Source organism: Callionymus lyra, chromosome 9 (assembly GCF_982586985.1).
Source record: "Callionymus lyra chromosome 9, fCalLyr1.hap1.1, whole genome shotgun sequence".
Lineage (NCBI taxonomy): Eukaryota > Metazoa > Chordata > Actinopteri > Syngnathiformes > Callionymidae > Callionymus > Callionymus lyra.
This window is the reverse complement of record NC_141826.1, coordinates 14,637,365-14,759,141: the sequence shown is the minus strand read 5'-3', so window position 1 is coordinate 14,759,141 and position 121,777 is coordinate 14,637,365. Positions and strand designations below refer to the sequence as shown.

Genomic DNA, 121,777 nt, shown 5'->3' with positions numbered 1-121,777 from the left:
ACAACTCAGCCCAAACTTGAAAAACAGCTTGACCACTTGTTGAAGGATGCAAAGGACAACTCGATTCTCGTTCTTTGGTTTTTATTTTCTTGATGATTTATGTTGAGGACTCCAGTTCAGAATATAATAGTCAGTAAAGAACAGGTTGATAACCTTTAAAACAAAAACATGCATTAGTTTTAATACATTTCAATAAATGTCAAAAGTTTCCTTAAATAAAATGTTAATTTTACTTGCTTTTTAAACAAAGCTTTAAGAACTATTTAAGTAAGCGCTTAAACACTCGGTTTTAAGTGTAAACTATATTTTATTGAGTATTGTTTTGATTGTTTAAGCTCTTTGTGACCCTGGTCTGGAAAAGCGCTATACAAATAAAAATTACTTACTTACATACTGCAAGCTTAAATTAGCTTAAACCAAAGTATCTAAATCAACTATTAACACTCAGGAGCAAACATAATTCTCATTAAAAGTAGTTTTTTCTACCAGTTGTATCTTCGTGGTGATCAGGAGCTGAGGTCATGTCCTGTTGTCAGGAGCAGGTGAGAGAGACTGACATCTATACCATGCCTTTCTAGTGGGTGTTCAGGTGAATTATGTCCCACCAGCAACACAAGCCAGAATGTTGGTTCCACCAGAGACTTTTGCACATGTTCGCCCTCTGCAGGTTTTGTTTTCCCCTCACACTTCAACTTGTATTGTATCTTTATTTGCTTATTCAATTCCACCTTCATTATGGCATTTCTTATTCAACATATTTCAGATCACGCTTTTAGTTCAAGTTATTTAAAGTATAGTTAGTCATAGTTTTTGTCAAACAAATTTTTTCATATCTTTATTTTAAAAAAAATCTATGATAAGTACAGTAGAGGTGCAAGATCTATTTCAGACACACTTAAATCCACAAAGTTTAACTTTAATGCATTTATATAAAACACATTTCTACTAACACCATTTGAAAACAGTGGTGCACTAAAAGAAACACCAAACAAACAAAAAACACAAGAACACAATTCTTTGAGTAAATATTTTATTTACAAGATCTATATTGATGAAGATAATGAATAATAATAATAATCTCTGGCACTGGCTCAAAGTGAAATATTGATATGTAACAATTTGCATGGATATTTAAGTTATATTTTTAGGTTATTTAAACTTAGCTAGTATTGAGCCAAGACTTCTCTAGTTAGGCTAACTCAATTACTTTAGTACAAGCAGCATGATTTACCTTTTCCTCTCCAAGCTTGTTTAAGTTGAACCAACTTCATTTTAATTGTGTTGAAATTACTCCATTTAGTTATTCTAACTTAATTAATTTTGATTCTACTCAGAACTGTCCATGCAAATCGTTACCTTAATTTTATTAGTACAAGAACTTATTTATCCATCTTCCAGTTTTCCAGCCATAACATAAGTGAATAAACTTACAAGATAAGAAATCACTTTGATGAAATCTCAACAGTACACCTATACAGTATGTAAACAACAATACAAATAACAGGTAACTTATTAAATTAAGTTATGAACTCACTATAATGTATACACATTAAAAACTCATGTTGTTGTCTTATGAAGAAAAAGCTCTTGATTTTGATTTATATATATATATATATATATATATATATATATATATATATATATAAAACCATGGATCGGTGCCATCAGAATATTTAAAAGTTAGTTCACCCAAAATGCAAATTTTCTACTCATGTTGACTAAAGGTTGGGATTATTTTCAGAGTCATCGGTTTCTTTTTCCAGTTATAGGTAAAACTATAAATCCATCTTCTTCCAAAAACATCTATTCTACACTGGAATTACTGGCGATATTACCTGGAGTACCTTCAGAGTAGTTAATAGTTTTATAGTTAATAGTATAGACTTGTTTAATTATTTTCCAAAACAATTCTTCTCATCAAGGCTTCAATACAGGCAAGTAAAGTAAAGATGTGTAAAGACTGTCCCAGACCAGGGTCAAAAAGCCTGCACAGATAAATATGTCTTGAGATGATTCTTGAGGGAGTCAGTAAACTCCATCAAACACAGAGATGGACATTACACACGAGCAGTATGGAGGTATTTGACATGTTTGACTATAACTCTAAAAAGGAATGAATTACTCTGAAAATGGTCCAAACCCTTAGTCGAAATGAGTGAAGTTTAAATTTTGGGTGATTTACTTGAACTTTATGCCTCCTGGCATGTAGGTAAGTAGTGCTGGGTTGTCTAACCCGAGCCCAACCAGGAGAACAATGTACTGCCTTTCGTCTGACCCCTCACCTGTGACCTGTGCCTGGCAGGGTTGAACCTCCGGGGGCTTAAAAGAGCCCCCGCCAGTATAGCCCACAGGACCTTCGAGGCACTCAAGCTTCTCCACCACGACAAGGTAGCAGCACAAGGAGAAGACATTTTGGGTGAACTAGGCCTTTAATGGTTGAATTAATCAAATCAAATGTCAAAAATGTAAATGCAGTAAAGACATTCAAATTTTCAACAATTGATTTGCTAAATTCAACAATTCAATATTCTGGTGGCATCAGATCTACTGTTAATGTTTTTTCATTAAGAACTTTTGAATTTTTCTCAGCATTCTGGCTCTTTGTGCGTTTTCTGAAACGATATATTGAGACACTAATGATGATGATGATGCTGATGCTGATGATGATGATGATGATGGTGGTGGGTTCAGAGCCAGTCGTCTCTGAGATAAAGGGATGAGAAAAACACAACATCAGAACCACAGTAAGAACAGCTCAGTGAAGCTTCATCAGTTGAGTTTCAATGATTTGACCTTGAGTTCAATAATGAAATCAGCAAACACATCGACCAACTGAACATAATGACAACATCAAGACACTCACACCTTGAAACATAGTTTCTTTGAACTTTTACAATTTATCTCAATATTGAAACATGTTAAAAACCTCCTGATGAAAGTGTGTTGAACTTTTTCTAATCATAATCTGAGTTTAATTTGATAAATTCCGAGTGTAATGGAAGCAGAATTAGTGTCCAGACACACACCAACACCTTCTAGAATCACAATGAAAGACTCGTCATCTTTGTTTCTGATTTCACCTCCATCTGTTACTTTTCTATCAAGAGTGTTAAATTTCGTCTCAACTTCAGAATCTGGAGGAGTTCATGACAACAGAGAACTCAGACTCGTCTCTTCTGGAGGAACGTGGATCTGGACACTCATGGAAAGAGGGAAAGAAGTGAAGAAGAAGAAGAAAAAAGACTCACGGTTCTTGTCGAGTCCTTCATCCAGTCTGCGGATCACTTCATCCTGACCGTAGCCTCTGAACACACACTCGTACCTGCTCCAGTCTTCAGGCTGACCAGGTGGACGCAGAAGTTCAGCCTTTTTCTGGAAAGTCCCGTCAGGGTTTGGGAGAGTTTCTTTTATCCACATGTCATCATCACCAGTGATGGTCTTTCCATCTTTCCTCCAAAACAAGTGAGTATGTTTAGGAAAGAACCCTGTGGCGAGGCAGACGATGGGAGAGGACGAGTTCTTCTGGAGGAGAAACATTTGTGGAGGATCTGGAGAAGACAAAGATCAGTGTTTAGATCAGCTGATGGAGTTCATGACTGTCAGTGACACCACAGTCCTCTGAGAGCTTCTACACACACACACATGTTCTGTCACTCACACACACCAACACGTCCTCTACCTTTTCTCAGCAGACGCTTCTCCCCGTAGTCCAAATACATCTTCAGCCGCTCTGGACATTCCTGAGTCAAATGGTCGTGGATTTGTTGGTTCAGATCAACTCTTGAGTTCAGATTACGTGCGATGTCTTCATCTTCTGAATGTCGAGTAAACCACTGTTTCCCCTTAGGGTAGAACTTAATGACATCTTCTCCATTGTAGGCAAACAAATGATAACCTCTGACCTCTTCAGTCTCATCATCCCACAGACATCTAGATATCCTCTGGATCAAGTGAACACCTGAGAGACACAAGCTGAAATTAACTTTCACCTCCTTGTGTGTGTGTGCAGGTGTGTTTGTGTGCAGGTGTGCGTGTCTCTCTCTACCTACCTTGACTTATGTTTAATCCTTGTGTTTTCTTCTCTAAGATCATCTTCTGGACCAGCTGATCATCAGTCCACGTGTTCAAATGTTTCTCTCGATGTTCGTCTAAGACTCGTCTCATCCAGTCTTCTCTGGGTTCTGGTCCATTGCCGTTATAGTGGACAAAGTGAACATGGTGCCCAAATCCATCCACGAACCTTTGGTCAGCTGACATGACTTCATGATAGGAGAGAGAGTGAAATTCTGCAGAAACAACAAGACTAAGTTAATATTTCCATCTAAACATCTCATTGACAAGAAGGTTTTTTAAATTGTTACAGAGAAAATATTCATTGATTTTCCGGAACATCACTTTGAAGTGTTGATACTGTATTAGTTAATGTCGTTACCTGGATTTCACTTCCATGAGTGTGTGTGTATGTTTGTGTGTAAAACTCTTAAGTTGGAGTCACACATGAGGTGAGAAGTAACTCTGGCTGTGTTCTCCCCCTCCTTGTTTCCTGATTAATTAGTATTTTTAACTTTAAAATAAATAACGATAGTCAAAGTAGGAGATCAACCACCACCAGGGGGCATCCATTGGTGTGTTCACAAGCCACTTGGCATCTGCCATTTTGTTAGAATTGAAGGAGTATCTGCAATAGATCTCTGCTTTGCCAAGGTCCCATGATCATATAAGTTTGTTTCTCTGACTTTGTGTAATTCACAAAATGAGCATTTTCTCTTTAACTCATTCCTATTTCTGTGTCCTTTTGTTTGTACTATCCCGTTCAGAGGTCAATGTATATTAAAAAAAACCTCTCTCTCTCTATCTATATATATTTTATATATATTCACCAGTGTAACCTTCTCATTTTCAACCCTTTGACCAGCATTACTCTTCCTTTTTTTGTCACGCAGTCAGTTTTCTTATCTTTACCGAGTAAAGATTGCCATCTCTTCTTCGAGCAGCTTTGAATGAGCTGAAGTATGCATTAGAGTGGAATTTTCAAAGTTTATCATGTTTGGTCTTGGTTAAGTGTGTTTCTTGGAGGTATATAATTTAAGTCTTGACATTTTTTTTTTATTTGGCCATTAACGTTTATCTCTTCACTGGATTATTTAGACCCTTTAAAGTCAACACAATTATTTTAATACTGTGACATTTTCAACAAACTCAAAACTCAATCCAAATCCACCCGTCTCCCGTCAAAAACAACCTTCTGAAATAGAAGAATTGCATATCCAGAAGAACCTGATGAATCTGTCAACTGAAATGCTAGAAAACATTTGATAAAATGTCCTTCATTGCTGCGCCTACATTTCTTTGTCTATTACTTATCTGGTTAAACCAGAGCGTTTAGTTCGAGGGCCAAAAAAAACTGCACCTTGCTATTCTCTTGCACCTCATCTCTGGTTTCTTGTAAATCTACCTGCTTTCATGTTCAAACTATTTCAACTCTTTAAGTTGTTGTTTCCAGCTATCAGGTGTATTTATTTGATTGATCGTGGAGAGCTCTTGACTCGTCAAGTCGTGGCACAGGAAGTATAAAAAAACTCAGTATTTCTTATTGGTTTTCGACCATCACATTTTTTTCTAGTTATTTTATTTTATTTTCAGTACCACACTGTCACACTAACACCCCCAGAGAAGACAACAATCAACAGAAAAGTAATTTTCCTGACATGGCAGGGAAAATAATCCGCTGACATATTGTACTTCCTCATGAAGGTTATTCAAATGTGGTCTGTTGACTTGAGCATCGACTTTTCAAGCACAGAGGAGGAGTTCAGTCAAGTCAGTCATGGAGGATCAAATTACCAAAAGAATTCAAGGTTCCATTTTCTATTAATGATGTGAGTTCTTTGTTGTGAAACCTCTTCATTGTCATTGTTTATGAAATCAGGATTTCTGGTTGATGTAAGGACTCAAGTGAAGTGTGAGTTTTAAATAAATACCAGTTACCAAACCAGTCCATCACAGACCAGACAAACCAACAACAAATGTGATGATGAAGCAGAAGAGACTTGTTGTTTTTTCACGACTCCAACTGTTGAAGTACTGTCATTGCTGTTAACTTTACGTGGCAGGTTTGTGACGCAGTAACAACTGAGACAAACAAAGACCTGTGTTAACATTAAAGGTGTGGCTCAAGACATACTTCCTCATGAAGATTATTCAAATATGGTATGTTGATGTGAGCACCGACTTTTTCAAGGACAGAGGACAAGTTCTTAGTCTCTATACTTAGTAATAGAGAAAATAATTTCTCCTCCGGGGATCAACAAAGTATCTTTATATCATTATCATCTAGTGACCTTCTCTATTGGTATGAAGAGGGTGGTGAGGTCCTTCAATAGTCATATAAATATTGTGACCATATGACCTAAGGTTAAGGAGATACAAAGACACAAAAAAAGAACCCTTTTTCACTATTCGTTTATTGTAGGACGGTCCCTTAAACGCTGCGTCACTTGCCGCCTGCATAGAGATCTGTGTATTTTATCAGGACAATACGACGGAATATTATGCTCGTAGTAAATACAGCACATAACTCTGACTAGAAAGAGGTGATATTTGTAATTCAACACCTTAGTGTTCCCGAGTTATTAACATGCAAACATCCAATCTGCCGTTCGTCATGTCGTGGAGCAGTGTTAGATTGGAAATTATTGTACACTATACGTATACGCCATAAGTTAAATTAATGCTAAAAAGATGATCAAAATATAGAGTATAAAATACTAGCCTCATCTAAGAGCTTAAACGTTTAAATACACATTCACAACCAACATTTCACTTGCATACTGATATACACTGTGTCAAGGGTAGCTTGAAACAGACTAGAGATTATTCAGCGATTTAATGAAGGACTGTCTGTCTGCTCTGTTCACACCTGTGGGCGTGAAACAAAAGGGCAACACGGAACACACCCAAAAGAGGGGGGCTGGAAGACAAAGGAACTTGCCCACACAACAGGCAAGGAAGGAAGTTACTCTCCAGGTGACTCGAAACAGAAGTTAACATAAAAGAACCACTGCCCCGGAAAAGGCGACCCCCTGGACAGGAAACTTTCCCTTAAATGTAGAGACGACCCATAACCCAAGACCGTCTTTCCCGGAGCTATTGACCTGTACAGCTGCCGGCAAAGAGCGAGTCCGATCGATCGTAAAAGTTTCTATGTTTGTTTGTTTTGAAGCGGTGAATAAACGACCGTACACTCTGAATTGATCCTTTTCTCTCCATAAAGCAAAGTATTAAGACCCGGAGGTGACGTCGTGTTGGAGCGACGGTAACGGACTCCGGTTTTATCCGTTTTAGCAGGAAGTGAAAAACAACTCAGTATTTCAGATTGGTTTTCTATTCCTGTTACTCACATTTTTCAGTAAAATAAATACAATAAGTGAATAAGTGTCAGTTGTTTACCTGCTGCCACACGAGCACCCGCAGAGAAGAAAACTATCCACAGAAAATACATTTTACTGTATTGGTAGAGAAAATAATTAATTGAAGACTTACTATAAAGTTGATCTATTCAGCTATTTATATATTTATATATTATAGATAATAGATATTGTCTATTTATTTTTTTGGTCTGTTTATGTGAGCACCGACTTTATAGCACAGAGGAGGAGGAGGAGGAGTTCAGTCAAGTCAGTCATGGGGGATCAAATTACCAAAGGAAGATACGTTTCCTATAAATCATGTGACTTCTTTGTTCTGTAAAGTATTAATGTATTTTATCTGTATAAAGACATGATCACAGGTCATCCTACTGAATTTGATCTATTTTCAGTTGACTGACAGTTTTAGGAAAGAAAACAAGGCTTTGAAAACAGAAGAAGAAAATTCAAAAAAGACAATTTAATACCAAAGAAAATGTAAGTAGATTTTCTTCTTTGATAAGTTATACTTGCACTCCTTGAACGTCTTGACTTTCAAGTCAGAACGAAATTTAAATTCGATTTTTTTAGAAAACGAAAACAAACAAAACAAAGCAGATGGCTGTTAAAACTGCATACCTGCATGCACCTATTGACTGTGAACTTTACATGGAGCAACCAGAAGGTTTTGAGAAGAAATCTGAAACGGGTGAAAAACCTGTATGCAGGTTAAAAAAATTCTCTGTATGGACTCAAGCAGTCTGGGAGAAATTGGAACACTTTGTTAAACGCATATTTGAAGGAACATGATTCCAAGCAGAATCCTGCTGATCATAGTTTGTACGTAAAATAGAACGCTGAGGAAAAAGCCATCATAATATTGTGGGTTAATGATTTGATCCTGACTGCAAACAATGGAAAGGTACTGGATAAAGTCAAGTGAACACTCACAGAAAGGTTTAAAATGAAAGATTTGGGGAGGTTAAAACATTTTCTTGTAATTGATTTTGAACAAACAAAAGATGAAGTAAAAATGTCACAGAAAAGACATGTCAACAAAATACTAGAAAGATTTAAAATGCAAAATTGCAAACCAAGAGAAACCCAAGTGAGACTAAACTTGATTATTCAGAAGATGCAGATAAGATGAGTGAATCCAGAAAAATTGAGAAGCTGTGCCACATGCACGAGACCAGATATCAGTTTTGTGGTCAGCAAGCTTTCAGAGAACTTTTCTGAACCCTCAGAGGAACAATGGTGTACAGAGAAACATGTACTGGGGTATCTGAAAGGTACAGCTGAACAGGGACTATGTTTCAAGAAAAATGACAATCAAAATGTGAGGATATTTTGACAAAACCACCCACTAAGCTCAAGTTGAAAACATTTGCACACATGTTCGGCACAAGATCGGGGAAGGTTTTAGACGATGTATGCAAATACTGCATTTGAATTGTTTTTCCCTGTAAAAGGCAGTAGGAGATAAGGTCGAGTGGGGGTGTTGAGGCGTGGACGCTTTTGCCCACTTGAGTTGGCCGGCCGGCTACTGTTTGCCTTCCGTCTTCTGCGAGTCCTCCCCTTGGTTCGGGGAGCAAAGCGGGAGAGTCTGAGGTTATTAGTGGTGCCGCCGTACTCCCCAGGCAGGGGGGACTCTGACGGCACCCCCGGTGCTGGGTCTGCCTCTCAAAGTGTGCCTCTTGCACAGGACGAGCCGAGCGTCCACGGAAACATGAAACGTAAAATACAAAAACAACAGCTGGGTTAAATTATTCCAGTGAAAATCATTGAAACATAAAACACAAAATAAACAGCTGGGTTACAAACACATATTGTACTTCCTCATGAAGATTGCATTATTATTCAGTATGTTGACATGAGAAACGACTTTTTAGGTTAGGTTAGGTAGAACCTTATTGAAATAGTTGTTCCACTTAGACACAGCAATACAGACGATTATTCATATAACTAAAAATAACAAGAACAAAGAGAAATAAAAACAAAGCACAGAGGAGGACTTTAGTCAAGTCAGTCATGGAGGATCAAACTACCAAGAGAAATTCAAGACACGTTTCCTATAAATCATGTTATTTCTGTGTTTTGTAAAGTGTAAGTAATTTAATGTATTAATGTATTTTATCTGCATAAAAACATGATCACAGCTCATCCTACTGAATCTGATCTATTTTCAGTTGACTGACAGTTTTAGGAAAGTAAAGGCTTTGAAAACAGAAGAAAAAGGAAATGCAAGAAGACAATTTAATGCCGAACTAAATGCAAGTAGATTTTCTTCTTTGCTAAGTTATACTTGCACTCCTTGAATGTCTTTATTTTCAAGTCAGAACGTTAAATTAAGAATTATTTAGAAAATGAAACAAACAAAGCTGAAATCATAAGAGGGCAAAACATGTTGTCTTCAGTTTAGAGCTAAAGTTGCAAGTCTGACTCTTGGTGGTTCTTACAAGAGTTTCTAGGGTCACTAATGGCCCCAGTGTCGTAAAATCTGTGACACAAGCAAAAAGGGATTTCACACGGGTTGGATATTTACCACACACATCACAGAGCAGAAAAGCAAACAATAAATGTTCTGCTGAAGCAGAAGGAACTCAACAAACAAACCAAACCTGTTTTACCATCAGAGGTGTGGTGAGGTGAACTAGATCCTGTAACTTCTCTTTGGAGATAAGCTAACAAACAAACCCATCCATAAATTTGATTCAACAGAGATAAAGTTAATTTCCCTCATATGTAACTATACCTTCACTTGTGTTGTTCAACTTTACTTCAGAACTTCCCTTTTGTTTTTGTCAAACTACCTTCAGAACACTTTTTTTTTAGAGTGTAGCTCCGAACCACAACACTTAAAGTGATACCAGCTTTAACGTCCAACGTCACATTTGCGTCGTTTCTTCGTAGCACTAGCTTAAGAATAGCCACATCAAGTACATATAAGCGGTACAAGTTAAACCTGACGTGAACACGGAGAGTCTAACAGAATAATAAAATATGAAAACAACATACCGTAAATATTTATGATTTATGAAATTTGGAGCGTGACATAAGATGAAGTTCACTTGCTTTTCATTCTCTTTAGATGTGACTATTTCACTGTAGGAGTGAGTGGCACTGTACCAAGATGGCCGCCCTGTATACACACCGCTCTAGTGGGCGGCAGCAGTCGATGCGGCGTCCATGCATGTCAAGTTCTGCATTTGTTCGGACCACAACTCAGTAGTGATGGGCACGGCAGTTCTTTTGACTGTACTGAATCACTAGAATCCGTTCATTAAAAGGATTCGTTCAAAAGATTCATTCAGTTCGTTCGTTCACCAAATCACTAACTCAGTGCTTATGGAGCCCTGACTGCAATTTCTCCTACTTCCTGAACGCAGCCAAACAATCCGTTACTAGGTTTAATGATTCAGATCCGAGGTTCACATTCACTGCACTTGAGGGGCAATCCAAAAAAAAAAGTACACAGACATTCGTGAGAAATTCAGCAAATAGAGAAGATCTTGAGGTGGCAGTAGCAGCCTAAGGTGACAGACTCTTGTGTGTAGACGTTCACAAACAAACATTGCAGCTGTAGTAGAGATTCTGTTACTATCCCAGTGTGTGTGTTTCCAGCCTGTCCAATAAACAAATAAAGTGTGACTAAATTTCTTGGTTGTTAAATATGTTTTATTGCACTAAAATATAAAATAAAATGTAATATAAACTTAAATGCAATCAACAATAAAATAAAAAGGCCTTGTTTAAGTCTAGTGCAAAAACAAATATTAAATTAAGATATGCCAACATAAAAACTAAATGTTCTGTCGTTCCCTGACGCCAAGGGTTCAGAGAGTCATGGAATCCCTCCAACCGGCACGGTTGCGGCTGAGTTCAACTGAACCGAGAAAGGAACAGTACGTTCACTCAAAAGATTCGAATCGTACGCGAACGACACAACACTACCACTCAGCCCAAACAGCTTGACCACTTGTTGAAGGATGCAAAGGACAACTCGATTCTCGTTTTTTGTTTTTATTTTCTTGATGATTTATGTTGAGGACTCCAGTTCAGAATATAATAGTCAGTATAGAACAGTTTGATAACCTTTAAAACAAAAACATGCATTAGTTTTAATACATTTCAATAAATGTCAAAAGTTTTCTTAAATAAAATGTTAATTTAACTTGCTTTTTAAACAAATCTTTAAGAACTATTTAAGTAAGCGCTTAAACATTCGGTTTTAAGTGTAAACTATATTTTATTGAGTATTGTTTTGATTGTTTAAGCTCGTTGTGACCCTGGTCTGCAAAAGCGCTATACAAATAAAAATGACTTACTTATATACTGCAAGCTTAAATTAGCTTAAACCAAAGTATCTAAATCAACTATTAACACTCAGGAGCAAACATAATTCTCATTAAAAGTAGTTTTTTCTAGTGATGTTACCGACTGTGTCGAGGCTTCGAAGCGTGTGTCGAGTAATCCAGGATTTTTTTCATGAAGCGTGTATCGAGCCGTGTGTTGGTTACGTAGGTGGTGACGTAGTGATGACGTTCGAGGCCTCGCGAACCGAACCGTCACGTGACTGGTTCGAGCAGCGCTGCTTGAACGAGTCACGTGACCGGCTCGTGAAGCGCTGAGTGAACCAGTCACGTGACCGGCTCGTGAAGCGCTGAGTGAACCAGCCCGTCACGTGACCGTTTCGGTAATCGCTCGTGAACTTCCCGCGAAACTCAGAATAAAAGTGGCCTCGAAACGCAATGGAAACGAAACATCTCTTGGATTGGCGGATTGTTGACTATAGCAAACTTTGGTTTACTACTAGTATCATGGAACCGGCGAGAAAAAGGCATTTTTCCCCCGTGTGGCAGCATTTTGAGCTGATCTCTCCTATCAGAATCAGAATCAGAATCAGAAAACCTTTATTAGTCCCGCGAGGGGAAATTCGGTTTAACAGCAGCAAGAGAAATAAAAACACCCAGAAATAAAAACGAGAAAGAAAATCTAAATGGAATAAAAGATAAATCTGCGCTATATAATATATACACAATCATATTTACATAAATAACAAGAGGTGCAGTTAAATAGTTATCTTGCTGTGTTCTTGTTGTGGAGTCTGATGGCAGCAGGGAGGAAAGACCTGCGGTACCTCTCCCTCACACACCGGGGATGGAGCATCCTATCACTGATGGAGCTCCTCAATGCCCTCAGTGTGTGCTGGAGAGGGTGAGACAAGTTCCTCCTCATGGAGCCCAGCTTGCTCCGCATCCTCCCTCCAGTCACTTCCTCCACAGGATCCAGGGGGCGCCCTAGGACGTAACTGGCCTTCTTAATAAGGCTGTCCAGTTTAGCCCAATCTTTTGCTGTCAAGGTAAGGTAAGGTATAATGATGTTGGAATATAGGCTGTGAATCACAGCCTGTGATTAATATATTCTCACAGACACATACACACACCCATTATTATATATACTATATACAGTATATATATATATATATATATATATATATACATATATATATACACACAGACCCATTATTATATTTTACACATATAAAGTATATATATATATATATATATAAAAGATAATAATGGGTGTATATATATATATATATAGTTTCCATTGGACATGCCTTGTACTTTTATCCATTTTTTTTTTTCATTTTGAAAAGGTGAAGTGTCTGTTGTGTTCCCAGGAAATTGGATACAACAACAACACTTCATCAATGCTGAGGCATTATAGGGCCCTGCATGAGAGCTTGGAGACGACCATTTAAATAAAAATGAATAATTATTTTAAAAAAAAACAAGGTTGTCAAGCACATTTTTTAATATCAGAATCATTTGCGCACAAAGATGCAATGCTCCCAATTGTCCACATGATGGCATGGTCGTGCAAATGAAGCCTCACGAGGCTTTGCTCCAAAGATGAACTACTCGGCTGGGAGGCTTCAGTGCTTCATGAGGCTTCATCTCGCCATCACTAGTTTTTTCTACCAGTTGTATCTTCGTAGTGATCAGGAGCTGAGGTCACGTCTTGTTGTCAGGAGCAGGTGAGAGAGACTGACATCTATACCATGGCTTTCTAGTGGGTGTTCAGGTGAATTATGTCCCACCGGCAACACAAGCCAGAATGTTGGTTCCACCAGAGACTTTTGCACATGTTCGCCCTCTGCTGGTTTTGTTTCCCCCTCACACTTCAACTTGTATTGTATCTTTATTTGCTTATTCAATTCCACCTGCATTATGGCATTTCTTATTCAACATATTTCAGATTACGCTTTTAGTTCAAGTTATTTAAATTATAGTTAGTCATAGCTTTTGTCATTTATTTGACACAACTCATACCTTACAAAGTTCCTGTCTACCTTTATTTTGAAATGCAAGCATTATATCAAAATACATATATATATACATATATATATATACACATATATATACATATATATACACATATATATACATATATATATACATATATATACATATATATACATATATATACATATATATATACATATATATACATATATATATACATATATATACATATATATATATACATATATACATACATATATATACATACATATATATACATATATATACATATATATATACCAAACCCATGGATCGGTGCCATCAGAATATTTAAAAGTTAGTTCACCCAAAATGCAAATTTTCTACTCATGTTGACTAAAGGTTGGGATTATTTGCAGAGTCATCTCTTTCTTTTTCCAGTTATAGGTAAAAATATAAATCCATTTGAATGAATCAACTGAGTGACCAGGGACGAACTTCCTCCCAAAATACGCTAAAAACATCTATTCTACACTGGAATCACTGGCGATATTACCTGGAGTACCTTCAGAGTAGTTTATAGTATTATAGTTAATAGTATAGACTCGTTTAATTATTTTCCGAAACAATTCTTCTCATCAAGGCTTCTATACAGGCAAGTAAAGTAAAGATGTGTAAAGACTGTCACAGACCAGGGTCAAAAAGCCTGCACAGATAAATATGTCTTGAGATGATTCTTGAAGGAGTCAGTAAACTCCATCAAACACAGAGATGGACATTACACACGAGCAGTATGGAGGTATTTGACATGTTTGACTATAACTCTAAAAAGGAATGGATTACTCATAAAATGGTCCAAACCCTTAGTCGAAATGAGTGAAGTTAAATTTTGGTTGATTTACTTAGTTATTGAACTTTATGGCATGTAGGTAAGTAGTGCTGGGTTGTCTAACCCGAGCCCAACCTGGAGAACAATGTACTGTCTTTCGTCTGACCCCTCACCTGTGACCTGTGCCTGGTATGGTTGAACCTCCGGGGGTTTAACAGAGCCCCCGCCAGCATAGCCCACAGGATCTTCGAGGCACTCAAGCTTCTCCACCACGACAAGGTAGCAGCACAAGGAGAAGACATTTTGGGTGAACTAGGCCTTTAAAGGTTGAATTTATCAAATCAAATGTCAAAAATGTAAATGCAGTGAAGACATTCAAATTTTCAACAATTGATTGAATAAATTCAACAATTCAATATTCTGGTGGCATCAGATCTACATATAATGTTTTTTCATTAAGAACTTGAGAATTTTTCTCCTCATTCTGGCTCTTTGTGCGTTTTCTGAAAAGATATATTGAGACACTAATGATGATGATGATGATGATGATGATGACTATTATGATGGTAATGGTGGATTCAGAGCCAGTCGTCTCTGGGATGAAGGGATGAGAAAAACAACATCAGAACCACAGTAAGAACAGCTCAGTGTAGCTTTATCAGTTGAGTTTCAATGATTTGACTTTGAGTTCAATAATGAAATCAGCAAACACATCGACCAACTGAACATAATGACAACATCAAGACACTCACACCATGAAACATTGTTTCTTTGAACTTTTACAATTGATTTCAATATTGAAACACCTCCTGTAGCGTGTGTTAAACTTTTTCTAATCATGATTATAATTTAATTTTGATCAACTCCGAGTGTAATTGAAGCACAGTTAGTCTCCAGACACATACCAACACCTTCTAGAATCACAATGAAAGACTCGTCATCTTCTGGGGGAACATGGATCTGGACACTCATGGAAAGAGGGAAAGAAGTGAAGAAGAAGAAGAAAAAAGACTCACGGTTCTTGTCGAGTCCTTCATCCAGTCTGCGGATCACTTCATCCTGACCGTAGCCTCTGAACACACACTCGTACCTGCTCCAGTCTTCAGGCTGACCAGGTGGACGCAGAAGTTCAGCCTTTTTCTGGAAAGTCCCGTCAGGGTTTGGGAGAGTTTCTTTTATCCACATGTCATCATCACCAGTGATGGTCTTTCCATCTTTCCTCCAAAACAAGTGAGTATGTTTAGGAAAGAACCCTGTGGCGAGGCAGACGATGGGAGAGGACGAGTTCCCCTGGAGGAGAAACATTTGTGGAGGATCTGGAGAAGACAAAGATCAGTGTTTAGATCAGCTGATGGAGTTCATGACTGTCAGTGACACCACAGTCCTCTGAGAGCTTCTACACACACACACACACACACACACACATGTCCTGTCACTCACACACACACACACACACACACACACACACACACACACACACACACACACACACACACACACACACACACACACACACACACACACACACACACACACACCCCCACACACACACACACACACACACACACACACACACACACACACACACACACACACACACACACACACACACACACAATCACACACACACATGTTCTGTCACTAACACACACCAACACGTCCTCTACCTTTTCTCAGCAGACGCTTCTCCCCGTAGTCCAAATACATCTTCAGCCGCTCTGGACATTCCTGAGTCAAATAGTCGTGGATTTGTTGGTTCAGATCAACTCTTGAGTTCAGATCACGTTCGATGTCTTCATCTTCTGAATGTCGAGTAAACCACTGTTTCCCCTCAATGTAGAACTTAATGAAGTCTTTTCCATTGTAGGCAAACAAATGATAACCTCTGACCTCTTCAGTCTCATCATCCCACAGACATTTAGATATCCTCTGGATCAAGTGAACACCTGAGAGACACAAGCTGAAATTAACTTTCACCTCCTTGTGTTTGTGTGTGTGTGTGTGTGTGTGTGTGTGTGTGTGTGTGTGTGTGTGTGTGTGTGTGTAGGTGTGTGTGTACCTACCTTGACTTGTGTTTAATCCTTTTGTTTTCTTCGTTAAGATCATCTTCTGGACCAGCAGATCATCAGCCCATGTGTTCAAATGTTTCTCTGGATGTTCTTCTAAGACTCCTCTCATCCAGTCTTCTCTGGGTTCTGGTCCATTGTCGTTATAGTGGACAAAGTGAACATGGTGCACATATCCATCCACGACCCTTTGGTCAGCTGACATGACTTCATGATAGGAGAGAGAGTGAAATTCTGCAGAAACAACAAGACCAAGTTAATATTTCCATCTAAACATCTTCACTGACAAGAAGGTTCTTTAAATTGTTACAGAGATGTTGAAAATATTCATTGATTTTCCAGAACATCACTTTGAAGTGTTGATACTGTGATGCCCACTAATGTGTGCAACACATTTGTAAATATGTTGATGTGTGATATTGTTAAGTCACTACTACTCAATACTGTATTAGTTAATGTCTTTACCTGGATTTCACTTCCATGAGTGTGTGTGTATGTTTGTGTGTAAAACTATTAAGTTGGAGTCACGCTGGCACATGTGGTGAGAAGTAACTCTGGCTGTGTTCTCTCCCTCCTTGTTTCCTGATTAATTAGTATTTTTAACTTAAAAATAAATAACCATAGTCAAAGTAGGAGATCAATCACCACCAGGGGGCATCCATTGGTGTGTTCACAAGCCACTTAGCATTGACCATTTTGTTAGAATTGAAGGAGTATCAGCAATAGATCTCTGCTTTGCCAAGGGCCCATGATCATATAGGTTTGTTTCTCTGACTTTGTGTATTTCACAAAAAGAGCATTTTCTCTTAAACTCATTCCTATTTCTGTGTCCTTTTGCTTGTACTATCCCGTTCAGAGGTCAATGTATAAAAAAAAACCTCTCTCTCTATATACTGTATTTCATATAAGCTGACAGCATTCTTGAGATTTTTCATTGACAAAATTAAATTGATCAAAGAGAAAATCTCTCCCCCTTTGTTTGGAACCCCTACTGTCTCTGAGCCCATCTCCTCCTCTTGGTCATCCTTCACTGCTGTATCTTTGGGTGATATTTCAGCACTAGTGAACAAGATGAAACCCTCCTCATGCTCAGATGACGTCCTTCCTTGTAGGCTTTTTATCAAAGTATTTGATGTAATTGGCCCCTGGGTTACCAATATGGTGAACCTCTCCCTTTCCACAGGGGTTTTTCCCAATGCATTTAAACATGCCATTGTGGAGCCTCCGCTCAAAAAAACAGGCTTAGACCCAACTGACCTCAGTAATTTCAGGCCTATTTCTAAGCTCCCTTTCTTGTCCAAGATCTTGGAGAAGGTGGTGTCTGAGCAGCTGTCTTTGTTCCTGGATCAGAGCGACATCCATGAGAAGTTTCAGTCTGGCTTCCGTAAACATCACTCTACGGAGACAGCTTTATTGAAAGTGTCCAGTGACATCATGATGTCGGCTGACTCGGGTAAATTCACTGTTCTGGTTCTCTTGGATCTGTCCTCAGCTTTTGACACAGTTGATCACCAGATCGTGCTGAGAAGACTAAGGGAAGAAGTGGGACTGTCTGGGTCTGTGTTAGAATGGTTCTCATCTTACCTTTCTGGGCGCAGTTTTAGTGTATCTGCCAATCAAATGAGGTCTGAATCGGCAGATATGTTGTGTGGAGTCCCTCAAGGTTCTGTTCTGGGTTCTTTATTGTTTTTGCTGTACTTGATTCCCCTCAGTAAAATCATTCAGAGATTTCCAGATGTTTCTTTTCACATTTTTGCTGATGACATCCAGCTCTACTGCTCTTTTGACCCAACTGAGCCCCAAAGGCTGAACAGCTTATTCAATTGTTTGCTAGAAATCAAACAATGGCTGAGTGAAAACACTTTACAGCTAAATGTGGACAAAACTGAAACTCTGGTGATTGCTCCTGATGATAAGATTCCAGGGTTGAGTCAGTACTTGGGTGACTTAGGTCAGTCTGTCAAACTGAGCCTTAGAAACCTGGGTGTTGTATTTGATAAAGACATGTCTCTTGTTCAACACTGCAGAAAACTGACCAGAAACTGTTTCCTTCAACTGAGAAAAATCTCTAAACTTAGGAAAATGTTGTCGGAACATGATCTGGAGCTTGTAATCCATGCGTTTGTTTCTTCTCGTCTGGACTATTGTAACAGTTTGTTTTCATGTCTTAACAAGAAGGAGCTGTCTCACCTGCAGTTGATTCAGAACTCTGCAGCGAGAATTCTGACCCGCTCAAGTAGGATAACTCACATTTCTCCGATCCTTAAAACTCTTCACTGGCTTCCAGTTTCTTTCAGGATCAACTTTAAAATTCTGGTTCTTACTTTCAGAGCTATTCATGGTCAGGCTCCTCCTTACATCACTGATCTGATCCAGCCTTACACCCCAGCTCGGGCTCTGAGGTCTGTGGATCAGAATCTACTTATGGTTCCACGCACACGGCTCAGGACCAGAGCAGAGAAATCTTTTCAGGCTGTTTCTCATAAGCTTTGGAACAATCTTCCTCTCTCTTTGCGCTTGATGGAGTCTACTGACTCCTTAAAAAACATCTTAAGAAGTTTCTATTTGTTCAGGCTTTTCCTTGAATTTCTCGAACTCCTGTGTTGTTCTCAGTATTATCTTGATCTTTAAAGTATGTACTTTTTTGAGTATTGTTTTTATTGTTTAAGCGCTTTGTGACCCTGGTCTCGAAAAGTGCTGTATAAATAAATATTACTTACTTACTTACTTACCAGTGTAACCTTCTCATTTTCAACCCTTTGACCAGCACTACTCTTCCTTTTTTGTCACGCAGTCAGTTTTCTTATCCAAACTTTACCGAGTAAAGATTGCCATCTCTTCTTCGAGCAGCTTTGAATGAGCTAAAGTAAGCATTAGAGTGGCCTATTTTCAAAGTTTATTATGTTTGGTCTTGGTTAAGTGTGTTTCTTGGAGGTATATAATTTAAGTCTTGTCCTCTTTTTTCATTTGGCCATTACTTTGTATCTCTTCACTTGATTATTTAGACCCTTTAAAGTCAACAAAGTTATTTTAATACAGTCTGATATTTTCAACAAACTCAATCCAAATCCCTTGTCTCACCTCAAAAACAGCATTATGAAGTAGAAGAATTGAATTTCCAGAAGAACCTGATGAATCTGTCAACTGAAATGCAAGAAAGTGATTTACAAGTTTTCAAAGTAATATAAAAAAAATAGTAGAAATAATGGCATGAAGGAGAACTGATGTAAAAATGTTGAAATTAAATTATAAATGTTACAAAGAAGAAAAAAAAAGAAGAAAAGGAAGAAGAAGACAAAGAAGAAAAATAAGAAAGAGAAGAAGAAAAAAGTAGTAGAATTTGTAGTAGAAGTAGAACTAGTAGTAGAATAAGTAGTAGAATTAGTAGTTGATTGAAGTTTCTAGGTTGGAGTAGTACCTGAAGGTCAAAGTAAAAATGCCTTCAGCATTCACACAATCATGATAAAAAAAACCTCAAAAGAGAGGGGTACTTAGTTATAGAGAAGATCATTTCTCCTTTGGTGATCAATACAGTATCAGTAATGACGGTGACCTCGTCATTATAAGAAACAAAGAGCAGTTATTCCCTAATTATAAAATGTCTTTCATTGCTACGCCTACATTTCTTTGTCTATTACTTCTGTGGTTAAACCAGAGCGTTTAGTTCGAGCGCCAAAAAAACCTTGCTTTTCTCTTGCACCTCATCTCTGGTTTCTAGTTAATCTACCTGCTTTCATATTCAAACTATTTCACTTTAAGTTGTTGTTTCCAGCTATCAGGAGGTGTATTTATTTGATTGACCGTGGAGAGCTCTTGACTCGTCATGTCGTGGCACAGGAAGTCAAAAACATTTCAGTATTTCTGATAAAAAGTTTTCTAGTTACTCAATTGCATTTTCAGTACCACACTGTCACACCAGCACCCGCAGAGAAGACAACAATCAACAGAAAAGTAATTTTCCTGCCATGCCAGGGAAAATGATCCGCTGACATATTGTACTTCCTCATGAAGGTTATTCAACTGTGGTCTGTTGACGTGAGCATCGACTCTTTCCAGCACAGAGGACAAGTTCAGTCAAGTCAGTCATGGAGGATCAAATTACCAAACTAATTCAAGATCCATTTCCTATTGATGATGTGACTTCTTTGTTGTGAAACCTCTTCATTGTCATTGTTTATGAAATCAGGATTTCTGGTTGATGTAAGGACTCAAGTGAAGTGTGAGTTTTAAATAAATACCAGTTACCAAACCAGTCCATCCCAGACCAGACAAACCAACAATAAATGTGATGATGAGGCAGAATGGACTGTTTTTTCACGACTCAAACTGTTGAAGTACTGTCATTGCTGTTCATTTTACGTGGCAGGTTTGTGACGCAGTCACAACAACTGAGACAAACAAAGACCTGTGTTACCATTAAAGGTGTGGCTCAAGACATACTTCCTCATGAAGATTATTCAAATATGGTATGTTGGTGTGAGCACCGACTTTTTCAAGGACAGAGGACACGTTCTTAGTCTCTATATTAATACTACTTATATATGGTTTTGATTGTTTAAGCGCTTTGTGACCCTGGTCTCGAAAAGCGCTATATAAATAAATATTACTTACTTATATAGTAATAGGGAAAATAATTTCTCCTCCAGGGATCAACAAAGTATCTTTATATCATTATCATCTAGTGACCTTCTCTATGTGCTCTATTGGTATGAAGAGGGCGGTGAGGTCCTTCATTAGTCATATAAATATCGTGACCTATTAAGGTTAAGGAGATACAAAGACACAAAAAAATAACTTCACCCTTTTTCACTATTCGTTTATTGTAGGACGGTCCCTTAAACGCTGCGTCACTTGCCGCCTGCATAGAGATCCGTTTATTTTATCAGGACAATACGACGGAATATTATGCTTGTAGTAAATACAGCACGTAACTCTGACTAGAAAGAGGTGAGATTTGTAATTCAACACCTTAGTGTTCCCGAGTTATTAACATGCAAAGATCCAATCTGCCGTTCGTCATGCCGTGGAGCAGGAAGTGAAAAACAACTCAGTATTTCGGATTGGTTTTCTATTCCTGTTACTCACATTTTTCAGTAAAATAAATACAATAAGTGAATAAGTGTCAGTTGTTTACCTGCTGCCACACGAGCACCCGCAGAGAAGAAAACTATCCACAGAAAAGACATTTTACTGTAGTGGTAGAGAAAATAATTCATTGAAGACTTACTATAAAGTTTATCTATTCAGATATTTATATATTTATATATTATAGATAATAGATATTGTCTATATATTTTTTTGGTCTGTTTATGTGAGCACCGACTTTATAGCACAGAGGAGGAGGAGGAGGAGGAGTTCAGTCAAGTCAGTCATGGGGGATCAAATTACCAAAGGAAGATACGTTTCCTATAAATCATGTGACTTCTTTGTTGTTTAAAGTGCAAGTAATTTAATGTATTAATGTATTTTATCTGCATAAAGACATGATCACAGCTCATCCTACTGAATCTGATCTATTTTCAGTTGACTGACAGTTTTAGGAAAGAAAACAAGGCTTTGAAAACAGAAGAAGAAAATTCAAAAAAGACAATTTAATACCAAAGAAAATGTAAGTAGATTTTCTTCTTTGATAAGTTATACTTGCACTCCTTGAACGTCTTGACTTTAAAGTCAGAACGAAAGTTAAATTAGATTTTTTGAGAAAATGTAACAAACAAAACAAAGCAGATGGCTGTTGAAACTGAACACCTGCATGCACCTATTGTAAACCACCTGTGAACTTTACCAGAAGGTTTTGAGAAGAAATCTGAAAATGAAAAACCTCTATGCAGGTTAAAAAAAAGTCTCTGTATGGACTCAAGCAGTCTGGGAGAAATTGGAACACTTTGTTAAATGCATATTTGAAGGAACATGATTCCAAGCAGAATCCTGCTGATCATTGTTTGTACGTAAAATAGAACGCTGAGGAAAGAGCCATCATAATATTGTTGGTTAATGATTTGATCCTGGCTGCAAACAATGGAAAGGTACTGGATAAAGTCAAGTGAACACTCACAGAAAGGTTTAAAATGAAAGATTTGGGGAGGTTAAAACATTTTCTTGTAATTGATTTTGAACAAACAAAAGATGAAGTAAAAATGTCACAGAAAAGACATGTCAACAAAATACTAGAAAGATTTAAAATGCAAAATTGCAAACCAAGAGACACCCATGTGAGACTAAACTTGATTATTCAGAAGATGCAGATAAGATGAGTGAATCCAGAAAAATTGAGAAGCTGTGCCACATGCACGAGACCAGATATCAGTTTTGTGGTCAGCAAGCTTTCAGAGAACTTTTCTGAACCCTCAGAGGAACAATGGTGTACAGAGAAACATGTACTGGGGTATCTGAAAGGTACAGCTGAACAGGGACTATGTTTCAAGAAAAATGACAATGAAAATGTGAGGATATTTTGCAAAACCACCCACTAAGCTCAAGTTGAAAACCTTTGCACATATGTTCGGCACAAGATCGGGGAAGGTTTTAGACGATGTATGCAAATACTGCATTTGAATTGTTTTTCCCTGTAAAAGGCAGTAGGAGATAAGGTTGAGTGGGGGTGTTGAGGTTTGTACTCAGGCGTGGACGCTTTGGCCCACTTGAGTTGGCCGGCTGGCTACTGTTTGCCTTCCCTCTTCTGCGAGTCCTCCCCTTGGTTCGGGGAGCGAAGCGGGAGATTCTGAGGTTAATAGTGGTGCCGCCGTACTCCCCAGGCAGGGGGGACTCTGACGGCACCCCCGGTGCTGGGTCTGCCTCTCAAAGTGTGCCTCTTGCACAGGACGAGCTGAGCGTGCACGGAAACATGAAACGTAAAATACAAAAACAACAGCTGGGTTAAATTATTCCAGTGAAAATCATTGAAACATAAAACACAAAATAAACAGCTGGGTTACAAACACATATTGTACTTCCTCATGAAGATTGCATTATTATTCATTGGGTATGTTGACATGAGAAACTACTTTTAGGTTAGGTTAGGTAGAACCTTATTGATCCCTCAGGGAAATAGTTTTTCCACTTAGACACAGCAATACAGACGATTATTCATAAAACTAAAAATAACAAGAACAAAGAGAAATAAAAACAAAGCACAGAGGAGGACTTCAGTCAAGTCAGTCATGGAGGATCAAACTACCAAGAGAAATTCAAGACACGTTTCCTATAAATCATGTTATTTCTGTGTTTTGTAAAGTGTAAGTAATTTAATGTATTAATGTATTTTATCTACATAAAGACATGATCACAGGTCATCCTACTGAATCTGATCTATTTTCAGTTGACTGACAGTTTTAGGAAAGTAAAGGCTTTGAAAACAGAAGAAAAAGGAAATGCAAGACGAACTAAATGCAAGTAGATTTTCTTCTTTGCTAAGTTATACTTGCACTCCTTGAACGTCTTTACTTTCAAGTCAGAACGAAAGTTAAATTAAGAATTATTTGGAAAATGAAACAAACAAAGCTGAAATCATAAGAGGGCAAAACATGTTGTCTTCAGTTTAGAGCTAAAGTTGCAAGTCTGACTCTCAGTGGTTCTTACAAGAGTTTCCAGGGTCACTAATGGCTCCAATTTACTCCCAGTGTCGTAAAATCTGTGACACAAGCAAAAAGGGATTTCACACGGGTTGGATATTTACCACACACATCACAGAGCAGAAAAGCAAACAATAAATGTTCTGCTGAAGCAGAAGGAACTCAACAAACAAACCAAACCTGTTTTACCATCAGAGGTGTGGTGAGGTGAACTAGATCCTGTAACTTCTCTTTGGAAATAAGCTAACAAACAAACCCATCCATAAATTTGATTCAACACAGATAAAGTTAATTTCCCTCATATGTAACTATACCTTCACTTGTGTTGTTCAACTTTACTTCAGAACTTCCCTTTTGTTTTTGTCAAACTACCTTCAGAACACTTTTTTTTTAGAGTGTAGCTCCGAACCAGAATACTTAAAATGATTCAGATCCGAGGTTCACATTCACTGCACTTGAGGGACAATCCAAAAAAAAAGTACACAGACATTCGTGAGAAATTCAGCAAATAGAGAAGATCTTGAGGTGGCAGTAGCAGCCTAAGGTGACAGACTCTTGTGTGTAGACGTTCACAAACAAACATTGCAGCTGTAGTAGAGATTCTGTTATTATCCCAGTGTGTGTGTTTCCAGCCTGTCCAATAAACAAATAAAGTGTGACTAAATTTCTTGGTTGTTAAATACGTTTTATTGCACTAAAATATAAAATAAAATGTAATATAAACGTAAATGCAATCAACAATAAAATAAAAAGGCCTTGTTTAAGTCTAGTGCAAAAACAAATATTAAATTAAGATATGCCAACATAAAAACTAAATGTTCTGTCGTTCCCTGACGCCAAGGGTTCAGAGAGTCATGGAATCCCTCCAACCGGCACGGTTGCGGCTGAGTTCAACTGAACCGAGAAAGGAACAGTACGTTCACTCAAAAGATTCGAATCGTACGCGAACGACACAACACTACCACTCAGCCCAAACTTGAAAAACAGCTTGACCACTTGTTGAAGGATACAAAGGACAACTCGATTCTCGTTCTTTTTTTTTTATTTTCTTGATGATTTATGTTGAGGACTACAGTTCAGAATATAATAGTCAGTAAAGAACCGGTTGATAACCTTTAAAACAAAAACATGCATTAGTTTTAATACATTTCAATAAATGTCAAAAGTTTTCTTAAATAAAATGTTAATTTAACTTGCTTTTTAAACAAAGCTTTAAGAACTATTTAAGTAAGCGCTTAAACACTCGGTTTTAAGTGTAAACTATATTTTATTGAGTATTGTTTTGATTGTTTAAGCTCTTTGTGACCCTGGTCTGGAAAAGCGCTATACAAATAAAAATTACTTACTTACTTACTACAAGCTTAAATTAGCTTAAACCAAAGTATCTAAATCAACTATTAACACTCAGGAGCAAACATAATTCTCATTAAAAGTAGGTTTTTCTACCAGTTGTATCTTCGTGGTGATCAGGAGCTGAGGTCACGTCCTGTTGTCAGGAGCAGGTGAGAGAGACTGACATCTATACCATGTCTTTCTAGTGGGTGTTCAGGTGAATTATGTCCCACCGGCAACACAAGCCAGAATGTTGGTTCCACCAGAGACTTTTGCACATGTTCGTCCTCTGCAGGTTTTGTTTTTCCCTCACACTTTAACTTGTATTGTATCTTTATTTGCATATTCAATTCCACCTGCATTATGGCATTTCTTATTCAAGATATTTCAGATAACGCTTTTAGTTCAAGTTATTTAAATTATAGTTAGTCATAGCTTTTGTCATTTATTTGACACAAGTCATACCTTACAAAGTTCCTGTCTACCTTTATTTTGATAATAATAAAAAGGCGACAATAACCGTCCCAGTTGGTGCCGTCAGTGAATTATTAGACACGTTTGTGGAACTCTGGCTCTATCTAGTGGTCAAAAGGGTGAACAGTCATCGCGAGAGTCTCACGCTGAAGTTGCAAGTAAGTAAAAATACTAGCTTGTACTTCCATCTATTGACAAACCGTAGAACAACCACTTTACTACAGTAATCCGAGCGTCGGTGTTTGACCAATCACAGCAGAGTGTGTTTGGTGATTGTCTTGTCTGGGTGCACGAGCAGCGTTGCAGAGTGCAATAGTTGCTATACCAAGAGACTGCTGGAACGCTGTCTCTTGATCCTGCTGCCAATTCCAGGAACAGTCTTGGTGCAGGAGCTGATAGAGTGGGGCAAGCACAGTGGAGAGTTCAGGCAAGAACTTCCTATAATAGTTCACTAAGCCCAAGAACGACCTGAGTTCTGCCACATTCTTTGGGCTAGGAGCCTCCTTTATCGCCCTCACCTTCTCTGTCATGGGGGAAAGCCCCTGAGCTGAAATCATATGACCCAGGTAGGTGACACTCGGAGCCTGGAAAACGCATTTAACCGCAGCCCGGCCTCCTTCATTCTCTGCAGCACCTGGTCGAGGTTTTGCAGATGCTCCCCTTAGGTCTTACCCGTCACCAAGATGTCGTCTAGGTAGACAGCAACATGGGGAATGTTCTGCAGGAGGTTGTCCATGGTGCGCTGAAAAATGGGTGAGCCGAACACCAAGCGATTGTACTTGAACAGACCCTTGTGGGTGTTGATGGTCACATATTGTTTAGAGTCCTCGTCCAGCAGCAGTTGTTTGTACTCATGTCCAGTTTGGTAAACGTTTGTCCTCCTGCCAGTGTGGCGAACAAATCCTCCACTCGTGGCAGGGGATAAGTGTCCAGTTGTGAGGCTTGATTGGTTGTCATTTTGTAATCATCACATACCCGCACCCCACCATCTTCTTTCAGCACAGGCACAATTGGGGCTGCCCAGTCAGAGAACTCCACAGGTTCAATGACACCTGACCGCTGCAGCCTGTCCAGCTCCGCTTCCACCTTAGCCTTCATAGCGTATGGCACTGTGCGTGGTTTACAAAAACGTGGCTTTCCCTTGGGGTCCACGGTCAACTTCACTGTTGTGCCCCGGAGGGTGCCAAGCTCATCCTTAAAAACATCTGCATACTTTGATAGGATGTCCCCAAACACCCTCATGTGCATGATTTACCCCCAATTGAGGCGGATTCTCTTTAGGAGGTCCCGCCCAAGCAGACTAGGTCCCTCCCTGTCTACCACTATCAGCTCCCCTTTAGCTGACTGGCCTCCATACATAACGTCTACTTCTATAGCTCCAAGTAGAGGAATGCACTCACCAGTGTATTGTCTCAGTTTGATGTTAGTCTTTCTTAAAGTGGGCGCTTTTCCAGAGCCCCACAACCTGCAGTAGGTGGTACTTATCACTGAAACTGAGGCACCCGTATCCACCTCCATTGTCATCTCTTTTCCATTTATTTTCAGCGTTGCGCAGATCGGGGCTGCCCGGGGTTCACTGAGGTCCATACTGAACATGTTGAATGAACACTGCTTCTCAGGTCCTTCTCTTTGCAAATGATGCGTTTTCATTTGGGGTTTTGACTCTTCCCACTCCTTTTTCCATTGCTTTTTAGCACCTCTGCACTTCTTCGCTATGTGCCCCTTTTTCTGGCATTTATGGCAAACAGCATCTCTAAAACCACAGTCATTAGCGAGATGCGTTCCCCCACACCGGTAACACTCTAATGACTTCATCGGCTTGCCTCTCCCCTCTTTAAACAGACGGTGAACGGTGCTCTGTGGCACACCGGCATTAGCTGCTTGAATGTCTTTTGAGTTGTTAGCTGCCGTTTCCATCGCATGAGCGATCTCCAACGCCTTCTTGAAAGTTAGTGTAACTTCACCTAGCAATCGGCGTTGATTGCTGTCATTATTGATACCACAGACCAACTGGTCCCGTAGCATGTCATCAAGCACCGGTCCAAACTCGCAATATTCCGACAGTTGTCTCAGCTCCGCCACGAATGCAGCAAGAAACTCCCTCTTTGCGTGAATGTTTGTGGAACTTGAAGCGCTGAACAATCATTGACGGTTTGGGGTTGTGATGCTCCTGCACCAGCGTCACCAATTCCTTGAATGACAAGTCACCTGGCTTCCGTGGGGTTGCCAAGTTGCGTATCAACTTGTACGTCTTGGCACCGGACACATTGAGGAGAATCGATCTTTGCCTTTCCTCCTCCTCAATGCCATTCGCCAGGAAAAAGTGCTCCAGTCTCTCGACATATTCAATCCAGTCACCATCCAGCTCGATGAACTCACTGAGCGTGCCGACCGTAGCCGCAGCCATGCTACAAGCTAAAACTACACGGAACTTCCTCTCCGACCCTAACTACACGAAACTCCGTCATATATGTTTTAATCCTTGTCGCCAAAAGTGTGGTAACCCGAGGGTAATGACGCACGCACACTTGGAGCTCAGTTAGGGTACTTTACTGGAAAACATATCACTGTACAACAGCCCAGCATGGACCATACATTCCTTAGGCGGTGCAACACTAAAACCCGCCGGTAGAGTACACGGGTAAAGGCACAAAGGTTCCTGGGTGCAATATATAAATGAGTGAAACATTAATTCAGTCTATAACAGTGATGGTAAATGACATTTAATCTCCAGAAAAAAACTAATGTTTTCATATATTTATTTTAAAAAATAAAGTTCATCTATGATAAGTACAGTAGAGGTGCAAGATATATTTAAGACACACTTAAATCAACAAAGTTTAACTTTAATGTGTTTATATAAAACACATTTCTACGAACACCATTTGAAAACAGTGGTGCACTAAAAGAAACACCAAACAAACAAAAAACACAAGAACACAATTATTTGAGTAATTATTTTATTTACTTGATCTGTATTGATGAAGATAATGAATAATAATAATAATCTCTGGCACTGGCTCAACGTAAAATATTGATATGTAACAATTTGCATGGAATTTCAAGTTATATTTTTAAGTTATTTAACTTAGCTAGTATTGAGCAAAGACTTCTCTAGTTAGGCTCACTCAATTACTTTAGTACAAGCAGCATGATTTACCTCTACAAGCTTGTTTAAGTTGAACCAACTTTATTTTAATTGTGTTAAAATAACTCCATTTAGTTGATCTAACTTAATTAATCTTGATTCTACTCAGAACTGTCCATGCAAATTGTTTCCTTAATTGTATTAGTACAAGAACTTATTTATCCATCTTCCAGTTTTATGATGTATATTCAAACACAGCATGTATATTAAATTGTCAATAGTACACAAAAAGGTAGCCATAACATAAATGAATAAACTTACACGATAAGGAATCGCAGAAACAGCTAAAAGTACAGAACTTTGATGAAATCTCAACAGTACACCTATACAGTATGTAAACAACAATACAAATAACAGGTAACTTATTAAATTAAGTTGTGAACTCACTATAATGTATATACATTAAAAACTCATGTTGTTGTCCTATGAAGAAAAAGCTCTTGATTTTGATTTTTTTTATATATATATAGATATCTATATCTATATCTATATCTATATCTATAGATATAGATATAGATATAGATATATATCTATATCTATATATATAGATATAGATATATATCTATATATATACCAAACCCATGGATCGGTGCCATCAGAATATTTAAAAGTTAGTTCACCCAAAATGCTAATTTTCTACTCATGTTGACTGAAGGTTGGGATTATTTTCAGAGTCATCTCTTTCTTTTTCCAGTTATAGATAAAAATATAAATCCATTTGAATGAATAAACTGAGTGACCAGGGACGAACTTCCTCCCAAAATACGCTAAAAACATCTATTCTACACTGGAATCACTGGCAATATTACCTTATTACCTTCAGAGTAGTTTATAGTATTATAGTTAATAGTATAGACTTGTTTAATTATTTTCCGAAACAATTCTTCTCATCAAGGCTTCTATACAGGCAAGTAAAGTAAAGATGTGTAAAGACTGTCACAGACCAGGGTCAAAAAGCCTGCACAGATAAATATGTCTTGAGATGATTCTTGAAGGAGTCAGTAAACTCCATCAAACACAGAGATGGACATTACACACGAGCAGTATGGAGGTATTTGACATGTTTGACTACCACTCTAAAAAGGAATGGATTACTTATAAAATGGTCCAAACCCTTAGTCGAAATGAGTGAAGTTAAATTTTGGTTGATTTACTTAGTTATTGAACTTTATGGCATGTAGGTAAGTAGTGCTGGGTTGTCTAACCCGAGCCCAACCTGGAGAACAATGTACTGTCTTTCGTCTGACCCCTCACCTGTGACCTGTGCCTGGTATGGTTGAACCTCCGGGGGCTTAAAAGAGCCCCCGCCAGTATAGCCCACAGGATCTTCGAGGCACTCAAGCTTCTCCACCACGACAAGGTAGCAGCACAAGGAGAAGACATTTTGGGTGAACTAGGCCTTTAAAGGTTGAATTTATCAAATCAAATGTCAAAAATGTAAATGCAGTAAAGACATTCAAATTTTCAACAATTGATTTGATAAATTCAACAATTCAATATTCTGGTGGCATCAGATCTACTGTTAATGTTTGTTCATTAAGAACTTGAGAATTTTTCTCCTCATTCTGGCTCTTTGTGTGTTTTCTGAAAAGATATATTGAGACACTAATGATGATGATGATGATGATGAAGCTGATGACTATAATGATGGTAATGGTGGATTCAGAGCCAGTCGTCTCTGGGATGAAGGGATGAGAAAAACAACATCAGAACCACAGTAAGAACAGCTCAGTGTAGCTTTATCAGTTGAGTTTCAATGATTTGACTTTGAGTTCAATAATGAAATCAGCAAACACATCGACCAACTGAACATAATGACAACATCAAGACACTCACACCATGAAACATTGTTTCTTTGAACTTTTACAATTGATTTCAATATTGAAACACCTCCTGTAGAGTGTGTTAAACTTTTTCTAATCATGATTACAATTTAATTTTGATCAACTCCGAGTGTAATGGAAGCACAGTTAGTCTCCAGACACATACCAACACCTTCTAGAATCACAATGAAAGACTCGTCATCTTCTGGGGGAACATGGATCTGGACACTCATGGAAAGAGGGAAAGAAGTGAAGAAGAAGAAGAAAAAAGACTCACGGTTCTTGTCGAGTCCTTCATCCAGTCTGTGGATCACTTCATCCTGACCGTAGCCTCTGAACACACACTCGTACCTGCTCCAGTCTTCAGGCTGACCAGGTGGACGCAGAAGTTCAGCCTTTTTCTGGAAAGTCCCGTCAGGGTTTGGGAGAGTTTCTTTTATCCACATGTCATCATCACCAGTGATGGTCTTTCCATCTTTCCTCCAAAACAAGTGAGTATGTTTAGGAAAGAACCCTGTGGCGAGGCAGACGATGGGAGAGGACGAGTTCTTCTGGAGGAGAAACATTTGTGGAGGATCTGGAGAAGACAAAGATCAGTGTTTAGATCAGCTGATGGAGTTCATGACTGTCAGTGACACCACAGTCCTCTGAGAGCTTCTACACACACACATGTTCTGTCACTCACACACACCAACACGTCCTCTACCTTTTCTCAGCAGACGCTTCTCCCCGTAGTCCAAATACATCTTCAGCCGCTCTGGACATTCCTGAGTCAAATAGTCGTGGATTTGTTGGTTCAGATCAACTCTTGAGTTCAGATCACGTGCGATGTCTTCATCTTCTGAATGTCGAGTAAACCACTGTTTCCCCTTAGGGTAGAACTTAATGACGTCTTCTCCATTGTAGGCAAACAAATGATAACCTCTGACCTCTTCAGTCTCATCATCCCACAGACATCTAGATATCCTCTGGATCAAGTAAACACCTGAGAGACACAAGCTGAAATTAACTTTCACCTCCTTGTGTGTGTGTGTGTGTGTGTGTGTGTGTGTGTGTGTGTGTGTGTGTGTGTGTGTGTAGGTGTGTGTGTACCTACCTTGACTTTTGTTTAATCCTTGTGTTTTCTTCTCTAAGATCATCTTCTGGACCAGTCGATCATCAGTCCATGTGTTCAAATGTTTCTCTCGATGTTCGTCTAAGACTTGTGTCATCCAGTCTTCTCTGGGTTCTGGTCCATTGCCGTTATAGTGGACAAAGTGAACATGGTGCCCAAATCCATCCACAACCCTTTGGTCAGCTGACATGACTTCATGATAGGAGAGAGAGTGAAATTCTGCAGAAACAACAAGAATAAGTTAATATTTCCATCTAAACATCTTCATTGACAAGAAGGTTTTTTTTAATTGTTACAGAGAAAATATTCATTGATTTCCCGGAACATCACTTTGAAGTGTTGATACTGTATCAGTTAATGCCTTTTCCTGGATTTCACTTCCATGAGTGTGTGTGTATGTTTGTGTGTAAAACTCTTAAGTTGGAGTCACACATGAGGTGAGAAGTTACTCTGGCTGTGTTCTCCCCCTCCTTGTTTCCTGATTAATTAGTATTTTTAACTTTAAAATAAATAACAATAGTCAAAGTAGGAGATCAACCACCACCAGGGGGCATCCATTGGTGTGTTCACAAGCCACTTAGCATTGACCATTTTTTTTAGAATTGAATGAGTATCTGCAATAGATCTCTGCTTTGCCAAGGTCCCATGATCATATAAGTTTGTTTCTCTGACTTTGTGTGTTTCACAAAATGAGCATTTTCTCTTAAACTCATTCCTATTTCTGTGTCCTTTTGTTTGTACTATCCCGTTTTCAACAAACTCAAAACTCAATCCAAATCCACCTGTCTGTAGTAGAATTAGTAGTTGATTAAAGTTTCTAGGTGGGGATCAAAGTATCTGTCTTTCATTATCATCTAGTGACCTTCACTATGTGCCCTATTGGTATGAAGAGGGTGGTGAGCCTCAGTAATGACGCTGCCCTCGTCATTATAAGAAACAAAGAGCAGTTATTCCCCGATTATAGAATGTCCTTCATTGCTGCGCCTACATTTCTTTGTCTATTACTTATGTGGTTAAACAAGAGCGTTTAGTTCGAGGGCCAAAAAAACCTGCACCTTGCTATTCTCTTGCACCTCATCTCTGGTTTCTAGTTAATCTACCTGCTTTCATGTTCAAACTATTTCACTTTAAGTTGTCGTTTCCAGCTATCAGGAGGTGTATTTATTTGATTGACAGTGGAGGGCTCTTGACTCGTCATGTCGTGGCATAGGAAGTCAAAAACAACTCAGTATTTCTGATTACTTTTCTCTTCCTATTACTCAATTACAATTTTCTGTAAAATACTTGATTGGTGAAATATTTTAAAGCCGATTCCCTCTTCATGATTTCTAGTTAAAATAAAATCATGAGAATAAAATTCAGTTGTTTACCTGTTGCCACACAACCACCCGCAGAGAAGAAAACAATCAACAGAAAAGTAATTTTCCTGCCATGGCAGGGAAAATTATCCGCTGAAGACATATTGTACTTCCTCATGAAGGTTATTCAAATGTGGTCTAATGAGGTGAGCAACGAGTTTTTCAAGCACAGAGGAGGAGTTCAGTCAAGTCAGTCATGGAGGATCAAATTACCAAATGAATTCTTCATTGTCATTGGTTATGAAATCAGGATTTCTGGTTTATGTAAGGAGTCAAGTGAAGTGTGAGTTTTAAATAAATAAATAAAATGGAACATTACACTTGTCGCTGCATTATCAAGAGCACCAATGTGGCTAATGTGTGGCAGCCATGTTCAATATTAATACCAGTTACCAAACCCAAGAAATATCAGGAAATCTCTGAATGATTTTACCGAGGGGAATCAAGTACAGCAAAAACAATAAAGGACCCAGAACAGAACCTTGAAGGACTCCACACATCTGATCTGCAGATTCGGACCTCATTTGATCGGCAGATACACTAAAACTGCGCCCAGAAAGGTATGATGAGAACCACTGTAACACAGACCCAGACATTGCGAAAAACCCCTGTAGAAAGGGATACGTTCACCATATTGGAAACAGTAGGGGTTCCAAAACAAAAGGGGGAGAGATTTTCTATTTGTCAATGAAAAATCTCAACAATGCATTGCTGTCAGCTTCACAGAAGACAGGCGTGATTTGAGGAGCAGGAGACACTAGAGAATTAATCGCCCTATTGGTACTATGAAGGGGGTGGTGAGGTCCTTCATAAGTCATATAAATATTGTGACCATATGATTTAATGTTAAGGAGATAAAAAGACACCAAAAAAGAACTTTACCCTTTTTCATTATTCGTTTATTGTAGGACGGTCCCTTAACGCTGCGTCACTTGCCGCCTGCATAGAGATCTGTGTATTTTATCAGGACAATACGACGGAATATTATGCGTGTAGTAAATACAGCACATACAGTAACTCTGATTAGAAAGAGGTGAGATTTGTAATTCAACACCTTAGTGTTCCCGAGTTATTAACGCGCAAACATCCAATCTGCCAACCTTGACATTCGTCATGTCATGGAACAGGAAGTGAAAAACAACTCAGTATTTCTCAATTGGTTTTCGACCATCTAAAAGGTTTTCTAGTTACTCAAATACATTTTCAGTAAAATACTTGATTAGTGAAATATTTAAAATCTGAGTCTTCATGCTGCAAGATTTCAATTAAAAAATAAAATCATAGGAATGAAAGTCAGTTGTTTACCTGCTGCAACACGAGCACCCGCAGAGAAGAAAACTATCAACAGAAAATTCATTTTGCTGTATTAGTAGGGAAAATAATTCACTGAAGACTTACTGTAAAGTTTATGCATTTATCTATTCATCAATTTATCTTTTTTTGGTGTGGTCCGTTGATGTGAGCACCGGCTTTTTAAAGCACAGAGGAGGAGGAGTTCAGTCAAAACAGTCATGGAGGATCAAATTACCAAAGGAATTCAAGATACGTTTCTCTATAAATCATTTGATTTCTTTGTTGTATAAAGTGTAAGTAATTTAATGTATTAATGTATTTTATCTTCCATTTTCATAAACAAATGATCACAGGTCATCCTACTGAATCTGATCCATTTTCAGTTGACTGACAGTTTTAGGAAAGAAAACAAGGCTTTGAAAAGAAAATGCAAAACAGACAATTTAATGCCAAACTAAATGTTAGTAGATTTTCTTCTTTGCTAAGTTATACTTGCACTCCTTGAACGTCTTGACATTCAAGTCTGAACAAAGTTAAATTAATAATTATTGTAGACATCGAAAACAAACAAAAAAAGCTCAAATCATAAGAGGGATTATAGGAAAAACATTTAGTCTTCATTTTAGATCTAAAGTTGCGAGTCTGACTCTCAGTGGTTCTTACAAGAGTTTCCAGGGTCACTAATGGCTCCAATTTACTCCCTGAGTCCTGAAATCTGTGACACAAGTTAAAAGGGATTTCACACGGGCTTGATAGTTCTCCCGAACATTACACAAGATTTAAACTCTATCTGCTCAGAATTGTAAGAAAATTAGACTCTTCATTGTCATTGTTACAATTGAACAAACTACTCAGACCTGTTTTACCATCAGAGGTGTGGCGAGGTGAAAATATGTCAGACCAAAATAGAATTCCTGTAACTTCTCTTTGAAGATAAAGACAATAAGTAAGAGGTAGAGCTCATGATGGAATGCAATGATGTTCATGGATAAATGATGTACACCTGATTAAAGAAGGACATCGTGACAGTGGCGAGAGTACAAGTACGCAAATAAAGAACTTGTTATTAATTATTATCTTAAATTTCCGGAGGATTGAAAATCAATACAACCGTGTTTAAAAGTAGGAAAGTTAAAGTTATATGATCGCTTGACTACTGTCACAACTTCAAAATAAAAGGCAATTAGTTTACAAAGTTTTAAGTCCACTAAACATCACATTGTCGTACCAGCAAAGCAGTTTCATTAAAGAAACCCAAGGTAAAGAAACAAACTATTCATTTAAAATAAAAACTATTTGTACTTGTTCTCGAACATACATTTGCGACAGTGGTGAAATATCCTACTTCTTGAACATCCACTTTCATATAGATTAACGCGAAACAATTCAGTCAGGTGCACCAGGGCCAACATATCTTTAGGAACCATCAAGCATTTATTTTTCAAGATATTTGTCATTTTATTTTGTTAACATTGATTTAATGCTGACTAAATAAAATCACAAAATGATAGAATAAAGGGATAAAGCTTTTGACTCACCAAAATGGTTATCCTCGCTCATTTGAACAATTTCCTGTTAATCTCTGAACCTGTGAGCCAGGGATACTGCTCGTAGTTGCGGCTTTGAAAGTGGCGCAAAATCCCCTTTGCCGGCTGGGATAGGTTAGCTAGCGCCAGGGTTGGACGAGGCATCCTCACAATAGAGATGAACATTTTGGACACAAGTCCTGGAAGCAGTGCACGCAAGAGGAAAGCTATGAAATGAAGAGGAAAGATGAGGAATAATTTAAAACATATTTATGAAAAAAATAAAATAAATAATAACAACATTAATTAATATAAATTAAAAATGTAATTTGTTTTCTGATTTTGTTTAGGCCCCCCACTGACTGACGATAAATACCTACAGCAAGAAGAAAACATTAAGTAATATATTAATAATTGAATGATCTAACATATTTTCATATACCACAATAAATAAGACAATAAATTACTTCAGAACATCAAATCTTCTGGAACCCAGGATGAAGTCGACAGATCGGAGGATATGGTGGCCGACGAGGCTCACAACCAATGCAAACACCAAAGTGACAGCACTTCGACATTTAGCCAAAGCGGAAATGTGCGCAGGGCCGGGTCTAGACAGGCATGTATGAGGGGGCAGCCACAAATCTTGAGGGGGCATTGTGCTGTTACTTACTTACTTACTTACTTACATGTAAGTTTGAGGGGGCACAACATTTATTTGAGGGGGCCAGGCCCCCTCTTGCCCCTGCCTAGACCCGGCCCTGAATGTGCGGCATTTAATTTTTTACAATGCAAGCGACGGGAATTTATAGGAATTTATAGTTGAATGAAAAGTAAGTAAACTTCATCTAATGTCACGCTCCAAGTGTCGATATTTACAGTATATTGTTTAATATTTTATTATTCTGTTAGCTTCTCCATGTTCACGTCAGGTTTTACTTGTACTTGTAAATAAAGATGAGGGAAAATGATCCGCTGAAGATGTAACCAATATGGAAAATGATTTAGGGTTGATAGCAATCCAGTAAACAAAATTATTATGGACAAAAGAACATTGATACACTTCACACACACAATAGAGAAAATCAATTATTTATTGTATCCCATTGTTAACAATTATAACAATAATATGAACAAAATATATTTCCCCAAAATGTTAAAACAAACAAACAAACATTAGCTCGAAAATGTATCGTCTTTAAAAAAAAAAAGAATTGTCCATTTGTGGTGCTTTAATTTAATGCCAAACTAAATGTTAGTAGATTTTCTTCTTTGCTAAGTTATACTTGCACTCCTTGAACGTCTTAACTTTCAAGCCAGAACGAAAGTTAAATTAAATATTTTTTAGAAAACGAAACAAACAGACCATAGCTGAAATGATAGGGGGGATTATAGGCAAAACATTTGTATAAATATATTATATATTGAGTATTCATTTTAGAGCTAAAGTTGCAAGTCTGACTCTCAGTGGTTCTTACAAGAGTGAACATGAATAAGTTTTAAACCATTCCATTGTAGCCCTGGCTTTATGTTTAGGGTTGTTGTCCTGCTGGAAGGTGAACCTACTCCCCGGTCTCTAGTCTTTTGCAGACTCCAACAGGTTTTCTTTCAAGATTGCCCTGTACAGCACCATCCATCTCCTATCAACTCTGACCAACTTCCCTGCCCCCTGCTGAAGAGAAGTGCTCTCCTTGTTCGGCCTGTAAGTTTAGGTGGACGTGTCTTGGTAGGTTTGAGGTCGTGCCATACTCTTTCCATTTCCGGATAATGGATTGAATAGTGCTCCGTGAGATGTTCAAAGCTTGGCAAATCTTTTTATGGCCTAAACCTGCTTTAAACTTCTCCACAACTTTATCTCGGACCTGTCTGTTGTGTTCCTTGGACTTCATGGTCCTGTATGCTCTGCAATATTCTCTTAACAAACCTCTGAGGCCGTCACAGAACAGCTGAACAGCCGAGATTAGATTATTACATGATAATCATAGATACATGAAAAATCAACTGCACCTCAATAATTTAAACAATGAAGAATTTTTATTTTGAAGGGTTTTCTGTCTCTTTCTTTACATTAACATTATTACAGAAAAACAAACAAATCCATCCATAAATTTGATTCAACACAGATAAAGTTAGTTTGCTTAATTTATAACATTACCTTCACTTGTGCCGTATTGTTCAACTTTACTTAAGAACTTCCCTTTTGTTTTTGTCAAACTACCTTCAGAACACTTTTTTTTTTTTAGAGTGTAGCTCCGAACCACAACACTTAACCTGTAAAGTGATACCAGTTTTAATGTCTAACGTCACATTTGCGACGTTTCCTCGTAGCACTAGCTTAAGAATAGCCACATCAAGTACATATAAGCGGTAAGGTAAGGTAAAACTTTATTGATTGTTTTTTCCAGTAGCCAGCAATTTTTCATAAACAATAAAAAATAATACATAAAAAATAAATAAAAAATAAAATAAGAATAGAACATAAGAGGAAGAACAAGATGACACAATCTAAGTATAAAGATAAAGACAAAGAACATAGTCAAAGAAAAACAACAAAGACAAAGGATACAAAGACTAACATGCACAGAACATCCAGATACTCTCACTCCACTCCTGCCCCCAAACTCAGAATTGTACAATTTAATAGCCCAAGGGATGAATGAGTCCCTGAGTCTATTTGTTTTGCACCTGGGTAGGAGCATTCGTGCACTCATTATGCTTCTCTGCTCACTGATGACAGTGCTGAGAGGATGACTGTCATCATCCATGATGGACAGTAGTCTGTTCAATGATCTCCTCTCAGCAACTGTCACCAGTGAGTCCAGCTTCATTCCAACCACAGAGCCAGCCCTCCTGCTCAACCTGTCCAACCTGTTGACACTCCTCTTGGACACATTTCCACCCCAACACACCACAGCATAGAACATGACACTGACCACCACAGACTGGTAGAACATGCAGAGGAGCTTCTTGCAGATGTTAAATGATCAAAGCCTTCTCAGAAAGTACAGTCTACTCTGAACCTTCTTATATACATGGTCTGTATTGAAGGACCAGTCCAGTTTACTGTCCATCCACACACCGAGGTACTTATAGTTGTCCACTATCTCCACCTCGTCGCCTCTGATGGACACTGGACGTGGCTTTGTCCTGGACCTCCCGAAGTCCAAGACCAGCTCCTTGGTCTTTGAGGTGTTCAGCTGCAAGTGGTTCCTCTCACTCCAGTCCACAAAGTCACGTATCAGACTCCTATACTCGTCTTCGCTGTTGTCCCTGATGCATCCAACAATGGCAGTGTCGTCAGAATACTTCTGGACGAGACTCAGCTCTGAGTTGTAGCAGAAGTCTGAAGTGTAGATGGTGAAGAGGAAAAAGTGAAGTGGTACAAGTTAAACCTGACGTGAACACGGAGAAGCTAACATAATAATAAAATATGAAAACAATATACCGTAAATATTTATGATTTATGACACTTGGAGCGTGACATTACATGAAGTTCACTTGGTTTTCATTCTCTTTAGACGTGACTATTTCACTGTAGGAGTGAGTCGCACTGTACAACTCAGGGGTTTCTCAGTCTCTGAGCCACTGAAGCAACACACGTCTCTTCGGTGGAACACAAGTACAAACAGTGGTCGTCCTAAAGCGACAGTGTCATAATATGGTATGACAATGAAAACCAATCAAACATAAAATACAAAAATAACAGCTGGGTTAAACTATTCCAGTGAAAATAATTGAAACATAAAACATTAGAATAGAATAGAATAGAATAGAATAGAAAAGCTTTATTCATCCCCAGAGGGGAAACACACTTTCACAACAGCGCAGTTTAAAAAATAAAGTGCAAGGAAAAAGAAATAATAAAAGAGATAATACAAAATAAAATAAAAACGATCTTAAGAATATACAATTATTTACAAAAATTAGAAATTTAACACTATTAACAAAATAAAATAGAATAAAATAAAATAGAAATAAAAACGGGAAAAAAATAAAAATAAAAAGCACACAAGAAGAAAAACACACTACGGATTAGCATCAGGATATTTAAAGTAGAGAGTTAAATATCCTGACACCAGTTGGGATGAAGGACCTTCTATAACGCTCCGTCCTACACTGGGGGTGCCTGAGCCTGCCACTGAAGGAGCTGGCCAGCTCCTCCACGGTCAGGTGCAGTGGGTGAAGGGCGTTGTCCCTGATGGAGGATAGTCTGGAGAGTGTCCTCCTCTCTCCCACCTCCTCCACCGAGTCCAGCGAGCGGCCCAGGACAGAGCCGGCCCTCGTGACCAGCCTGTTGAGTCTCTTCCTGTCCCGGTCCGTGCTGCCTGCTCCCCAGCAGACCACAGCGTAGTGGATAGCAGAGGCTACCACGGAGTCATAAAAGGTCCTTAAAAGTGGTCTGCACACTCCGAAGGACCTCAGTCTCCCCAGGAGGTGGAGGCGACTTCGGCCCTTCTTGTACACGGCGTTGATGTGTGTGGACCAGTTCAGTTTATTGTTGAGGTGAACACCCAGGTATTTGAAGCTGTCCACCAGCTCAATGTCCGAGCCCTGGATGTGGTGGGGACTTTTTCCTGAAGTCAATCACCATCTCCCTTGTCTTACCGGTGTTTAAGCAAAGGTAGTTGCTCTCACACCAGTCAACAAAGTCCTTGATGACTGACCTGTACTCCAGCTCGCCCCCCCCAGACACGCAGCCCACAATGGCCGAGTCGTCAGAAAACTTCTGGAGGTGACAGCTGCTGGAGTCATAGGTAAAGTCCGCCGTGTAGAGGGAAAAAAGGAAAGGTGACAGCACTGTCCCTTGAGGCACCCCGGTGCTGCAGACGGTCACCTCAGACCTGCAGTCCTGCAGCCTCACATACTGCGGCCTGTTGTTGAGGTAGTCCATCGTCCATGCTGCCAGCTGTGTCCCAACTCCTGCGTCCTCCATCTTCTTCCTTAGCAGCGCCGGCTGGATGGTGTTGAAAGCACTTGAGAAGTCAAAAAACATGACTCTCACAGTGCTACCGGCGGCTTCCAGATGAGTCAGTGCCCGGTGCTGCAGGTAGATGACGGCGTCGTCCACCCCCATCTTTGGCCTGTAGGCGAACTGCAGCGGATCCAACGCAGAGCTCACCGTCGTGCGTAGCTCGCGGAGTACCAGCCTCTCCAAGGTCTTCATCAGATGAGAGGTCAGGGCGACTGGTCTGAAGTGGCTCGGCTCCTTCGCGTGTACCGCCTTGGGAACCGGAACCACACAGGAGGTCTTCCACTGGACCGGGACCTTCTCCAGTTTGAGGCTCAGGTTGGAGATGTGTGTGACCAACTCACAAAGTTGATCAGCACAGTCCCTGAGCAGTCTGGGGCTGAGTCCATCTGGTCCAGCATGTTTCCTGATCTTCAGTCGCCTTAATTCTCTCCTCACCTGTTCAGATGTAACAGAGAGAGGTGGCTGTGGGGGGTTGGGCAGCTGAGGCAGTAGGGCGTGTTGGGGGGGAGAAAGGTGGCTTGGAGGTGAGAACGGTTGGGGGGAGGGGGCTGAAGCAGGGGAAAAGCAGCTTTGTGAAGAGTGGGGGGCAGAGATGGAGGGGGGAGGGGGGCCCTGATCAAACCGGTTGGAATACTGGTTAAGTTCAGTGGCCCATCTTTGGTCTCCCCCTGCTGTGGCTCTGGCTCCACTCTGGCCATGACCTGAGATGTTCTTCAGGCCTTTCCACACATCCCTTGTGTTTCCCTGCGCCAGTTGCTCCTCCAGTTTCCTCTTGTATTCCTCCTTGGCCATCCTGATCGCCTTCTTGAGCTCTCGCTGGACCTCTTTAAGCTCCTCTCTGCTCCCTGAAGCAAACAACCTCTTCTTCTTGTTCAGCAGAACTTGAAGTTGAGGGGTCACCCATGGCTTGGTGTTGGCAAAGCACCGCACCTTGCGGGTCGGTGTGACGTTGCCCTCACAGAACTTTATGTAATCTGTGGAATGGTCATTGAAGGTGTCGATGTCATCACCATGAGAGAACACGCTCCAGTCTGTAGACTCAAAGCAGTCTCTCAGCCTCTCCTTGGCTTCATCATTCCACATCTTAACAGTTCTTTTCTGTGCAGGCTGTCTCCTCACCATGGGAGTGTATTCAGGTCGCAGACGTATCAGGTTGTGATCAGAGCGGCCGAGGGGGGGCAGGGCGGTGGAGGTGTAGGCACCTTTTACATTTGCATATAAAAGGTCCAGAGTCTTGTCCTCCCGGGTGTGGCACTTCACGTATTGTGTAGGTGGGAAGAATGGAGGAAAGTGAGGCATGGTTGAAATCTCCGTTAATGAGCAGGAGAGAGTTCGGGTGTTTGAGCTGCAGGTCCGACACTGAGGCGCTCAGCCTCTCGCTCGCTGCGGCTGCGTCCGCAGAGGGAGGAATGTAAACAGTGAACACAATCACATGTGAGAACTCCCTCGGGATGTAATACGGGCGGATGCCCACCGCAACGAACTCTATGTCCTTAGTGCACACTTGTTCTTTAATGGAGACATGAGCGGGATCGCTCCATCTCTCATTAATAAACACCGCCACTCCTCCTCCTCTCCTCTTTCCATCCATGTCCCGGTCCGCACGCACCATCTTGAACCCCTCCAGGGAAACAACAGAGTCTGGGATCTTCTCCGTCAGCCAGGTCTCCGTGAAACATAGAAGGCTGCTCTCCCGGAAATCTCTCTGATGCCGGGTCAGCGCAGCAAGCTCGTCCGTTTTATTCACGATCGAACGTACATTTCCCATGATGATCGATGGAATAAAGATATATCCTCAGATTGATCCACATATATGTACTCATTGAAGGGTTAAATTATATATCCTCATTTTATGTACTCAATTGTTAACTGTCAATTGATAATGCTTTCTTTTTTGAGTTAAAACTTATTCTTGTATTTTATCTTTTAACAACTTGTTATTCCCAAAGAGCAGGGTTCAAAAGTTGAAGGCTCTAAGCATCTGTGCCTCAACTTTGTATGAACCTTGGTGTGCGTTTCCGATACCATTGACAGATACCTCTGTGCGACAAAGTTAGTAGTTCCAAACTGGGAAAGATATGTTGGCATCCTCTCCATGTTGAGGTAGGAAGCATGAACGATCTTAAAATGTCATGACCCAGAATTTATGGTCTACAGACCTGGTTTGAGATAACAAGTGTGAAGGAAGACTGGAGATTCATTGTTTAAGTCAGTGTTAAGGTCAAGGCATGAATACAACATCTGTTGTTCATAATGGAGTCAGATTTTGCAAAACATCCTGTACCCCGAGTTTGTAATTGTATACTCAACTTACTTCAAATGTACAGGGAGGGTCTGGAGTTTTTAAAAGAAGGGACATGCTAAGAGGTTTTGAGCCACTCTCTGGAAGGATCTGGTGGGTGAACCAGGATTTCAGACAGAGACTGGACCGGGCACTCGAACTTCTGGTATTTCTGAATAATTTGGATTCTTTGTTAACTGTTGTATTTAAGGTCTTGTATGGTCTTGTAGTTTTGTAATCGTTCTTTGCTATTAATAAATTAACTGTTTTAATTCTAAATATATATATATATATATATATTTTTTTTAAATATTACTCTTCCTTGGATCAAACAAATGCGCAGAACTCATTAGACAGGAAGGAGATCTTGAGTTCTCTTTAACATAAAATAAACAGATGGGTTACAAAGACATATTGTACTTCCTCATGAAGATTATTGTATTATCCTTCATTGGGTATGTTGACGTGAGAACCGACTTTTTAGGTTAGGTTAGGTAGAACGTTATTGAATTGTTTTTCCAATTAGACACAGCAATACAGACGATTATTCAAAAAAACATAAGAACAAAGAGAAATAAAAAGGACAGAGGAGTTCAGCCAAGTCAGTCATGGAGGATCAAAATCAATTCAAGATACGTTTCCTATAAATGTTATTTCTGTGTTGTGTAAAGTGTAAGGAATTTAATGTATTTTATCTGCCATTTTCATAAAGACATGATCACAGCTCATCCTACTGAATCTGATCTATTTTCAGTTGACTGACAGTTTTAGGAAAGTAAAGGCTTTGAAAACAGAAGAAAAAGAAAATGCAAAAAAGACAATTTAATGCCAAACAAAATGTAAGTAGATTTTCTTCTTTGATAAGTTATACCTGCACTCCTTGAACGTCTTAACTTTCAAGTCAGAACGAAACTTAAATTAAAAATTATTTAGAAAACGAAACAAACAAAACAAAGCTGAAATCATAAGAGGGATTATAGGCAAAACATTTTGTCTTCAATGTATAGCTAAATTTGCAAGTCTGACTCTCAGTGGTTCTTACAAGAGTTTCCAGAGTCACTAATGGCTCCAATTTACTCCAAGATTCCTGAAATCTGTGACACAAGCTAAAAGGGATTTCACACGGGCTGGATAGATACCACACACATCACAGAGCAGAAAAACAAACAATAAATGTTCTGCTGAAACAGAAGGAACTCAACAAACAACCCAAACCTGTTTTACCATTAGAGGTGTGGCGAGGTGAAACTATGTCAGACCATAATAGAATTCCTGTACCTTCTCTTTGCCAATAATGACAATAAATAAGAGGTAGAGCTCATGATGGATCCAATGATGTTCATGGATAAATAAAGTACAGGTGATTAAAGAAGGACATCCTGATGATAAAGACCAACAGCAAGAACAAGAGGAGGAAGAAAATATGAAGTAATATATTAATAATTAAATGATCTCACGTATTTGTCATATACCACAATAAATAATTATTAATAATTACAATTGTTGAATTAATGCAAACACTTTTCAGTCTTAAATGTCACCGTAATCGGGAGAAAAGCTTTACCTTAAAATGTTTTTTCCACAACATGGTTCTGTGAGTCATATTTAGACAAACTTGATATATATTTAAAGTATATATTTTTTTAAATGCTTCCAATGTATAGCAGGAATTCTGTAACACTTCACACTGCACACATTTCAATCCTGACGAACGCTCAAAAATCAGACATTACAATTACAGTGGCTTGCAAAAGTATTCATACCCCTTGAACTTTTCCAGATTACACGCCACAAACATAAATATATCTTATTGGAGTTTAATGTGAAAGACCAACACAAAGTGTCACACAATTGTGAAGTACAAAGAAAATTATCCATGATTTAAAAAAAAAAAAATCACAAATAAAAGACTGAAAAGTGAGTCAATACTTTGTGGAACCGTCTTTTGCTACAAATACAGCTACACGTCTTCCAGGGTATGTCTCTACCAGCTGTGCACATCTATAGACTGAGATTTTTGCCCATTCTTCTTTGAAAAACAGCTCAAGCTCAGTCAGATTAGCATCAGAGCATTTGTGAACGGCGCTTTCTCGATGTGATTTAGGTCTGGACTTTGACTGAGCCATTCTTACACATGAATACGTTTTAAACCATTCCATTTTAGCCCTGGCTTTATGTTTAGGGTCGTTGTCCTGCTGGAAGGTGAACCTCCGCCCAGTCTCTAGTCTTTTGCAGACTCCAACAGGTTTTCTTTCAAGATTGCCCTGTACGGCACCATCCATCTCCTATCAACTCTGACCAACTTCCCTGCCCCCTGATGAAGAGAAGTGCTCTCCTTGTTCGGCCTGTAAGTTTAGGTGGACGTGTCTTGGTAGGTTTGCAGTCGTGCCATACTCTTTCCATTTCCGGATAAATCATGTATAATTTTCTTTGTACTTCACAATTGTGTGACACTTTGTTGATCTTTCACATTCAATTCTAATAAGATATATTGATGATTTTAGCGTCTAATGTGGAAAAAATGTGGAAAAGATCAAGGTGTATGAATACATTGATAAGCCAATTTATGTTGAAATCTATTAATATCAGGACACACTTCTAGGTTAGAAATTAATCTTGTACAGGAAAGTCTTCCACAGTACAAAGATACACAGTAATCCGTTGATACGCCTCCCACACTGCTTCCTTACAATAAAGAGAATGGAACCTATAGCTAGCCAGTGTCAGGTAGACAGTGCACAGCCACATAGCCTAGCAGGTAGTCCTCCAGCAATTCCCGAGCAGCCGGGAAACCAGGGTCGGTGGGTGACTGTTCGAGGGAGGAATAGTTCCCGGCCAAAGTCAACGGAGCACCACCAACCCCTTAGCGTTTCGAACAGATTTTCTCCACTCGACAAGTCACCGGTCGAGGAACCTGCTCTGTTCATAGGCGATTCCATTCTTCGGAACGTTAAACTAGCGAAGCCAGCGAGAGTAGTCTGCATTCCTGGGGCCAGAGCGGGCGACATTGAATCAAATTTAAAGCTGCTGGCTAAAGCTAAACGTAAATACAGTAAGATAATTATTCATGTCGGCAGCAACGACATCCTTTATGACTCCGTAGTGTTCTCTGGACCCCTTCCCAATATGGCCAATGATGATATGTTTACTCGCTATTCATCATTTCATCGCTGGTTGTCAGAGTGGTGCCCCGCAAACGGGGTTGGCTTTGTTAACAACTGGAAAACCTTCTGGGGAAAACCTGGTCTGCTTAGGAGAGACTGCATCCATCCCACGTTGGAAGGAGCATCTCTCTTGTCTAGCAGTGTTGACAGTTTTAGTGTAACGTGACTCAGAGCACAGATCAGAAGGCAGAACTGCAGTCTTCCACACTCTTCTGCCCTTCTCCAACAACAGCCACCCACCTCTAACCACATAGAGAGGGTCAATCTGACCCGCTTAATAAAACCAAGTAAAAATGTCAGTAGAAGAGCTATTAAAGATAATCTAATTCAAATAAATCTAAATCAAATAAATATTACCATTGTAGAGGACAGGAGAATTAAGTGTGGATTGTTGAATATCCGATCCCTGTCCTCAAAAGCTGCACTAATTAATGAACTTATATCAGATAAAACCATTGACTTATTATTATTAACCGAAACTTGGCTGTCTATAGATGATTACGTATCTTTAAATGAATCAACACCACCCAGCCACACTAACTTTAACGCCCCTCGACGCTCTGGTCGAGGAGGTGGAGTCGCAGCCATCATCAACTCATGTCTGTCAACCTTTACTAGACCACAATGTGATTTCAACTCTTTTGAAAGTATTATACTTAGCGTATCTAATACAACCTTGAGATCAGGTCAGTCACTTCTCTTTGTTGGAGTCTATCGTCCCCCTGGACCTTATTCTGAATTTTTGTCTGAGTTCCCTGAGTTCTTGACCAGCCTGGTGCTTAAATCAGATAAAGTGATTATTGTTGGTGACTTTAACATCCATGTTGATATGGTCCATGATAGCTTAGCTAACAGGTTTAACTCTATCCTGGAGTCATTTGGTTTCTCTCAGTATGTACATGAACCAACTCACTGCTTTAAGCACACATTAGACCTTGTCCTAGCATACGGACTTGAAATTAAAAATGTTATTGTCTCTCCTCAGAATTCAGTTCTTTCCGACCATCAATTAATAACCTTTGACTTCATTTTAAATGAGCCAAGTCTACAGAACAGGAGCACTCTCAAAAGATGTCTGTCTGAAAGTGTCGTTACCAAGTTTATGGAAATAATTCCCTCTGTGCTCAGTAAAACGCCTAGCCTCAGTGTGTCAAGAAACTCTACCCATAGTCACCCAGACATTGATAACTTTGTGGGCAGTTTTACAGACTCGTTGCACAATACGCTTGACTTAATCGCACCACTAACAAAAAAGGCTGTTAACAGAAGTAGTCTTGCTCCCTGGTATACTCAGGAAACACGTAAATTAAAACAGGTTTCTAGACGACTAGAGAAGAAATGGCATTCATCAAAACATAATGAATTCTACCAGGACTGGCAGGATAAGTTAAAAATATACAAGGCATCTCTTCGGAAAGCCAGAGCCAGCTACTACTCATCACTTATAGAAGCAAATAAGAATAACCCCAAGTTCTTATTCAGTACTGTAGCCAGGCTGACACGGAGCCATCAGTCCATTGAGCAGTCCATCCCTCCTCATCTCAGTAGCAATGACTTTATGAACTTTTTTAATGAAAAAATTGCAACTATTAGAGGAAAGATTCAAGATCTCCTAGATTCGTCTAATGCAACCAGTGCAGCCTCACCGGTCACAGACACTATGACTGATACATACTTTGACTCCTTTCTACCAGTGAGTCCTCGACAGCTGTCCCAGGTTGTTTCCTCCTCAAAGTCCACAACATGTCTTCTCGATCCTATTCCCACATGGCTACTTAAAGAACTGTTACCCTTACTTAGCACTTTCATACTTGACATTATTAACCTGTCAATAACATCCGGCTATGTGCCTCAGATTTTTAAAGTTGCAGTAATTAAACCTCTGCTTAAAAAACCCACTCTCGATCCAGAGGTCCTCACTAACTACAGGCCTATCTCTAATCTAGTATTCATTTCAAAACTTCTGGAGAAAGTGGTAACGAGTCAGCTCTGTGATTATCTCCAGGACAATGATCAATTTGAGGTGTTTCAGTCTGGTTTTAGGGAACACCACAGCACAGAGACCGCCCTGGTAAAAGTAAGTAACGACCTACTGATGGCCTCTGATCAGGGCCATGTTTCAGTTCTTGTTCTTCTAGATCTCAGTGCTGCATTTGACACTGTCGACCACCAAATCCTTCTACAGAGGCTAGAAAACCATTTAGGCATTCGTGGAACTGCTCTTGACTGGTTTAAATCTTACCTGTCGGATAGAACGCTCTATGTACATGTCAACCACCTCTCATCGACACACACTAAGGTCAGCTATGGTGTCCCACAAGGTTCTGTTCTTGGTCCAATACTATTCACAATCTATATGCTCCCACTAGGGGACTTGATTAGAAGACACTATACATTTTCACTGTTATGCTGATGACACCCAACTTTACCTGTCCATGAAGCCAGATGAAAGAATTCAGCTAACACAATTACAGTCCTGTATCACAGATATCAAGTCATGGATGACCAAAAACTTCCTCCTACTGAACACGGAAAAGACTGAGGTTTTACTAGTTGGTCCGCAACATCTCAGACAATTATTAACTAATGATCTAGCTTTACAAAATGGACTTGCTCCTGCTACTAGCACCACTGTAAAGAATCTGGGTGTATGCTTTGACGAGGACTTATCATTTAACTCACACATAAAACAAATCTCACGGACTGCTTATTTCCACCTTCGTAACATTTCAAAAATTAGGCATTTCCTTCCTTTAGATGCTGCTGAGAAGCTCATCCATGCTTTTGTTACCTCCAGGCTGGACTATTGTAACTCTCTTCTGTCAGGCTGTTCTAAAAAGTCTCTCAGAACTCTTCAGCTCATTCAGAACTCTGCAGCTCGTGTCCTGACTAAGACTAAGAGGCGCGAACACATTTCCCCTGTACTGTCTTCACTACATTGGCTTCCTGTAGAATTTAGAATACAATTTAAAATCCTTCTCCTAACCTATAAAGCCTTACATGGTCTAGCACCAACATACATTAAAGATTTAATCCAAACTTACCAACCCTCAAGGACCTTACGATCCCTAAACTCTGATCTACTAGTTATACCACAAATCTCTAAATGTGGATTCGGAGCCAGGGCCTTCAGTTTTCAAGCCCCTCTACTGTGGAACAAACTACCGGCTTCAGTCCGGAGGGCAGACACCCTCTCTATGTTTAAAAATAATCTTAAAACCTTACTTTTCGATAAAGCCTATAATTAACTTGACTGTTTATCTCTAGCTGTCATAACTAACAAAACTGTTTATCTTAGCTGCTATAGGCTGAGAATGCTGGAGGAGTTTTAGTTTTAGTTTTAGACACCGAGCTCTGTATATCCTTCTTTTCTCGCCGGGGCCGTTCTGGCTTGGCCGGTTCGGGTGTGGGGGTCCGGCGGGTGGGGCCTGTCGGTGCCTTGGGCCTGGTGGTGGTGACCGCTGGTGCCGCGATGGCCCCGTGCGCCGGCGGGGGGGTGGCCCGCTTCCGGGGGGTTTTTGATGGTGCATGGGGGCGGGTGCTGGCGGGGGTGGCTGGGGTGGTGGATGGGGGGTTGCGCTGGGGGCGGTGCTGGGGCTGGGGGGTTGCTGGTCGGCGGGTGAGCCGTCGGGGGTGGGGCTGGGGCTGGGGCTGGCCGGGTGTTCTGGATGACCTTCCGGCCCCGATGGCTTCACCTGGTCTGTGGTGGGGGGCCTGTCTTGGGGTGGGTGTCTGCTGCAGCGGTGGCTGTGGGCCTCTACCCGCCCTGTGTGGCATGTGCCGTGGTCGGGGGGTTTGTCGCCCTTGGTCCTGGGGGTTGGTGACGGGCTGGTCGGTCTTTCGGGGGCTTCCCGGGTGGGGGGGGGGCCGCATTGGGGTGACGGCGGAGGCATTGGGCGGACCCATGTTACCGTAGTGACCATGTACCGCCCATGCAAGTGCTGCTGTCCCCCTGGGTGATGCATGGTGGGTGGGGGCGGTGGCTGGGGGTCAGTACGTGTGATGGGCGGGGCCTCGGCACCTTAGAGACTGTGGACTGCCCATCGAATACTGCTGGCCCCCCAAACTTCCCTCATGGGGAGGTGGGCTGCGGCTGTTGGGGACGGTCTACAGTTCAAAGACTGGGGGCCGTTCCCGGACGGCTGCGGCCCCATTGCCCCCGCCCTGCCCGCACAACCGTGGCCCCCCTGTGACCCGGGGGACCTGGGCCGGTGCCTGGCCATTGCTCCCCCGGGCTCATGCGGTGGCACTCAACCCGGCTACTGGCCGTGTCCGCAGGGTATTGGGGGGGGGGTTCCGCCGCCGCTGCTGTGGTGGGTCCCCATCTCCTTGACTCGGTCCCCTGCTATGGACTTGGTGGCGGCCTGACGGTCTGGGGGCCCTATCCCCTGACTGGTTCTTCTGGCTGCCCCTCTGCCCCGGTGCCTGCGCCTGGTGCCTCCCCCTCTCTGCTTCCTCGGTCGTCCTCGTCTGTGCTCGCCCTCTCGCGCCCCCGGTGGTGGTCCGCCTTCTCTCTGGTGTTTGGGGTCGGCTCTGGTGGTTATCTCGCCTGCCGGGTCCTGGTCTCCCGCGGGTTCCTGCCGCGGCTTGGGCCCCTGTGTCTGGATCTGCTGTGCTAGGTATGTGCCCTCTGGCTTGGCTATTTCAACCCCCCCCCCACCCCCCCTATATATCTTCACCCGTCACCGGAGTCTGTATACCTGTGTATTGTCTACATTTGTCCCAAACCCACACCTTTTTATTTCTCTCCCGGAGCCCCAGGGATCCACCTCCAGAGCTGTTGCTGATCCAGGGATCCACCTCCAGAGCTGCTGCTGATCCAGGATCTTCATCACGTCATCAGATCCCGAGTTCTCTCCAGCACCCCCATGGACCCTCCTACACTCTCCTCTTTTCTCTCACTATATCCTCCCTCACTCCTCTCCTTATCCATCTGTCTACCCCCCCATCCTTCCTCCCAGCCGGTCAAAGCGGCAGGCCGTCAACAATGAGTCGGGTTCCGCTCGAGGTTTCTGCCTTCTAAAAGGAAGTTTTTCCTCGCCATTGCCCACTGTACAGCTCACTGTACAGTGTTTTGTTTCTTGCTCTTTGTTGAATTGCTGGGATCTATTTTTCCTTAATCAACTGTAGTCTTATTTCAACTGTATAGTGTCTTGAGATAACTTTGTTATGATAAGACACTTTAAATAAAATTGAATTGAATTGAAAGTTTGTGTAATATTTACAATCTTTGTAACAATCTTTACAAATCACTGATACATGAAAAAAAAAGAAGAAATCAACTACACCTTAATAATATAAACAATGAAGATCTTTCTTTTAAAGGGTGTTCTGTCTCTTTCTTTACATTAACATTATTACAGAAAAAGAAAACAAACCCATCCATTAATTTGATTCAACACAAAGTTAGTTTGCCTCATTTGTAATATTACTTTCACTTGTGCTGTGTTGTTCAACTGTACTTCAGAACTTGACGTTTTTTTTGGCGACCTGCAGAACACTTTTTTGTAGCTCCAAACCACAACACTTAACCTGTAAAGTGATACCAGTTTTAATGTCCAATGTCATTTGCGACGTTTCTTCGTAGCACCAGCTTAAGAATAGCCACATCAAGTACATATAAGCCGTACAAGTTAAACCCGAAGTGAACATGGAGAAGCTAACAGAATAATAAAATATGTACAGTAAATATTGATTTATGACATTTGATGAAGTTCACTTGCTTTTCATTCTCTTTCGACGTAACTATTTCACTGTAGGAGCGAGTGGCACTGTACAACTCAGGGGTTTCTCAGTCTCTTTGGTGGAACACAAGTACAAACAGTGGTCGTCCTAAAGCGACAGTGTCATATTATGGTATGACAATTAAAAACGAATGAAACATAAAATACAAAAATAACTGGGTTAAACTTTTCCAGTGACAATAATCACAACATGAAACATAAAATAAACAGCTGGGTTACAAAGACATAATGTACTTACTCATGAAGATTATTGTATTATTCTTCATTGGGTATGTTGACGTGAGAACCGACTTTTTAGGTTAGGTTAGGTAGAACGTTATTGAATTGTTTTTCTAATTAGACACAGCAATACAGACGATTATTCAAAAAAAACATAAGAACAAGAACAAAGGGGAAATAAAACAGAATACAAACAATAAATGTTCTGCTGAAACAGAAGGAACTCAACTAACAAACCAAACCTGTTTTACCATCAGAAGTGTGGCAAGGTGAACTAGAATTCCTCGCTTTGCAAATAATGACAATAAGTAAGAGGTAGAGCTAATGATGGAACCAATGATGTTCATGGATAAATAAAGTACAGGTGATTAAAGAAGGACATCCTGACGATAAAGTCCCACAGCAAGAACAAGAGGAAGAAAATATTCATATATATATTAATAATTGAATGATCTCACATATTTTTCATATACCACAATAAATAATTATTTATAATTACAATTGTTGAACTAATGCAAACACTTTTCAGTCTTAAATGTCACCGTAATCGGGAGAAAAGCTTCACCTTAAAATGCTTTTTTCCACTTCATGGTTCTGTGAGTAAAATGTAGACAAACTTGATATATATTTAACTTTTTTTTTTTAAATGCAAACAATGTATAGCATAGAATTATCTTGTACTTCCCACTGTTGTATAGAATTCTGCAACACTTCACACTGCACACATTTCAATCCTGACGAAGTCTCAAAAATCAGACATTACAATTACAGTGGCTTGCAACAGTATTCATGCCCCTTGAACTTTTCAACATTACACGCCACAAACATATATATCTTATTGGAGTTTAATGTGAAAGACCAACACAAAGTGTCACACAATTGTGAAGTACAAAGAAAATTATACATGACTTAAAAAATTTTTAAAAAAAACTGAAAAGTGAGTCAATACTTTGTGGAACTGTCTTTTGCTACAAATACAGCTGCAAGTCATTCAGGGTATGTCTCTACCAGCTGTGCACATCTATAGACTGAGATTATTGGCCATTCTTCTTTAAAAATCAGCTCAAAATCAGTCAGATTAGCATCAGAACACTTGTGAACGGCGCTTTTCAGATCTTGCCACAGATTCTCGATGTGATTTAGGTCTGGACTTTGACTGAGCCATTCTAACACATGAATATGTTTTAAACCATTTTATTGTAGCCCTGGCTTTATGTTTAGGGTCGTTGTCCTGCTGGAAGGTGAACCTCCGCCCAGTCTCTAGTCTTTTGCAGACTCCAACAGGTTTTCTTTCAAGATTGCCCTGTACGGCACCATCCATCTCCTATCAACTCTGACCAACTTCCCTGCCCCCTGCTGAAGAGAAGTGCTCTCCTTGTTCGGCCTGTAAGTTTAGGTGGACGTGTCTTGGTAGGTTTGCAGTCGTGCCATACTCTTTCCATTTCCGGATAAATCATGTATAATTTTCTTTGTACTTCACAATTGTGTGACACTTTGTTGATCTTTCACATTAAATTCTAATAAGATATATTTATGTTTGTGGCGTCCAATGTGGAAAAAATCAAGGTGTATGAATACATTTGTAAGCCACTGTATGTTGAAATCTATTTATATCAAGACAAACTTCTAGGTTAGAAATTAATCTTGTAAAGGAAAGTCTTCCACAGTACAAAGATACACAGTATTCCGTTGATACGCCCCCCCACTGCTTCCTTACAATAAAGAGAATGGAAAGTTTTTGTAATATTTACAATATTTGTAACATCAGAAGAGGGGGGGGGGTATTTTTGATAAAGGCCTTTAATTCTAGCAGCTCTGCACTGCACAAAAATGTATAATCCAGCCCTGGTTTAAAAGAAAGATGAAGTAGTTTCCTCTCACAGGTGTCAGGACATTATCTTTCAGCTGCACTTTTTTTTAGAGTGTAGCTCCGAACCACAACACTAAAACCTGTAAAGTGATACCAGTTTTAATGTCACATTTGCGTCGTTTCTTCGTAGCACTAGCTTAAGAATAGCCACATCAAGTACATATAAGCGGTACAAGTTAAACATGATGTGAACACGGAAAAGCTAACAGAATAATAAAATATGAAAACAATATACCGTAAATATTTATGATTTATGACACTTGGAGCGTGAAATTCACTTGCTTTTCATTCTCTTTAGGCGTGACTATTTCACTGTAGGAGTGAGTGGCACTGTACCAAGATGGCCGCCCTGTATACACACCGCTCTAGTGGGCGGCAGCAGTCGATGCGGCGTCCATGCATGTCAAGTTCTGCGTTTGTTCGGACCACAACTCAGCCCAAACTTGAAAAACAGCTTGACCACTTGTTGAAGGATGCAAAGGACAACTCGATTCTCGTTCTTTGGTTTTTATTTTCTTGATGATTTATGTTGAGGACTCCAGTTCAGAATATAATAGTCAGTAAAGAACAGGTTGATAACCTTTAAAACAAAAACATGCATTAGTTTTAATACATTTCAATAAATGTCAAAAGTTTCCTTAAATAAAATGTTAATTTTACTTGCTTTTTAAACAAAGCTTTAAGAACTATTTAAGTAAGTGTTAAAACACTCGGTTTTAAGTGTAAACTATATTTTATTGAGTATTGTTTTGATTGTTTAAGCTCTTTGTGACCCTGGTCTGGAAAAGCGCTATACAAATAAAAATGACTTACTTACATACTGCAAGCTTAAATTAGCTTAAACCAAAGTATCTAAATCAACTATTAACACTCAGGAGCAAACATAATTCTCATTAAAAGTAGTTTTTTCTACCAGTTGTATCTTCGTGGTGATCAGGAGCTGAGGTCACGTCTTGTTGTCAGGAGCAGGTGAGAGAGACTGACATCTATACCATGCCATTCTAGTGGGTGTTCAGGTGAATTATGTCCCACCGGCAACACAAGCCAGAATGTTGGTTCCACCAGAGACTTTTGCACATGTTCGCCCTCTGCAGGTTTTGTTTTCCCCTCACACTTCAACTTGTATTGTATCTTTATTTGCTTATTCAATTCCACCTTCATTATGGCATTTCTTATTCAACATATTTCAGATCACGCTTTTAGTTCAAGTTATTTAAAGTATAGTTAGTCATAGTTTTTGTCAAACAAATTTTTTCATATCTTTATTTAAAAAAAAAGTGTATCTATGATAAGTACAGTAGAGGTGCAAGATCTATTTCAGACACACTTAAATCCACAAAGTTTAACTTTAATGCATTTATATAAAACACATTTCTACTAACACCATTTGAAAACAGTGGTGCACTAAAAGAAACACCAAACAAACAAAAAACACAAGAACACAATTCTTTGAGTAAATATTTTATTTACAAGATCTATATTGATGAAGATAATGAATAATAATAATAATCTCTGGCACTGGCTCAAAGTGAAATATTGATATGTAACAATTTGCATGGATATTTAAGTTATATTTTTAGGTTATTTAAACTTAGCTAGTATTGAGCCAAGACTTCTCTAGTTAGGCTAACTCAATTACTTTAGTACAAGCAGCATGATTTACCTTTTCCTCTCCAAGCTTGTTTAAGTTGAACCAACTTCATTTTAATTGTGTTGAAATTACTCCATTTAGTTATTCTAACTTAATTAATTTTGATTCTACTCAGAACTGTCCATGCAAATCGTTACCTTAATTTTATTAGTACAAGAACTTATTTATCCATCTTCCAGTTTTCCAGCCATAACATAAGTGAATAAACTTACAAGATAAGAAATCACTTTGATGAAATCTCAACAGTACACCTATACAGTATGTAAACAACAATACAAATAACAGGTAACTTATTAAATTAAGTTATGAACTCACTATAATGTATACACATTAAAAACTCATGTTGTTGTCTTATGAAGAAAAAGCTCTTGATTTTGATTTATATATATATATATATATATATATATATATATAAAACCATGGATCGGTGCCATCAGAATATTTAAAAGTTAGTTCACCCAAAATGCAAATTTTCTACTCATGTTGACTAAAGGTTGGGATTATTTTCAGAGTCATCGGTTTCTTTTTCCAGTTATAGGTAAAACTATAAATCCATTTGAATGAAGCAACTGAGTGACCAGGGAAGAACTTCTTCCAAAAACATCTATTCTACACTGGAATTACTGGCGATATTACCTGGAGTACCTTCAGAGTAGTTAATAGTTTTATAGTTAATAGTATAGACTTGTTTAATTATTTTCCAAAACAATTCTTCTCATCAAGGCTTCAATACAGGCAAGTAAAGTAAAGATGTGTAAAGACTGTCACAGACCAGGGTCAAAAAGCCTGCACAGATAAATATGTCTTGAGATGATTCTTGAGGGAGTCAGTAAACTCCATCAAACACAGAGATGGACATTACACACGAGCAGTATGGAGGTATTTGACATGTTTGACTATAACTCTAAAAAGGAATGAATTACTCTGAAAATGGTCCAAACCCTTAGTCGAAATGAGTGAAGTTTAAATTTTGGGTGATTTACTTAGATATTGAACTTTATGCCTCCTGGCATGTAGGTAAGTAGTGCTGGGTTGTCTAACCCGAGCCCAACCAGGAGAACAATGTACTGCCTTTCGTCTGACCCCTCACCTGTGACCTGTGCCTGGCAGGGTTGAACCTCCGGGGGTTTAAAAGAGCCCCCGCCAGTATAGCCCACAGGACCTTCGAGGCACTCAAGCTTCTCCACCACGACAAGGTAGCAGCACAAGGAGAAGACATTTTGGGTGAACTAGGCCTTTAATGGTTGAATTAATCAAATCAAATGTCAAACATTTAAATGCAGTGAAGACATTCAAATTTTCAACAATTGATTTGATAAATTCAACAATTCAATATTCTGGTGGCATCAGATCTACTGTTAATGTCTTTTCATTAAGAACTTTTGAATTTTTCTCAGCATTCTGGCTCTTTGTGCGTTTTCTGAAACGATATATTGAGACACTAATGATGATGCTGATGCTGATGATGATGATGATGATGATGATGGTGGTGGGTTCAGAGCCAGTCGTCTCTGAGATAAAGGGATGAGAAAAACACAACATCAGAACCACAGTAAGAACCAGCTCAGTGAAGCTTCATCAGTTGAGTTTCAATGATTTGACCTTGAGTTCAATAATGAAATCAGCAAACACATCGACCAACTGAACATAATGACAACATCAAGACACTCACACCTTGAAACATAGTTTCTTTGAACTTTTACAATTTATCTCAATATTGAAACATGTTAAAAACCTCCTGATGAAAGTGTGTTGAACTTTTTCTAATCATAATCTGAGTTTAATTTGATAAATTCCGAGTGTAATGGAAGCAGAATTAGTGTCCAGACACACACCAACACCTTCTAGAATCACAATGAAAGACTCGTCATCTTTGTTTCTGATTTCACCTCCATCTGTTACTTTTCTATCAAGAGTGTTAAATTTCGTCTCAACTTCAGAATCTGGAGGAGTTCATGACAACAGAGAACTCAGACTCGTCTCTTCTGGAGGAACGTGGATCTGGACACTCATGGAAAGAGGGAAAGAAGTGAAGAAGAAGAAGAAAAAAGACTCACGGTTCTTGTCGAGTCCTTCATCCAGTCTGCGGATCACTTCATCCTGACCGTAGCCTCTGAACACACACTCGTACCTGCTCCAGTCTTCAGGCTGACCAGGTGGACGCAGAAGTTCAGCCTTTTTCTGGAAAGTCCCGTCAGGGTTTGGGAGAGTTTCTTTTATCCACATGTCATCATCACCAGTGATGGTCTTTCCATCTTTCCTCCAAAACAAGTGAGTATGTTTAGGAAAGAACCCTGTGGCGAGGCAGACGATGGGAGAGGACGAGTTCTTCTGGAGGAGAAACATTTGTGGAGGATCTGGAGAAGACAAAGATCAGTGTTTAGATCAGCTGATGGAGTTCATGACTATCAGTGACACCACAGTCCTCTGAGAGCTTCTACACACACACACATGTTCTGTCACTCACACACACCAACACGTCCTCTACCTTTTCTCAGCAGACGCTTCTCCCCGTAGTCCAAATACATCTTCAGCCGCTCTGGACATTCCTGAGTCAAATGGTCGTGGATTTGTTGGTTCAGATCAACTCTTGAGTTCAGATTACGTGCGATGTCTTCATCTTCTGAATGTCGAGTAAACCACTGTTTCCCCTTAGGGTAGAACTTAATGACATCTTCTCCATTGTAGGCAAACAAATGATAACCTCTGACCTCTTCAGTCTCATCATCCCACAGACATCTAGATATCCTCTGGATCAAGTGAACACCTGAGAGACACAAGCTGAAATTAACTTTCACCTCCTTGTGTGTGTGTGCAGGTGTGTTTGTGTGCAGGTGTGCGTGTCTCTCTCTACCTACCTTGACTTATGTTTAATCCTTGTGTTTTCTTCTCTAAGATCATCTTCTGGACCAGCTGATCATCTGTCCACGTGTTCAAATGTTTCTCTCGATGTTCGTCTAAGACTCGTCTCATCCAGTCTTCTCTGGGTTCTGGTCCATTGCCGTTATAGTGGACAAAGTGAACATGGTGCCCAAATCCATCCACGAACCTTTGGTCAGCTGACATGACTTCATGATAGGAGAGAGAGTGAAATTCTGCAGAAACAACAAGACTAAGTTAATATTTCCATCTAAACATCTCATTGACAAGAAGGTTTTTTAAATTGTTACAGAGAAAATATTCATTGATTTTCCGGAACATCACTTTGAAGTGTTGATACTGTATTAGTTAATGTCTTTACCTGGATTTCACTTCCATGAGTGTGTGTGTATGTTTGTGTGTAAAACTCTTAAGTTGGAGTCACACATGAGGTGAGAAGTAACTCTGGCTGTGTTCTCCCCCTCCTTGTTTCCTGATTAATTAGTATTTTTAACTTTAAAATAAATAACGATAGTCAAAGTAGGACATCAACCACCACCAGGGGGCATCCATTGGTGTGTTCACAAGCCACTTGGCATCTGCCATTTTGTTAGAATTAGTATCTGCAATAGATCTCTGCTTTGCCAAGGTCCCATGATCATATAAGTTTGTTTCTCTGACTTTGTGTAATTCACAAAATGAGCATTTTCTCTTTAACTCATTCCTATTTCTGTGTCCTTTTGTTTGTACTATCCCGTTCAGAGGTCAATGTATATTAAAAAAAACCTCTCTCTCTCTATCTATATATATTTTATATATATTCACCAGTGTAACCTTCTCATTTTCAACCCTTTGACCAGCATTACTCTTCCTTTTTTTGTCACGCAGTCAGTTTTCTTATCTTTACCGAGTAAAGATTGCCATCTCTTCTTCGAGCAGCTTTGAATGAGCAGAAGTATGCATTAGAGTGGAATCTTCAAAGTTTATCATGTTTGGTCTTGGTTAAGTGTGTTTCTTGGAGGTATATAATTTAAGTCTTGACATTTTTTTTTTATTTGGCAATTAACGTTTATCTCTTCACTGGATTATTTAGACCCTTTAAAGTCAACACAATTATTTTAATACTGTGACATTTTCAACAAACTCAAAACTCAATCCAAATCCACCCGTCTCCCGTCAAAAACAACCTTCTGAACTAGAAGAATTGCATATCCAGAAGAACCTGATGAATCTGTCAACTGAAATGCTAGAAAACATTTGATAAAATGTCCTTCATTGCTGCGCCTACATTTCTTTGTCTATTACTTATCTGGTTAAACCAGAGCGTTTAGTTCGAGGGCCAAAAAAAACTGCACCTTGCTATTCTCTTGCACCTCATCTCTGGTTTCTTGTAAATCTACCTGCTTTCATGTTCAAACTATTTCACTTTAAGTTGTTGTTTCCAGCTATCAGGAGGTGTATTTATTTGATTGATCGTGGAGAGCTCTTGACTCGTCAAGTCGTGGCACAGGAAGTATAAAAAAACTCAGTATTTCTTATTGGTTTTCGACCATCACATTTTTTTCTAGTTATTTAATTTTATTTTCAGTACCACACTGTCACACTAACACCCCCAGAGAAGACAACAATCAACAGAAAAGTAATTTTCCTGACATGGCAGGGAAAATACTCCTGACATATTGTACTTCCTCATGAAGGTTATTCAAATGTGGTCTGTTGATGTGAGCATCACTCTTTCAAGCAGAGAGGAGGAGTTCAGTCAAGTCAGTCATGGAGGATCAAATTACCAAACGAATTCAAGATCCATTTTCTATTAATGATGCGAGTTCTTTGTTGTGAAACCTCTTCATTGCCATTGTTTATGAAATCAGGATTTCTGGTTGATGTAAGGACTCAAATGAAGTGTGAGTTTTAAATAAATACCAGTTACCAAACCAGTCCATCACAGACCAGACAAACCAACAACAAATGTGATGATGAAGCAGAAGAGACTTGTTGTTTTTTCACGACTCCAACTGTTGAAGTACTGTCATTGCTGTTAACTTTACGTGGCAGGTTTGTGACGCAGTAACAACTGAGACAAACAAAGACCTGTGTTAACATTAAAGGTGTGGCTCAAGACATACTTCCTCATGAAGATTATTCAAATATGGTATGTTGATGTGAGCACCGACTTTTTCAAGGACAGAGGACAAGTTCTTAGTCTCTATACTTAGTAATAGAGAAAATAATTTCTCCTCCGGGGATCAACAAAGTATCTTTATATCATTATCATCTAGTGACCTTCTCTATTGGTATGAAGAGGGTGGTGAGGTCCTTCATTAGTCATATAAATATTGTGACCATATGACTTAAGGTTAAGGAGATACAAAGACACAACAAAAGAACTTCACCCTTTTTCTCTATTCGTTTATTGTAGGACGGTCCCTTAAACGCTGCGTCACTTGCCGCCTGCATAGTGATCTGTGTATTTTATCAGGACAATACGACGGAATATTTTGCTCGTAGTAAATACAGCACGTAACTCTGACTAGAAAGAGGTGAGATTTGTAATTCAACACCTTAGTGTTCCCGAGTTATTAACATGCAAAGATCCAATCTGCCGTTCGTCATGTCGTGGAGCAGGAAGTGAAAAACAACTCAGTATTTCGGATTGGTTTTCTATTCCTGTTACTCACTTACATTTTTCAGTAAAATACTTGTTTAGTGAAATATTTGAAAGCTGAGTCCCTCTTCATGATACAAGATTTCTATTAAAAATAAAATCATGAGAATAAAAGTCAGTTGTTTACCTGCTGCCACACGAGCACCCGCAGAGAAGAAAACTACCAACAGAAAATTCATTTTCCTGTATTGGTAGAGAAAACGATCCGCTGACATATTGTATTTCCTCCTGAAGGTTATTTATCTCTGGCCTGTTGATGTGAACATCGACTTTTTCAAGCACAGAGGAGGAGGAGGAGGAGTTCAGTCAAGTCAGTCATGGGGGATCAAATTACCAAAGGAATTCAAGATACGTTTCCTATAAATCATGCGACTTCTTTGTTGTGTAAAGTGTAAGTAATTTAATGGAATAATGTATTTTATCTGCCATTTTCATAAAGACATGATCACAGCTCATCCTACTGAATTTGCTCTATTTTCAGTTGACTGACAGTTTTAGGAAAGAAAAGGCTTTGGAAACATAAGAAAATGCAAAACAGACAATTTAATGCCAAACTAAATTTAAGTATATTTTCTTCTTTGATAAGTTATACTTGCACTCCTTGAACGTCTTGACTTTCAAGTCAGAACGAAAGTTAAATTAAGATTTTTTGAGAAAACGAAACAAACAAAACAAAGCTCAAATGATAGGAGGCATTATAGGAAAAACAATTGCATAGAGATCCATGGCATGTCGTTGAACAGGAAGTCAAAAACAACTCTGTATTTCTGATTGATTTTCGACCATCTAAAAAGTTTTCTATCCCTTTTACTTAATTTCCTTTTTCAGTAAAATACTTCATATTTATATTTGAAAGCTGAGTCCCTCTCCATAATCGAAGATTTCTGGTAAAAGTAAAATCATGAGAAGTAGTAGTAATCATGTACCATCGGTCCAGTAAACAAAAATATTATGGACAGAAGAACATTAATCCACCTCACACACACACTAGAAAAAATAATTAATTTATGACTCCTATTGTAAACAATAACAATAATATAAACAAAATACATTAACTCAAAATGTCTAAAACAAAAAAAAAAATAGCATCCTTGGCTCGAAAATGTATAATCTTTAAAACAAAATAATATTGTCTATTTGTGGTGCTGGCCAGAATAATAAAAGTTAATACAGCTCCATTAATTAAAACAAAAAGGGAGTCTCAATCTTGTAATACTCAAGTTGGTCCTGGAAGTTGGAGTGGAACAGATGTTATTAACGTCTAAGTCAAGGGTGTACACTTAAAAAGTGAAATTGATGGAACAGACCGATATAAAGTAACATATGTAGCAAATTGTTATAAGTGAAAGAGAAGGAACTGACTATGACGGGACATTTTCACCCACAGCAGACATGACAAGTGAAGGAGTGGTCATGCAGAAGGCAGCTCAAGAAATTCTGATTTTACAGCAGATGGCCTTTAAAACTGCACACCTGCATGCACCTATTGTACTGTGAACTTTACATGGAGCAACCAGAAGGTTTTGAGAAGAAATCTGAAACGGGTGAAAAACCTGTATGCAGGTTAAAAAAGTCTCTGTATGGACTCAAGCAGTCTGGGAGAAATTGGAACACTTTGTTACATGCATATTTAAAGGAACATGATTCCAAGCAGAATCCTGCTGATCATAGTTTGTACGTAAAAGAGAACACTGAGGAAAAAGTCATCATAATATTGTGGGTTAATGATTTGATCCTGGCTGCAAACAATGGAAAGGTACTGGGTAAAGTCAAGTGCACACTCACAGAAAGGTTTAAAATCAAAGATTTGGGGAGGTTAAAACATTTTCTTGTAATTGATTTTGAACAAACAAAAGATTAAGTAAAAATGTCACAGAAAAGACGTGTGACCAAAAGACTAGAAAGATTTAAAATGCAAAATTGCAAACCAAGAGGAACCCAATGTGAGTCTAAACCTGATTATTCAGAAGATGCAGACAAGATGAATTAATCCAGAAAAATTGAGAGAAGCTGTGCCACATGCACGAGACCACATATTTGTGGTCAGCAAGCTTTCAGAGATTTTTTCTGAACCCTCAGAGGAACATTGGTGTACAGAGAAACATGTAATGGGGTATCTGAAAGGTACAGCTGAACAGGGGCTGTGTTTCAAGAAAAATGACAATGAAAATTTGCGGATATTTTGACAAAACCACCGACTAAGCTCAAGTTGAAAACATTTGCACACATGTAGGACACAAGATTGTGGAAGGTTTTAGATGACGTATGCAAATACTGCATTTGAATTGTTTTTCCCTGTAAAAGGCAGTAGGAGATAAGGTCGAGTGGGGGTGTTGAGGCGTGGACGCTTTTGCCCACTTGAGTTGGCCGGCCGGCTACTGTTTGCCCTCCGTCTTCTGCGAGTCCTCCCCTTGGTTCGGGGAGCGAAGCGGGAGATTCTGAGGTTAATAGTGGTGCCGCCGTACTCCTGGGTTAAATTATTCCAGTGAAAATCATTGAAACATAAAACACAAAATAAACAGCTGGGTTACAAACACATACCAGGGAGTGCAGAAATATTAGGCAAGTTGTATTTTTGAGGATTAATTTTATTATTGAACAACAACCATGCTCTTAATTAACCCAAAACACTCATTAATATCAAAGCTGAATATTTTTGGAAGTTGGAGCAGGGCTTTTTTAGTTTTAGCTATTTTAGGAAGATATCTGTGTGTGCAGGTGACTTTTTGTGCATAATTATTAGGCAACTTAACAAAAAACAAATATATACCCATTATAATTATTTATTTTCACCAGGGAAACCAATATAACAGTTCAACAATCACAAATATACATTTCTGACATTCAAAAACAAAACAAAAACAAATCAGTGACCAATATCATCATCATCTCTATTTATATAGCGCCTTTCTAGACCAGGGTCACAAAGCGCTTTGACAGCCATTCACACATACTGATGGGAGTAGGCTGCACCACATGGCGCCGAATCTGCCATCAGGAGCAATCAGGGTAAAGTGTCTTGCTCAGGGACACAACGACACAAGCTTTTCTGGAGCTGGGATTGAACCTGCAACCTTTTGGACTGCAGGCAACCACTCTACCATCTGAGCTATGACCCCCATATATAGCCACCTTTCTTTGCAAGGACACTCAAAAGCCTGCCATCCATGGATTCTGTCAGTGTTTTGATCTGTTCACGATCAACATTGCGTGCAGCAGCAACCACAGCCTCCCAGACACGGTTCAGAGAGGTGTACTGTTTTCTCTCCTTGTAAATCTGACATTTGATGAGGGACCACAGGTTCTCTATGGGGTTCAGATCAGGTGAACAAGGAGGCCATGTCATTAGTTTTTCTTCTTTTAGACCCTTTCTTGCCAGCAATGATGGAGCATTGTCCTGCATGAAAATCATGTTTTTCTTGAAGGATGCCGACTTCTTCCTGTACCACTACTTGAAGAAGGTGTCTTCCAGAAACTGGCAGTAGGACTGGGAGTTGAGCTTGACTCCATCCTCAACCCGAAAAGGCCCCACAAGCTCATCTTTGATGATACCAGCCCATACCAGTACCCCACCTCCACCTTGCTGGCGTCTGAGTCGGACTGGAGCTCTCTGCCCTTTACCGATCCAGCCACGGGCCCATCCATCTGGCCCATCAAGACTCACTCTCATTTCATCAGTCCATAAAACCTTAGAAAAATCAGTCTTGAGATATTTCTTGGCCCAGTCTAGACATTTCAGCTTGTGTGTCTTGTTCAGTGGTGGTCGTTTTTCAGCCTTTCTTACCTTGGCCATGTCTCTGAGTATTGCACACCTTGTGCTTTTTGGCACTCCAGTGATGTTGCAGCTCTGAAATATGGCAAAACTGGTGGAAGTGGCATCTTGGCAGCTGCATGCTTGACTTTTCTCAGTTCATGGGCAGTTATTTTGCGCCTTGGTTTTTCCACACGCTTTTTGCGACCCTGTTGACTATTTTGAATGAAACGCTTGATTGTTCGATGATCACGCTTCAGAAGCTTGGCAATTTTAAGAGTGCTGCATCCCTCTGCAAGATATCTCACTATTTTTGACTTTTCGGAGCCTGTCAAGTCCCTCTTCTGACCCATTTTGCCAAAGGAAAGGAAGTTGCCTAATAATTATGCACATAATATATAGGGTGTTGATGTCATTAGACCACACCCCTTCTCATTACAGAGATGCACATCACCTGATATGCGTAATTGGGAGTAGGCTTTCGAGCCTATACAACTTGGAGTAAGACAACATGCATAAAGAGCATGATGTGGTCAAAATACTCATTTGCCTAATAATTCTGCACTCCCTTGTATTGTACTTCCTCATGAAGATTGCATTATTATTCAGTATGTTGACATGAGAAACTACTTTTAGGTTAGGTTAGGTAGAACCTTATTGATCCCTCAGGGAAATAGTTTTTCCACTTAGACACAGCAATACAGACGATTATTCATAAAACTAAAAATAACAAGAACAAAGAGAAATAAAAACAAAGGACAGAGGAGGACTTCAGTCAAGTCAGTCATGGAGGATCAAACTACCAAGAGAAATTCAAGATACGTTTCCTATAAATCATGTTATTTCTGTGTTTTGTAAAGTGTAAGTAATTGAATGTATTAATGTATTTTATCTGCACAAAGACATGATCACAGGTCATCCTACTGAATCTGATCTATTTTCAGTTGACTGACAGTTTAAGGAAAGTAAAGGCTTTGAAAACAGAAGAAAAAGGAAATGCAAGAAGACAATTTAATGCCGAACTAAATGTAAGTAGATTTTCTTCTTTGCTAAGTTATACTTGCACTCCTTGAACGTCTTTACTTTCAAGTCAGAACGAAAGTTAAATTAAAAATTATTTAGAAAATGAAACAAACAAAACTGAAATCATAAGAGGGCAAAAAATGTTGTCTTCAGTTTAGAGTTAAATTTGCAAGTCTGACTCTCAGTGGTTCTTACAAGAGTTTCCAGGGTCACTAATGGCTCCAATTTACTCCCAGTGTCGTAAAATCTTTGACACAAGCGAAAATGGATTTCACACGGCCTGGATAGTTACCACACACATCACAGAGCAGAAAAGAAAACAATAAATGTGCTGCTGAAGCAGAAGGAACTCAACAAACAAACCAAACCTGTTCTACCATCAGAGGTGTGGTGAGGTGAACTAGATCCTGTAACTTCTCTTTGGAAATAAGCTAACAAACAAACCCATCCATAAATTTGATTCAACACAGATAAAGTTAATTTCCCTCATATGTCACGATACCTTCACTTGTGCTGTTCAACTGTACTTCAGAACTTGACGTTTTTTTTGTCAAACGACTTTCAGAACACTTTTTTTTTTTAATAGTGTAGCTCCGAACCACAACACTTAATGTGATACCAGCTTTAACGTCCAACGTCACATTTGCGACGTTTTTTCGTAGTACTAGCTTAAGAATAGCCACATCAAGTACATATAAGCCGTACAAGTTAAACCTGACGTGAACACGGAGAAGCTAACAGAATAATAAAATATGAAAACAACATACCGTAAATATTTATGATTTATGAAACTTGGAGCGTGACATTAGATGAAGTTCACTTGCTTTTCATTCTCTTTAGACGTGACTATTTCACTGTAGGAGTGAGTGGCACTGTACCAAGATGGCCGCCCTGTATACACACCGCTCTAGTGGGCGGCAGCAGTCGATGCGGCGTCCATGTATGTCAAGTTCTGCATTTGTTCGGACCACAACTCAGTAGTGATGGGATCGGCAGTTCTTTTGACTGTACTGAATCACTAGAATCCGTTCATTAAAAGGATTCGTTCAAAAGATTAGTTCAGTTCGTTCGTTCACCAAATCACTAACTCAGTGCTTATGGAGCCCTGACTGCAATTTCTCCTACTTCCTGAAAGCAGCCAAACAATCCGTTACTAGGTTTAATGATTCAGATCTGAGGTTCACATTCACTGCACTTGAGGGACAATCCAAAAAAAAAGTACACAGACATTCGTGAGAAATTCAGCAAATAGAGAAGATCTTGAGGTGGCAGTAGCAGCCTAAGGTGACAGACTCTTGTGCGTAGACGTTCACAAACAAACATTGCAGCTGTAGTAGAGATTCTGTTACCATCCCAGTGTGTGTGTTTCCAGCCTGTCCAATAAACAAATAAAGTGTGACTAAATTTCTTGGTTGTTAAATATGTTTTATTGCACTAAAATATAAAATAAAATGTAATATAAACTTAATTGCAATCAACAATAAAATAAAAAGGCCTTGTTTAAGTCTAGTGCAAAAACAAATATTAAATTGAGATATGCCAACATAAAAACTAAATGTTCTGTCGTTCCCTGACGCCAAGGGTTCAGTGAGTCATGGAATCCCTTCCACCGGCACGGTTGCGGCTGAGTTCAACTGAACCGAGAAAGGAACAGTACGTTCACTCAAAAGATTCGAATCGTACGCGAACGACACAACACTACCACTCAGCCCAAACTTGAAAAACGGCTTGACCACTTGTTGAAGGATACAAAGGACAACTCGATTCTCGTTTTTTGTTTTTATTTTCTTGATGATTTATGTTGAGGACTCCAGTTCAGAATATAATAGTCAGTAAAGAACAGGTTGATAACCTTTAAAACAAAAACATGCATTAGTTTTAATACATTTCAATAAATGTCATAAGTTCTCTTAAATAAAATGTTAATTTAACTTGCTTTTTAAACAAACCTTTAAGAACTATTTAAGTAAGCGCTTAAACACTCGGTTTTAAGTGTAAACTATATTTTATTGACTATTGTTTTGATTGTTTAAGCTCTTTGTGACCCTGGTCTGGAAAAGCGCTATACAAATAAAAATGACTTACTTACATACTGCAAGCTTAAATTAGTACTCTGAAAATGGTCCAAACCCTTAGTCGAAATGAGTGAAGTTTGAATTTTGGGTGATTTACTTAGTTACTGAACTTTATGCCTCCTGGCATGTAGGTAAGTAGTGCTGGGTTGTCTACCCCGAGCCCAACCTGGAGAACAATGTACTGCCCTTCGTCTGACCCCTCACCTGTGACCTGTGCCTGGTATGGTTGAACCTTCGGGGGCTTAACAGAACCCCCGCCAGTATAAACCACAGGATCTTCGAGGCACTCAAGCTTCTCCACCACGACAAGGTAGCAGCACAAGAAGAAGACATTTTGGGTGAACTAGGCCTTTAATGGTTGAATTTATCAAATCAAATGTCAAACATTTAAATGCAGTGAAGACATTCAAAGTGTCAAGATTTGATTTGATAAATTCATCCATTCAATATTCTGGTGGCATCAGATCTACATATAATGTTTTTTCATTAAGAACTTTTGAAATTTTCTCAGCATTCTGACTCTTTGTGCGTTTTCTGAAAAGATATATTGAGACACAGATGAAGATGATGCCGATGATGATGATGATGATGATGATGATGATGATGATGATGGTGGTGGGTTCAGAGCCAGTTGTCTCTGGGATGAAGGGATGAGAAAAACAACATCAGAACCACAGTAAGAACAGCTCAGTGAAGCTTCATCAGTTGAGTTTCAATGATTTGACCTTGAGTTCAATAATGAAATCAGCAACTGAACATAATGACAACATCAAGACACTCACACCATGAAACGTTGTTTCTTTGAACTTTTACAATTGATTTCAATATTGAAACGTGTGCAAAACCTCCTGATGAAAGTGTGTTGAACTTTTTGTAATCATAATTTAAGTTTAATTTTGATCAATTCCGAGTGTAATAGAAGCACAATTAGTGTCCAGACACACACCAACACCTTCTAGAATCACAATGAAAGACTTGTCATCTTTCTTTCTGGTTTCACCTCCATCTGTTACTTTTCTATCAAGAGTGTTAAATGTCGTCTCAACTTAAGAATCTGGAGGACTTCATGACAACAGAGACCTCAGACTCGTCTCTTCTGGGGGAACATGGATCTGGACACTCATGGAAAGAGGGAAAGAAGTGAAGAAGAAGAAGAAAAAAGACTCACGGTTGTTGTCGAGTCCTTCATCCAGTCTGCGGATCACTTCATCCTGACCGTAGTTCTTGAACACACACTCGTACCTGCTCCAGTCTTCAGACTGACCAGGTGGACGCAGAAGTTCAGCCTTTTTCTGCAAAGTCCCGTCATGGTTTGGGAGAGTTTTTTTTATCCACATGTCATCATCACCAGTGATTATCTTTCCATCTTTCCTCCAAAACAAGTCAGTATGTTTAGGAAAGAACTCTGTGGCGAGGCAGACAATGGGAGAGGACAAGTTCCTCTGGAGGAGAAACATTTGTGGAGGATCTGGAGAAGACAAAGATCAGTGTTTAGATCAGCTGATGGAGTTCATGACTGTCAATGACACCACAGTCCTCTGAGAGCTTCTACACACACACACACACACACACATGTTCTGTCACTCACACACACCAACACGTCCTCTACCTTTTCTCAGCAGACGCTTCTCCCCGTAGTCCAAATACATCTTCAGCCGCTCTGGACATTCCTGAGTAAAATAGTCGTGGATTTGTTGGTTCAGATCAACTCTTGAGTTCAGATCACGTGCGATGTCTTCATCTTCTGAATGTCGAGTAAACCACTGTTTGTCCTCAATGTAGAACTTAATGAAGTCTTCTCCATTGTAGGCAAACAAATGATAACCTCTGACCTCTTCAGTCTCATCATCCCACAGACATTTAGATCTCCTCTGGATCAAGTGAACACCTGAGAGACACAAGCTGAAATTAACTTTCACCTCCTTGTGTTTGTGTGCAGTTGTGTGAGTGTGCGTGTGCGTGCGTGTGTGTGTGTGTGTACCTACCTTGACTTATATTTAATCCTCGTGTTTTCTTCTCTAAAATCAGATTCTGGACCAGCAGATCATCAGCACATGTGTTCAAATTTTTCTCTGGATGTTCTTCTAAGACTCGTTTCATCCAGTCTTCTCTGGGTTCTGGTCCATTGTTAGATAGTGGACAAAGTGAACATGGTCCACATATCCATCCACGACCCTTTGTTTAGCTGACATGACTTCATGATAGGAGAGAGAGTGAAATTCTGCAGAAACAACAAGACTAAGTTAATATTTCCATCTAAACATCTTCATTGATAATGAGGGTTTTTAAATTGTCACAGAGATGTTGAAAATATTCATTGATTTTCCAGAACATCACTTTGAATTGTTGATACTGTATTAGTTAATGTCTTTACCTTGATTTCACTTCCATGAGTGTGTGAGTATGTTTGTGTGTAAAACTCTTAAGTTGGAGTCACGCTGGCACATGCGGTGAGAAGTAACTTGATAACTCAGTATCGCTGTGTTCCCCCCCTCCTTGTTTCCTGATTAATTAGTATTTTTAACATTAAAATAAATAACGATAGAAGGAGATCAACCACCACCAGGGGGCATCCATAACAAATAAGAAGAAAAAGAAGAAAGAGAAGAAGAAAAAAGTATTGGAATTTGTAGTAGAAGTAGAACTAGTAGTAGAATTAGTAGTTGATTGAAGTTTCTAGGTGGGGATCAATAAAGTATCTGTCTATCATTATCATCTAGTGACCTTCTCTATGTGCTCTATTGGTATGAAGAGGGCGGGTGCCCTCATCTTTATAAGAAACAAAGAGCAGTTATTCCCTAATTATAAAATGTCATTCATTGCTGCGCCTACATTTCTTTGTCTATTACTTATGTGGTTAAACCAGAGCGTTTAGTTCGAGGGCCAAAAAAACTGCACCTTGCTATTCTCTTGCACCTCATCTCTGGTTTCTATTTAATCTACCTGCTTTCATACTTAATACCAGTTACCAAACCCGTCCAGACAAACAAACAATAAATGTGATGATGAGGCAGAATGGACTTGTTGTTTTTTCATGACTCCAACTGTTGAAGTACTGTCATTGCTGTTCATTTTACGTGGCAGGTTTGAGACAACTGAGACAAACAAAGACCTGTGTTATCATTAAAGGTGTGGCTCAAGACATACCTCCTCATGAAGATTATTAAAATGAGGTATGTTAATGTGAGCACCAACTTGTTGGACAAGTTCTTAGTCTCTATACTCAGTTATATAGAAAATAATTTATCCTCCGGGGATCAATGAAGTATCTGTCTATCATTATCATCTAGTGGCCTTCTCTATGTAAGTAAGTAAGTATGTATGTAAGTAATTTTTATTTGTATAGCGCTTTTCCAGACCAGGGTCACAAAGCGCTTAAACAATCAAAACAATATTCAATAAAGTATATATTTTAAAGATCAAGATAAAAATGATAACACAACAGGAGTTCCAGAAAATCAAGGAAAAGCCTGAACAAATAAAAATGTCTTAAGATGTTTCTTAAAGGAGTCAGTAGACTCCATCAAGCGCAAAGAGAGAGGAAGATCGTTCCAAAGCTTAGGAGCAACAGCCTGAAAACATTTCTCTCCTCTGGTCCTGAGCCATGTGCGAGGAACCCATCAGTAGATTCTGATCCACAGACCTCAGAGCCCGAGCTGGGGTGTAACACTGGATCAGATCACTGATGTTAGGAGGAGCCTGACCATGAATAGCTCTGAAAGTAAGAACCAGAATTTTAAAGTTGACCCTGAAAGAAACTGGGAGCCAGTGAAGAGTTTTAAGGATCGGAGAAATGTGAGTTCTTCTACTTGACGGGTCAGAATTCTCGCTGCAGAGTTCTGAATCAACTGCAGACGAGACAGCTCCTTCTTGTAAAGACATGAAAACAAACTGTTACAATAGTCCAGGCGAGAAGAAACAAACGCATGGATTAAAAGCTCCAGATCATGTTCAAACAACATTTTCCTAATTTTAGAGATTTTTCTCAGTTGAAGGAAAAAGTTTCTGGTCAGTTTTCTGCAGTGTTGAACAAGAGACATGTCTTTATCAAATACAACACCCAGGTTTCTCAGGCTCAGTTTGACAGACTGACCTAAGTCAGCCAAGTACTGACTCAACCCTGGAACCTTATCATCAGAGTTTCAGTTTTGTCCACATTTAGCTGCAGAGTGTTTTCACTCAGCCATTGTTTGATTTCTAGCAAACAATTGACTAAGCTGTTCAGCCTATAGGGCTCAGTTGGGTCAAAAGAGCAGTAGAGCTGGATGTCATCAGCAAAAATGTGATAAGAAACATGGAAATCTCTGAATGATTTTACCGAGGGGAATCAAGTACAGCAAAAACAATAAAGGACCCAGAACAGAACCTTGAAGGACTCCACACATCTGATCTGCAGATTCAGACATCATTTGATCGGCAGATACACTAAAACTGCGCCCAGAAAAGGTATGATGAGAACCATTCTAACACAGACCCAGACAGTCCCACTTCATCCCTTAGTCTTTTCAGCAGGATCTGGTGATCAACTGTGTCAAAGGCTGAGGACAGATCCAAGAGAACCAGAACAGTGAATTTACCAGAGTCAGCCGACATCATGATGTCACTGGACACTTTCAATGAAGCTGTCTCCGTAGAGTGATGTTTACGGAAGCCAGACTGAAACTTCTCATGGATGTCGCTCTGATCCAGGAACAAAGACAGCTGCTCAGACACCACCTTGTCCAAGATCTTGGACAAGAAAGGGAGCTTAGAAATAGGCCTGAAATTACTGAGGTCAGTTGGGTCTAAGCCTGGCTTTTTGAGCAGAGGCTCTACAATGGCATGTTTAAATACATTGGGAAAAACCCCTGTGGAAAGGGATACGTTCACCATATTGGAAACAGTAGGGGTTCCAAAACAAAGGGGGAGAGATTTTCTCTTTGTCAATGAAAAATCTCAATAATGCATTGCTGTCAGCTTCACAGAAGACAGGCGTGATTTGAGGAGCAGGAGACACTAGAGAATTAATCGCCCTATTGGTACTATGAAGGGGGTGGTGAGGTCCTTCATAAGTCATATAAATATTGTGACCATATGATTTAAAGTTAAGGAAATAAAAAGACACCAAAAAATAACTTTACCCTTTTTCACTATTCGTTTATTGTAGGACGGTCCCTTAACGCTGCGTCACTTGCCGCCTGATTAGAGATCTGTGTATTTTATCAGGACAATACGACGGAATATTATGCTTGTAGTAAATACAGCGCGTAACTCTGACTAGAAAGAGGTGAGATTTGTAATTCAACACCTTAATGTTCCCGAGTTATTAACGCGCAAACATCCAATCTGCCAACCTTGACATTCGTCATGGAACAGGAAGTGAAAAACTCAGTATTTCTCAATTGGTTTTCGACCATCTAAAAGGTTTTCTAGTTACTCAATTACATTTTCAGTAAAATACTTGATTAGTGAAATATTTAAAATCTGAGTCTTCATGATGCAAGATTTCAATTAAAAAATAAAATCATGAGAATGAAAGTCAGTTGTTTACATGCTGCCACACGAGCACCCGCAGAGAAGAAAACTATCAACAGAAAAGTCATTTTGCTGTATTAGTAGGGAAAATAATTCACTGAAGACTTACTGTAAAGTTTATGCATTTATCTATTCATCAATTTATCTTTTTTTTGGTGTGGTCTGTTGATGTGAGCACCGACCTTTTAAAGCACAGAGGAGGAGGAGTTCAGTCAAAACAGTCATGGAGGATCAAATTACCAAAGGAATTCAAGATACGTTTCTCTATAAATCATGTGATTTCTTTGTTGTATAAAGTGTAAGTAATTTAATGTTTTAATGTATTTTATCTTCCATTTTCATAAACAAATGATCACAGGTCATCCTACTGAATCTGATCCATTTTCAGTTGACTGAGAAAACAAGGCTTTGAAAAGAAAATGCAAAACAGAAAATTTAATGCCAAACTAAATGTTAGTAGATTTTCTTCTTTGCTAAGTTATACCTGCACTCCTTGAACGTCTTGACATTCAAGTCTGAACAAAGTTAAATTAATAATTATTGTAGACATCGAAAACAAACAAAAAAAGCTCAAATCATAAGAGGGATTATAGGAAAAACATTTAGTCTTCATTTTAGATCTAAAGTTGCGAGTCTGACTCTTGGTGGTTCTTACAAGAGTTTCCAGGGTCACTAATGGCTCCAATTTACTCCCTGAGTCCTGAAATCTGTGACACAAGTTAAAAGGGATTTCACACGGGCTTGATAGTTCTCCCCAACATTACACAAGATTTAAACTCTATCTGCTCAGAATTGTAAGAAAATTAGACTCTTCATTGTCATTGTTACAATTGAACAAACTACTCAGACCTGTTTTACCATCAGAGGTGTGGCGAGGTGAAAATATGTCAGACCAAAATAGAATTCCTGTAACTTCTCTTTGAAGATAAAGACAATAAGTAAGAGGTAGAGCTCATTATGGAATGCAATGATGTTCATGGATAAATGAAGTACACCTGATTAAAGAAGGACATCGTGACAACAGTGGCGATAGTACAAGTACGCAAATAAAGAAGTTGTTATTAATTATTATCTTAAATTTCCGGAGGATTGAAAATCAATACAACCGTGTTTAAAAGTAGGAAAGTTAGAGTTATATGATCGCTTGACTACTGTCACAACTTCAAAATAAAAGGCAATTAGTTTACAAAGTTTTAAGTCCACTAAACATCACATTGTCGTACCAGCAAAGCAGTTTCATTAAAGAAACCCAAGGTAAAGAAACAAACTATTAAATTAAAATAAAAACTACTTGTTCTCGAACATACATTTGCGACAGTGGTGAAATATCCTACTTCTTGAACATCCACTTTCATATACATTAAAGCGAAAGAATTCAGTCAGGTGCACCAGGGCCAACATATCTTTAGGAACCATCAAGCATTTATTTTTCAATATATTTGTCATTTTATTTTGTTAACATTGATTTAATGCTGACTAAATAAAATCACAAAATGATAGAATAAAGGGATAAAGCTTTTGACTCACCAAAATGGTTATCCTCGTTATTTGAACAATTTCCTGTTAATCTCTGAACCTGTGAGCCAGGGATACTGCTCGTAGTTGCGGCTTTGAAAGTGGCGCAAAATCCCCTTTGCCGGCTGGGATAGGTTAGCTAGCGCCAGGGTTGGACGAGGCATCCTCACAATAGCGATGAACATTTTGGACACGTCCAGTGTCCTTGCAGTGCCTTGCAGCCATCAGCTGCTCAAATATGAATGTCCAATCCTGGAAGCAGTGCACGCAAGAGGAAAGCTATGAAATGAAGAGGAAAGATGAGGAATAATTTAAAACATATTTATGAAAAAAAACAACAACATTAATTAATATTAATTAAAAATGTAATTTGTTTTCTTATTTTGTTTAGGCCCCCCCCCTGACTGAAGATAAATACCTACAGCAAGAAGAAAACATTAAGTAATATATTAATAATTGAATGATCTAACATATTTTCATATACCACAATAAATAAGACAATAAATTACTTCAGAACATCAAATCTTCTGGAACCCAGGATGAAGTCGACAGATCGGAGGATATGGTGGCCGACGAGGCTCACAACCAATGCAAACACCAACGTGACAGCACTCGACATTTAGCCAAAGCGGAAATGTGCGCAGGGCCGCGTCTAGACAGGCATGTATGAGGGGGCAGCCACAAATCTTGAGGGGGCATTGTGCTGTTACTTACTTACTTACTTACTTACATGTAAGTTTGAGGGGGCCAGGCACCCTCTTGCCCCTGCCTCGACCCGGCCCTGAATGTGCGGCATTTTTTTTTTTTTACAATGCAAGCGACGGGAATTTATAGGAATTTATAGTTGAATGAAAACTAAGTGAACTTCATCTAATGTCACGCTCCAAGTGTCATAAACCATCGATATTTACAGTATATTGTTTAATATTTTATTATTCTGTTATTATTCTCCGTGTTCACGTCAGGTTTTACTTGTACTTGTAAATAAAGGTGAGGGAAAATGATCCGCTGAAGATGTAACCAATATGGAAAATGATTTAGGGTTGATAGCAATCCAGTAAACAAAATTATTATGGACAAAAGAACATTGATACACCTCACACACACAATAGAGAAAATCAATTATTTATTGTATCCCATTGTTAACAATTATAACAATAATATGAACAAAATATATTTCCCCAAAATGTTAAAACTAACAAACAAAAATAGTCTCACTATCTCGAAAATGTATCGTCTTTAAAAAAAAAAAAGAATTGTCCATTTGTGGTGCTGGCAAGCAAAATAAAAGTTATTTGAACTTTATTAATTTCAAAAAGGGAGTATCAATCTTGAAATATAAGTGCAGTGAAGCCTACACAGTTTAGTTACAAAAAATACAGACTCAAACAGAAAAAAGAAAACACCATATGAATCATTTACAGAAAGGGAACCAAACGTGTCGAACCTACAAAAGTTTGGGTCAAATTGTTTTGCTTATAAGCAAGAGAAAGGGAAGCTTAAGATGTGAGGAAGGTGTTTTTGTTGGCTACGACATGATGAAAGAGTACAGAAGTACAGGTTGGTTGAATTCAACAGTGACAAAAGAACCCTAGAAAAAGAAACACAAACATCTGAATCGAACACCGACTAGTGTGATGGGTATATTTAACCAAATATCAGTGATAATGACAAAAATGATCGGTGGATCACAAGGTCAAGAGTGATGTTTTTGAGACTTTGCCTGAACAAAGTGGACATGTAAAATAAAATGTTGAAAATAAAAAGGGTATCATGTTCTTTGAATGTCTGCAAACAATGGAAAGGTACTGGAAAAAGTCAAGTGCAGACTCACTGAAAGCTTTAAAATTAAAGATTTGGGGAGGTTAAAACATTTTCTTGTAATTGATTTTGAACAAACTAAACTTGATTATTCAGGAGATGCAGACCGGGGGGAAGAGGGTAAACGGGCAACGCGTATCTTAGGTTCCTCACGCATTTCCCCCACAGAGCTGGATTATATGTACGAGAGTGGGGGGGTTCTAGTGAATCCGGCTCGTGTACATGCTCGTGTTGATTCAAGTGATAGAGACGCGGCTTGTGTGATGCCATTTCAGGTTGTCCCATGGCCCCCCACCGTGACTGTCCAGGGACGGGCCGAGGGACAACCCGACGTTCATCAAAGCTTCAGTTCTGACAGATTATTATTTGGCTTGAGTCGCCTGGTTTTACTTCATTCCAGATGGCAAAGGAAATAAGTCAGGTGGGGCTATGCGCTCCAGTTTGACCGCCAACCCCCGTGTTTCCAGGGATTCTCCGGACACACATGGCAGAACAGGAGAACCACTGCACTGGAACCAATAAGAGAAAATGGGGTGACGATCTTGACCTATCTGGACGACTGGTCGATCCTTGCCAGGTCAGAGGCAGAAAGTCACGCTCAAGCACAGAATGTGTTGAGCCATATTGCCACCCTGGGGTTCATGGTGAACCTCAGCAAGATTGCTCTGACTCCAGCCAACCTCAGATGGAGAGTTCCATTAGTTTGCATCCTTCATTACACGCAGGTGCTCACAGAAGCATCTCTGACAGCTTGGGGAGGCACCTCGGGTCAGATCTACGCCAGCAGGGTCTGGAACAGACCGGTGACACATCAGCTGGCTAGAGTGAAAAGCAATTCACGACATCCTGCTTCATCACTCTCCCCCACTGTCGCAGATGACAGGTCATCCCACTGAATATGATCTATTTTCAGTTGACTGACAGTTTTAGGAAAGTAAAGGCTTTGAAAACAGAAGAAAAAGAAAATGCAAAAAGACAATTTAATGCCAAACTAAATGGAAGTACATTTTCTTCTTTGATAAGTTATGCTTGCACTCCTTGAACGTCTTAACTTTCAGGCCAGAATGAAAGTTAAATTAAATATTTTTTAGAAAACGAAACAAACAAACCATAGCTGAAATGATAGGGGGGATTATCGGCAAAACATTTGTATAAATATATTATATATTGAGTATAGCAAGTCTGACTCTCAGTGGTTCTTACAAGAGTGAACATGAATAAGTTTTAAACCATTCCATTGTAGCCCTGGCTTTATGTTTAGGGTCGTTGTCCTGCTGGAAGCTGAACCTACTCCCCGGTCTCTAGTCTTTTGCAGACTCCAACAGGTTTTCTTTCAAGATTGCCCTTTACAGCACCATCCATCTTCCCATCAACTCTGACCAACTTCCCTGCCCCCTGCTGAAGAGAAGTGCTCTCCTTGTTCGGCATGTAAGTTTAGGTGGACGTGTCTTGGTAGGTTTGAGGTCGTGCCATACTCTTTCCATTTCCGGATAATGGATTGAATAGTGCTCCGTGAGATGTTCAAAGCTTGGCAAATCTTTTTATGGCCTAAACCTGCTTTAAACTTCTCCACAACTTTATCTCGGACCTGTCTGTTGTGTTCCTTGGACTTCATGGTCCTGTATGCTCTGCAATATTCTCTTAACAAACCTCTGAGGCCGTCACAGAACAGCTGAACAGCCGAGATTAGATTATTACATGATAATCATAGATACATGAAAAATCAACTGCACCTCAATAATTTAAACAATGAAGAATTTTTCTTTTGAAGGGTTTTCTGTCTCTTTCTTACATTAACATTATTACAGAAAAACAAACAAATCCATCCATAAATTTGATTCAACACAGATAAAGTTAGTTTGCTTAATTTATAACATTACCTTCACTTGTGCCGTATTGTTCAACTTTACTTAAGAACTTCCCTTTTGTTTTTGTCAAACTACCTTCAGAACACTTTTTTTTTAGAGTGTAGCTCCGAACCACAACACTTAACCTGTAAAGTGATACCAGTTTTAATGTCTAACGTCACATTTGCGACGTTTCTTCGTAGCACTAGCTTAAGAATAGCCACATCAAGTACATATAAGCGGTAATGTAAGGTAAAACTTAATTGATTTGTTTTTTCCAGTAGCCAGCAATTTTTCATAAACAATAAAAAATAATACATAAAAAATAAATAAAAAATAAAATAAGAAAAGAACATAAGAGGAAGAACAAGATGACACAATCTAAGTATAAAGATAAAGACAAAGAACATAGTCAAAGAAAAACAACAAAGACAAAGGATACAAAGACTAACATGGAACAGAACATCCAGATACTCTCACTCCACTCCTGCCCCCAAACTCAGAATTGTACAATTTAATAGCCCGAGGGATGAATGAGTCCCTGAGTCTATTTGTTTTGCACCTGGGTAGGAGCATTCGTGCACTCATTTTGCTTCTCTGCTCACTGATGACAGTGCTGAGAGAATGACTGTCATAATCCATGATGGACAGTAGTTTGTTCAATGATCTCCTCTCAGCAACTGTCACCAGTGAGTCCAGCTTCATTCCAACCACAGAGCCAGCCCTCCTGCTCAACCTGTCCAACCTGTTGACACTCCTCTTGGACACATTTCCACCCCAACACACCACAGCATAGAACATGACACTGACCACCACAGACTGGTAGAACATGCAGAGGAGCTTCTTGCAGATGTTAAATGATCGAAGCCTCCTCAGAAAGTACAGTCTACTCTGAACCTTCTTATATACATGGTCTGTATTGCAGGACCAGTCCAGTTTACTGTCCATCCACACACCGAGGTACTTATAGTTGTCCACTATCTCCACCTCGTCGCCTCTGATGGACACTGGACGTGGCTTTGTCCTGGACCTCCCGAAGTCCAAGACCAGCTCCTTGGTCTTTGAGGTGTTCAGCTGCAAGTGGTTCCTCTCACTCCAGTCCACAAAGTCACTTATCAGACTCCTATACTCGTCTTCGCTGTTGTCCCTGATGCATCCAACAATGGCAGTGTCGTCAGCATACTTCTGGACCGAGACTCAGCTCTGAGTTGTCGCAGAAGTCTGAAGTGTAGATGGTGAAGAGGACAAAGTGAAGTGGTACAAGTTAAACCTGATGTGAACACGGAGAAGCTAACATAATAATAAAATATGAAAACAATATACCGTAAATATTTATGATTTATGACACTTGGAGCGTGACATTAGATGTAGTTCACTTGCTTTTCATTCTCTTTAGACGTGACTATTTCACTGTAGGAGTGAGTGGCACTGTACAACTCAGGGGTTTCTCAGTCTCTGAGCCACTGAAGCAACACACGTCTCTTCGGTGGAACACAAGTACAAACAGTGGTCGTCCTAAAGCGACAGTGTCATAATATGGTATGACAATGAAAACCAATCAAACATAAAATACAAAAATAACAGCTGGGTTAAACTATTCCAGTGAAAATAATTGAAACATAAAACATTGAAGATATATCCTCAGATTGATCCACATATATGTACTCATTGAAGGGTTAAATTATATATCCTCATTTTATGTACTCAATTGTTAACTGTCAATTGATAATGCTTTCTTTTATTCTGAGTTAAAACTTATTCTTGTATTTTATCTTTTAACAACTTGTTATTCCCAAAGAGCAGGGTTCAAAAGTTGAAGGCTCTAAGCATCTGTGCCTCAACTTTGTATGAACCTTGGTGTGCGTTTCCGATACCATTGACAGATACCTCTGTGCGACAATAGTTCCAAACTGGGAAAGATATGTTGGCATCCTCTCCATGTTGAGGTAGGAAGCATGAACGATCTTAAAATGTCATGACCCAGAATTTATGGTCTACAGACCTGGTTTGAGATAACAAGTGTGAAGGAAGACTGGAGATTCATTGTTTAAGTCAGTGTTTAGGTCAAGGCATGAATACAACATCTGTTGTTCATAATGGAGTCAGATTTTGCAAAACATCCTGTACCCCGAGTTTGTAATTGTATACTCAACTTACTTCAAATGTACAGGGAGGGTCTGGAGTTTTTAAAAGAAGGGACATGCTAAGAGGTTTTGAGCCACTCTCTGGAAGGATCTGGTGGGTGAACCAGGATTTCAGACAGAGACTGGACCGGGCACTCGAACTTCTGGTATTTCTGAATAATTTGGATTCTTTGTTAACTGTTGTATTTAAGGTCTTGTATGGTCTTGTAGTTTTGTAATCATTCTTTGCTATTAATAAATTAACTGTTTTAATTCTAAATATTACTCTTCCTTGGATCAAACAAATGCGCAGAACTCATTAGACAGGAAGGAGATCTTGAGTTCTCTTTAACATAAAATAAACAGCTGGGTTACAAAGACATATTGTACTTCCTCATGAAGATTATTGTATTATCCTTCATTGGGTATGTTGACGTGAGAACCAACTTTTTAGGTTAGGTTAGGTAGATCGTTATTGAATTGTTTTTCCAATTAGACACAGCAATACAGACGATTATTCAAAAAAACATAAGAACAAAAAGAAATAAAAAGAAAGGACAGAGGAGTTCAGCCAAGTCAGTCATGGAGGATCAAAATCAATTCAAGATACGTTTCCTATAAATGTTATTTCTGTGTTGTGTAAAGTGTAAGTAATTTAATGTATTTTATCTGCCATTTTCATAAAGACATGATCACAGCTCATCCTACTGAATCTGATCTATTTTCAGTTGACTGACAGTTTTAGGAAAGTAAAGGCTTTGAAAACAGAAGAAAAAGAAAATGCAAAAAAGACAATTTAATGCCAAACAAAATGTAAGTAGATTTTCTTCTTTGATAAGTTATACTTGCACTCCTTGAACGTCTTAACTTTCAAGTCAGAACGAAACTTAAATTAAGAATTATTTAGAAAACGAAACAAACAAAACAAAGCTGAAATCATAAGAGGGATTATAGGCAAAACATTTTGTCTTCAATGTATAGCTAAATTTGCAAGTCTGACTCTCAGTGGTTCTTACAAGAGTTTCCAGAGTCACTAATGGCTCCAATTTACTCCAAGAATCCTGAAATATGTGACACAAGCTAAAAGGGTTCTGCTTCATTGGTGCTCCGCCCTCCAACGGCTTCGCTATGGGTTTACCCCGAGGCACCGCCTTGTCTCTGAGAAAGCTTAATGAACTCGCCACCCAGCAGGGGGCAGTACCTTCCTATAAAGGCGGGCAGCACCCGCCGCACTTACTCCTTTTTCAACTCAGCGAGAAAGCTCCTGACAGTGGAATGTAATGATGGCGAATGAATATTGAAGTGAACCATGTGTGCACGAAGACTCCCTGAAGAGGAGACACACATGTCTGCTTAGTTTTGCCTAGAGGCCCAAATCAAATGGGATGATTATGTGGCCTTCCGAGCGCTTCCCACGTCTTTTGACAGTGTTGGGAAGCGTTCGAGGCTTGTCGACCCACGCCGCCTCAGATCATGATTATGATCAACACAGGACTGCCGTGTTGTTTAAAATAACAACATGGCAGTCCTGTGCGCTGCACTCGACAAGCTCACGTTCCAACGTGTTGGGCCCTGATGAGTCGAGCTGAGTCGTCCATCGGTCATGAACAGATGTCGACGAGGAGGACGACTGGCTCGCTGCATGGAGTCGACCATGAGGTATGCGAGAGCGATCAGGTGAGTATCTCTTGCAGGTCTCATGTCCCTCCTGCAGCGCACTCGACGGGTTCACTTGAGAGGTATTAGTGTGCATGTGGCTCCGCCTGTGAGTGTGACGTATTCACAGGCGTCATTAGAGACTTTCGCCGCTAATGCTAAGCTAACATGCTCCGCCGTTCATAGACGGCGAGAGTTTCCTCTCAGAACACAGTTCGGAGGAGGTTTTAAACCCCTTCGTCCGGGTCATGCCGAGACTGTAATAACGGAGTCTGTCCACACGAATGAAGGGCAGACTCAACCATGTGCTTTGTTTCCAGATAAGCAAATGTCCACGAGACCGGCTTGATCAGCTGTGTTTACTTCACTTCCGTGTTGACATGCGCTGACGGGGTTTGACCGCCGATGAGCGTTGTCAAAAAAATCCCGGCGCCATGGATGACGTCACGTTTGGCGGAGAAACGTCATGGATGACGTCACGTTGGCGGAGAAACGTCATGGATGACGTCACGTTTGGCGGAGAAACGCCATGGAACGGACGCACCATTGAGAGGAATGGCCCGGCAGGAGGCGGCGCAGCTCCGCCATCACCTGCATGGGCGTGATGACGAGGCGCGACGAGGATACGCGGAGAAGATCCCGTTCGTCGGCCTGATAAGCAAATGTCCACGAGACCGGCTTGATCAGCTGTGTTTACTTCCGTGTTGACATGCGCTGACGGGGTTTGACCGCCGATGAGTGTTGTCAAGAAAATCCCGGCGCCATGGATGACGTCACGTTTGGCGGAGAAACGTCATGGATGACGTCACATTTGGCGTGATGACGATGCGCGACGGGGATACGCGGAGACGGAGATCCCGTTCGTCGTCATCATCATCTGGTGCTGGGGGGAAGCGTCACCAGAGACCAGCCACCCCAGCAGCACCAACAACATCGGCAACAGCGGCGGCGTGCGACGAGTGAGCGTCGCCAAGATCCGCAGCGCGAGCCGGGGAGCCAGCAGCCGCAGCAGAGTCGACGGCCGAGGGCTCCTCCACCCTATTCATTCAAGGGAATGTGTCGGGAATAAAACAAGAGAACGTATGACGTTTTCTGTGGTTCGTTCTGAGAGAGATGTTGGTAGCGTGCATGTGTTTCCGCCTGTGAGTGTGACGTATTCACAGGCGTCATTAGAAACTTTCGCCGCTAATGCTAAGCTAACATGTTCCGCCGGTCATAGACGGCGTGATTTTCCTCTCATAACACAGTCCGAAGGAGGTTTTAAACCCCTTCGTCCGGGTCATACCGAGACTGCAATAACGGAGTCTGTCCACACGAATGAGGGGCAGACTCCAACCACATGTGTTTTGTTTACAGACGAGCAGAGGTCCGCGAGACCGGCTGAATCAGCTGTGTTTACTTCCGCGTCGACCAGCGCTCGTGCCCGACAGAGCGTGACAGCTGATGAGGTGAGTGGAACTTGTCCGGACATGTCTATGTTAACCGGAGGTTGTTCCTTCCCCCACAGCGCTGTCTACAAACACTGGCACCGTGGAGGACGTCACGTTGGCGGCGGAGAAGCGCCATGGAACTGACGCAACCTGGTGTTTTTACGCGCGAGTTTTTTCGCCGTTCTGAGACCAGGCGAGGGCGAGGAACTTCCGTCCCGTCTGGTCGATCAACTGGAGAGGTGCGTGGCGGTCGGATCTCACGAGTGACGAACAGGTCGGGACCGCCAGCGGGGCTGGAGAATGTACGGGACCGGGTGAGTGATGCGGTGCCGACGCGCGCGCGACCTAACTCACTTCAGCTCCGGGTTAATTCTCCAGCGCTTTCCTCCACATCGCGGGTTTTGTCAGCTCCGGTGACACTAAGAAGTGCTCAGGGAGTTGGGAAGACTTCCGGGGGGGGAAGGAAACACGCACGACGCGCATCTGAGGTGTCTCACGCGCACTTGCGCGCTTCTCCCACAGAGCCGGCTTTTATGTATGAGAGTGGGGGTTCTAGTGAATCCAACTCGAGTACATGCTCTGTGGATTCAAGAGATAGAGACGCGGCTTGTGTGATGCCCTTTCGTCTACGGCCCGTCCATGGGGGGCGGGCCGGAGGACTACCCAAGGTTCGCCAGGGCTGCGGTTCTGACAGAACATTATTCGGCTTGGAGTCGCCTGGTTTTACTTCTAGGACCCACTTGGCTGGGGGGAGTAATCAGGCGGGGCTATGCGCTACAGTTTGCCCGTCAACCCCCGCGTTTTTCAGGGATTCTCTGGACGCGTATGGTGGAGCAGGAGAAACTATCCTGTCTGAGAAACGAGGTGTCTACTCTGCTGCAGAAGGAGGTCGTAGAACTGGTCCCTGCAGCCGAGATGATGTCAGGGTTTTACTCCCGGTACTTCCTCGTGGCGAAGAAGACCGGGGGTTGGAGGCCCATTCTGGACCTCAGCTATTTGAACAAGTTCATAGCTACCCGCCCGTTTCGCATGTTGACGGTCAAGAAACTGCTTTCAGGTGTATGTCCAGGAGATTGGATGACATCTATCGACCTGACCGACGCGTACTTTCACATACCGATAGTCAAGAGACATCGAAAGTACTTGCGTTTCGCCCTCGAGGGTCGGGTGTTTCAGTACACTCGACTTCCGTTCGGCTACTCTCTGGCACCCAGGACCTTCACCAAGTGTGTGGAAGCGGCAGTGGAGCCTTTGAGAGTGAGTGGGGTAAGGATCTTGACCTATCTGGACGACTGGTTGATCCTTGCCAGGTCAGAGGCAGAAAGTTACGCTCACACACAGAAGGTGTTGAGCCATATTGCCACCCTGGGGTTCACAGTGAACCTCAGCAAGAGCGCTCTGACTCCAGTTCAACAGTTAGTTTACCTGGGGGTACTGTTGAACTCGGAGGAAGGATACGCGCGCCTCCCGGACGTGCGTATCTAGCCCATTCTCCGACTGACAACACAGTTGCTGGAAGCTCGGTGTCACGTGACAACAGCAGGCACTGTTATGTCCCTCCTGGGGCTCATGGCGGCAGCCCACACGGTTGTTCGGCTGGGCTTGCTGCACATGAGGGAGCTTCAGAGATGGTTTGGTCGTCTCAAGCTAGACCTCAAGCGGGAAAGAGGTCGGAAAGTGCGCCTTCCCGCTCGGGTTTTGCAGGACATCCAGTTCTGGAACTCTCACGCCAACCTCAGGCGGAGAGTTCCATTGGGTTGCGTCCTTCGTTACACTCAAGTGTTCACAGACGCTTCCCTGACAGGTTGGGGAGGCACCTCGGGTCAGGCCTATGCCAGTGGGGTCTGGAGCAGTCCGGTGCTCAGACACATAAACTGGCTAGAGCTGAAGGCGATTCACAATGTCCTGCTTCACCTCTCTCCCCAACTGTCACAGTCCAACGTCCTAGTATTTTCAGACAGCTCCACCGCCGTGGCGTACGTAAATCGCCAAGGTGGAGTCAGATCCCCAGCCCTTCTGTGTGTGGCAAGGAAGATTTGGCTGTGGGCGGACTGTCACCTGCTTTCGCTCAGAGCCCAGCACGTCCCGGGCGAGCTGAATGCAGTAGCGGACAGACTGTCGAGGGGGGCCGTCCAGGACGAATGGGGTCTGTCCGAGGCAGTGGCAAGCGAGATCTGGTCTCGATTCGGTCACCCGGTTGCAGACCTCTTCGCCAGCAAGGAGAACTTCAAATGCCCTCTTTGGTTCTCCCTCAGGGCTTCGGACCGCCCCCCACTAGGCGTGGACGCTTTAGCCCATTCGAGGTGGCCGGTCGGTCTGCTGTTCGCCTTCCCTCCTCCGCGGCTCCTTCTCCCCCTGATTCGGAGGACGAGGCGGGGGGGGCTGAGGTTAATTCTAGTGGCACCAGACTCCCCGGGGGCGCTCTGGTTCCCAGAGCTGGTGCGCATGGCGGTCGGGGCCCCGTGGGCCATCCCTTGGGGCCCCGCTGCCCTGTGTCAGGCGGGGGGGACACTGACAGCGCCCCCGGTGCTGGGCCGGCCTCTCAAGGTGTGGCTCCTGCACGGGACGAGCTGATCGGGACCCTGGACCCGGACGTTCTCCACACGCTGGAGAACGCCCGGGCCCCATCAACACGTAGGCTTTATGCCTCAAAGTGGGGGATATTCTCCCGCTGGTGTTCAGACAGGTCCTTGGACCCCAGCTCTTGTTTGGTCTCCGCTATCCTGTCTTTCCTGCAACATTTGCTGGATAACGGACGGACTGTGGCGACACTGAGAGTGTTCGCATCAGCCATAGCGACGAGGCATGTCGGTTTTGAGGGTGCTTCGGTTCGCGCCCACCCTTTGGTGGCGCGTTTCCTGCGGGGTGCCTGCAGGCTTCGACCTCCTGCAAGGCCTTCCAGCCCTCAGTGGGATCTCCAGTTGGTACTGGACTCTCTCACAGGGCCGACCTTCGAGCCTCTTGACCAAGTCCCATTGGATATCTTGTCTTTCAAGGTATCGCTCCTTCTGGCACTAACAACCACGAAGAGAGCAAGTGAGCTTTGTGCCCTCTCCATTAGCCTGAGTGTCTTTCCTTTGGCGTCGAGGAGTCTTCGGTGTCTTTGCGTCCTAACCCAGCGTTCCGCCCGAAGATTCTGAGTTCCTTGTTCCGGGCGACGACCTTCACGCTGCGGGCCTTTCACCCGCCGCCTCACTCGGACCCGGGTCAGGAGCGTCTCCACCTGTTGTGTCCAGTGAGGGCGTTGGCCTGTTACTTGCGGCGGGTGGCCGAGTTTAGGCGCTCTGATGCCCTTTTTGTCTGCCACGGTAGATGCCGGCGGGGAGAGGCTCTCTCCCCCCAGAGGTTCTCTCATTGGGTGAGATCGGCCATTATCCGTGCCTACCGAGCAGCGGGTGGATCCGCTCCTAGCGGTCTGAGGGCACATTCCACCCGTGGCGTGGCAGCCTCAGTGGCTCTTTTGCGGGGTGTGGCAGCAGAGGATATCTGCTCTGCTGCCTCTTGGGCGTCCACGTCTACCTTCGCTAAGGCCTATCTCCTCGACGTAACGGCGGGATCAGTAGCTCATACTGTCTTGAGCGCTGTTGTGCCCCCCTCAGGGCCCACGGCTCAAGTGGGATTGGACCCTGGGCCGGCGGGGCCCTAGTGATGCTGCTCCAGGAGCGGCGTCCAGCTGGGGGTACATTTATCCCGTCAGGCTTCGCCTTTTGGGTAAACCCATAGCGAAGCCGTTGGAGGGCGGAGCACCAATGAAGCAGAACCCCTGAGTTATCTATTATAACCTCAGGTTCTGCGAGTTGGTGCGAAGCCCTCCAACCTCGTCGCCCAGCGGCCGCCCTTCTCGCTGAGTTTTCAGTTGGAGAAAGTGCGGCGGGTGCTGCCCGCCTTTATAGGAAGGTACTGCCCCCTGCTGGGTGGCGAGTTCATTAAGCTTTCTCAGAGACGAGGCGGTGCCTCGGGGTAAACCCATAGCGAAGCCGTTGGAGGGCTTCGCACCAACTCGCAGAACCTGAGGTTATAATAGATAACTCAGGGGATTTCACACGGGCTGGATATTTACCACACACATCACAGAGCAGAAAAACAAACAATAAATGTTCTGCTGAAACAGAAGGAACTCAACAAACAACCCAAACCTGTTTTACCATTAGAGGTGTGGCGAGGTGAAACTATGTCAGATCATAATAGAATTCCTGTACCTTCTCTTTGCCAATAATGACAATAAATAAGAGGTAGAGCTCATGATGGATCCAATGATGTTCATGGATAAATAAAGTACAGGTGATTAAAGAAGGACATCCTGATGATAAAGACCAACAGCAAGAACAAGAGGAGGAAGAAAATATGAAGTAATATATTAATAATTAAATGATCTCACGTATTTTTCATATACCACAATAAATAATTATTAATAATTACAATTGTTGAATTAATGCAAACACTTTTCAGTCTTAAATGTCACCGTAATCGGGAGAAAAGCTTTACCTTAAAATGTTTTTTCCACAACATGGTTCTGTGAGTCATATTTAGACAAACTTGATATATATTTAAAGTATATATATTTTTAAATGCTTCCAATGTATAGCAGGAATTCTGTAACACTTCACACTGCACACATATCAATCCTGACGAACTCTCAAAAATCAGACATTACAATTACAGTGGCTTGCAAAAGTATTCATACCCCTTGAACTTTTCCAGATTACACGCCACAAACATAAATATATCTTATTGGAGTTTAATGTGAAAGACCAACACAAAGTGTCACACAATTGTGAAGTGCTAAGAAAATTATACATGATTTAAAAAAAAAAAAATCACAAATAAAAGACTGAAAAGTGAGTCAATACTTTGTGGAACCTTCTTTTGCTACAAATACAGCTGCAAGTCTTTCAGGGTATGTCTCTACCAGCTGTGCACATCTATAGACTGAGATTTTTGCCCATTCTTCTTTGAAAAATAGCTCAAGCTCAGTCAGATTAGCATCAGAGCATTTGTGAACGGCGCTTTACAGATCTTGCAACAGATTCTCAATGTGATTTAGGTCTGGACTTGGACAGAGCCATTCTAACACATGAATAAGTTTTAAACCATTCCATTGTAGCCCTGGCTTTATGTTTAGGGTCGTTGTCCTGCTGGAAGGTGAACCTCCGTCCCAGTCTATAGTCTTTTGCAGACTCCAACAGGTTTTCTTTCAAGATTGCCCTGTACAGCACCAACCATCTTCCCATCAACTCTGACCAACTTCCTTGCCCCCTGATGAAGAGAAGCGCTCTCCTTGTTTGGCCTGTAAGTTTAGGTGGACGTGTCTTGGTAGGTTTGCAGTCGTGCCAATCTCTTTCTATTTCCGGATAATGGATTGAATAGTGCTCCGTGACACACCTGTCTGGAGTGTTCCTTGGACTTCATGGTCCTGTATGCTCCGCAATATTCTCTTAACAAACCTCTGAGGCCGTCACAGAACAGCTGTATTTGTACTGAGATTAGATTATTATATGATAATCATAGATACATGAAAAAGCAACTGCACCTCAATAATATAAACAACGAAGAATTTCTGTCCCTTCCTTTACATTAGCATTAATAAAAAAAACCCATCCATTAATTTGATTCAACACAAAGTTGGTTTGCCTCATTTGTAACATTTCCTTAACTTGTGCTGTGTTGTTCAACTGTACTTGTTGTTCAACTTACATGTTTTTTTGTCTAACAACCTGCAGAGAGTAGCTCCGAACCACAACACTTAACCTGTAAAGTTATACCAGTTCTGCTTCATTGGTGCTCCGCCCTCCAACGGCTTCGCTATGGGTTTACCCCGAGGCACCGCCTCGTCTCTGAGAAAGCTTAATGAACTCGCCACCCAGCAGGGGGCAGTACCTTCCTATAAAGGCGGGCAGCACCCGCCGCACTTTCTCCTTTTTCAACTCAGCGAGAAAGCTCCTGACAGTGGAATGTAATGATGGCGAATGAATATTGAAGTGAACCATGTGTGCACGAAGACTCCCTGAAGAGGAGACACACATGTCTGCTTCGTTTTGCCTAGAGGCCCAAATCACACGTGATGATTATGTGGCCTTCCGAGCGCTTCCCACGGCTTTTGACAGTGTTGGGAAGCGTTCGAGGCTTGTCGACCCACGCCGCCTCAGATCATGATTATGATCAACACAGGACTGCCGTGTTGTTTAAAATAACAACACGGCAGTCCTGTGCGCTGCACTCGACAAGCTCACGTTCCAACGTGTTGGGCCCTGATGAGTCGAGCTGAGTCGTCCATCGGTCATGAACAGATGTCGACGAGGAGGACGACTGGCTCGCTGCATGGAGTCGACCATGGGGTATGCGAGAGCGATCAGGTGAGTATCTCTTGCAGGTCTCATGGCCCTCCTGCAGCACTCGACGGGTTCACTTGAGAGGTATTAGTGTGCATGTGGCTCCGCCTGTGAGTGTGACGTATTCACAGGCGTCATTAGAGACTTTCGCCGCTAATGCTAAGCTAACATGCTCCGCCGTTCATAGACGGCGAGAGTTTCCTCTCAGAACACAGTTCGGAGGAGGTTTTAAACCCCTTCGTCCGGGTCATACCGAGACTGTAATAACGGAGTCTGTCCACACGAATGAAGGGCAGACTCAACCATGTGCTTTGTTTCCAGATAAGCAAATGTCCACGAGACCGGCTTGATCAGCTGTGTTTACTTCACTTCCGTGTTGACATGCGCTGACGGGGTTTGACCGCCGATGAGCGTTGTCAAAAAAAATCCCGGCGCCATGGATGACGTCACGTTTGGCGGAGAAACGTCATGGATGACGTCACGTTGGCGGAGAAACTTCATGGATGACGTCACGTTGGCGGAGAAACGCCATGGAACGGACGCACCATTGAGAGGAATGGCCCGGCAGGAGGCGGCGCAGCTCCGCCATCACCTGCATGGGCGTGATGACGAGGCGCGACGAGGATACGCGGAGACGGAGATCCCGTTCGTCGGCCTGATAAGCAAATGTCCACGAGACCGGCTTGATCAGCTGTGTTTACTTCCGTGTTGACATGCGCTGACGGGGTTTGACCGCCGATGAGCGTTGTCAAGAAAATCCCGGCGCCATGGATGACGTCACGTTTGGCGGAGAAACGTCATGGATGACGTCACGTTTGGCGTGATGACGATGCGCGACGGGGATACGCGGAGACGGAGATCCCGTTCGTCGGCATCATCATCTGGTGCTGGGGGGAAGCGTCACCAGAGACCAGCCACCCCAGCAGCACCAACAACATCGGCAACAGCGGCGGCGTGCGACGAGTGAGCGTCGCCAAGATCCGCAGCGCGAGCCGGGGAGCCAGCAGCCGCAGCAGAGTCGACGGCCGAGGGCTCCTCCACCCTATTCATTCAAGGGAATGTGTCGGGAATAAAACAAGAGAACGTATGACGTTTTCTGTGGTTCGTTCTGAGAGAGATGTTGGTAGCGTGCATGTGTTTCCGCCTGTGAGTGTGACGTATTCACAGGCGTCATTAGAAACTTTCGCCGCTAATGCTAAGCTAACATGCTCCGCCGGTCATAGACGGCGTGATTTTCCTCTCATAACACAGTCCGAAGGAGGTTTTAAACCCCTTCGTCCGGGTCATACCGAGACTGCAATAACGGAGTCTGTCCACACGAATGAGGGGCAGACTCCAACCACATGTGTTTTGTTTACAGACGAGCAGAGGTCCGCGAGACCGGCTGAGTCAGCTGTGTTTACTTCCGCGTCGACCAGCGCTCGTGCCCGACAGAGCGTGACAGCTGATGAGGTGAGTGGAACTAGTCCGGACATGTCTATGTTAACCGGAGGTTGTTCCTTTCCCCACAGCGCTGTCTACAAACACTGGCACCGTGGAGGACGTCACGTTGGCGGCGGAGAAGCGCCATGGAACTGACGCAACCTGGTGTTTTTACGCGCGAGTTTTTCGCCGTCCTGAGACCAGGCGAGGGCGAGGAACTTCCGTCCCGTCTGGTCGATCAACTGGAGAGGTGCGTGGCGGTCGGATCTCACGAGTGACGAACAGGTCGGGACCGCCAGCGGGGCTGGAGAATGTACGGGACCGGGTGAGTGATGCGGTGCCGACGCGCGCGCGACCTAACTCACTTCAGCTCCGGGTTAATTCTCCAGCACATTCCTCCACATCGCGGGTTTTGTCAGCTCCGGTGACACTAAGAAGTGCTCAGGGAGTTGGGAAGACTTCCGGGGGGGGAAGGAAACACGCACGACGCGCATCTGAGGTGTCTCACGCGCACTTGCGCGCTTCTCCCACAGAGCCGGCTTTTATGTATGAGAGTGGGGGTTCTAGTGAATCCAACTCGAGTACATGCTCTGTGGATTCAAGAGATAGAGACGCGGCTTGTGTGATGCCCTTTCGTCTACGGCCCGTCCATGGGGGGCGGGCCGGAGGACTACCCAAGGTTCGCCAGGGCTGCGGTTCTGACAGAACATTATTCGGCTTGGAGTCGCCTGGTTTTACTTCTAGGACCCACTTGGCTGGGGGGAGTAATCAGGCGGGGCTATGCGCTACAGTTTGCCCGTCAACCCCCGCGTTTTTCAGGGATTCTCTGGACGCGTATGGTGGAGCAGGAGAAACTATCCTGTCTGAGAAACGAGGTGTCTACTCTGCTGCAGAAGGAGGTCGTAGAACTGGTCCCTGCAGCCGAGATGATGTCAGGGTTTTACTCCCGGTACTTCCTCGTGGCGAAGAAGACCGGGGGTTGGAGGCCCATTCTGGACCTCAGCTATTTGAACAAGTTCATAGCTACCCGCCCGTTTCGCATGTTGACGGTCAAGAAACTGCTTTCAGGTGTATGTCCAGGAGATTGGATGACATCTATCGACCTGACCGACGCGTACTTTCACATACCGATAGTCAAGAGACATCGAAAGTACTTGCGTTTCGCCCTCGAGGGTCGGGTGTTTCAGTACACTCGACTTCCGTTCGGCTACTCTCTGGCACCCAGGACCTTCACCAAGTGTGTGGAAGCGGCAGTGGAGCCTTTGAGAGTGAGTGGGGTAAGGATCTTGACCTATCTGGACGACTGGTTGATCCTTGCCAGGTCAGAGGCAGAAAGTTACGCTCACACACAGAAGGTGTTGAGCCATATTGCCACCCTGGGGTTCACAGTGAACCTCAGCAAGAGCGCTCTGACTCCAGCTCAACAGTTAGTTTACCTGAGGGTACTGTTGAACTCGGAGGAAGGATACGCGCGCCTCCCGGACGTGCGTATCCAGCCCATTCTCCGACTGACAACACAGTTGCTGGAAGCTCGGTGTCACGTGACAACAGCAGGCACTGTTATGTCCCTCCTGGGGCTCATGGCGGCAGCCCACACGGTTGTTCGGCTGGGCTTGCTGCACATGAGGGAGCTTCAGAGATGGTTTGGTCGTCTCAAGCTAGACCTCAAGCGGGAAAGAGGTCGGAAAGTGCGCCTTCCCGCTCGGGTTTTGCAGGACATCCAGTTCTGGAACTCTCACGCCAACCTCAGGCGGAGAGTTCCATTGGGTTGCGTCCTTCGTTACACTCAAGTGTTCACAGACGCTTCCCTGACAGGTTGGGGAGGCACCTCGGGTCAGGCCTATGCCAGTGGGGTCTGGAGCAGTCCGGTGCTCAGACACATAAACTGGCTAGAGCTGAAGGCAATTCACAATGTCCTGCTTCACCTCTCTCCCCAACTGTCACAGTCCAACGTCCTAGTATTTTCAGACAGCTCCACCGCCGTGGCGTACGTAAATCGCCAAGGTGGAGTCAGATCCCCAGCCCTTCTGTGTGTGGCAAGGAAGATTTGGCTGTGGGCGGACTGTCACCTGCTTTCGCTCAGAGCCCAGCACGTCCCGGGCGAGCTGAATGCAGTAGCGGACAGACTGTCGAGGGGGGCCGTCCAGGACGAATGGGGTCTGTCCGAGGCAGTGGCAAGCGAGATCTGGTCTCGATTCGGTCACCCGGTTGCAGACCTCTTCGCCAGCAAGGAGAACTTCAAATGCCCTCTTTGGTTCTCCCTCAGGGCTTCGGACCGCCCCCCACTAGGCGTGGACGCTTTAGCCCATTCGAGGTGGCCGGTCGGTCTGCTGTTCGCCTTCCCTCCTCCGCGGCTCCTTCTCCCCCTGATTCGGAGGACGGGGCGGGGGGGGGGGGGGCTGAGGTTAATTCTAGTGGCACCAGACTCCCCGGGGGCGCTCTGGTTCCCGGAGCTGGTGCGCATGGCGGTCGGGGCCCCGTGGGCCATCCCTTGGGGCCCCGCTGCCCTGTGTCAGGCGGGGGGGACACTGACAGCGCCCCCGGTGCTGGGCCGGCCTCTCAAGGTGTGGCTCCTGCACGGGACGAGCTGATCGGGACCCTGGACCCGGACGTTCTCCACACGCTGGAGAACGCCCGGGCCCCATCAACACGTAGGCTTTATGCCTCAAAGTGGGGGATATTCTCCCGCTGGTGTTCAGACAGGTCCTTGGACCCCAGCTCTTGTTTGGTCTCCGCTATCCTGTCTTTCCTGCAACATTTGCTGGATAACGGGCGGACTGTGGCGACACTGAGAGTGTTCGCATCAGCCATAGCGACGAGGCATGTCGGTTTTGAGGGTGCTTCGGTTCGCGCCCACCCTTTGGTGGCGCGTTTCCTGCGGGGTGCCTGCAGGCTTCGACCTCCTGCAAGGCCTTCCAGCCCTCAGTGGGATCTCCAGTTGGTACTGGACTCTCTCACAGGGCCGACCTTCGAGCCTCTTGACCAAGTCCCATTGGATATCTTGTCTTCAAGGTATCGCTCCTTCTGGCACTAACAACCACGAAGAGAGCAAGTGAGCTTTGTGCCCTCTCCATTAGCCCTGAGTGTCTTTCCTTGGCGTCGAGGAGTCTTCGGTGTCTTGCGTCCTAACCCAGCGTTCCGCCCGAAGATTCTGAGTTCCTTGTTCCGGGCGACGACCTTCACGCTGCGGGCCTTTCACCCGCCGCCTCACTCGGACCCGGGTCAGGAGCGTCTCCACCTGTTGTGTCCAGTGAGGGCGTTGGCCTGTTACTTGCGGCGGGTGGCCGAGTTTAGGCGCTCTGATGCCCCCTTTTTGTCTGCCACGGTAGATGCCGGCGGGGAGAGGCTCTCTCCCCCCAGAGGTTCTCTCATTGGGTGAGATCGGCCATTATCCGTGCCTACCGAGCAGCGGGTGGATCCGCTCCTAGCGGTCTGAAGGCACATTCCACCCGTGGCGTGGCAGCCTCAGTGGCTCTTTTGCGGGGGGTGGCAGCAGAGGATATCTGCTCTGCTGCCTCTTGGGCGTCCACGTCTACCTTCGCTAAGGCCTATCTCCTCGACGTAACGGCGGGATCAGTAGCTCATACTGTCTTGAGCGCTGTTGTGCCCCCCTCAGGGCCCACGGCTCAAGTGGGATTGGACCCTGGGCCGGCGGGGCCCTAGTGATGCTGCTCCAGGAGCGGCGTCCAGCTGGGGGTACATTTATCCCGTCAGGCTTCGCCTTTTGGGTAAACCCATAGCGAAGCCGTTGGAGGGCGGAGCACCAATGAAGCAGAACCCCTGAGTTATCTATTATAACCTCAGGTTCTGCGAGTTGGTGCGAAGCCCTCCAACCTCGTCGCCCAGCGGCCGCCCTTCTCGCTGAGTTTTCAGTTGGAGAAAGTGCGGCGGGTGCTGCCCGCCTTTATAGGAAGGTACTGCCCCCTGCTGGGTGGCGAGTTCATTAAGCTTTCTCAGAGACGAGGCGGTGCCTCGGGGTAAACCCATAGCGAAGCCGTTGGAGGGCTTCGCACCAACTCGCAGAACCTGAGGTTATAATAGATAACTCAGGGGTTTTGATGGCCAACGTCACATTTGCGATGTTTCTTCGTAGAACCAGCTTAAGAATAGCCACATCAAGTACATATAAGCCATACAAGTTAAACATGATGTGAACACGGAGAAGCTAACAGAATAATAAAATATGAAAACAATATACCGTAAATATTGATGATTTATGACACTTGGAGCGTGACATTAGATGACCTTCACTTGCTTTTCATTCTCTTTAGACGTGACTATTTCACTGTAATAGTGAGTGGCACTGTACCAAGATGGCCGCCCTGTATACACACCGCTCTAGTGGGCGTCAAGTTCTGCGTTGGTTCGGACCACAACTCAGCACAAACTTGAAAAACAGCTTGACCACTTGTTGAAGGATGCAAAGGACAACTCGATTCTCGTTCTTTAGTTTTTATGGCAAAGTGGCGAGACTTTTGCACATGTTCGCCCTCCTCAGGTTTTGTTTTTCCCTCACACTTTAACTTGTATTTTATCTTTATTTGCTTATTAAATTCCACCTGCATTATGGCATTTCTTATTCAACATATTTAAGATTACGCTTCTAGTTCAAGTTATTTAAAGTATAGTTAGTCATAGCTTTTTGTCATTTATTTGACACAAGTCATACTTTACAAAGTTCCTGTCTATCTTTAGTTTGAAATGCAAGCATTATATACGTTTTTTTAAGTAACCTAAATACATATATGTCAAGGTATGTTGACTAATACCTTGGATATTGGTTACAAATATATATAATAAAAAGGCGATAAATAACAGTCCCATGAGTTGATGCCGCCTGTGAATTCTTAGATATGTTTGTGGAACTCTGGCTCTATCTAGTGGTCAAAAGGGTGAACAGTCATTGCGAGAGTCTCACGCTGATGTTGCAAGAAAGTAAAACTACTAGCTTGTACTGCCATCTATTGACAAAACGTAGAACAACCACTTTAATACAGTAATCCAAGCGTTTTTCAACTGTTTTTAAGGGTAAATTGAGTGAAAACCCAAATCGACTGACTTACATGTTACAAATGTTTAAAGCTTCTCTTCCAAGTCTCTCATCATGACCACGTTTTGAAGTTATTACTTTATAAAGTTCTCCTTCTTCTGAAATCTCCCAGAACAAGAGGTTAAGAGAATAAATTATCATAATGGGCTTTGCATCTCCCTTGGAGATGAAGACTTCCTGGATTGGTGACACTGCATTACAAGCCTCGGTGTTTGACCAATCACTGCAGAGCGGGTTTGGTTATTGTCAATGAGATTTAATTTCCAGAAAAAGCAAATGTTTTAATATCTTCATTAAAAAAATAGTTCTGTGCAAAAGTACACATACTCCAGAGGGATCAATAAAGTACAGTAGAGGTGCAAGATATATTTAAGTCACACTTGAGGTGATCTTCACCTCAGGGATCTGTTGACTTCTTACAATGAGATGGTGGAAACTGCTAGATCTGATTACATCAGAAAACTGGTAGCAGCAAATAGGAAAAACCCCAAAGTTTTGTTTGACACGATTAATTCTCTCGTGTCTCCTGCTCCTCAAATCACGCCGGTCTTCTGTGAAGCTGACAGCAATGCATTGTTGAGATTTTTCATTGACAAAATTAAATTGATCAAAGAGAAAATCTCTCCCCCTTTGTTGGGAACCCCTACTGTCTCTGAGCCCATCTCCTCCTCTTGGTCATCCTTCTCTGCTGTATCTTTGGGTGATATTTCAGCACTAGTGAACAAGATGAAACCCTCCTCTTGCTCAGATGACGTCCTTCCTTGTAGGCTTTTTATCAAAGTATTTGATGTAATTGGCCCCTGGGTTACCAATATGGTGAACCTCTCCCTTTCCACAGGGGTTTTTCCCAATGCATTTAAACATGCCATTGTGGAGCCTCTGCTCAAAAAACCAGGCTTAGACCCAACTGACCTCAGTAATTTCAGGCCTATTTCTAAGCTCCCTTTCTTGTCCAAGATCTTGGAGAAGGTGGTGTCCGAGCAGCTGTCTTTGTTCTTGGATCAGAGCGACATCCATGAGAAGTTTCAGTCTGGCTTCCGTAAACATCACTCTACGGAGACAGCTTTACTGAAAGTGTCCAGTGACATCATGATGTCGGCTGACTCTGGTAAATTCACTGTTCTGGTTCTCTTGGATCTGTCGTCAGCCTTTGACACAGTTGATCACCAGATCCTGCTGAGAAGACTAAGGGATGAAGTGGGACTGTCTGGGTCTGTGTTAGAATGGTTCTCATCTTACCTTTCTGGGCGCAGTTTTAGTGTATCTGCCAATCAAATGAGGTCTGAATCGGCAGATCTGTTGTGTGGAGTCCCTCAAGGTTCTGTTCTGGGTCCTTTATTGTTTTTGCTGTACTTGATTCCCCTTGGTAAAATCATTCAGAGATTTCCAGATGTTTCTTATCACATTTTTGCTGATGACATCCAGCTCTACTGCTCTTTTGACCCAACTGAGCCCCAAAGGCTGAACAGCTTAGTCAATTGTTTGCTAGAAATCAAACAATGGCTGAGTGAAAACACTTTACAGCTTAATGTGGACAAAACTGAAACTCTGGTGATTGCTCCTGATGATACGATTCCAGGGTTGAGTCAGTACTTGGGTGACTTAGGTCAGTCTGTCAAACTGAGCCTGAGAAACCTGGGTGTTGTATTTGATAAAGACATGTCTCTTGTTCAACACTGTAGAAAACTGACCAGAAACTGTTTCCTTCAACTGAGAAAAATCTCTAAACTTAGGAAAATGCTGTCACAACATGATCTGGAGCTTGTAATCCATGCGTTTGTTTCTTCTCGTCTGGACTATTGTAACAGTTTGTTTTCCTGTCTTAACAAGAAGGAGCTGTCTCACCTGCAGTTGATTCAGAACTCTGCAGCGAGAATTCTGACCCGCTCTAGTAGAAGAACTCACATTTCTCCGGTCCTTAAAACTCTTCACTGGCTTCCAGTTTCTTTCAGGATCAACTTTAAAATTCTGGTTCTTACTTTCAGAGCTATTCATGGTCAGGCTCCTCCTTACATCACTGATCTGATCCAGCCTTACACCCCAGCTCGGGCTCTGAGGTCTGTGGATCAGAATCTACTTATGGTTCCACGCACACGGCTCAGGACCAGAGGAGAGAAATCTTTTCAGGCTGTTGCTCCTAAGCTTTGGAACAATCTTCCTCTCTCTTTGCGCTTGATGGAGTCTACTGACTCCTTTAAGAAACATCTTAAGACGTTTCTATTTGTTCAGGCTTTTCCTTGAATTTCTCGAACTCCTGTGTTGTTCTCGGTGTTGTCTTGATCTTTGAAGTATGTACTGTTTTGAGTATTGTTTTGATTGTTAAAGCGCTTTGTGACCCTGGTCTCGAAAAGCGCTATATAAATATATATTACTTACTTACTTACTTACTTACTTAAATCAACACATTAATTTAACTTTAATGTATGAAAATTCAATAGTACACAAAAAGGTGGCCATAACATAACTTAATAAACTAAGAACGTAAAAAAAACAACAGAAAACTGTTTAAAAGTACAGTACTTTGATGAAATCTCAACAGTACACTTATACAGTATGTAAACAATAAAACAAATAACAGGTAACTTATTAAATTAAGTTATGAACTCACTATAATGTATACACATTAAAACTCATGTTGTTGTCTTATGAAGAAAAATATTTTGAGCTATACTTATAACCCTATGGATCAGTGCCATCAGAATATTTAAAGGGTTAGTTCAACCAAAATGCATATTTTCTACTCACCCTCATGTTGACTGAGGTTGGGAGGTTGAAATGTAAAAATATAAATCCATTTGAATGAAATGCAACTGAGTGACCAGGGATGAACTTCCTCCAAAAAGACGCTTAAAACATCTTCATGCTTTCATAATGCTTGGTGAATTATTTTCTGGAACAATACTTCTCATCAAGGCTTCAATACAGGCAAGTAAAAGAGAAGAAATTTTGGGTGAACTAGACCTTTAATGGTTGAATTTAACAATTCAAATGTCAAAAACTTTAAATGCAGTGAAGACATTCAAATTTTCAACATTTGATTTGATAAATTCAACCATTTAATATTCCTGTGGCATCAGATCTACTGTTACTCTTTGTGCGTTTTCTGAAAAGATATATTGAGACACAGATGATGATGATGCTGATGCTGATGATGATGATGGTGGTGGGTTTAGAGCCAGTCGTCTCTGAGATAAAGGGATGAGAAAAACACAACATCAGAACCACAGTAAGAACAGCTCAGTGAAGCTTCATCAGTTGAGTGTCAATTAAAACAAAATGCAAGAAATAATTCCAAGTTTTCATAAAAGGTTCTTATACTGTAGTCAGATCATTTGTAGTGTCAGCATTATTTTGAGGGTCATCTGTGTGCATGACAGTGAGAAAGTGTTTGACTTTGAGTTCACTCACACCATGAAACATTGTTTCTTTGAACTTTTGAATTTTGATCAATTCGGAGTGTAATGGAAGCAGAATTAGTGTCCAGACACACACCAACACCTTCTAGAATCACAATGAAAGACTCGTCATCTTTCTTTCTGATTTCACCTCCATCTGTTACTTTTCTATCAAAAGTGCTTCAGAATCTGGAGGAGTTCATGACAACAGAGACCTCAGACTCGTCTCTTCTGGAGGAACATGGATCTGGACACTCATGAAAACAGGGAAAGAAGTTAAGAAGAAGAAAAAAAGACTCACGGTTCTTGTCGAGTCCTTCATCCAGTCTGCGGATCACTTCATCCTGACCGTAGTTCTTGAACACACACTCGTACCTGCTCCAGTCTTCAGACTGACCAGGTGGACGCAGCAGTTCAGCCCTTTTCTGGAAAGTCCCGTCAGGGTTTGGGAGGATTTCTTTTATCCACATGTCATCATCACCAGTGATTTTCTTTCCATCTTTCCTCCAAAACAAGTAAGTATCTTTAGGAAAGAACTCTGTGGCGAGGCAGACGATGGGAGAGGACGAGTTCTTCTGGAGGAGAAACATTTGTGGAGGATCTGGAGAAGACAAAGATCAGTGTTTAGATCAGCTGATGGAGTTCATGACTGTCAGTGACACCACAGTCCTCTGAGAGCTTCTACACACACACACATGTTCTGTCACTCACACACACCAACACGTCCTCTACCTTTTCTCAGCAGACGCTTCTCCCCGTAGTCCAAATAAATCTTCAGCTGCTCTGGACATTGCTGAGTAAAATAGTCGTGGATTTGTTGGTTCAGATCAACTCTTGAGTTCAGATAACGTGCGATGTCTTCATCTTCTGAATGTCGAGTAAACCACTGTTTCCCCTCAATGTAGAACTTAATGAAGTCTTTTCCATTGTAGGCAAACAAATGATGACCTCTGACCTCTTCAGTCTCATCATCCCACAGACATCTAGATATCCTCTGGATCAAGTGAACACCTGAGAGACACAAGCTGAAATTAACTTTCACCTCCTTGTGTTTGTGTGCAGGTGTGTGTGTGTGTGTGTGTGTGTGTGCGCGCGTGTGTGTGTGCGTGTGTGTGCGTGTGCGCGTCTGTGCGTGTGTGTGTGTGTGCGTGTGTGTGCGCGTCTGTGCGTGTGTGTGTGCGTATGTGTGTGTGTGCGTGCGTGTGTGTGTGTGCGCGCGTGTGTGTGCGTGTGTGTGCGTGTGCGCGTCTGTGCGTGTGTGTGTGTGTGTGTGTGTGTGTGTGTGTGTGTGTGTGTGTGTGTGTGTGTGTACCTACCTTGACTTATGTTTAATCCTCGTGTTTTCTTCTCTAAGATCAGATTCTGGACCAGCAGATCATCAGCCCATGTGTTCAAATTTTTCTCTGGATGTTCTTCTAAGACTCTTCTCATCCACTCTTCTCTGGGTTCTGGTCCCTTGTTGTTATAGTGGACAAAGTGAACATGGTGCACATATCCATCCACGACCCTTTGGTCAGCTGACATGACTTCATGATAGGAGAGAGAGTGAAATTCTGCAGAAACAACAAGACTAAGTTAATATTTCCATCTAAACATCTTCACTGACCAGAAGGTTCTTTAAATTGTTACAGAGATGTTGAAAATATTAAATGATTTTCCGGATACTCACTGTGGAGTCTTGATACTGTATCAGTTAATGTCTTTACCTTGATTTCACTTCCATGAGTGTGTGAGTATGTTTGTGTGTAAAACTCTTAAGTTGGAGTCACTCTGGCACATGAGGTGAGAAGTAACTCTGGCTGTGTTCTCTACCTCCTTGTTTCCTAAATAATTAGTATTTTTAACTTTAAAATAAAAAACGATAGTCAAAGTAGGAGATCAACCACCACCAGGGGGCATCCATTGGTGTGTTCACAAGCCACTTTGACCAGCACTAATCTTCCTTCTTCATCATTTAGTTGTTTTTATCATTCAAACTTTACCGAGTAAAGATTGCCATCTCTTCTTCGAGCAGCTTTGAATGAGCTGAAGTATGCATTAGAGTAGCCAATTTCAAAGTTTATTATGTTTGGTCTTGGTTAAGCGTGTTTCTTGGAGGTGTATGATTTCTTGGCCATTAGGTTTTATCTCTTCACTTGATTATTTAGACCCTTTAAAGTCAACAAAATTATTTTAATACTGTGTGACATTTTCAAAAAACTCAAAACTCAATCCAAAGCCACCCGTCTCCCCTCAAAACAACATTCTGAAGTAGAAGAATTGCATTTCCAGAAGAATCTGTCGACTGAAATGCTAGAAAGTATTTGACGTTGAAGTTTTCAAATCAATATATACAAATAGTAGAAATGATGGCATGAAGGAGAAAGACTGATGTGAAAAAGTTGAATTAAACTTAAAAATGTTACAAAGAACAAAAAAAAGAAGAAAATAAAGAAGAAGACAAATAAGAAAAAAAAAGAAAGAGAAGAAGAAAAAAAGTAGTAGGATTTGTAGTAGAACTTATTGGTTTTTGACCATCAACATTTTTTTCTAGCTATTTAATTTTATTTTCAGTACCACACTGTCACACCAGCACCCCCAGAGAAGACAAAAATCCACAGAAAAGTAATTTTCCTGACATGGCAGGGAAAATAATCCGCTGACATATTGTACTTCCTCATGAAGGTTATTCAAACGTGGTCTGTTGACGTGAGCATCGACTCTTTCAAGCACAGAGGAGGACTTTAGTCAAGTCAGTCATGAAGGATCAAATTACCAAACGAATTCAAGATCCATTTCCTATTAATGATGTGAGTTCTTTGTTGTGTAACCTCTACATTGTCATTGTTTATGAAATCAGGATTTCTGGTTGATGTAAGGACTCAAGTGAAGTGTGAGTTTTAAATAAATACTAGTTACCACACCCGTCCACCATTTGTAATTTGGATTTGTAATTCAAAACCTTAGTGTTCCCGAGTTATTAACGCGCAAAGATCCAATCTGCCAACATCGACATTTTCAGTAAAATGCTTGATTAGTGAAATATATAAAATCTGAGTCACTCTTCATGATACAAGATTTCTATTAAAAATAAAATCATGAGAATAAAAGTCAGTGGTTTACCTGCTGCCACACGAGCACCCGCAGAGAAGAAAACTATATATAACAGAAAAATAATTTTCCTGTATTGGTAGGGAAAATAATTAATTGAAGAATTACTATAAAGTTTATCCATTTTTTATTTTTTTATTTTATTTTTATTTTATTTTATTTTCACTTTAAGTTGTTGTTTCCAGCTATCATTAGGTGTATTTATTTGATGGACCGTGGAGAGGTCTTGACTCGTCATGTCGTGGCACAGGAAGTCAAAAACAACTCAGTATTTCTGATAAAAAGTTTTCTAGTTACTCAATTGCATTTTCAGTACCACACTGTCACACGAGCACCCCCAGAGAAGACAACAATCAACAGAAAAGTCATTTTCTTGCCATAGCAGGGAAAATGATCCGCTGAAATATTGTACTTCCTCGTGAAGGTTATTCAAATGTGGTCTGTTGTGAGCATCGACTCTTTCAAGCACAGATGAGGAGTTCAGTCAAGTCAGCCATGGAGGATCAAATTACCAAACGAATTCAAGATAAAGTTTCCTATGAATATGAATTTCTTTGTTGTGTAAAGTGAAAGTCATTTAATGTATTAATGTTTTTTATCTGCCATTTTCATAAAGACATGATCACAGCTCATCCTACTGAATCTGATCTATTTTCAGTTGACTGACAGTTTTAGGAAAGAAAACAAGGCTTTGAAAACAGAAGAAGAAAATGCAAAACAGACAATTTAATGCTAAACAAAATTTGAGTATATTTTCTTCTTTGCTAAGTTATACTTGTACTCCTTGATTGTCTTGACTTTGAAATTTCAACGAAAGTTAAATTAAGAATTATTTAGAAAATGAAACAAACAAAACAAAGCTGAAATCATAAGAGGGATTAAAGACAAAACATTTAGTCTTTATTTTAAAGCTAAAGTTGCAGGTCTGACTCTTGGTGGTTCTTACAAGAGTTTCCAGGGTCACTAATGGCTCCAATTTACTCCAAGAATCCTGAAATCTGTGACACAACTTAAAAGGGATTTAACACGGGCTGGGTAGATACCACACACGTCCATCACAGAGCAGAGAAAAAATGGTGCCGCTCAAGCAAAAGAAACTCAAAAGAAACAAAACCTGTTTTTATTATGTTATAATTATTTAAAAACTTTTAATTAATTTAGTAAAAGTATTTTGTAATGAAGCACTTTGAAAATGATCTTTCCAACCCTCCTATAGTGATTTTACTTTAAAGGCTTACATTTAAAATATCCCTAGTTTGGCATGGCTGAAATTTATCTGGACTGAAGTAGACTACCTGAAGAATAGACTTAAGAGATGTCATGAGATTATATTGTGTACTTTTAATGGCGTGTTTACTACAATTGATAATGAACTATGAATGAAAATTAGAATGCAATTAAATTAGTTCTGGTGATTTTTAAGATCATCCACTATTGTTGTGCTAAAATGTTTTCGAAAGTACACAATAGAGATACATACATAGGAGCATTTTCTATACAAACGTTTAAAAATAGCAGACATGGAGATTCATATGAACATTTTCAAAGGGCCTATATTTTGAGAGTACACATTAGAATCTCATGCCAAACTAGGGGTATTTTCACACATATGAAAAAAGCATGAATTCATATGAAAATTAGTATATTTAAAGAGCCTTTATTTAAGTACAAAATAGAATTTAATGAAACTTTCTGAGTCTATTCTTAGGTGTAGACATCAAACGTTATAAGAAGGTGTAGAGAGAAGAGCTGTTAAAACAGTGGAAAACTCAGTGCTTTGTTTGAAGGGTGTGATCTTAAAAGGAAATAAGAAAATCGGAGATGGTTTAAAAATCTAACTGTTACAATAGGAAGGAAAGAAAATTCAGGAATATTATTTTCATAGGTGGAGTAAACCGAAAATTTGATTCACTGATAATCTTTCATATTTAATTCATATTAAATAATCATTGTCTTGCATTGCATACACTCACTGCAACTACTCAGGTTCACATCCACAGGTCAAATAAAGCCTTTCACACACTGAGAAAGATTAAACAATCCCAGACTCCCAGCAAGTCTGTGGACACCTGTTTGAGAACTCACACTGAAAGACACAACAGGCCAGCAAGTCGCTGGGACCAGATTCTCTCTAGAAGAGAACAATCTTTGGTAAATTTCCACGACGACCATGTGCGCCATCGGCCATCTTAGAATCAAGTGTTTAGAGTTACTGACCAATCCTACATGTTCAATTGACTAGAGCCGTTAACCTGCATATTCTACTATAAAAGATCCACCATTTTGTGAGAACTTCGCCTTCTGGTATTGGAAGACGTCTGCGATAGATCTCTCTGCTTGCTAGCGCCCATGTTCCCGTAAGTTTGTCTCTGACTTCTGCATAATTCACTAAACGAGCATTTTTACTCATCCATGTGTCTGTCCTTCATTTTCCACCACCACGTACGAGACTGGGGAGGGGTCGGTTCACCGGAACACAAAATCCCCTCATCAGTAAAATACTTGATTAGTGAAATATTTGGAAGCCGAGTCCCTCTTCATGATGCAAGATTCTATTAAGAGTAAGATCATGAGAATGAAAGTCAGTTGTTTACCTGCTGCCACACAAGCACCTGCAGAGAAGAAAACTTTCAACAGAAAAATAATCTTCCTTCCATGGAACAGAAAATGATCCGCTGAAGACATACTGTACTTCCTCATGAAGGTTATTGAAAAGGGGTCTGATGAGTTCAGCACCGACTTTTAAAGCACAGAGGAGGAGGAGGAGGAGGAGTTCAGTCAAGTTAGTCATGGAGGATCAAATTACCAAATGAATTCAAGATCCATTTCCTATCAATCATTTCATCAATCTGCCATTTTCATAAAGACATGATCACAGCTCACACAGAATTATTTAAAAAATGAAACAAACAAAAACAAAGCTGAAATCATAAAAGGGATTAAAGGCGAAACATTTATTCTTCATTTTAGAGCTAAAGTTGCGAGTCTGACTGTCAGTGGTTCTTACAAGAGTTTCCAGGGTCACTAATGGCTCCAATTTACTCCCTGAGTCCTGAAATCTGTGACACAACTTAAAAGGGATTTAACACGGGCTGGGTAGATACCACACACGTCCATCACAGAGCAGTGACAAAATGGTAATGCTCAAGCAAAAGGGACTCAAAACAAACCAAACCTGTTTTACCAACAGAGGGCTTGGCACTGTCGGGATAGAAGAAAACTGTAGTGCACAAATCGATGCTTATTACGGTATTGGCGTCTCCACCAGGTTTTTCGAACGAATGCAAATTATTATTAATGTTTCATAAAGAAACGCAGACTTTTCAATGAATGAAACCCTCATTTAAAAACTATTTATTAATGTAGTAAAACAAATTTTTAATGAAGCACTTTGAACATGATCTTTCCAACCCTCCTATTGTGATTTTATTTTATAGGCTTACGTTTAAAATATCCCTAGTTTGGCATGGCTGAGATTTTTGAATTTGAATTTCTGAAGAATGGACTCAAGACATTTCATGAGATTATATCGTGTACTTTCAAAATAAAGGCTCTTTGAAAATGATCATGGTAATATCCATGTGTGCTATTTTTTAATTTTTATAGAATTTAATGAAACTTCCTGAGTCTATTCTTCAGGTAGTCTTCTTCAGACTAGATCAATTTCAGCCATGCCAAACTAGGGGTATTTATCTACACACATTTGAAAACAGCATAAATTCATATGAATATTGGTATATATAAAGGGCCTTCATTTTGAAAGTACCAAATACAATTTTATGAAACTTCCTGAGTCGTTGCCCTTAGAGTTAAATTAAAATTTAAATAGAAACAAATAAACAAACAAAATTAAAAGTTTCAAACTTAGAAAAAGCAGAAAAGCGACCCTACGACTTTAAACAGACAAAATACGACCAAGAATACTGTGTGTGTGAGGAGAGCATGAACAGTTAATAACTGTGTGTGTGTATCAAGCGAAGAGAGAAGAACAAACCTAACTTTGTATGTTTACATATTGGTGTTTGATTTTGTGTGGTTTGGCAAGAAACCAGTGGAGGTCTGAAGTTGTTTCTTTGTTTTTTTTTTAACAATAAGTTTGGTTTGAGTAGGTTTAACATTTTTTTATGTGCATATTGTGTTAAGTTAGTGTATTAATGTTGTGTGTTTGTCAAGTTAATAATTAGGAGGAGTTAGGAACAAAAGGAAGGCTGTTAAAAGAGTTGAAAACTTAACACTTTGTTTAAAGCGTGTCATTGGAAAGTAAGAAAAGTGAAGAAAGTAGGTGTAGAGAGAAGAGCTGTTAGAACAGAGGTAAACTAAGTGCTTTGTTTGAAGGCTGTGATCTTATGGGAGATAAGAAAATGGGAGATTGTGAGCAGAAAAATACAAAGTGAATTGTGACGCAGTTGTAATTGTGAAGGATATGGGTGTGGTCCTCATAGAGAGACTTGAGGACCAGAGCTTGTGCTGTGAGGATGGAATCGAGCCTCCACCTTTGGCAATTCAGAGGTTCTACTTGGTGAGAAAGAAATGAAAAGATTTCACTAAATACTACCAAGCAATGTGTGAAAGAGAAGTGGTGCCATGAGATCGAGTGAACATAAAGCACCACATGTGAATTGGAGAACTCTGACAGTGCCTCAACCAAAGATCTTGATGATGAGTCGATAATTCTGACCAGTGAAACAACACTTTTATCATTTTGTTGAACGGGAATTTTTCAAGTCTACTTAACATTTATGCCAAAGGAGCCAGGTCAGGCTGAGCTGGAATAAGGAAATAGGTGGTAGAAGTCTGACAAGTCCTCTGTGATGGAATTGTGCTTTAGAGTTAGAAGTACATCGCACTTAAATACGTGGTTGTTCTTTAAAACCTCCTCTGCTATTTGATGAAACATTTAGATGTTAATCTTAAACATTGCCATCATGAGAAAAGAACTGACCAATTTAGTCCAAGTTGTTTGTAAATGACTTTCTATAATCCGTTACAAAACAATATCATGTAAACAAAATAAACTCAGATGCTCTTGATTCTCTTTTTTATATACATATAAAAATAGAAATGAGCCAAAGTTGCTCAACCATCTACTAAATTGCTGACAACTGCAAACATGCAGTGTTTTTGACTTCATCCTCTTTGCCTTCTTTTTATTTTGTTGGGTTGGAGCTTGAATTGGAATCAAAAGTGACTCTGCAGGTCCATCAAATATGAGTCTTTTGTTCAGCCTTCTCATGAGTATTGAGAGGAATTATTTCCTCATAAGGTCAAAATCTTCTTCTTTTGAGAACAGCTCCATCCCAGATTTCCGAGAGACAAACTTTTAATCTGCTGACATGTTGACGGTCAATCTGGAGAGTCAGGTTTTCAATAACTTCTGAAAGAGATGCAGTTCAACCCTGAAAACAGGGAAAAGGTATTGTTAAATGAAAGCATATACATTTAACAACAATAAAACCCAGTGTGGTTGTGTGGAAGTTTTCTTCCTTGGCTTTCTTTGAAATGTCAGTGTTATAATCGCAAATGTCTTAATAAATATTAAGTAAATGTTTCTTCTTCATCCTCAATCATAGCAGAATACAACCCTGTGTATTTTGAAGAGAAGCTAACATAATAATAACATATGAAACAATTCACCGTAAATATTGATGATTTATGACACTCGGAGTGTGACATTAGATGAAGTTTACTTGCTTTTCATTCTCTTTCGTTCTAAATATTCCGCTACTTGTCGCTTCAGTCTCTCGTTATTTCAACAATAATGTCCCAGACCTGACTTGAAGGTTTCTTCCATTGTAGAATAATGCCGCACATTTCCGTTTGGGGTAAATGTCTAAATGTTTTCGATTAATTTTGTGATGTCATTTCGGTGTTTTCATGTGTTGTGTAGTAGGAGGCTGGAACGGAATTGTAAAAAAAAAACTTTTAAAGTTTAAAGTTGCTGAAAAATAGATGGATTTTCGTTAAACAAAATGACAGAAGACAACGGATTTTTTATCTTTATAAAACACAGATAACTTAAACAATGAAAATCTTGCTTTGGAATCAGAATCCTTTTATTGTCCCGCGAGGGGAAATTCGGTTTAACAACAGCAATATGCCAAAAAAAACAACACTCAGAAATAAAATATTAAAAAGAAATGAAAAAATCTAAATCTAATAGAAAATAAATCTGCACTATATTATATACACAATCATATTTACAATAATAACAAGAAAGGTGCAGTTAAATAACTATCTTGGTGTGTTCTTGTTTTGGAGTCTGATGGCAGCAGGGAGGAAGGACCTGCGGTACCTCTCCCTCACACACCGGGGATGAAGCATCCTATCACTGATGGAGCTCCTCAATGCCCTCAGTGTGTGCTGGAGAGGGTGAGATAAGTTCTTCCTCATGGAGGCCAGCTTGCTCTGTATCCTCCTCCCAGAAACTTCCTCCACAGGATCCAGGGGGCGCCCTAGGACGTAACCGGCCTTCTTAATAAGGCTGTCCAATTTAGCCCTATCCTTTTGCTGTCATGCTGCTCCCCCAGCAGACCACACCGTTGAAGATGGCAGAGGCCACTACTGAGTAATAGAATGACTTCAGGAGTGGCCCCCGGACGCCAAAGGACCTCAACCTCCGGAGCAGGTAGGGTCTACTCCGCCCTTTTTTATAAAGAGCAGCAGTGTTATCCACCCAGTCCAGGCGGTTGTTGAGGTGAACACCCAGGAACCTGTAAGACGTGACCATCTCAATGTCCTGTCCCTGGATGTTCAGTGGTGAGGGGGAGATGGAGGGACACTGCCGGAAATCCACAATCAACTCCTTAGTTTTGCTGGAGTTGATCTGGAGGTGGTTTTCCAGGCACCAGTCAACAAAGTCCTGGACAAGTCCGCGGTACGACCCGTCATCCCCGTCCTTAATGAGGCCGACGATGGCGGAGTCGTCCGAGAACTTTTGCAGGTGACTGGTGGGAGACAGGTGTTGGAAGTCTGCAGTGTACAGTGAAAACTGTTCCCTGGGGGACCCCTACACTGCACAGTACAGTCTTCCCTCAGGATGTCTGACCTGATGGTATTGAAAGCACTTGGGTGTTTTTCCCTCACACTTCAACTTGTATATTATCTTTATTTGCTTATTTAATTCCGCCCGCATTATGGCATTTCTTATTTAACATATTTCAGATTACGCTTTTAGTTCAAGTTTTAGTTGGTCATAGTTTTTGTCATTTATTTGACACACGTCAAACTTTACAAAGTTCCTGTCTACCTTTATTTTGAAATGCAAGCATTATATCATTTTTTTTATGTAACCTTAATACATATATTTCAAGTTATATTGATTTAGACCTTAGATCTTGCTTAAAAAAAAAGAAAAACGATAAATAACAGTCCCATGATTTGGTGGCGTCAGTCAATTAATAGACACTTTTGTGAAACTCTGGCCCTCTCTAGTGGTCAAAAGGGTGAACAGTCATCGCGAGAGCTTGTATAGCTTAAATACAGTAAATCAAGCGTTTGTAAAAAAAATATTTTTGAGGGAAAATTTTGTGAAAACCCTAATCTACCGATTTACTCAAATGTTAAAAGCTCCTCTTCCAAGATGCAGTAAGTCTCTCATGATGACCATGTTTTGAAGTTATTACTTTATAAAGTTCTCCTTCTTCTGAAATCTCCCAGAACAAGAGGTTAAGAGAATAAATTACGACATAATAATGGGCTTTGCTTCTCCCTTGGAGGTGGGGATGTTTGACAAATCACAGCAGAGTGGGTTTGATTATCTTCAATGAGATTTAATATCTATACAAAAAAAAAAGTTTCATATCTTTATTTAGATATATATATAAAACAAATATCAAAATTTCAAAATACGATTTGATAAATTCATCCATTTAATATTCTGGTGGCATCAGATCTACATATAATGTTTTTTCATTAAGAACTTTGAAATTTTTCTCAGCATTCTGGCTCTTTGTGCGTTTTCTGAAAAGATATATTGAGACACAGATGATGATGATGATGCTGATGATGATGATGATGAGGATGATGATGATGATGGGTTCAGAGCCGGTCGTCTCTAGGATGAAGGGATGAGAAAAACACAACATCAGAACCACAGTAAGAACAGCTCAGTGAAGCTTCATCAGTTGAGTTTCAATAAAAACAAAATGCAAGAAATATTTCCAAGTTTTCATAAAAGTTAAAATGAACAGGTTCTAATACTATATTCATTTGCGTGCATGACAGTGAGAGTGTTTCACCTTGAGTTCAATAATGAAATCAGCAAACACATCGACCAACTGAACATAATGACAACATCAAGACACTCACATCATGAAACTTTTTTTAATCATAATTTAAGTTTAATTTGATCAATTCCGAGTGTAATGGAAGCAGAATTAGTGTCCAGACACACACCAACACCTTCTAGAATCACAATGAAAGACTCGTCGTCTTTGTTTCTGATTTCACCTCCATCTGTTACTTTTCTATCAAGAGTGTTAAATGTCGTCTCAACTTCAGAAGATTTCAGAATCTGGAGGAGTTCATGACAACAGAGACCTGAGACTCGTCTCTTCTGGAGGAACGTGGATCTGGACACTCATGGAAAGAGGGAAAGAAGTGAAGAAGAAGAAGAAAAAAAGACTCACGTTTGTTGTAGAGTCCTTCATCCAGTCTGCGGATCACTTCATCCTGACCGTAGTTCTTGAAAACACACTCGTACCTGCTCCAGTCTTCAGACTGACCAGGTGGACGCAGAAGTTCAGCCCTTTTCTGGAAAGTCCCGTCATGGTTTGGGAGAGTTTTTTTTATCCACACGTCATCATCACCAGTGATTTTCTTTCCATCTTTCCTCCAAAACAAGTAAGTTTGTTTAGGAAAGAACCCTGTGGCGAGGCAGACGATGGGAGAGGACGAGTTCCTCTGGAGGAGAAACATTTGTGGAGGATCTGGAGAAGACAAAGATCAGTGTTTAGATCAGCTGATGGAGTTCATGACTGTCAGTGACACCACAGTCCTCTGAGAGCTTCTACACACACACCCACACACACACACACACACATGTTCTGTCACTCACACACACAACACTCTACCTTTTCTCAGCAGACGCTTCTCCCCGTAGTCCAAATACATCTTCAGCCGCTCTGGACATTCCTGAGTAAAATAGTCGTGGATTTGTTGGTTCAGATCAACTCTTGAGTTCAGATCACGTGCGATGTCTTCATCTTCTGAATGTCGAGTAAACCACTGTTTCCCCTCAATGTAGAACTTAATGACGTCTTCTCCATTTTAGCAAACAAATGATAACCTCTGACCTCTTCAGTTTCATCATTCCACAGACATTTAGATCTCCTCTGGATCAAGTGAACACCTGAGAGACACAAACTACAATTAACTTTCACCTCCGTGTGTGTGTGTGTGTGTGTGTGTGTGTGTGTGTGCGTGCGTGCGTGCGTGCGTGTGTGTGTACCTACCTTGACTTATGTTTAATCCTCGTGTTTTCTTCCTTAAGATCAGATTCTGGACCAGCAGATCATCAGTCCATGTGTTCAAATGTTTCTCTGGATGTTCTTCTAAGACTCGTGTCATCCAGTCTTCTCTGGGTTCTGGTCCCTTGTTGTTATAGTGGACAAAGTGAACATGGTCCACATATCCATCCACGACCCTTTGGTCAGCTGACATGACTTCATGATAGGAGAGATTGTGAAAATCTGCAGAAACAACAAGACTAAGTTAATATTTCCATCTAAACATCTTCACTGACAAGAAGGTTCTTTAAATTGTTACAGAGATGTTGAAAATATTCATTGATTTTCCAGAACATCACTTTGAAGTGTTGATACTGTATCAGTTAATGTCGTTACCTTGATTTCACTTCCATGAGTGTGTGTATGTTTGTGTGTAAAACTCTTAAGTTGGAGCCACTTGACTTTCTGATCTCACTGCCATCACATGAGTTATAAACAGTGGCGGGTCGTGCATTTCACACATAGGCCTTCAGTGGCGCACGTTTGAATGAATCCACCTCTCAATAACTACTTGAAGGTTATTTATACACCACAGGGAGCGTGAACTGTTATAGGTCAATAAGACGTTTAGATCATCATCAAATGAACACAACATCAGTGCATTATATCAAAATATCACTCCTACTACAGTTGCTGTCATTTCCATGGCCACGACACACACGCTCTGCATCGAAACTTAGTAACACAACAACAACAACAACACGGAGGAACAACAACAGCTAGAATTTAATCAGCAGCTACGTCACGTTGAGAGTCGCGAATATATCAAAGATCGACACACAACAGGCCAGACAAAAGGGTCCCCGCAACCAACATCCACACACACACACACTGTGCGCTTCAGCGACAAAAATAAACAATAAACAATAAAAAGTAAAAAAATTGAAATCATTTACAATTACATTTATTTTCTGATTATGTTTAGGCCAGCAGAGAAGGCCTTGCTGGCCGTGACGGCCCGCCACTGGTTATACAACCATTAAACCACCTCAACTGGCTCTCTTTCTACTCACCACCTTGATGGTTGACTTATTTGCTTTCATGTGTTCATGATTCTCGTTGCAGTCTTTACTCAAACAACATATATTTATTTATTTGAGAGAATTGTTCACAAAATACAACCTTTTAAATTCGATTGAACTATTTCTGTTGCGGCCCTGTTGTTTTCTTACGAATGTAATCTGTTGTGTGGCACTAAACGGATGATATTCAGCGTGTTTAGTTAATGATCGTATTAGAGGTTGTTTGTAAGCATACTTTTCTTTTTGTTCAATTTTCAATTAGTTTTATTGCTGGCGAGTTCAGGGAAATGACAATTATACTGTCATCAATCATCTATAATTAAGAATACATTTTAAATAGTCACTTGCTAAACAGATAATAACAAAATATAAACAGAACACACTGAGAGAAACACAACAAATCTTTAAATGGTGCTAGCAAGTCTCTGAGATCTACATAAGTAAAGTGAAGAGATGAGTTGTACAAAGAATCTCTGAGAGAGATAGTTTCTGGAACTTTCCACAACGGCCATGTGGCCGACGCCATTTTGTTAGAATTCAAGGCCCGTCAGCGCTCGATCTCTGTTTTGCCAAGTGCCCATGATTCTGTAAGTTTGTTTCTCTGACTTTGTGTATTTCACAAATTGAGCATTTTCTCTTAAAGTCATTCCTACTACTGTTTCCTTCTTTTGTTTGTACTATCCAGTTCAGCATTCATCACAATGTTTATGTCCCCTCCACATTAGTATTTCCTCCATTTCAGAGGTCAATGTAAAAACGATCTTTCTCTCGCTCTCTCTTTATATATATATATATATATATATATACATCACATATATTCACCAGTGTAACCTTCTCATCTTCCACCCTTTGACCAGCACTTATCTTCCTTCTTTGTCACGTCGCTGTTTTTCCCATTCAACCTTTACCAAGTAAAGATTATAGTATGCATTAGAGTGGCCAATTTTCAAAGTTTATTATGTTTGGTCTTGGTTAAGTGTGTTTCTTGGAGGTATAGCAGGTGAGCAGCGTGTCGTCTTTCGTTGCAGATGCTTCGTTGTCCGTGTGTCGGTATCTTTGTCTAGAAATGTTTCCATCTTTTAACCTCATCTCTGATTTCTAGTTAATCTACCTGCTTTCACATTCAAACTATTTCACTTTAAGTTGTTGTTTCCAGCTATCAGGAGGTGTGTTTATTTGATTGACCGTGGCGAGCTCTTGACTCGTCATGTCGTGGAACAGGAAGTCAAAAACAACTCAGTATTTCTGTTAAAAGTTTTTTAGTCTCAATTACATTTTCAGTAAAATACTTGATTAGTGAAATATTTGAAAGCTGAGTCCCTCTTGATGATGCAGGATTTTGGGAAAAGTAAGATCATCAGAATAAAAGTCAGTTGTTTACCTGCTGCCACACAAGCACCCGCAGAGAAGAAAACTATCAACAGAAAAATAATCTTCCTTCCATAGCAGGGAAAATGATCCGCTGAAGACATATTGTACTTCCTCATGAAGGTTATTTAAATGTGGTCTAATGATGGGAGCACCGACTTTTAAAGCACAGAGGAGGAGTTCAGTCAAGTTAGTCATGGAGGATCAAATTAACAAATTAATTCAAGACCCATTTCCTATAAATCATTTCGTCAATCTTCCATTTTTATAAAGACATGATCACAGCTCATCCTACTGAATCTGATCAATTTTCAGTTGACTGACAGTTTTAGTTAAAGTTAAATTAAGAATTATTGTAGACATAGAAAAGTTCTCCCCAACACTCTCAGAATTGTAAGACAATTAGAGTCTTCATTGTGATAATTGAACAAAGTACTCAGACCTGTTTTACCATCAGAGGTGTGGCGAGGTGAAAATATGTCAGACCAAAATAGAATGCCTGTAACTGCTCTTGGGAGATAAAAATAATAACTTAGAGGTAAAGCTCATGATGGAACCAATGATGCTCATGGATAAATGAAGTACAGGTGATTAAAAAAGGACATCCTGACGATAAAGTCCTACAGCAAGAACAAGAGGAGGAAGAAAAGTCTTTTGCTGGAAATACAGCTAGTTTTTCGGGGGAAGGCCTCTACCAGCTTACACATATATATTGTAGTAGTTTTATATTCCTTATAAAAAGGTTTATATTCAGAACATCTAGGTTCTGGTAGATTTAACTTTAAAATTGCCTCTATGTGAAATTTACCTGAAGTTGGAGCACCACCACTTTGATTTTGTAATACAAGAGAAACTATTCAATTTACGTGGATAATAATGAATTAGTTGGCCTTATTAATAAACTATGAAAAGCTTGTTTTAATAAATCTCATTTAACTGAAGTTACTACTGTTGTCGTGATTATCTGTTCTTTACTGAGTAAGAGGCTCTTAAATTGAACGTTAATTAGACCAAAATAGAGACGCGAACAACGACCTGACGTTTTATAAATGTATTTAAAAAGGAATGAATGATGAATGACAAAAATGAGTATGTTATGGTAAGTTTCGTAACCCACAATAAAACGAAAAAGGGAAAAGAATCGTGTACGAAATCTTAATGGACTACCCGCATATTAAACAACCCAGACACAAATCGATTTGTTAAAGATGAAGTGATCAGATTTTTACTTGACGGTAGATGGTGAATGGAGGTTTAGGCAGCAGCTGGAGACCAGATGAAGGTGGCAAGTGAGTTGATGCCAATGGAGTTGGAGGTGAGGATGGGGATGAAGGACATGACGATGAGGATGAAACAGTCAGGAACGAGGGAATCAAAGTTCTTTCGACGAGGGGGCCAAGCGATTGCGTTCGGTCCACCGAACGTTCCGATGAATCACAGTGTCGGCTTCCTGGTTGTAGACACCTCGAGAGAACAGCGCTGAAAGCCTGGAATGCTCACTTTGCTGAGGGAAAGTCTTTTAGGTCAGGAACGGTCAGCATCTAATGATCTTGAAAAAGGTTGTTGATGTAAAAATAAGTTTATGATTGTGCTTGTCCAGGGTTAATAACCTAATTGTTGCACGGATCAAACTTAGTTAGCCAGATTCTCTGTCTTTTTAATAATCCGGAAGGGATTATTGGTTGATAATTAATCCACGAGTCTGGTTGAATAACCACACAAACTGTCAAGACCAGACAGTGACCTCTTGGGGTGTGTTCTTGAACTGTGACCGTCTAGAGGACACTAGCGGTACTACAGGTGTCATGGTGTCGCTGCTGTTTTCCCAAGCTGCCGCTTGGTGGTGTTTTATGATTTGTGATCTGTGCGATCTTGTGTGTATTACAGCTCGACAGTTGAGACATAATAACAAACTATTATATTAGCTATTAGCATAGCCAACTTGCAAGCTAAATCTGTCTCCCCATATTAAAAGTTTCCTGCTTAGATCTTGAATTTATATAACTATAACTTCTAGTATTGAATATTGGTTCATCATAAACAAGGTTAAAATAAGATAAAGACATTTCAACTGAAATAAACAATTGAATAATAAAACTTAAAGTAAGTTAAACATTCTTAAAATCCATTGATGATAGTTGGGTTTGATAGAGAAATTGAACCACATATAGTTTAAAGTTAATTAATTAATTTACCTTAAGGGCATTTTTTTTTTAAACTATAAAGCTTTAATGAAAGTAGATTGGTTGAGGCTGTTTAGTTAAATTTAATAAATCGTAAAAGGATAAAAAAGAGTAAAATTGATTTGATGGAATTAATTTTGATTTGTCTTTGATAGATTAGAGTCTACTTTGTTGAAGCAACAAAAAGTATCATTGAAGAAAAGTTAATTTGGTAAGGCTACACAACTAAACTTGAATGTACTAAAACCCATAGTGCATTAACTAGTATAACGGAATATCATAAGGTAAAAATAAATCTAACTTGGTTGTACTAAAACTAAGCACACCAAACTTAGTTTATCAAAATAAATAAATAACAGTTTGTTTACTTAAAATAGATCAGCTTTAAACAAGTTTAGGAAAATTAATTTAATTATTCTAAATTAAAAGAAGTTCATAACTAAATTAAACTTAATCCAATTAAGTTTAACTTTATTGAAGTGAATTTACATTGAATAAAAGTGGTTTGGTCAAAGTAAACTTAATCCAATTTAAATTGTTTAAAAATAAACATAGTCAAATTGAAAGTGATTCAATTAAATAAAACTTCAAATCAAATCAAAGTATTCAAAATCCTTTTCTTGATTTACTTAGTTATTGTCATTTTTTGTTAACTTAGTTAAGGCCATTCGATTTAATAATCTTAAAAGTGGTATTAGTTTAATCAATATTATCTATTTTATTTTATTTGTTTCCTTTTTTTTATCTATCCTCATAGTGTAATAAACTAATTCAAATAAAAGTAACCTCAAACACATCTGAACTGAAACCAGGAGATGGCAGCGAGGTCAGATCCTATCTCAGGGACATAGAATATTACCTGCAAAGGTACCCTACAGCAAATACCCAAGACAGAGTCTACATATTCAAACTTACCTCAACAAGAGAGGTAAGCAACTTTATTAAAAGACAACCTCTGTCTGTGCGAAGTGATTTAGTCACCTGTCAAAGGTACTGTTATTGGAGTATGCAAACCCAGGAGCTTCACTGGGGTTACTATCTGCCATTTCAGTAAAGCAGGGTAGGAACGAACACCCATCACAATATTATCACCGACTGCGGCAGGCTTTCTTTGGAGACAAGAATGAATTAAAAATGGAGGAAGATCCCAACTTCAAAGCCATGTTTCTGCACAAACCTTCATCCTGGTACCAGTCACCACTTAGGCATGATGGCATGACTTCGTACCATGAATAGCTTCCAGCTACGAGACTTAGCAGCCAAGGGATATGCTAAACATATGCCAGAAACATGCCAACGTCCCAGAAGTTGTCTCCCTGCTACCCCATGATGCTCAACTCACCCATGGAGTTGGAAGGGGAACCGCCTAAGTCTCCTCTGTTAGATTGGAAATTATTCTACACTATACGTATACGCCATAAGTTAAATTAATGCTAAAAAGATGATCAAAATATAGAGTATAAAATACTAGCCTCATCTAAGAGCTTAAACGTTTAAATACACATTCACAACCAACATTTCACTTGCATACTGATATACACTGTGTCAAGGGTAGCTTGAAACAGACTAGAGATTATTCAGCGATTTAATGAAGGACTGTCTGTCTGCTCTGTTCACACCTGTGGACGTGAAACAAAAGGGCAACACGGAACACACCCAAAAGAGGGGGGCTGGAAGACAAAGGAACTTGCCCACACAACAGGCAAGGAAGGAAGTTACTCTCCAGGTGACTCGAAACAGGAGTTAACATAAAAGAACCACTGCCCCGGAATAGGCGACCCCCTGGACAGGAAACTTTCCCTTAAATGTAGAGACAACCCATAACCCAAGACCGTCTTTCCCGGAGCTATTGACCTGTACAGCTGCCGGCAAAGAGCGAGTCCGATCGATCGTAAAAGTTTCTATGTTTGTTTGTTTTGAAGCGGTGAATAAACGACCGTACACTCTGAATTGATCCTTTTTTCTCCATAAAGCAAAGTATTAAGACCCGGAGGTGACGTCGAGTTGGAGCGACGGAAACGGACTCCGGTTTTATCCGTTTTACCTCCCTCAACCAGAGCAGTTTTTAAAGGGCACCAGAACAACCACGACTATGATTCCCACAGAGCAGACAAAGCGTTCTTAACCAAGAACATACGGCCACAAGGAAACTCATATCCTCGGCACTCATATCCTCGGCACGGAAGGAACCGGGAAGAACTTCCCCTCAAGGAAGAAATTGGCAAGGCCTGATAACTCGAGAGAGTTCAAGAAAGAAACTGGCCATTCAAAACGCTCTGAGTCTCCTCCCAGTGATGGCAAAAACAAAAAGAAGTCCGAAGGAAAGCCAAAGGAGGATCCTGAGGAGACGGTTAAACAATTTTAAGCCTGGCAGAGAATGCAGAAATTTGATAAACCCTCCTCCTGACTAGGCCGAGTTAAAGCTAAAGACAAGCTACGAACTCCAGCTATAACTGCTCCAGACCCTGCCATTGTCCCAGATACTGCGATCCTGATGGTAAACTTTGAGCCCCGCCAAGCACAACCCCATGGCTCGAACACGATCCCCAGCCTATCCAACAACTGCTGGGTGAACTAACTGAAAAGGGAATTGCTCGGGAGTTCTACCTAGCCATGAAGCTTGAAGACACCATCGAATACGAAGCTCTTGTTGATACAGCTGCTGATATTACCACTATATCAGCAAAAACATTAGATTAGAAGTTAAAACAAGCCACCCAGTCTCAAGGCAAGACCATTCGGCTACAGAAATGTGACTTAGATGTGTGGGCATTCTCCAGTGTGGGCACCCAGTTGAAATCCATCGCTCTGCTACACTTGACCATCTGACCAATGACATTGATCCATCAAGTCTATGTGTCACTGCACGACAACATGCCCTACTCATTGGGAAAGACTTGCTCAATCGTTTTGAACCATTGATTGACTCAAAATTTGGGCTCAAGTGAGCCACCCGTTGCTAGTTTTAATCTAAATGAGTTAATTATTTGTGTTAGTGTAGTTTACGTTTTAGGTTCATTCTTAGTTTTTGTTTGCTTCTCTTTTCATTTTTCTTTTCTTTTTCGCTTTGATTTACCCGGGCCATTAGGACATAATAACAAGAATCCCCAAATTAGGAACATCACTTTCATCAATACTGTTCACTGTTCATTAATTTCGCATTCCATTCATACATCAACCTCCCTTAGAGGACACATAACATCTTTTTATGCTACCTGTCCTTTGGGCTACTGTTGTCTAATCATAGATCACCTTGATCCAACTCCCCCTGTTTGACTACGCCGTCTCTGCTATAGTCCTTCTTGTGGAACCCTGTGAGAGTCCTAAGATGTTATTTTACAAGGTTTTCTTTTTATGGTGGTGGAACTATTCTGCACTGGTGTTGGTGCCACCACCTGCTGTGTCCCATTCCAGGTATCTCCACCTGATTGCAAATTTAAACCTGGATCCTTCATGACCTTTGTTAGGCCATTCTTTAGGCTTCCTTTGTCTCCTTCAACTATATCCTGCAAAGGTGAACTAGACATATTCATTAAATACAAGAAAAACATACAACTTTTATTTTTGCAGAAAGAACATGCTTGTTTTTCTCCTTCTAATGACTTCAAGTTCTAGATTAATATTTTTCACAGTTTCACCAAGAATATCTTCTTCAGTTATAGGCATGCCACAATCAGGCAGATTTCCAACTTTTCTCTGCTTTTTAGCCCATTGATACCAGTTTTTTTTACAACATTTTTCCGATCCCACTAAACTGCCATTTCACCCGCAGTTCAGATAAATACATTTATTTTTTCCTTATTTATTTCTACACCAACTGTTCGTCTCCCTCTCTATAAGAGAACTGTCACGATTGAATACCTTTATTTTAATCCCAAACTTTAGTAAAAAACTTATGATATGAAAATCAAAAGCAAAAATGCCTCTTAACCCAATAGAAATTTCTAAGACAATTGAGCAGAAAACTACGTTTAGCTATAGAAAGCTGTTTTTTACCCTTTT

At 40.8% G+C, this 121,777-nt stretch overlaps 3 protein-coding genes, 1 long non-coding RNA gene and 2 pseudogenes across 13 annotated transcripts; 1 reads left to right on the top strand and 5 right to left on the bottom strand.

The window, feature by feature from the left end:
- Positions 1-2,319: 2,319 nt before the first annotated feature.
- Positions 2,320-12,170, bottom strand: LOC148071969 (BOLA class I histocompatibility antigen, alpha chain BL3-7-like). 2 transcript variants are annotated; one of them, XM_087798774.1, is made up of 6 exons: positions 7,450-12,170; positions 4,890-4,994; positions 4,050-4,286; positions 3,680-3,958; positions 3,249-3,548; positions 2,436-2,703 (listed from the first exon to the last, which is right to left on the bottom strand). In XM_087798774.1, exons 3-6 carry the CDS (start codon positions 4,255-4,257, stop codon positions 2,522-2,524), a joined length of 969 nt encoding a protein of 322 aa, XP_087654900.1. In that variant the 5' UTR covers positions 4,258-4,286; positions 4,890-4,994; positions 7,450-12,170; the 3' UTR covers positions 2,436-2,521. The 2 variants fall into 2 exon arrangements, with proteins under 2 accessions (XP_087654899.1, XP_087654900.1); XM_087798773.1 differs by lacking the exon at positions 4,890-4,994 and having other exon boundaries at positions 2,320-2,703.
- A 1,038-nt stretch (positions 12,171-13,208) lies between these two features.
- LOC148071968 (BOLA class I histocompatibility antigen, alpha chain BL3-7-like) lies at positions 13,209-34,853 on the bottom strand. 7 transcript variants are annotated; one of them, XM_087798766.1, is made up of 7 exons: positions 33,424-33,555; positions 32,036-32,272; positions 31,646-31,924; positions 31,217-31,516; positions 24,170-24,221; positions 21,726-23,417; positions 16,790-16,825 (listed from the first exon to the last, which is right to left on the bottom strand). In XM_087798766.1, exons 1-5 carry the CDS (start codon positions 33,527-33,529, stop codon positions 24,187-24,189), a joined length of 957 nt encoding a protein of 318 aa, XP_087654892.1. In that variant the 5' UTR covers positions 33,530-33,555; the 3' UTR covers positions 16,790-16,825; positions 21,726-23,417; positions 24,170-24,186. The 7 variants fall into 7 exon arrangements, with proteins under 7 accessions (XP_087654889.1, XP_087654892.1, XP_087654891.1 ...); XM_087798763.1 differs by lacking the exons at positions 31,217-31,516; positions 31,646-31,924; positions 32,036-32,272; positions 33,424-33,555 and adding exons at positions 13,209-15,119; positions 15,542-15,841; positions 16,193-16,471 and having other exon boundaries at positions 16,589-16,825; XM_087798765.1 differs by having other exon boundaries at positions 21,726-24,221.
- On the top strand, positions 28,479-99,806 carry LOC148071966 (uncharacterized). The gene is made up of 2 exons (XR_015712805.1): positions 28,479-29,348; positions 99,661-99,806. It is a non-coding gene; the product is annotated as an uncharacterized LOC148071966 (long non-coding RNA).
- On the bottom strand, positions 55,785-61,927 carry LOC148071967 (class I histocompatibility antigen, Non-RT1.A alpha-1 chain-like). Its single transcript, XM_087798772.1, has 5 exons — positions 61,783-61,927; positions 58,990-59,226; positions 58,620-58,898; positions 58,189-58,488; positions 55,785-57,642 (listed from the first exon to the last, which is right to left on the bottom strand). Exons 1-5 carry the CDS (start codon positions 61,868-61,870, stop codon positions 57,461-57,463), a joined length of 1,086 nt encoding a protein of 361 aa, XP_087654898.1. The 5' UTR covers positions 61,871-61,927; the 3' UTR covers positions 55,785-57,460.
- On the bottom strand, positions 68,194-103,736 carry LOC148071965 (BOLA class I histocompatibility antigen, alpha chain BL3-7-like; annotated as a pseudogene). Its single transcript, XR_015712804.1, has 6 exons — positions 103,709-103,736; positions 73,082-73,232; positions 70,490-70,725; positions 70,114-70,392; positions 69,673-69,972; positions 68,194-69,141 (listed from the first exon to the last, which is right to left on the bottom strand). The product of XR_015712804.1 is annotated as a BOLA class I histocompatibility antigen, alpha chain BL3-7-like (transcript).
- A 7,828-nt stretch (positions 103,737-111,564) lies between these two features.
- On the bottom strand, positions 111,565-115,696 carry LOC148071964 (HLA class I histocompatibility antigen, alpha chain F-like; annotated as a pseudogene). Its single transcript, XR_015712802.1, has 5 exons — positions 115,606-115,696; positions 113,149-113,385; positions 112,768-113,045; positions 112,324-112,623; positions 111,565-111,749 (listed from the first exon to the last, which is right to left on the bottom strand). The product of XR_015712802.1 is annotated as an HLA class I histocompatibility antigen, alpha chain F-like (transcript).
- Between the last annotated feature and the right edge of the window lie 6,081 nt (positions 115,697-121,777).

What these genes read in the sequence shown, in the direction of transcription:
- LOC148071969 (XM_087798773.1), bottom strand. Translation starts at nt 7,501, where the DNA reads ATGTATTTTCTGTGGATAGTTTTCTTCTCTGCGGGTGCTCGTGTGGCA. An exon ending in AGGATTAAACATAAGTCAAG is followed by an intron (nt 3,959 to 4,049) that starts GTAGGTAGAGAG and finishes TGTGTCTCTCAG; the next exon opens with GTGTTCACTTGATCCAGAGG. An exon ending in TGAAGGACTCGACAAGAACC is followed by an intron (nt 2,704 to 3,248) that starts GTGAGTCTTTTT and finishes CCTTTATCTCAG; the next exon opens with AGACGACTGGCTCTGAACCC.
- LOC148071967 (XM_087798772.1), bottom strand. Translation starts at nt 61,870, where the DNA reads ATGTCAGCGGATCGTTTTCTCTACCAATACAGGAAAATGAATTTTCTG. An exon ending in GGGTGCTCGTGTGGCAGCAG is followed by an intron (nt 59,227 to 61,782) that starts GTAAACAACTGA and finishes TTGTTTCTGCAG; the next exon opens with AATTTCACTCTCTCTCCTAT. An exon ending in AGGATTAAACATAAGTCAAG is followed by an intron (nt 58,899 to 58,989) that starts GTAGGTAGAGAG and finishes TGTGTCTCTCAG; the next exon opens with GTGTTCACTTGATCCAGAGG.
- LOC148071968 (XM_087798759.1), bottom strand. Translation starts at nt 33,529, where the DNA reads ATGAGGAAGTACAATATGTCTTCAGCGGATAATTTTCCCTGCCATGGC. An exon ending in GGGTGGTTGTGTGGCAACAG is followed by an intron (nt 32,273 to 33,423) that starts GTAAACAACTGA and finishes TTGTTTCTGCAG; the next exon opens with AATTTCACTCTCTCTCCTAT. An exon ending in TGAAGGACTCGACAAGAACC is followed by an intron (nt 30,795 to 31,216) that starts GTGAGTCTTTTT and finishes CCTTCATCCCAG; the next exon opens with AGACGACTGGCTCTGAATCC.